Raw genomic sequence first — 144,179 nt, forward strand, 5'->3', positions numbered from 1 at the left:
AAGCTAAAAACTGAACTACAAGTCCTTGAAGGCTAAGCCATGACATCACTCAGATCAGTATTTTCTAACAATAAATATAGCCTAATAAAAATCCCACCCACATTTAACTGTAACATTGCACCCGACATATGTGTGTGCTGGAGCCACTGGGTGCCCTTTAATGGCTGTTTTCAGACTCACTTGATATACTACAATACATTACAAAGAATTCTAGCTGGGACAAAAGGAGTGAAAGTGATTTGCTGACTTTGTGTTGACCGTCCCTGCTGAATAAGGCCAATTAAAGCCTTTGACCTGCACCTCTAGCTTGAACATCCATTAGTAATGCGGAGAATGATAATTTAGGTAACTTTTTTGCAATTTGATTTAACTCACTAACATTCACTACAACACGGAGTTACGTGTATAACCCTGAATGAGTTATTTTTTCATGGAGTAAAAATACAATTTATTTTCTTAAATAGCAACTAGCATTAGAAATCTTTCATACTAATTTATAGAATACTCTGTCCCAAATATTCAAAGTTAAGAGAGCGAGAGAGAGAAAGTTTGAAGTAGCTGTGTTATTCCTGCAATTAATATGCCAAAATGCAGTGATTTTTATTGCCTAGACCTACATATTAAAAGATAATTTTTGAGCTTCATCTCTTCTTCAGGACAGAAGCAAGTGGAATGGAATTCAACATTTGTAACTTAAGACAGTTATATACTGATTTTGAAGGGGGGGAGTCACGTACTGTAAGTAGCAAAAGATGGTCCTGAGAGAGAGCGAGATGTAGTTGGGCAGGTGGTAGTTAGAATAAATTTCTGCTCAGTCTTCCCTTCTGTCTCCCCATGTAGGTGGGTTTGTTGCTGTGGAATTGCACACTCATAAAAACCTTAATAGCAGATTGTCATGAACATTTTTGAAACTCCACTGCTGTTTGAGTTTGACAATGTACAACTCCATGACATTCCTCTCTCCATTTCTAATCTACTTAAAGGCATTTACTAAATGCTGCAAGGTCACTTGTGCCTGACCTCTGGAAAAGCCCTGAAGCACCCACTAATCAACAATAGCTATCTAGGGTGCAGGAAGTAAAGGCTTCTAAAACTATAATGGACTCTCTCTTCAACAAGAGCGATAAACATATTAAACTGTGATATCCATGGATTATTACTTCTCTAGCAGTGATTGAGAATCCTCAGCTCCTCCTGCAGGTATAGTATGACTGGCACTATTTCAGATTCTCAGCCAGCCTGATGATTTTCTGGAAAAGAGATTTTATGCCATTCCATCCTCCTTCTATGGTAAACCCCTATTTTGCACAGGCTGCTTTGGATTGGCTGGGGGCTCTTGAGCAATTTTCTTCCTCTTTTAAAACTACCATTTGCCCATTTCATTTTTACCTTGCTTCTTATACCATTGGTTTGCAATGTATCCTCTTACAATATCTAGCTTTCTTTTAACCCATTATGGTTGCTAATTTCTAATTTTGTTAGTATAATACCCACAACATGTTGCTGTCTAGTTTTGATACTCGCAATGTTTGGCCACGTACACTTGTGGATATTAAATGGAATCTGTCAGGCACTTACCTGACCCTCCCCTCTCCTGCTGCAACCTCCTTACAGAGGTGGGTCCTACATTTCTGTAACACCAAACTTTGTAACCCCAAACTCATTGGTTTGCCCTTTTTCTGGACACTTCCCCAAGCAGAGCAAGCCTCCTCCAGGACACTGAAACTATGGCTTTGTTGCCAGCATGCTGGCGTCTGAATGGAGTGACTTTAGTTGCTGTTGCCTTACTCCCTAGCCAGCACTGGTTAGGAAGTTACCATAGCAGCCACAGTGCATGCGCTCTGGTTGCAATAGGTGCAGAGCAAAAGGGCTGCTTGTGGGAGGTCCCTTCTGCTCTTACTTAAAGGAACACTTCAGGCACCCAGACCACTTCTGCCCATTGGAGTGGTCTGAACCCTGCAGCTGTATATATTGCAGTTTTCATAAACTGCAATAATTACATTTGCAGAGGTTATGATGAACTTAAGTAACCCTTTAAATGAAAGGCTTTAGTGTGAAGTGCTCTTTGGCACTTTATAAACTAAAGGGTTACTCCAATGTGATTTTGTCTTACCTTTTTTTTTTTTTTTTAAGATCAGATAAGGTATGTAGATCTGTGCAAATGCTAGGAGCACAGAACTACTGTATGTTGTATTGGTGTTTATTGGAGTTACTAATAAAGGTTTTGCACTATGTGACCGAGCCGTAGTGGCATTTTCCTTGGGATTGTCAGGGCTTATTCAAGGATTACCTGATTTACCAGACAGATTGTCACCTTGGTAAGCTACAAGGTAAGGGCTTTGAATTTACAAGTAGACTTAGAATGTTGTGATGGTGATATTTCCCAGCAAACACAGAGACTTTGAGAAAGCCTCTGTGGCGAAACGTTAGTGTTTTTAGCTGTATTTTGGTTTTATTAAAGAATCACTATAGGGTCAGGAACACAAACATATATTCCTGACCCTATAGTATTAAAACCACCATCTAGCCCCACTGGGCCCCTCATGCCTCCATAAATATAGCAAAATCTTACTGTATTCAAGCCTGAAGCTGTAGATTTTCATGCCGTTTGCCGCAGAAAAACAAGCTGTCTGCTGATATCATCAGAAGTGGGAGCCTGATTCAATCACAATGCTTCCCCATAGGATTGGCTGAGACTGAAAAGGAGGCAGATCAGGGGCTGAGCCAGAATGATTCAAACACAGCCCTGGCCAATCAGCATCTCCTCATAGAGATTAATTGAATCAATGAATCTCTATGAGGAAAGTTCAGTGTCTGCATGCAGAGGGAGGAGATACTGAATGTTTGGATGCATTTTAGGCAGCCTTGACCCAGGAAGGATCTGACAGCCATCTGAGGAGTGGCCAGTGAAATTATCACTAGGCTGTAATGTAAACACTGCTTTTTCTAAAAAAAAAAGACAGTGTTTACAGCAAAAAGCCTGAAGGTAATGATTCTACTCACCAAAACAATTTCAATAAGCGGTAGTTGTTCTGGTGACTATAGTGTCCCTTTAAGTTGTCTTTAAATAAAACTAGTTTTCACTGAAATTGGACCTTCCTGATTTTACCATTGAAGATTTAACTGGAGGATCCACCCTTTTATTTACTTGGTGGTAAGATACCACCAATGCTATATGGGATTGAGCAAAACCTGACTTGCTCTCCCTATGTGAGTATACCTAATTTTCTTACTTTTTATATATAACAGAGAGCACTATATACGGTTTTATTTCTATACTAGAGAATTTTATGCTGCATTACAAATAAATACACCCACCAAAGCGACCCACTAACGTGGGACACACACCCTTAAAGGACCAGAAGCACCCACATATCCACAGGCGGGGATCATACTGCCCAGGGGTATACATCTAGAGCTAATCATAAGCTCCTGAAAATTGTGAGTGGTTTTCCTTTATTCTTATATTCACCAGTTTAAAGAAAGATTACACTATATTTGATCTCTTGCTCTTTTTATATATACCACGCAACACATATACAGGCCTGTGAGCACCCTGAAGCTGCTGCTTCCCTACACCCCTTTCTAGTATCACCTATTCTACAGCCAGAAAGAAGAGACTCTGGTTTAGGAAGCATTAGCTGCCAATTGTATACAAAACAAATGCCAGAAATACTTCCTATCATCTATATATACATTTTATAGCTTCACTTTGTTTATTGGATTCTTTTTTTTTTTTTTTAAATAACTATACTTGAGTTTAGCTCCAACTAGTTGCCCGACTAACGTGGTGGGGGTGAGGAGGGTAATAAGCTTAATTTATAACAGCTCCAATGTCTACTGAAATATGCAAGTTTTATAAAATTAGGGGGTGGGGGGGAGGTACACTCTCCTCACACATGAAGCACTGCAGCAAGCTAAAGGGGTGTGGAGTGCCTTTAAGTAAACCGAATAAAATCGGAGATTCACTTTAAAAAAAAAAAAAAAACTCCTCTGAGGGATGGAAACTTATAAAAGCAAAAAATACATCTGCATACCTCTACAAACATGAACTATAGATGGTGGATGTAATGCAATCTAAAATCTTGGTATTGTGATGAATATTTAGAATGTGTTTATTGCTGTGCCTGACAGCTTCTGTTATGGCATGGGTACCTCCTGTGTGTGAAGGCGATACAATGAACCCTTTGTGGCTTTCTAAACACGATGTGTGAGTGTCCCTGCCTTCATCATATACACAGCAGTGCAGCCATGTCAGTAATATGAAGGAATGTATCAAGTTATCACTAATCTCCCCCAGTTTACTGTGAGCTGCACTGATAATTGCATAATGTGGCACTATATATCCAGTGTGTATATGGAGGCAGTCTCCAGTCTAGCTATAGGCTCTGTCTATCCAGTGTAACTCAGACTAACAACACGTGGAGTCCATGCTGTCCAGTCAAACATGGCGGCGATGGCAGCACTAATTGCGCACACACATCCCATCCACTTCTCGCTGTACGTCCAGCGATCTCGCGCCACCTGCCGCACAATTTGAACGTCATAGCTAAGAGGAGGAGCTTATCGCGCTAAGCGTAGACACGCCCCCTGTCGGCTTCCGCGAGAACTACAACTCCCGTCCGGCAGTGCGCGCTTCCTGGCGTCATTGCGTAACTAGTTGACGCGCGCAGGCGCAAAGAGAGAGGGACTGGCGGGTAGCGCGAGGAGAGGAGGCCAGAGCCTGCGCGGACAGCTGTACCGGGACTCGCGGGCTATTTACCGCAGACTCACCGCCCCGAGCCGCCATTTCCAGAAGTGACAATCTCACCGGCCGCCGGCAGGACACGGTCCGTGACTGAGTGTGCGGAGACCCGGCCGGGTACCGGACTGTAACACTGCTCCAGGCGGCCTCGGGCCGGGAGTGACCCGAGGAGGAGCCAGGAGGATGTCGGCCACGGGAGGAGGGGCAGGAGGTGGCCGAGGAGCCGGCACGGGGGGCAAGATCCGGAGCCGGAGATACCACCTGAGCGCGGTGCGGGCTCCATACACCAGGAGCCGCCAACAAGGCCAGCAGCAGGTCGGTCATCACACGGCAAGCATGGAGCGGGGCCCGGGGGGCGGGGAGGGACAGCGGGGGCCACTGTGTGTGTGTGTCAGCAGATAGTGAGTGCGCCCCGCCAGGCGCTTCAAACAGTCAGGGATTGGTGAAGGTTTGGGCACATGGTGGTGGTTCACATGTTTCCCATAATGCTCAGCCAGCTTTAGTGTCTGAGTCTTGGGAAACCTGGTCCTTAACATCAGGAGAGCTAACACACACAACATCAGGAGAGCTAACACACACAACATCAGGAGAGCTAACACACACAACATCAGGAGAGCTAACACACACAACATCAGGAGAGCTAACACACACAACATCAGGAGAGCTAACACACACAACATCAGGAGAGCTAACACACACAACATCAGGAGAGCTAACACACACAACATCAGGAGAGCTAACACACACAACATCAGGAGAGCTAACACACACAACATCAGGAGAGCTAACACACACAACATCAGGAGAGCTAACACACACAACATCAGGAGAGCTAACACACACAACATCAGGAGAGCTAACACACACAACATCAGGAGAGCTAACACACACAACATCAGGAGAGCTAACACACACAACATCAGGAGAGCTAACACACACAACATCAGGAGAGCTAACACACACAACATCAGGAGAGCTAACACACACAACATCAGGAGAGCTAACACACACAACATCAGGAGAGCTAACACACACAACATCAGGAGAGCTAACACACACAACATCAGGAGAGCTAACACACACAACATCAGGAGAGCTAACACACACAACATCAGGAGAGCTAACACACACAACATCAGGAGAGCTAACACACACAACATCAGGAGAGCTAACACACACAACATCAGGAGAGCTAACACACACAACATCAGGAGAGCTAACACACACAACCACACACACACACACACACACACATCAGGAGAGCGCACACACACACACACACACACACACACATCAGGAGAGCACACACACACATCAGGAGAGCACACACACACATCAGGAGAGCACACACACACATCAGGAGAGCACACACACACGAGCACACACACATCAGGAGAGCACACACACACGAGCACACACACATCAGGAGAGCACACACACACGAGCACACACACATCAGGAGAGCTCACACACACACACACACATCAGGAGAGCTCACACACACACACACACATCAGGAGAGCTCTCACACACACACACACATCAGGAGAGCTCACACACACAAACAACATCAGGAGAGCTAACACAGCATTACTGCCGGGATTTAAAAGTTTGGTCCTCATGCTTTCCGCTTCACTGCACTCTGCTACTGCCGTGTAGGGGGGTAGTCTTTAGGGTGTGTGTGTATTGCACTCATAGACAATGTTTTAGTTCTGTGTGTAGTGCACCCATAGACCATATTTTAGCAAGGTACGATGCACATTATTTTTAAAATCTAACAAGTGTCACCCAGTCTTTATTTAACTTTCTTACTACAAATTGTGATATGGTCTTTGTAGATTTTATATTTTTTTGCATATGGAATTCTGATTCTTAAATATATTATGTGAATCAAATTATATGTTGCACTGTACTCCCAGATTGTGGGCAACTTCACTGTTCCATGTGCTCTCAGGCATGGGAGCCCAGACATCTACATAACACACAAGAGCATGCAGTAGTTATGGTTCCAAGACTGCTCTTTGGGGAACTATCACTTTTTTCCTTCCCCCATTGTTTCTCAATAAAGATGAGCAATAAAAACAATAGTCAAAATAATCAGTTTTCTTAAATTGATTTTTATTTTTGGTCTATAATCTTTCTATTTGCTAAAATAGTTAAAAATGTGATATAAAGTTAAAAAATTTTTTTTAATCTGCCCAAGTTCCTCCAATTTTGCAGAAATATCAATTTCAGAAAAGACCACTTGATCTTTGGGGGGGGGGGGGGGGGGGTTGTAATGGCAATGGCATACACTTTAATGTTAATGGTGCCAAAAAATCTACAGATGAGAATACCTGATAAATTTGTGACACTTTGATTACATTTCTCCCCATTTTCTTTCTATTCTTCTTGGTATGCTAAGATAGAAGTGTCCATATGCAGGATAAAGAGGTGTGCATTCACAAATGTATTTATTTTTACCACACCTGCCAAATGTATTTGTAAGGGATGAGTAAATAGAACAGGAAAATCCTGGGAAGTGACAGTTCCACATTAAAAGGACACTATAGTCCCCAAAACACTTTTAGGTTAATAAAGCAGTTATGGTGAGAGGGGGGCATTTTTTATTTAAATTTGTTTTTTTTTTAGTGTTAAAGGGACACTATAATCCACAAATCAACTTTTAGCTTTATTAAGCAGTTTTGGTGTATAGATCATATATTGAACTGTAATTACATAAATGAGGCTCTTGCAGACTGTAGCAAACTATTTAAAGGGACACTATAGTCACCAGAACTACAGCTTATTGAATTTGTTCTGGTGAGTAGAATCATTACCTTCAGGCTTTTTGCTGTAAACACTGTCTTTTTCAGAGAAAATGCAGTGTTTACATTACAGCCTAGTGATAACCCCACTGGCCACTCCTTAGATGGCTGTTAGAGATCCTTCCTGGGTCATGGCTGCCTAAAATGCATCCAAACATACAGTATCTCCTCCCTCTGCATGCAGACACTGAACTTTCCTCATAGATTCATTGATTCAATTCATCTCTATGAGGAGATGTGGATTGGCCAGGGCTGTGTTTGAATCATGCTGGCTCTACCCCTGATCTGCCTCCTTGTCAGTCTCAACCAATCCTATGGGGAAGCACTGTGATTGGATCAGGCTACCACTTATGATGTCAGTTTTTCTGAGTCTAACAGCATGCAGAGTTACAACTTCATGCTTGAATACAGTAAGATTTTTACTATATTTATGGAGGCATGAGGAGACCAGGGGGCTAGATGGTGGTTTTAACACTATAGGGTCAGGAATACATGTTTGTTCCTGACCCTATAGTGATCCTTTAACAGAGAAGGAAACATACATTCTAAATTAAACAGAATTTGCAATAAAGGAAGTGTAAACATTAGTGTTTAGGAAGGCTGTGTTATGTGAAGGGAGGTGTGGCCAGTGCTGCATAAACAGTGATTTAACTCCTAAATGACAGAGAACTGAGCAGTGAGACTGCAGGGGCATGATCTGCACAATTGATTTAGCTAAAGCTGTTTTGGTGACCAACTGTCCCTCATGTTTGCTTTCCCTTGCTTTCCCATCATGATTCACATTGCTGGGAGCTTGTGATATAATAACTTTTTCAGCTCTGTGTCAGAATCCATTCATAAGTGTCCCTGAAACAGCCTTCTTGCTTTCAACCTGTGTGGGTTAATTAGAGGTCATCTTTTACTTCACCTGACTTGTAAGGAGGCAAATTCTCTACACCTATTCTGTCTCATTGTGCATTTAATCCGTCTTGCATTAAAGAAACACTATAACGTTCGGTACACAAAAATGTACTCCTACCACTATAGTGTCCCTCTGCATCAGTGTTTTTTTTTTTCTAACTCGTATATTCAGAGAGAATTAACTATTCAATATTAAAAAATTAAAATATGGCCACAATTGAAAGGTTTAGAACACAGTGCATAGCAGTTTGCTGCATATGTGGCTGCACTGTTGCAGAACTGCCTGTTCAAATGCCCATGATGACCTCTGTCCATTGTTGAAAGGCAAAATCTGCCACTATTGTTACCGATATTTCCGATAATGTAAGAGGTGGCGGTGGCCCAGCGCACGCAATCAAAGTCCAAGTCTCTCGATTCAAAGCCCACGGAAACCCTTCACGTGGCAATACCAGGCTCGCAAATCGTGAGACTTGGAGAGAGGAGCTGAAGTAGCATGTGTGCTTTACTTCCTTCTAATGCACATTTCCCTTCAAAACTGTAAATGGACAGAATATTGGTATGTTATTGGCTATCGGCCTGAAAGTTCACAGATTAGTATTGGTCGATCCCTATTTGACGCATCAGAAGAGGTTTGGCAGCACATGGGGGACCTACTCAATAGTAGGCAGGTGATTTTAAAGGATCCCTATAGGGTCAGGAACACAAACATGTATTCCTGAACGTATAGTGTTAAAACCACCATCTAGCCCCTCTAGGCCCCTCATGCCTCCATAAATATAGTAAAAATCTTAATGTATTCAAGCTTGAAGCTGTAACTCTGCATGCTGTTGGGCTCAGAAAAACAAGTGGCGTGCTGACATCAGAAGTGGTAGCCTGATCCAATCACAGTGCTTCCCCATCGGATTGGCTGAGACTGACAAGGATGCAGATCAGGGGCAGAGCCAGCATGATTCAAACACAGCCCTGGCCAATCCGCATCTCCTCATAGAGATGCATTGAATCAATGAATCTCTATGAGGAAAGTTCAGTGTCTGCATGCAGAGGGAGGAGATACTGAATGTTTGGATGCATTTTAGGCAGCCATGTCCCAGGAAGGATCTCTAATAGCCATCTGAGGAGTGGCCAGTGAAGTTATCACTAGGCTGTAATGTAAACACTGCATTTTCTCTGAAAAGACAGTGTTTACAGGAAAAAGCTTGAAGGTAATGATTCTTCTCACCAGAACAAATTCAATAAGCTGTAGTTGTTCTGGTGACTTGGTAAATTAGAATATTGTGAAAAGGTGCAATATTCTAGGCTCACAGTGTTCCACTCTAAGCAGCCAAGTAAGCCATAACACCTGCAAAGGGTTTCTGAGCCTTTAACCCCATAAAACCGGAGGGCGTACTATTACACCCTATTCTAAGCGGCTCTAAACTCCGCAGGGCGTAATAGTACGCCCTCCGTTTTTTTTATATATATATATATATTTACCCGGTCGCCGGCGATCGCGGTTGGGGGGGACTCCCAGGGAGCCCCCCCGCGGCACATTCGACGTCCTGCAGCCCCCCCCCCCCCCACCCGGCCATGTGAGAGTGAGGTCCTTGGGAGGACCTCAAAATCATATGGCCGGGTTAGCTGCCTGTTGCATTGCCAGCAGGGGGACTGCCTGTAATGACAGGTAGTCCCCATGCTGGCTGGAAATAAATAATTAAATAAGTGTAAAAAAAAAATGAGTGTGTATATATATATATATATATATATATATATATATATATATATATATATATATATATATATATAATATTTTTCTTTTATTCAAATTACATGTAGACTGATACTGATTAAATATATATAATTATTGTTATATATATATATATATATATAATTTTCTTTTATTCAAATTACATGTAGACTGATACTGATTAAATATATATAATTATTGTTATATATATATATATATATTATAAAAAATATGTAAATACGTTAAAAAATAAAATTTAAATATATAGATGTGTTATTTCGTTCTAACTGTATTGTGATCTTAATATATATATTTATATCAAAATACACGTAGAACGAAATAATATATATCTATATACATAAATATATATGTATATATCACTATATATACCTATATATAAATACAAATATTGTAAAAAAAAAAACTATATATATATATATATATATTAATGCTACATATACATTTATGTAATATTTTTACATAATTAGGTATCTTAATTAATTACAATTAGCGGGACCTGGTTGACAACCCATGCCGAAAGTATAGGGAATTTAATTTGCTAGCACTATATTTAACCCTATAACTTTCCAAGACACCATACAACCTGTACATGGGGGGTACTGTTTTACTCGGGAGACTTCGCTGAACACAAATATTAGTGTTACAAAACAGTAAAATGTATTAAAACGATGATATCGCCAGTAAAAGTGACGTTTTCTGCATTTTTCATGCACAAACAGCACTTACACGGACGATATTATTGCTGTGATACTTTTTACGGTTTTGAAACACAAATATTTGTGTTCAGCGAAGTCTCCCGATTACAACCGTACCCCTCATGTACAGGTTTTATAGTGTTTTCAAAAGTTACAGCGTCAAATATAAGGCTTGTGTTTAGACAACCCAAGGTATTGCAAATGGGGTATGTCCAGTCTGTTTTAGTAGCCACTTAGTCACAAACACTGGCCAAAATTGGCGGTTTTTGCATTTTTCACACACAAACCAATACTAATGCTAGCTTTGGCCAGTGTTTGTCACCACATGGCTACTAAAAAAGACTGGACATATACCCAATTTGCAATACCTTGGGATGTCTACTATTGCAAATGGTATGCCATTCTGGGTGTAAATTTAATTCCTGGGCTACTATACAGTTTAAAGGCAACGTAACCAATCTGGCGAATCTCAACTTCAAATGTAACGTGCTATATTTGACCCTGTAACTTCCCAAAACACCATAAAACCTGTACATAGGGTGTACTGTTTTACACGTGAGACATCGCTGAATACAAATATGTGTATTTTATTGCAGTAAAAGCAAACAGTATTATGACATTGACAGTTAAAATGTCATGTAGAACTAAAAAAAATAACATTTCTTAATTTCTCCCATTTTTTTCATATTAAATTATGTTTCATAGCTAAATATTTGATATTAAATGAAAGCCCTGTTTCCCCTGAATAAAATGATATATAATAAGGGTGGGTGCATTTAATATGAAAGATGTGAATTACGGTTGGACAGACATATAGCGCAAATGCCAAGTTTTGTTTTGTTCAAAACGTGTACATTTGGCTCAGTCCTTAAGGGGTTAAATGGTCTGTCTGGTTCAGTAGGAATCACTATCATGGGGAAGACTGCTGACCTTACAGTTGTGCAGCAAACCATCATTGACACCCTCCATAAGGAGGGAAAGCCTAAAAAGGTAATTGTGAAGGAAGTTGGATGTTCCCAAAGTGCTGTATCAACGCACATTAATCGAAAGTTGTGTGGAAGAAAAAGGTGCACAAGCAGCAGGGATGACCGCAGCCTAAAGAGGATTGTCCGGAAAAGGCCATTCAAAAGTGTTGGGGACTTTCACAAAGAGTGGACTGAGGCTGTAGTCAGTGCATCAAGAGCCACCACACACAGATGGATCCTGGACATGGGTTTTAGATGTCGTATTCTTCTTGTCATCCGCTCCTGAACAACAAACAACGTCAGAATCGTCTTACCTGGGCTAAAGAAAAGCAGACCTGATCTGTTGCTCAGTGGTCCAAAGTCCTCTTTTCTGATGAGCGCAACTTTTGCATCTCATTTGGAAACCAAGGACCCGGAGTCTGGGGGAAGAATGGAGAGGCACACACTGCAAGATGTTTGAAGTCCAGTGTGAAGTGTCCTCAGTCTGTGTTTATTTGGGGAGCCATGTCATCTGCTGGTGTTGGTCCACTGTGCTTCATTAAGACCAGGGTCAACGCAGTTGACCACTTCCGAATATCTGCAGCGTCCATATACATCTACTGTCGACGCATAAATATAACTTAATGGCTCACGCATATTGGTGTGCGCAGCGTCAGACGTGAGAAAAAAGCAGATGTACAATGAGTGCAGAATGCACCTCAGTATACGAAAAAAAATAAAAAAAAAAAATCTTGGACACATAACGTGAAGTGTGTTTGTACGTTCCAAAAATAAATTAGAATGGAAACACAAGAGAAAACATAGCAAGTCTTGAATGCCTGATAATCTGCAGAACACAACCATAATTATATAAACTGATCGACAATGGATATTTTTAAAACTGTTACATACCTATAGCCACAATATGAACAGACACTTGCCCTGCTACCCCAAATATAAAAAGAAATCAGAAATTGGATAATTTTCCACAATCGCTGATATACTTTGTTTTTCCTCATGTTTGTATTGCAAGAGCACACACCTTGTATGGAAGTCTTATGCATGTTGTGTGCACATGCTAAGCATATATGTCCCCTCATCTTTGTGGCTCAGGAGATCTCTGCATACAGCCTGGTAAACAAAACTGTATGTTGAGTAGTTAAACGCATCCTTTTTTGAGGAGTGGAACTGCAGCTGTTGGATAAACCTATCCTGTAAATGTCTGCTTAACAGGAGTTTGTGGGATAATGAAAACTCTTAACCTTAAAATGGAATCATGACATGTCCCACATGTCATGTGTCCTTAAGGGGTTAAGCGAAGAATGAGACACACTGAATTGGTGAAAAGTTTTCCTAACTACACTTCTTTTGGCTGTCTACCAGTCACTAGAGGCGTTTCCTGGTCGCATGAGGACATCCAGCGTCGGTTAAAACCCAATATGAAAGCATTGATTCAATGGGGTTGTTATAATGCGATCGCAGCGCTTGTCACACTTGCACATTAGGTCTCTGATGTCGGGCGAGGAGAGAAGGCATAGCCTAACATCGGCACTGGATTCAGGTAAGTGGGAAGAGTTTTTATCCCCTTCTGCGCGTATGAGGGGGGCACTATAAACTAGGAACACAATTTTGTAGTTTCTCTTTAATATAAACTCACCAGCATTGCATATCAGGTCGGTCCTCCCCACCTTTCTTGGAGAAATATTGCAGAAGTGTTTTCGGGCACTCGTATTTTCCCCTTTAGACAAATACTAGGGATCATAATATAAACTCATTTGAGCATTACCCTCACCACATCTTGTTGTTTGGGTAACTTTTTCAGTTACTTGTAGGTTTGCCACCCATTGTATAGAGCTGTGGAATATTTTGGTGCAACATAAGCAAGACAAATATACATAACTTCATTGATATGAGTGCACATATTGTAAGTGAAGATTCTAATTAGTCAAGGTATGCTGTCAGTGGCTTGTTATAACTATTCTGAGAATTTGTTTTGCCAATTGCACCTTTTTTTGTGGATTTTGCAGGGCATCATCAGTCGTGTGACTGATACTGTGAAGAGCATTGTCCCTGGATGGCTGCAGAAATATTTCAACAAGGAAACGGCAGAACCAGATGGAGCTAGAGACTCAAGTGAAATTGCTGTGGAACATACTGAAGTTAGAGAAAATGATGAAGAAGCAGACCATCACATATATATTGATGATGACCCTCCACCCATTGATGGCAGAATCACTCCTGATCCAGTCAGGCTGGCGGAAGGTAAGTAAAAAATACTATAGCTGATGCCAATATTTAAAACAATATAATTACTCAATGTTTAGGGGGGATTGCATGTGTACCGTAACAATCTCACTTAAAGGACAACTGTCGCCCAAAATTAAGTTTTGCTCACTGCAGAGCTGTCCATAACTATCGAAACACAAGTGGTGTTGTTTTTCATCCATATATATGTAAAATATTATGAAGAAACACTTAACATACTTATTGTTTTTCTATTTTTCTTCTGCCACGTCGGTCCTCAATTAGTCAGTTTTTCCGTTTTCCATGACCATTCTCTCTGTGATATTTTTTTCCCTTGCACTGAAAACCATACTCTGCTTGAGGAAGAGAATACCATATGATGCAATGCTCATGCATGGGACTTTGTATGGTGGCAGAAAAAATAGATGGACGCTGAAAATATTTTTAGTATTTTTCATACTTCACCTAGTTAGGGAAAGATTTCTAATGTGCTAAACTTCTTTTTTTTGGTGACAGTTGGCCTTTTAATGATGGGAATGTATTTAGAATGGTTCATAGTTGTGTAGACTTGATTTAGTGGTTCCCCAACCCTTGTCTCTGTGCTGTAATACCAGGTATCCTTTTGTTCTCCCATTCGCATCATGACCCACAGCACTGCTTGAAATGAAATGCTGTCCTTTTTTTCAACTCTGTGAGTCACAATACTGCACTAGAGAGCAAGGAATCCCAGAAACGTTCTCTGCTGGAATGGCTCACATACAACCTGCTTTATCACAATCCTTGCAGCCTTTCAATCTTTCCTGACCTGCAGGGAGAGAATTCACGTTAGGTCACATTTCACTTGCCTTGAGCCAGAAATATGTGTTGTCACACTGAGAATTTTATATGCTACTAAACATTGGTATCATAAATGTTACATCACGTATGCCAGCAGCTTCTTATTTAGTCTAATTTTCTTATTCTTAAAGTCCCTGATCACTCCTGTAGGCATCATCTGCTTTCCAAGTCAGTATCTCCTTTCAAACTTTTTTTTGTGGATGACCTGTTTTTTTTTTTTTTTTTTTTTATGAACAGGGCATTAAAGAGCAATTTTATTTTGCATGATGGTGTGTGCTTTTTTAATTATCTCCTAGTGAAAAGACACTTTATAGATTTTCATAACTATATTGTATTCCAGTTTTGTAGCCCACATCTGTGCTTTTCTTGTTCTTTATCAATGGGCAAAGTTAACGCCTCATTAACAAGGTAGTGAATAACATTGATTATATCATTACAATAGCACCTGTTAATGGGTTGGAAATATAAGTCGGCAATAGAAGTCAGTTTTTGAATTTCATGTGTTGGAAGCAAGAAAAATGGGCAAGCAAAAAGATGAGTGATTTTGACAAGGGCCTTATAGTGATGACTGGGTCACAGCATTTCCAAAACAGCAAGTCTTGTTGGGTGTTTCCGGTATGCTGTGGTTATTATCTACCAAAAGTGATGCAAGGAAGGACAACCAGTGAACCGATGTCATTGGTGCACGTGGAGAGCAAAGGCTAGCCTGTCTGGTCTGATGACACAGAAGAGCTACTGTAGCTCAAATTGCTGAAAAATTTAACACTAGCCGTGATAGAAAGGTGTCGGAACACACAGTGAATCTGTGCAGTTTGATGTTTAGCCACAGACCAGCCAGAGAACCCACGAGGACAACTATCCACTGCCAAAAGTGCCTTCATTTGGGATGTGAGTGTCAGAACTGGCCCATGCAGCAATGGAGAAAGATTGCTTAGCCTGATGAATCACGTTTTCTTTTAGATCAGGTGAATGGCCACATGTGCGTTGTTTACCTGGGAAAGAGATGGCAGCACGATGCACTATTGGAAGAAGGCAGGCTGGTAAAGGCAGTGTTATGCTCTGGGCAATGTTCTTCAGGAAAACCTTGGGTCCTGGCATTTGTGTGGATGTTATTTTGACATGTACCACCTTCTTATTGCAGACCATGTAAACCCCTTCATGGCAATGATGTTACCTGAAGGTAATAGCCTCTAATGCAGGATAATGCACCTTGTCACACTGAAAAACATGTTCAGGAATGTTTCGAGGAACATTACAAACGGTTAAGTGTTGCCCTAGCCCCCCCAAATTCTCCAGATCTCCGATTGAGCATGTGTAGTATGTGCTGAAACAAGTCTGATCCATGGATACCCCACCTCATAACTTGCAGGACTTAAAGAAACTGCTGCTAATGTCCTCTTACTCCATAACATTATGAACTGGACATTCAGATAAACGAAGTGACCTACACAATGTTGGAAAGTTTTTTGTTTTGTTTTGTTTTTTATAAATTCTTTATTTTTACTGTGGAATATGACAAGAATTTCAGTAATGGCAAGGTATCAACAGATTTTGAAACTAAACAGATTCTTATATTCCAATGTTACATAGAGAACTACAAACTCAATATATACCCACTAAACAGTCTAAACTCTGTTATAGATATGTTTTGGCACCAACTATTACCCTTACTGCCATGTGGTGGCTATTTCTGTCAAACTCCAAGACCGTCAATCACTCACTCAGTGGCTCCATTTATCCGCATCCTTTTCTGCACGCCCACTGGTGACAACCGTGTCAATTTATTAGATATAGCAGTGTGGTCAGCTGGAGCTCCGCATCTTGCTCTCTGCTCAGCTAACCATGTCCCCTGTATGCAAGTTGTTTTAATGTTACCTTCAATTTTTCCAGTGTCGAGGATCCAACATTATTGCTTACGTCTCACTTCACAGAAGCATGAGCGTGCTTGTGTGTGTGTGTGTGTGTGTGTATTACTTCTGCATTAACATACAAAATTTGGACATAATTCATTGGTTGAACATGTCCTCTTACTCCATAAGATTATGAACTGGACATTCAGCTGCTTTTCATATTTTTGCAAAGTTTTATTCCAGTTCCTTCTGGACTAGATTTCCCTTTGCCCCATTCAGAATAAAAATTATCATAAATTGCTGTTGTCTGTTACATCTGTTCCCCCATTTTGCGATTCAGCCAGTCTCATAGGAAAGCATTCTCAATGCTTTCCTATGGACGCTGGCGTCTTCTCACTGAAAATCACAGTGAAAAGTGCGGAAGCGCCTCTAGCGGCTGTCAATGAGACAGCCACTAGAGGCTGGATTAACCCTAAAGTAAACATAGCCGTTTCTCTGAAACGTCTATGTTTACAGCAAAAAGGGTTAATCCTGGATGGACCTGGCACACAGACCATTTTCATTAAGCTGAAGTGGTCTGGGTGCCTATAGTGGTCCTTTAATCCTTCAATGCAACATTCCAAGGCAAGTAATCTACAGTTTAACGTTCATCTTCACTGTAAACTGCCAAGTCACTGGTTTGCTTATAAGCAGTGGCCAGCAATTACTACTACTACTTATTATTATTATTATTATTATTATTATTATTATTATTATTATTATTATTATTACTCCATCTCAAATACCTAGAATGAATTAAAAAAAAGCCTTCTAGTCTAAAGAATTTAACTTGTATTAGAATATGGATTTCATGTGATTTCTGAATATTACAGTGCTTTGGTTCCAAAAAAACCTACACAAATCCTAGCGAATAGGAACTGAATGAGTTAACATGTAGCAGTCTGCTCAAAGCATTTGTGAACAACTTGTCCAGTAACACCAAGCACACTTGGTTTAAAGTCATTGCACGTGCTCACGGTACTACTTAACATAGAAAATCATTGAAATCCCGGGTGCAGTAGGCATTGCAAATTTACAAAGCTAAACGGTTTGTTCACGCATACTTCCAAATTGTATGAGAGGGCACTGACTGTGTGAAAATTATTCAGTAACTTATTAGTTGCTAGTAAAAAATAGCACAATGTGGTACAGAATGTTTGAAAAACAGCTCTATAGCCTGGCGTGTTCCTTTAACTTGTGATTTGTAAGATATGGTGCTTAAGTCACATTAACATCGTGCCAAGTGTCAATCCTAGACAAGGGACCTATTGTAGATTGGTCTTGAAACTGAATTCCGCGCATAACTGGGAATAACCCTTAGGTAGAATCAAATTAAGGACTGCCCAATGACAGGGGGGAAGGGGGGGAGCTTGTTTCAATTAATAAAAAACAAACTTTATTGAAGGGTTAATCCTTTCAGTAAAGTTTCGATTTTTTTCTTTCTTTTATAACGTTAAAATTTTGTGCAACATCTCAATGCTGCCTTCTGTTGTGTATAAATATTTGAAATGTTCAGTAAGACAATACCTAATGTATTTGTCAACTTGTGAGTTTAAGGTTAACCGAGAGCATATCTTTGCTTGGCAAGCCTGTCTTTAATTTGTGCTTATACATATTGGTGATTAGTGTTGTGGCTAGAGATGTGTCATTTTCCAAACAAAATGGCAAACTCAATTTAGTGTCTCTTACCAATGATCTTCATTGACTTGGTGTACTTCAATGTTATCTGCATATATTGGAGACATACCTGCCTTTTGATAAATGTGAACAGAGCTCTTGCTGCTTCTTTAGTGATGGCCTGCATACTCTGTATTTCTGGATGTCAGAGACTGGAAGTCTTAGATTTAGCCATTCTGGACTATACCTGGATACTTCTCGAATGTTGCGGTTCAAAATAGCCCATTACATTATAGGCCTGACTAGTAGCCTGGGACTTGACATTTTGAACCTTACCTTAAGTCACAAGTAACTTGTTTAGTAGATGTAGCCTGAGTGCATATTTAGCTCTGCCAATGAGAGAGACCAGTGTGAGCTGTGAAGCTGACTCTTATTACTCCTATTTGTTTAGTATTTAAAATATGTGCTAGGGGGAAGGGTACAAATAACAAGAGTTGATAAGTAATTAGATGATGGGCAGAGTGATGTCTGCAGCTCAGCCCACACTGATATCTCATTTACTGGGGTGAGTATGTTCTATAGAATAATCTAAAAAGGAAGTTGTTTTTGTTACCAGTTACATTTTGATAAGGTAAAAAGTATGTTTTAAATAAATCAATACGCTTGGTGATTTTATCCCTAATGTGAATTTTATAGTATGCATTGGCAAAAAAAATACAATAAAAAGGAAGTTGCTTTTTGAAAAGAGGGAATTGGACTAAATGCATGGGTTTATGCTACAGAAAGCTGCAAAACCTGAGATTTGAATGTAAAAAAACATGAATTTAAGGTCACAATCTATCAAATCTACTTAATTATATTTAACAATCCGTGTATGACTGGAGTGTCCTTTTAATTTAATTATGTGTAATCATATACAAATATAGAAAACTTTCAGGTTAGATTTACAAAAAAATCCATTTGCACTTTTTTTCTCAGAACCATCGACTAGTCGATTCTCATTGAGTATGCCTGATGTTCTAACAAGGCCTTCACTCCATCGAGCAAATCTGAACTTCAATGTCCTGGATTCTCCTGCGCTTCACTGCCAGCACTCAACATCTTCTGCATTTCCCATTGGCAGTTCCGGCTATTCACTTATAAAGGAAATCAAAGACTCTACCTCTCAGCACGATGATGATAACATCTCTACAACAAGTGGTTTTTCCTCTCGAGCATCTGACAAGGGTATGATTTGTTCTACTCTTACAGTTTTGGGTGTAGTATTCATTGATTTCTAATTGATTTTGTTTGTGCTATAAAATTTATTCTTCTCTAGATGTAGCTGTGTCAAAAAATGTAAATGCCCCTCCTCTGTGGTCTCCAGAAGCTGATCGCTCAAATCCACTATCTCATAATTCCTCCATGAGTGCAAAAAAACCAACATTCAACCTTTCTGCCTTTGGATCAATGTCACCGGTAAGTGACAAATTAGGTCCATAGGACAGATAATGTGCTGTGTTGCTGAACCCCTTCCCCTAAAGGAAGTAACTATTTGTAAGTTAATTATTTTAGTTTAGTTTTTTATTTGAGTTTTAAGTACTGCAAGGAAACAATTTTCACCTTAAGCTTTGTGTCCAGCCCCTTTAACCTGCGTTTTCCCAATGATCTTATTTTGTATTAATGTAATAAGAAATTATTAAGTATGTTAGAAAGGATCCCTCAAAAAAATTTGCATTATTGGTCAGTTTACATAAACAAAACTGTTTTATTTCTCTGTATATATATTTTCAGTCTCTTGGAAATGCTTCAGTACTAAAATCCAGCCAGCTAGGAGATTCTCCTTTTTACCCAGGAAAAACAACTTATGGAGGAGCAGCTGCCGCAAGGTCCTCAAGAGTCAGAGGGACTCCTTATCAGGTAAGCTTTTACTATGCCTGACATTTGACTGAAACAAATGTTGCTGGTTAGTTTGCACCTTGAATTTTAAATGTTTACACGTGAGCATAGTAAAGTATTCTTATTACTGAAGTTGATTGATGTGAAACTATCTGACTGTTAATTCTGACTGTCCTGCAAAAGGCAAAGCTGGTTGGACAGCCTTGCAAACCTAAAGGAGCACTATAGGGTCAGGAACACAAACATATATTTCGGATCTGGCTTTTGACACCCTAAATACAGTAAAGTCTTACTTGTATTCAAGTCTGCAGCTGCTACCTCTGCCCCTGTTTTGTCTGTGAACTGCCTCTGTCTGCTGACATCATCAGAAGTGGTGGTCTGAGCCAATCACAATGCTTCCCCATAGGATTGGCTCAGACTGTCAAGGAGGCAGAGCCAACACAAGTCAAACACTGCTCTGGCTAATCGGCATCAATGCATCTCTATGAGGAAAGTTCGTATCTGCATGCAGAGGGTGGAGACACTGAATGGCAGTGCTGCACACTAGGCAGGACTGCCCCAAGAAGCAGCTCTAGCAGCCATGTGAGTGGCCAGTGGAGTTATCACTAGGCTGTAATGTAAACACTGCATTTTCTCTGAAAAGACAGTGTTTACTGCAAAAGGCCTGAATGGAATAATTATATTAACCAGAACACATGCAAAAAGCTGTAGTTGTTCCGGTGGCTATAGTGTCCCTTAAGGCTGTTCTAGCACAGTTTGAAAAAGCTAAACCGCCAAAAACAAACATCCTGAACTGCTCTTTAACCCCTTAAGACCGCAGGACGTACTATGCCGTCCTTATTTGGGCGGCTCTAAACGCCGCAGGACGGCATAGTACGTCCTGGGCGGTCTTACCCCCCACGTGGCCGGCGGCACATGGCCCCTGCAGATCGCGGTCGGGGGGCATGCCTGGCCCTCAAGTGCCTGGGGACCGCGGCCTGCAGCTTCCGATCGCAGTGACAGGCTGTCACTGCGATCGGTATTTACCATGTGTCAGCCGATTTTAAAATCGTCTGACACATGGAGCCGCGGCATTTTCAATCTGCAGATCGCGGTCGGGGGACATGCCTGGCCCCCCAGGCAGTCCCCCTGCGGTCAGTGACCGCGATCTGCAGAGTATGATCGCAGGGAGAGGCTGTCTCTTCGATCTGAATGCAGAGACAGCCTCTCCCTGCGATCTGATCGCAGTGACAGCCTGTCACTGCGATCAGAGGTTACTATGTGTCAGCCTATTGGCTGACCCATAGTAACTGCAGGCAGGATCCCCCTGCAGATCACGGTGGGGGGCATGCCTGGCCACCCAGGCACTCCCCCTGTGGCCAATTACCGTGATCTGCAGGAGGTGATCACAGTGACAGCCTGTCACTGTGATCACTGATCCTGTGTGTCAGCCAGTGATGTAAAATCACTGGCTGACACTGTCTCTGCCCCTCTGCTCCCCTCTTAACCCCTTAAAGTTAAAAATAAAATAAATTACAGTTACACATCAAATATACTTAGATCATTTATATATATATATATATATATATATATATATATATATATATATATATATATATATATATATATATATATATATTATATATATGATCTAAGTGTGTGTGTGTGTGTGTATATATATATATATATATATATGTACACACACACACATTTACACATACACTAAGTGTATTTTAATATATATATTTATTAATATCAAAATACACGTAGTAGGATATTGATTAAATATATACATAATTATAATTATATATATATATTTTATAATAAAAAAATATAAATACGTTAAAAAAATAAATTAAAAAATTAAAAAAAATAATTAAAAATATATGTGTAATTTCGTTCTAACTGTATTTTGATATTAATATATATATTGATATCAAAATACACGTAGAACGAAATAATATATATGTATATACCCAAGTATATACGTATACATCACTATATGTATACCTATATATAAATAAAAATAATTGTAAAAAAATTATATACATATATATATCCACACACGTGTGTATATATAATAATTTTACATAATTAGGTATCCTAATTAATTACAATTAGCGGGACCTGCCTGACAACCCAGGCCGAAAGTATAGGGAATTTAATTTGCTAGCACTATATTTAACCCTATAACTTTCCAAGACACTATAAAACCTGTACATGGGGGGGGTACTGTTTTACTCGGGAGACATCGCTGAACACAAATATTTGTGTTTCAAAACCGTAAAATGTATTACAACAATGATATCGTCAGGGAAAGTGAAATTTATTGCATTTTTCGCACACAAACGGCACTTACACTGACGATATTTTTGCTGTAATACTTTTTACTGTTTTGAAACACAAATATTTGTGTTCAGCAAAGTCTCCTGAGTATAACAGTACCCCTCATGTACAGGTTTTAGGGTGTTTTCAAAAGTTAGAGTCAAACATAAGGCTTGCGTTTCAGTTTTTTTCACAATGAAATTCGCCAGATTGGTTACGTTGGCTTTGAGACCGTATAGTAGCCCAGAAATAAGAATTACCTCCATAATGGCATACCATTTGCAAAAGTAGACAACCCAAGGTATTGCAAATGGGGTATGTTCAGTCTTTTTTAGTAGCCACTTAGTCACAAACACTGGCCAAAATTGTCTTTCAAATTATTTTTTTGCATTTTTCACACACAAACAAATATTAACGTTAACTTTGGCTAGTGTTTGTGACCAAGTGGCTACTAAAAAAGACTGGACATACCCCATTTGCAATACTTTGGGTTGTCTACTTTTGCAAATGGTATGCCATCATGGGGGTAATTCTCATTCCTGGGCTACCATACAGTCTCAAAGGCAACGTAACCAAACTGCCAAATTTCAATGTGAAAAAACTGAAAAGTGTAACATGCTTTATTTGACCCTGTAACTTCCCAAAACACCATAAAACCTGTACATGGGGGGTACTATTTTACACGTGAGACATCGCTGAATACAAATGTGTATTTTATTGCAGTAAAAGCAAACAGTATTATGACATTCACAGTTAGAATGTCACATAGAACTAAGAAAATGTAAAACAATCTTATTTTCTCTCATTTTTTTATATTGTATTCATATTAAGTTATGTTCCATACCTAAATATTTGATGTTAAATGAAAGCCCTGTTTCCCCTGAATAAAATGATATATAATAAGTGTGGGTGCATTTAATATGAAAGAGGTGAATTACGGTTGGACAGACATGTAGCGCAAATGCCAGGTTTTGTTTACGTTTTTTTTGGATCACAACTTGTACATTTGGCTGCGGTCTTAAGGGGTTAAGAGTATTTAAAACAGCTGTTCTTTTAATATGTGTACAATTGCATCTGTTCAATGCAGATGGACTTTGTTATACACTTGAGGAATTGCTTTACTGTTCGCACACCAACACTGAACCGAAGTGTTTATTGTGTCTAAAACATCCCATTTTAATGCATTATCTATATAATACTTTTAATGGGTTCCAATTCCTGTTTTATGTCCCTCTGAAACAGTCATTACAATAGTCAGTTTTGACCATATTAATTGAAAGACATTACAAATTAATGTACTTTTTTTTAATTTTTTTTATTTTAAGTAAAACAAAAATAAAAACATGAGACTGAAATAAGACACCAATTAAATATTAATCATTGAAAAAAGAAAAAGAAAAACCCAAACATTTTAGTTCAGTCATTCATAGCTTGGTTACTCTAATAAAGCCCACAGTTGTTCATTTGTTATTCATGGTGTGAAAGTGGTTATGTTGGGTCATGTGGTTTGGCATGAAGAAGCACCTTCTTTGCAACACCTGTTGTCTGCTTGACTAAACTTAATGTTTGTATGCTGTACTGTGCCAGGAGTGCTTTTTATAGACCACAGTAATATTGTGACAGCATAGCATGCCATTGGCTTTACTGTGTACTCTGTTTAAATGGTGTGATTTACTGAATACAAATCTGTAAACACTTTGAGTTCTGTAATGTTGGTGCTAGTTATGCATTGTTTTTATAGTTTCTACCTTGGTAATTTTTATTAAACATTTTGTAACAAATTGTGTTTCTTTTAGGCACCTGTGAGATTGCAAGTTAAAGCAAAGCCAGCAAATAGTGAAACATATGGAGTTACAAGTTATGCTGCTCGGCGTATCTTGCAATCATTGGAGAAGATGTCCAGTCCTTTAGCGGTAACCAATTTATATTTGACTTAAAGCTTACATCTGCATCATACTTTGAAATACATCTGAAAGGCTGTTTATAAAGCAACACTAAGCTGCGTAGACACTTTAAATCACTGCAAACCTTAAGGTGTGTTTTGTATCTTTTACTGCCTCCCTACCAAGAGTGACTTGTAACTGCAGCTATATGTCCGATTCAAGCTCTCTGGTGTCAAAGGAGGAAAGTTTCTTCATTTTTTTTTTGTAAATCTTTATTGGAGTAAAGAGATTAGTATAACATTACCTATGCTGCTACAACAGCAGTACTAGGCTTAGGTTTTACATGAACAAATCAACAGTACATCGGAACATTGAGTTAGCGAACAATAACTGCTACATCTTTACTTTCCATTAGTTTTTTTTTTTTTTGTTTCCTCTCTCTGTTTTTTCTATACACGTAATAAGAGTTTGTGGGTGGTTATATTCACAATGAATTGCATAGTCAGAAGTTTTAGGAGTATGGGTGTGGCACATGGTCAGTAATACATTATAGTTTAACTATACCTGCTAGAGCAATTAAGAATAATTCCATTATTCAAGTGTAGGACATAATACAGAAGGATCCATTTGGTGTCCCATAGTAAATAAGCAGGGTATATCAGATATCCATGACATTTATCCAGCTATTACCCACTAGAGCTGAGCCATTATTTATTTATTATTGCTATTTATAAAGCGCACACAGATTCCGCAGCGCTGTACAATTAGTTGAGAAACGTACAATATACACATACAAATACAAGGGGTAAGAGAGCCCTGCCCGTAAGCTGATATCTAGCCATTGGAGCTCTTTTATAGCAATTGAGTTCTGAGGTTGGTTTTGTCTGAGGACTCGCAGATCTCAGTAAAGCCGCCCTACGGGGGAGCAGTGGTTATCATTACCCCTAGCCTGGCGGTAGAAAGCAGGGGGTATCCCTTCTGTCTAAAGTCAGTAACCAAAATCGGTCGTCCATGGTTGTGTCTGCTTCGGGTGTGTTTCTGTCATGGGGCTGGCAGTGCTCAGGTGTAGTGGTCCGTGGGTTGTGGAAGTGATCAGTCCCATTATGTAGTATAAGCTTGTTGATGTATCGTTCCACTGTATCATAGTCCCCCTAGCCAGAGGTCATGTGCGAGCTAATGAGGTAATATTGCGTGTTAAGTAGGTGATCATCTCCTTCCCATCTACTGCTTAATTGCGTTATGAGTGATATTAAGATCATGGTGGAGAAGGCTTTGTCGTTTTTGCTATGGTGCAGGTAGTACGAGGTTATAAGCTGTACTGCATGTGCTTGGGGTATTAGGGAGAGGGGGGGGTGGTGGGGGGGGGGGGGGGGAGAGGTGTAGGGGAAAGTTTCTTCATTTACCTAACAGCTAGTGCATGCACATTTGTCTCCTCTTATGGAGCAATCCTGATGACTTTGGCCATCTCAGCGCACAGCCTGGTTTACAAAACAAGTGGTGTATAAATGGATAGTAGTCATGTTAGTCATCCCATGATAAAAAGTTTAACTTGAAAGTACAGATGAGAAAGGTTTGTTATGCAATTTAAGTGGTTGTGTAAAGTGCTTTATAAGACCATGCATGTTTGCATGTATTAACACCTACACTGCTTAAAAAAATGTAACTCCAAGTCAATTACACTTCTGTGAAATCAAACTGTCCACTTAGGAAGCAACACTGAGTGACAATCAATTTCACATGCTGTTGTGCAAATGGGATAGACAACAGGTGAAAATTATAGGCAATTGGCAAGACACCCCCAATAAAGGAGCGGTTCTGCAGGTGGTGACCACAGACCACTTCTCAGTTCCTATGCTTCCTGGCTGATGTTTTGGTCACTTTTGAATGCTGGCGGTGCTTTCACTCTAGTAATAGCATGAGAGAGTCTACAACCCACACAAGTGGCTCTGGTAGTGCAGCTCATCCAGGATGGCACATCAGTGCGAGCTGTGGCAAGAAGGTTTGCTGTGTGTCAGCGTAGTGTCCAGAGCATGGAGGCGCTACCAGGAGACAGGCCAGTACATCAGGAGACGTGGGGGAGGCCGTAGGAGGGCAACAACCCAGCAGCAGGACCGCTACCTCCGCCTTTGTGCAATGAGGAACAGGAGGAGCACAGCCCTCCATGTGCTCGCCAGAGGTAGCCTGTCTGCCATTAGGTACCGAGAAGAGATCCTCAGACCCCTTGTGAGACCATATGCTGGTACGGTTGGTCCTGGGTTCTTCCTAATGCAAGACAATACTAGACCTCATGTGGCTGGAGTGTGTCAGCAGTTCCCGCAAGACGGAGGCATTGATGCTATGGACTGGCCCGCCCGTTCCCCAGACCTGAATCCAATTGAGCTCATCTGGGACATCATGTCTCGCTCCATCCACCGTCGTCACGTTGCACCACAGACTGTCCAGGTCTGGGAGGAGATCCATCAGGAGACCATCCGCCACCTCATCAGGAGCATGCACAGGCGTTGTAGGGAGGTCATACAGGCACGTGGAGGCCACACATACTACTGAGCCTCATTTTGACTTGTTTTAAGGACATTACAGCAAAGTTGGATCTGCCTGTAGTGTGTTTTTCCAATTTAATTTTGAGTGTGACTCCAAATCCACACCTCCATGGGTTGAAAAATGTGATTTCCATTTTTTAATTTTTGTGTGATTTTATTGTCAGCACATTCAACTATGTAAATAACAAAGTATTTCAGAAGAATATTTAATTCATTCAGATCTAGGATGTTATTTTTGTGTTCCCTTTATTGTATTGAGCAGTATTTTTCCCAAAATACATAGCTACTATCAAGTTTATAAATGGTGTTTTTCATATGAATCCCACAGCTAAATGTTGGGATTCATATTGGCCCAGTCCATCTTATTTATTGGTACTTAAAACTGGAGATATGCTTTGCGTCCTTTGACTAGTATTGCACATTAAAACAGAGTGTGAAAGGCTTGTGTTGAAGGCAGCTAGTCTAGATGTTGAAAATCATTAGTGCTAATTTATCTTCCCTCTCTATTACAGGATGCCAAAAAAATCCCATCCATCTCCTCTTCATATCTGGTGAGTAAGCTTCTCATATTTGTGTGTGCGCGCATATGATTGTTCATTTCATGTTTTCTGGTTGCCCTGTTGTATATTCAAATACATTGCTTCACAACTAGAAAACTCCCTTGTTTCCACTCCCTCCCCTCGTCTGAGGATGCACATGCACTTTGAGCCGGCAAAATGGTTCAACCACAGACTTTCTCTATGGGAAGCTTGTGAGTGGACCTCATTCAGCCTCTGTAGTGCTAGAGGGGGTGCTGAATTTCAGTTCCAGGAGAACAGCACTGGATTCCAGGTGGGAAAACACATTTGCAAGTTAAAGGGCAAACGGTGAAGGGGGACCATTCTCCATTGTGCCCAACAGGGCATTCTACACAGTAACTATCCCCACCACCACCCTCCCCTACAACAGGGTTAGAGTAAACCTCTAAACACCTGGTGATATCTACTTTAGGTAGCTATATATTTTAGTGTTGCAATTTAATTTTCTGTGATGCTATTAAACTTAGAATTCAAACATTCCAAATCTAAAATCACTCCACATTACAACACAAACGTGTTCCTGACCCTATTGTCTTAAAACCACAATTTAGGCGGCTTCTCTCTCTACCCCCCTCCCCCCCTCCCCCGTTACATTATTTTCAGCGACGCGTGGGTCTGCCTACACTGATCCACCTCCTTGGTGACATCAGAATGTAAGATTTTTAGCCAATCCAATGCTTTCCCATCATTGGATTGACTGAAATCGGCAAGAAGGTGGGATGGGGCAGGGCCAATCAGCACTCCCTCAGATGCATTGAATCAATGTATCTCTATAAGGAATATTTTGCGTCTCAGGCGCTGAGCGGCAGTGCCGCATGCCCCAGGAAGCACCTCCAATGGCCATCTGAGGAGTGGCCACTGGAGGTGTCCCTAGGGGGTAATGTAAACACTACCTTTTCTCCGAAATAGCACAGTGTGCATGAAAATGCCTGCAGGGAATAATTACTCACCAGAACTACATTAAGCTGTAGTTGTTCTGGCGACTATAGTGTCCCTTTAAAATTTAATTTTTCTCTTTGTGACCAGTGTCTACCACATATAAACTGAAGTCTTAGACATATAATGTAAATCAGGACAAATACATTTGAATTTATTTTGAAATACTTTGATGCGTTTATTATATGCACCTTGTTGGCAAAACTGTGGGGAAACATATAACGATTTATATATGTATATGTGACATCTAATTGAAGCCCTTTTGTTCCTTAAAATATATATATATATATATATATATATATATATATCTCTATCTCCAAAACTGCTTGTGTCCTTTAAGAACAGACCAGTGCAATTGAAGCTGTCTGTAACCGGATTAATTTCTTTAAATCTTTCATTTTCATATTACAGGCAGACAAAAGTTTCCAGGATGATATAGGAAGTTCTTCTAAAAGGAAAAAGGTAACCATATATAGGTTAAGAATGGTTAATACTTTCAAAGATCCATAATACCTATAAAAAACATTTTAGCATGTTTCTTATTTGAACAAGTTAAATTATTTGTGAATATTCATAATAGTTATTTTTTGGCAGTCACATGTTTTTCTGTTTTGTTTTTAAAAGGACACAATTTTAGCTTAAAGAATACGCTAAGTACAAAAACAACTTTAGCTTAAAGCAATTTTGGTGTATATGTAATGCTCTGGTAGTCTCACTGCTCAATTCTATACCATTTAGGAGTTAAATCACTTTTATTATGTAGTCTTTGCCACACGTCCACAGCTGTGACTTGTACTCACAATATGAATTACATTTTTGATTTTCAATCGGCTCTTACAGCACATTGTGTTTAATTTAAAGGTGCTTATCTTTTGCTGTGTTGATTGAGCTTAACAGATTACCTACAGGCTGTAGCAGATGAGACTTTACAAATGAAACAGATTTTGTAATAATGGAAGTGGGGTGCGCTGTGTAACTCACATGCAGGGAGTTGTACTTAGGGCTGCCTTTAGATCCTAAATTGCAGAGATTTGAGCAGTGAGACTGCAGGGGCATGAGCTATGTCAAAAACCCTTAATTATAAGTAGTGATGTCCCAAACTGTTCGCCGAACTGTCCGCCGGCGAACATATGCGATTTCCGGTCCGCCCCCTATTCGTCATCATTGAGTAAACTTTGACCCGGAACCTCAGTCAGCAGACACATTCTGGGAGGGAGGGTCTGCTGCTGATTGGCTGGAATGTGTCTGCTGACTGTGAGGTTCCGGGCCAAAGTTTACTCAATGATGACGAATAGGGGGCGGACCGGAAATCGCATATGTTCGCCCAACGCGAACACGCTATTGTTCGCCGGGGAACGGTTCGGGACATCACTAATTATAAGGACACTCTAAACACCAAAATAACTTAAACTTCATAAATTAGTTTTTATGTATTGATCCCTTCTCTGCAGTGTCACTGCCCAATACTCTGCCATTTAGGAGTTTATTACTGTTTATGCAGCCCTAGTCACACCTTCCCTGGCTGTGACTCTCAAAGCCAACATGAATTGTAATCACACACAGAAGGCTTGAACTTGAGCAAGCAATTAACAGAGCAGGAAATAAGAACTTGAATGAGACACAATGTTCAGTAAGAGAGTTAAAGGGGCACTCCGACCACCGATATTACTTTAATGTATTTGATTGGTGTTGGCCTCATTAATATGCTGTATTTTTGTTGCATGCTTAATTTTTCATAGTTTTTGCATAAAGTAAATGTTTTGCAGAATACTGCACCATAAGTCTGCCTCTTTAGCCACCCCCCCCCCCTTACTTCTGAAAAAAAACTTCCCATCAAAGCGGTGCACACAGCTCAACCACTGACAGTACTAAATGATTTTAACAACAAAACAACCTGCATTTGGTGAGGGCACCCATGTAGATATTGTAAGGATATAGCTACCGGTTTGCAGTTTCTGTCTTCATCCAGATTGTGAATTAAAAGCTGCTCACTCAGTGTTTTTAGGGATGAGACACTATGTATTTATTTGTTATTAGGATGTCTATCTATGTTTAGCTAAGGTGACAGGATTATGGTGCAGATATCTGCATAACATATAATATATATAATTTTATCTTGTACAAAAAATATAAAGATTTAAACATGCAAAATAAGATGACATATTAGTGAGGGGAAAAAAATGCATCAAATACATTGACGTTTTATTGCTGCCCAGAGTGTACCTTTAACTCCCAAATGACTGATAACAGATCAATAAGACTACAGGGGCATGATCTATACACCACAACCAATTGAAAGTTATTTTGGTACTCAGTGTATCTTTAGTGACAAACAGATTTTTTTTTCTTGTGTTTAGGCATCTTCATATTATATATTTTTGCTGCTTTTGACCTTTTTGGCCACAGTTTCATATCTTTAATGCCCTTACAGTACTTATGGGTTTAGGACTAATTTATCCAATGACCCAGGTAGTTGGGTGACTATCTCAAAACATCAGTCAGTAGTCATTACATAAGTAATACACACATAATCCTCTCCAACTTTATCCTCTTATTTGCCAGTGTTGTTTGCAAGTAAATCCTGTAAGTGGTTTTTAGTCACGCAATCCTCTCCAGGTTATTTATTTTCCCCCCCCCCCCCTTAGTATTTGTGCCAAAACGTTTCTGCAAAACGCCTTAATTATACTCCTCACAGTGCAATACGGTCAATTGCCTGTGATATTCTTTTCTAGCCAGCTTGTACCCACTAGCATGCTGTGTAGTAGCTCGCTATGTATATTTTAGTGGAACTGGACCAGGGCCATATATGGTGCTATTGGGTTTGTGCATTACCAAAGTCAGTCAGGGGCTCCCTATTCCTGGGCGTCCCAGACCCATCGGTGATGTGTGTGTTTGTGTATAGCTAATAAGCGGTAGTGTGGTGTAGAACTAAAACAATAATATTCAAACTTTAAAGCTTATGCAGCACAGAGCCGTGAGTTCTGGAAGTCCCTCATTTGGATTAGTGTCATCCATTATAGTCAGGTGGCAAGCAGGTTGCTGGCTTGGGTCTGTCGGGCAGTCGTCACATCCCCTATGCCCAGTGCAGAGAGGAATGCATGTCCCTGTAGTGTGTTTGTGCATGGTGCCATTGTCAGAGACATGGAGGGATCTTGGTGTTCTCCACCTGTAGGTCACTCCTACGGTGCGTAGTCAGGTGGTGAGTGAGTAGAGGGATTTCCTCCATTTCAGTTGCTTTGCATAAGTCCTGATAAAAAGACTGTTAGGAGTCCTCAAATGTCAGTGGGGTTTTGCTCCTTACCGCTGCCATGATGTGCCCTTTGTCTAGGGATAGTGAGCAGAAGAATATTACGTCCCCGGGCACTGTGGAAGTAGTTTTGGTCGGAATGCGGTATAGCCCAGCTATGTTGATTTTTCTTGCGGTTGAAGGTGGCAGTATTGTGAACAGCAGTCTCCTCACATAGTGTGGCAATTCCTCCCCAGGCACCATAGAGGGTATGCCCCTTATCTTTGTATGGTTGCGATGGTACCGGTCGTCTTGTGCCAATAATTAATTTGCGGTTCCGGACGGAGGCTTCTGGGATCTGAGCCCCATGGAAGGAGTAGTGAGCCCTGTGTGAGGTGGCCACAGTTCTGCCGTTTCCCCGTCAAGGTCCCTGCTCAGGAGATACTATAGGTTGGGGTATGCCGGCATGAAATAGGCCCCATGCCTGCGTTTCAGCTTTGGTTGCTTTGCAGAGTATAAGAAGGGCATCGGTTGGTGCGGCAAGATGTCCTTTGTCTGTATCTGCTGTGTGCAGGGTTGGATGGTGCCGAGATATAGTGTGGATTGTGTTTTAGGTTGTTGGAGCCGTCAGAAATGGCGTCTGGCAACACCACATGAAACTTAGCCCCACTGACACCTGCTGGCGATCCTGTGGTGAAAAAGGAACCTACATACATATATGGATATATATATATATATATATATGGAACCTACATACATACATATATGGTGGAAATGCCCCACAGTCAGCCTTTTCTGGAAGGGAGTGGTAGAACTAGGTACTGTAACAAAGGTTCTTTTACAATCTGATGCCTGTAATATTGCATTGTACGCTATAAATAAGTTACTTCTATGTACCTTCCAACCTCACTGTATCCTATCATTGAATACTGTCATCACAAAATAAAGAATTAAAAAAAAGAATGAAATGGCGTCTGGTCCAGTTTAGTGCCTGGCTCCACCCTCCACTTCGGCTACTTTTCGATCTTTAGTAACAGTGTAAGGATTTTCCTCCAATTTTTCCCGTTTTTGTGTTAGTGGTTGCTTTACATCCTCCTATGGCATTGACTTTCATATGTTTCATATTTTGTGAGGTTTTCTATGAAGCAATGCAGTTTTGCAGTTTCAATATCAACACTTGTTGAAGGAGGTGTAGATAGTGCTGCTTGACACTTGCATTTTCAAATTCCTCACAGCTGTCACTGCTTTTAAAAGGGTTCATTGTGTATTTGTTTGGCCTTGCTGGTTTTTTTTTTCTTTTAAAAAGAAACAGTCATCAGTGTTAGCCCTATCTATATCAATTTTAGTCTCATGCTGATCTCGTTATTTGATTTTATTTAGATGCACTGATGCTACTTTCCCCATTTGAGAATTTGTTTTTCTTACTTAAAGGGACACTATAGTCACTAGAACAGCTTATTGAATTTGTTCTGGTGAGTAGAATCATTACCTTCAGGCTTTTTGCTGTAAACACTGTCTTTTTCAGAGAAAATGCAGTGTTTACATTACAGCCTAGTGATAACTTCACTGGCCACTCCTCAGATGGCTTAAAATGCATCCAAACATTCAGTATCTCCTCCCTCTGCATGCAGACACTGAACTTTCCTCATAGAGATTTATTGATTTAATTCATCTCTATGAGGAGATGCTGATTGGCCAGGGCTGTGTTTGAATTGTGCCTCCTTGTCAGTCTCCGCCAATCCTAAGGGGAAGCATTGTGATTGGATCAGGCTACCACTTCTGATGATATCAGCAGCCAGCTTGTTTTTCTGAGGCAAACCGCATGCAGATCTACAGCTTCAGGCTTGAATACAGTAAGATATTGCTATATTTATGGAGGCATGAGAGGTCCAGGGTGGCTAGATGGTGTTTTTTTCACACTATAGGGTCAGGAATACATGTTTGTGTTCCTGACCCTATAGTGATCCTTTAAACAGCAGCGTGTGCATATATATGACAAATGTGCCTTTCCCAAAAATAATTACAATACTGTCAGCCTAGCAGGCCTGCAATAAGGTTTTAATGGATTGATCAGAGACTTTCATTTTAGACGGAAGTGCACATTTGAAATATAGATATGTTACTTGCATTTATAAAGCACTAAAATATTTCACAGTGCTGTACAATTGGGTAAAGACAGTAACATATAAACAGACAATACAAAACAGACCTGTGAGCGGAGATCTAGCCCCTGAAGATATTTTATACAGAGTACTTTGCTAGGTAGCCAGTGAACTTATAATCTAAAGGGTAAAATGGGGACATGAGACAAGAGGTAGCAGAGGGAATCTGGAGGGGATAGCACAGAGAAGTAATAGTATAGCAGTAACATGAAGGAATGAGGAGGTGATTGGCTATGGTGCCAAACAGCTGGAAGAGCATGCTATATAGTTGGAAGCAACCAGGGTGCAAGGGTGGAGATGTGCTAGTAGAAATAAAGTGGGGTTGTTTAGTGGAATTGGGCCTAGAGAATAGTTATTTGAAAAAATTGCAGCTGAGAAGGACAAACAGTGTTTGGAGGTGTAGAGCAAACACCTAATTTGGCTTGCAAATATTTCCATCAGCCAAAATAGTAATAACTGCAAGTATAAAATATTAGAGTAGTAAACTATGGGTAAAAATGTTAGTATTCTTATAGTAAATTAATAATATAGTAACAAAGGTGAAATAAATCCAATTGTATATCTCCCAAATTTCTGTCCGTAAGTTCTGAATAGAAATGAAGTGGCTTTGATTTAGTTGGTTTGCGGAATTGGTCATTAAAGTTGCAATGAGGTGTAGAAACGAAGTGGGTTTGTTAGTTAGTGTGTGCAGATATATAGATTATATTAGTGAATATAAACACACTCTTGTATTCTTACCAACTCTAAATGACATTTTACTTTCTTTAATTTTAAGGTTGAGTCAACATATCCCCCTGTTCGTGCTCTTATGACACCAAAATCCATAGTGATCTCTCCAAACGTATCTTCATACATCAAGCCTTCACTGGCTCCATCTGGTTTGGTAAAAAGCAAACACAGAATGCAAAGTGACCAGCAGAAGGTGAGTATTTTACGGTTACTGTAACTTGCATTTAATGTAGATTTTTCATCTGCAAAATGTTCAAATGGCAACATGTACATGAACTATGGTTTACGTAAATGAAAAATTAATATGGTCACCAATGGTGTAAGTTTAAATGCCTCATGAACGCATTATGTAGTCAAGTAAAAACTACATTATATGGACAAAAGTATTGGGACACTGGACCATACATCAAATGGAAATTTTGACATTGCATTTCAGATACATAGAAATAAATATGCAGTTTGGTCCCCTGTTTACAGCTATAACAGCTTTCACTCCTCTGGGAAGGCTTTGCACAGTATTTTGGAGTGTTTCTGTGGGAAATGTTGCCTATTCATCCAGTAAGAGCATTTGTGAGGTCAGGCATTGATGTTGGACAAGAAGGCCGCCTGGCTCACAGTCTGTTCCTTTTCATGCCAACGGTGTTCAATGGGGTTGAGGTTAAGTTCCAACCATGTCTTTGTGGACCCTGGTTTTTGCAGTGGGGCTCAGTCAAGCTGGAATAGTAAAGGGACTTCCCCCAAACTGTTCCCACAAGTTGGATGCAAAGCATTGTCCAAAATGTCTTGTGATGCTGAAGCATTAAGTTTTCCCTTCACTGTAAGTAAGGGGTGTGGCAGAGTTTTGGTGACTGTGCTTGATGTGAGCTCCTGCCGCACAGTTGTGCTAATATTAATGCCAGTGGAAGTTTGAAACTCTTTAGCTTTGGAATCAGCAGAGCGATGTTGAATTTTACCCACGATTCACCTCATCACTCAAGCCCCCCACTTTTTGGCTGAGTTGCTGCTGTTCCTAAACCTTTCCACTTTCCGGTAATACAACTTACAGTGGAATATCTAGCAGGAATGAAATTTCACAAACTGACTTATTGCAAATGTGGCATTCTATCACAGTACCACGATAGAATTCACTGAGCTCTTGAACGACCCATTTTTTTCACTAATGTTTGTAAATGCAGACTGCATGGCTAGGTGCTTGATTATATACACCTGTGGCAATGGGTCTGATTGAAACAACTGAATTCAACAATTCACCCTTTAAGACTGGAGGGCGTACAATTACGCCCTATTTTAAGCGGCTCTAAACGCCGCCATGCGTAATTGTACGCCCTCCGGTCTTTTCTTACTTACCCTGTCACCGGCGATCGCGCTTGGGGGGACTCCCAGGGAGCCCCCCGCGGCACATCCGTCCTCTTCTGTGACCAAATGGCTACTGAAAAAGACTGGACATACCCCATTTGCAATACCTTGGGTTGTCTACTATTGCAAATGGTATGCCATTATGGGTGTAAATTTATTTCCTGGGCTACTATACAGTCTCAAAGGCAACGTAACCAATCTGGCAAATTTCAATTTCAAATGTAACAGGCTATATTTGACCCTGTAACTTCCCAAAAAACCTGTACATAGGGGGTACTGTTTTACACGTGAGACATCGCTGAATACAAATGTGTATTTTATTGCAGTAAAAGCAAACAGTATTATGACATTGACAGTTAAAATGTCATGTAGAACTAAAAAAATAAAAAAAAATCTTATTTTCTCCCTTTTTTTCATATTAAATTATGTTTCATAGCTAAATATTTGATATTAAATGAAAGCCCTGTTTCCCCTGAATAAAATGATATATAATATGGGGGGGTGCATTTAATATGAAAGAGGTGAATTACGGTTGGACAGACATATAGCGCAAATGCCAGGTTTTGTTTACGTTTTGTTCTGTTCACAACGTGTACATTTGGCTCAGTCCTTAAGGGGTTAAGAGGTGTGTCCCAAAACGTTTGTCCATATAGTGTATGTAGTAGGCAGTTCTATGGAATTCCAAATTATGGTGCAGGTGCAAATTTGTGATTTCTGTGGGGAAAGCAAGTCTTATGGCTTGACTGGTGTGCAGATTTTTGTTTAACATGATTTTAAATATATATCTATCTCAAACAAAGATCCCTCAGTACTCTGCAATATATTTACTTAGTTTATTTAGACATCAAAGTAAAAAGGCACATTTTTAACTCTGTGCCCTTACACTTTGCTGAATAAGCCTCCTAAATATAATTCTAAGTGCTAGGGATGCTTAAGCAATACGTAGGCCACATTCCTAATACATTTTAATTACTGCTTTGATTTTCATCTTGGTTAAAGGATTAGTACAGGGTAGTTTCACTGCTTAGTTTATGATATACGTTTATAGTAGTAAGCTGTGGTTCTTCTATTGTATGGTCTACTGAAACCATGCTCACATGTGATGGAACAAATGCATATATGCTGCAACCCCTTGTTGTGCTGACAAGCTTTTTTTACTATTCTTTTTCTTTTCTTTTTTTAAAATTCTTTAAGTTCATGTAGTTATAGTGACCATACTGTTAGTACAGTCTTATAGCCATTGAACATTCGAAGCTATGCGTAAGATCACCTTCTATTGTGTAGGTGTTTCAATGATTAAACAGCATTCAATAATATAGTGCAGTGACATTGATATTTATGGTCACAGAAATGTCTTGTCTATTTTGTACTACAATGAACTTTAATTTTATATATCTATTGGTAGTAAGGTATATAGAGATTAAAAAAAAAAATCAAGAAATGTTTGAGGAAGGGGTAATACTTTTGAAGAGGTTGCCCCTTGCCTGCTGGGGCAGGGAGGCGCATCCATCGCACTCCCTTAGTCAGTTATTGTTCCGTTTAGTCTTCCCATGGTTGCCAGACCTTTTGTAAAAGTGGAAGAAGTGTTCCGTACTTGGGTCGTCATCTTATCCATATAAGTTTCGTTAATTTTGGAGAAGACATTTGTGATAATTGGACTGATGGTAAAGGTGGAGTATTTTACTATTCTTATCTGATCAATTGCTACTCAACCGAATTGGCCTGTTGCTGCAGTTTCCCACCAAGCACACAGAATATCAATGCGGCAAGCAAGTTAGTTTGAGCAGCAGTTGGCCAGATAAGAGAAGAATCTGACCCGCAAACCATTAGGTTTCGTTAAATGTAATAAACTTTTTGATGAGACTTATATATTTGACTACTTTACACTTGATGAGTATTTAATGTGTCCTTTGTGTTTTTATTACAGGAATCAAAAGGAACTCGTATGTTGCATGCTCCAACAGCACCACAAACTGAGAGGTCTGTCATGAACTCTAATTTTTATATTCTAGCATATAGCGCTAAAAATATAAAATGTCCTTTGTTTCAGTACAGCTCTACAAATCTTGTAATATAGCCATAATCTTTTCTAAGACCCCTGAGTGTAATTCTACCTTTCTATATTGGTGGTCTGGCATTTCAAGATACTGGAGTCCTGCTAAAATCCATTCATTTCAGTTTATTGTAGCCCCTGTTCAATGTTCCAATCTTAGCTCTGTATTTTTTAAATGATGTATATATGAATGTTTGTATGTGGGTGTAAAGTTTTGAAAGCAAGAAAAAATATTCTTTACTGCCATTTTACTTGGCAAAAAATATGGGAAGCATTGTTGTGCTAGTAATATTTGTAATATCCTAAAGTAATTGGGAAAATATATAATTTTTTTATGTATTTTAGTCAAATAATGCCAGTGTAAAAGGGCATTTTAGGACACCCTAATACAATTTTGACAAACCGTTCATTGCAATTGCATTCAGTCATGTTCTAGGATGTTGCGGTAAGTACGGGCCTTGTGCCTAGTCCCTTAGCGTGTAAATGGACACTTCAGACCTCTAAAGCACTTCAGCTTCGAGAAGTGCTATGTGTGAAGAATGTTTTCCTTCTTCATTTTATAGAAAGTGCAGATTTCCATAGAAATGCTCCTGAGCTTTTAATTAGACTACTGGTTCTGTTGCTTCCTTGTTGTGTAGCTCATTGAATAGAGACTCAAGGCAGAGAATTGCCCAGAGCACATGCTTTGAAAAGTCTTCCCATTGGGCAGCATTAAAAAATCTGTGATTGGACACCCACAGAAAGATTGGGAAAGAAGGGGGGCAGGTCTTGCAAGTCTTCAGGCAAGAGAGCGGCAGTTTTTGCAAGCTGTTTTTATATACCGTATATACTCGAGTATAAGCCGAGGCCCCTAATTTTACCCCAAAAAACTGGGAAAACTTATTGACTCGAGTATAAGACTAGGGTGGGAAATGCAGCAGCTACTCGTAAATTTCTAAATAAAATTAGATCCTAAAAAAATTATATTAATTGAATATTTACAGTGTGTGTAATGAGTGCAGCGTGTGTGTTGCAGAGCCTTGGTGGGGGGTGGGCAATTTTATTATTATTTTTTTTAATTATTTTAATTTTTTATATATTATTTCTTATTATTTTGAATTTAATTATTATTATTTTATTATTATTATTATTATATATTTTTTTCGTTCCCCCTCCCTGCTTGATATATGGCAGGGAGGGGGGCTCTCCTTCCCTGGTGGTCCAGTGGCATTGGCAGTTCAGTGGGGGGGGAGAGGGGAGCTGTCAGAGCTGTAACTTACCTCTCTCCTCCTCCGCGCCGTCCGGTCAGCTCTTCTGTCAGCTCCCACTGTAAGTCTCGCGAGAGCCACGGCTCTCGCGAGATTTACACTGGGAGCTGACCGAGGTGCTGAACGGACGGCGCGGAGGAGGAGGGAGCTGACAGGAGCTGCAGGAGAGGTAAGTTACAGCCCCCACAGCCCCGTCTGTATTATGGCAATGCAAATTGCCATAATACAGACTATTGACTCGCGTATAAGCCGAGTTGGGGTTTTTCAGCACAAAAAATGTGCTGAAAAACTCTGCTTATACTCGAGTATATATGGTGTGTATATATATATATATATATCCCAATAATGCATGCATATTTTCATTGGCAGTATATCTACTAAGCTGATTTGTTTATTTTTCCATTTCTTTGACACACTGCTTTCAAAGATTTAACTCTCAATGATGTACTAAGAAAGAGCAACATTTCATTCTCAGTCTTGCCTGCCTCACAACCAGTAGAAAAAATGCAAGTTGGAAGTTTCCATATGTGTATCAAGAGGCAGTTTCCCCCTTTTTAATGCCAGTTCATATACACTAGCAGAGATGGGGTTTGTCCCATGTCAGCTTTGGGTGAATTGTTGTTCTTTTCATCATTCACTTTTGATTTAGTCTACAGCAGGGATATCCACTCTTATTGCTTGAAAAGTCTTAGTGCTATCAAACTGCAGTCTCCAAGGGCTGCACTGTATAACCTCTCCAAACTAGCAATTTCCTAGTCTCTAGGAATATATTTACTAAAAGAGTATGGCACTGTATGTGTTTTCCATTACTAGGGTTGCTTTTGCTTTCTAATAAATTGTCGCTGTTGCTTTACTTACTGTTTTTTTGTTTTTTTTCCCCAACAGCTTTTCTTACCCCAAGTCCAGCACTCCTGCATCTAATGGCTTATCATCCAGGGGAGCTGGAGGTAAAATGATGAGAGAGAGAAACTCTCATTACACAATAAAGCCAGCAGAAGAGGTAAGTAATTTGTTTTGCTTTGTTCATGTTGCAAAATAGGTGGCAGACTCATTTAATTCATTAAATACAGGAGATTATAGATCTTTTAGAATAAAATCTAGCTCATTGCATGTTTTCAGGTGTTTAAAATGACAGAATGCCAGAAACTAACATGGAAACCAATGTACAGTTTATTTGCTTAAAAGTAAACTATAGTGCTAGAAAAATAGTTTTCATTACTTACCTGATTCCAGCACCGATGTCCCTCGACACTCAGGCTCCACTCCTCCTCCTCCTCCGCAAGCCAGCAGGTGCACATTTGCAGTAAATGTCGTGCTCACATTAGGACTTCTTCTATAGGAAAGCATTGTATAATGGTTTCCTACATGGTTTTGGGTGATGCTGGGTGTCCTCATGCAGAGCACCAAAAGCTACCTAACCACCCAGAAGTCCGTCTAGTGGCTGTTTGGTAGGTTATTATTGCAGTTTATTAAAAACAGTGGTTTGGGTGCCTATACTGTCCCTTTTAAAATAATTTTACTTTGGTGCTGGTTAACATTGTTACATATAGTTACATAGCTGATAAGAGACTTGTGTCCATTAAGTTCAGCCTTCCTCACATTTGTTTTCTGCTGTTGATCCAAAAGAAGGCAAAAAACCCAGTTTGAAGCACTTCCAATTTTGCAACAAGCTAGGAAAAAAATTCCTTCTTGACCCCAGAATGGCAGTCAGATTTATCCTCGGATCAAGCAGTTATTACCCTAGATTGAAAGATTATATCCTTGAATATTCTGTTTTTGCAAGTATGCATCTAGTAGCTGTTTGAATTACTTGGCATGTAAGACAATTGGAATTGATAATCAAAAGTTTGTGTAGTAATCTTGAACTCAAATGCTGTTGTATAACGTGTTCTGACATACTGATTGTGAGCTATATGTAATCTGTTTAGTAAAGAGGTTTTTACATTGCCAATATCCAATGCTAGGCAACATTGTTCTTGTGTATCCACAAACTACAATTTATTTATTTTAGTTGTCAGAGGCACCTGTTTTACCTGAAGTACCATTGCCATTAAGCACGGCATCACTACCCAGCTTTAACTTCTCAACTGCATCCACTGCTACGTCCCCGTTAACAGCTCCTAAACCTACAGATAGCAAGACTGCTTCGTGGCAGGTATGTTGGGATTCTTTAACAACTAAACATATCTGATTGATTGATTGTGACAGTTTACCGTGTGTACTTCTTTTACAAATTTAAGATTCTCCAGCCTTTAGTCCAATACTGACTGAAACTTGCCTTATTTATAAAATTCACATATATTTGCTTAATTTGTCTTAAAAAGAGATTTTTATATTGCATGACATGTCAGATCTAGGGCTTCTGAAGTGAGTGTTATTGGCTAATGTCTATTTTACATTTTCCCTTGGTTGTATGGGTATTTTTATTGTTTTGTTTTTTCCACTCCTTCTGTAGCTGCTCCATTTAAAATAACCATGCATATTAATCAAAGATAACCACACCCTTTCTATTATGCATGGGAGCTCTGTAAGCTTTGTCCATAGGATCCAGGTCTGAACATAATCTTTCTTGTCCTGCATGATTTAGAAAGATTGGAATCTGAGGCAATGGCTCTACAGTTTGGAATCATGCTAAATTTGATGACTAGTATTGTCAGACTAGACAAATGTTTCTACAATATTTAGTATGATTTCTTGCTGCTCTCTATTAACTAAAGTTCTGGGAAATATAGTTGCAATTTCAGCACCATATGATTTTATATCTGTATTCTCACAAAAATGACAGGAATTCTTATCTACGGTTTAATTTCAGCAAATGACCAATTTGACCAACAACCCTCTGTTCACATTTTCATCCCCAATTGTGAAATCAACTGAATCCAATGCACAATCTCCTGGGTCATCTGTAAGTATTTATTAACTCCTCATTACAACTTTTTGAGTGCTGTCACAATAACTTTTAGTTACCAGTATTTGTTTTTAAGATTGCCTTATTTAGTGCTGTAACTTTTTAAATGGTTATTGGCACCTGCTCTCTAACCTGTTTATGCATAAATGTGTTGATTATAAATTGGAATTCCCCTTTTAATTGATTAAGCTTGGCTTTTAAATGTCCCAGTGGATTTTGTTATCTCCATTGAATTCTTTTTTTTTTTTTTTTTTTTTTTTTTTTTTTATAAGAAGGTTTTAATTTAGTGTAACTCTAATTACTCAATTTGCCTTGCATATATATTTCTTAATTTTAGTATTGCATAAACTGCCTATCTTAAGTGTGTTCCAATGTGTTTCTTCATAGGTTGGTTTCACGTTTAGTGTTCCAGCTGTGAAATCTACTCCACCTACCACTGCAGATAAGATGATTACTACAAGTAGCCCTGGTAAGAACCAGTGTTTTCTTATGTGCCCCACTATAAGAGATTTGGCATGATGCTTTGTGAAATGTGCTAGTGAAACAGCCTCACCCATTTTTAAACTCTGTAGATCAAGGTTCAACAATCGCCCAGTTGTGTTCATTTTATTGGGCAAGGACTGTTTTTGTTAAAAGAATGCTTAAACCTTTAACATTTGTATTGTATCTTTACCCCTTTACATACTATATCCCCAACATAAGAAAAGAATGTTTACATACATTTTGTTTCTTTCTCGCAGTTGCTCAACTCCAACGGTCTCCCATCCTCTCACCAAAAATGGTGCACGTGAAGAAATCACCCAGAGTATAATGCTTCTCATAGGGAAGCATTAGTCTGTTTTCCTTTTGAAAGCTCTCGCTTCAGAAACCTTAAGTTACTTGTTAAAGGAACACTATAGTCACCTAAATTACTTTAGCTAAATAAAGCAGTTTTAGTGTATAGATCATTCCCCTGCAATTGCACTGCTCAATTCACTGTCATTTAGGAGTTAAATCACTTTGTTTCTGTTTATGCAGCCCTAGCCACACCTCCCCTGGCTATGATTTACAGAGCCTGCATGGAAAAAACTGGTTTCACTTTCAAACAGATGTAATTTACCTTAAATAATTGTATCTCAATCTCTAAATTGAACTTTAATCACATACAGGAGGCTCTTGCAGGGTCTAGCAAGTTATTAACATAGCAGGGGATAAGAAAATCTGAATTAAACAGAACTTGCAATAAAGAAAGCCTAAATAGGGCTCTCTTTACAGGAAGTGTTTATGGAAGGCTGTGCAAGTCGCATGCAGGGAGGTGTGACTAGGGTTCATAAACAAAGGGATCTAACTCCTAAATGGCAGAGGATTGAGCAGTGAGGCTGCAGGGGCATGTTCTATACAACAAAACGGCTTCATTAAGCTAAAGTTGTTCAGGTGACTATAGTGTCCCTTTAAGTTGTTCGTTCAAGCGGAATAATTCCGAAAGCTTTCCTTGCAGTCGCCTTGATGGTTGGGGAGCGTCCCTAAATAAGTTCATAAAGTTGCAAATGTCTCTTCAAATTGATCATTTTATGAATTTAGACAAGGAGGACTTCCTATTCATGTCGCTAGCAATATAAAGATTTATTTATTTTCTGCTAAACTAAGAACTACATTGTATAGTGTTTTGATTATAATGTTAAAGTAATGCTATTTAATATTCATTGTTCATTTAATTTTGCTTCCTAATCATACATTTGTCTGCATTGAAAGCCATCTACTATTTTGGGAAATATCCTGCTATGACTTTGCCAAAAGCATGGCTTTAAATGCTCATTTTATCCCTTTTCGATTGAAAATACATGATGATGGTATATCTAACTTCTCTTATAACAGTAGGTAATTGTTGCACAATTTATATAAAATGTATGGATTTTAATTTTATTTATTTTTCCATTTTTATAAGCCAAGTCATTGATGAATAACATAAGTGCAAAGAAGAAAGAGGAAGAACATGGGGGATTTTGTAAACCTGCAAAAACTTTAAAGGAAGGAAGCGTGCTAGATATTTTGAAGAGTCCAGGTATGTGAACTTAATTTTTTTTTTTTTTAAACAAATTAAAAACATCTGTACCGATTTTAAATAATCTCAGTGATTTTGTAAATTATTTATTTTTTCTTTTGGGTCTGTGTGCGTTTTGTACAAGTAAGAAAATCTAATGTTTCCTAGTTTTTGTTTTTTTAATCCCTTGATGTTGTAATTTCTAAAGAGGACATGTTACAGTAATGATATATCACTTTCTGGATTAAGATTGTAACCAAAATAACACTATTACAATAATTGTGTATTGGTCTCTCTCTAAATCTCAATATAATACCAAAGGTTTAGATTTCTAAAAACAAAAAAACAACTTCACAACCCCCGCTCCACCCCCCCAATGGCACAAGCAAGGATGACACTAAAAAGTACTATAGTGCTAAGATAATAACTTTGTGTTTCTTTAGCACTATAGTTTCCTTTAAGCACCAGCTTAATTTGGTTCTTCTGGGCCAGGGAATTTGCCAATGCAGGCAGAGTAGTGTAAACATTGCACATTCAGAGGAGAGGCAGTGTTTACATTGCAGCCTAACATCACTACTAGTGACTGATACTTGGACAGCCACTAGAGGGACTTCGTACATGTGGTCCTTCAAGGATCGCAATCCGTACATATCTGTGAACAGATGCTGATTAGTGCAGCATGACAATTGCTGTGCATGTGCACAAGCCCCCAAATGCTACCACATGAGGAAGCATTGGATTGGCTAACAGCATCCGTAGTGACAATCTTGGTCCGCAAATGAGCGGCTGCAGTTTCCTTGCTATGCAGACTTGATTTCGAGGTCTCCACTCTCTCGCTGCTTCTAACCTTGGACCCTCAGTAATTACATCAGTAGAATGCGTACTGTGTTGGAAATTCAATGTTACAGTTATCAATTTGTTGCTCACACTATTTTAACCCAGCTGACAGGAGTGCATAGACCAATTCTAAACTACATCAGCAGTGACAAACCCATTCTGATAATTTTATGAACCTTACTATCATGTCATATTTGACCTTAAACATAAATCATAATGGCTTTGTACATTATAATAGTTTATCTATTTAGGAGTATATGTTATGCTACACATTCTAATACAATATTTTTTTTTCCACTTTCCCCATAGGCTTTTCCTCTAGCACATCTGCCCAGACTTCATCAATCTCTCTTGGAAAAAGCACATCACCTCTCACTCAACCTGCAAGCAAAGTGACACTTGGAGAAGGCAATAAACAAGCATTTGGACTTTGGCAGTGCAGTTCATGCTTCCATGAGAACAGAGCAAGTGACAACAAATGTGTTGCCTGCTCTGCTGCCAAGGATCAGTCTGTAGGACTCCCAAAACAACCAGCTTCTTCAGAATCAAGCCGCAATCAAAAAAACAGTGCTACTTTACCAGTCTTTCAGGGTTTTGGAGACAAGTTTAAAGTGGCAGCAGGGACATGGGATTGTGATACCTGTTTAGTACAGAACAAGCCTGATGTTACAAAATGTGTAGCATGTGACACCCCAAAGCCAGGGACTGGAGTTAAAGCTGCCCTGCTTTTACCTCCTGTGACTACGGAAAAATCAACTACTTCTCAATTTGGCCTTGGACAAGCTTCTACAGGCTTCCAGTTTGATGACAAATTCAAAAAACCCGTAGGACTGTGGGAATGTACAGTGTGCTGTGTGCAAAATAAAGCAGAGGATGTGAAATGTATAGCTTGTACATCAGATAAACCAGGTAAGTCTTCTCAGATTAATTCTTTATAATAGTTTTAAACACCTTGAAAAAATTAAAGGGCTACTCTGAACACCAAAAAAAATGGTTTATTGAAGCTGTTTGTGTTTGGTTTTGCAGACTTAGCCATACCTTATCTGGCTGTGACAAGTTGTTTAATTTTCAATCACATGCCGGCACAGTTTGTTCACTTTAGAAGTTTGTATCTCCTGCTCTGTTAATTGAACTTTAATCACATACAGAGGAGGCTCTAGCAGGCAAATCGTGCAGGAGATAATCAATGCGAAGTTAAACACGTGGTGTAATAAAGGAAGTTTTAAAATTAGTTCTCTTTATAGGAAATCTGTAGGGAGACTCGGTGATTTAACTCCTAAATGCAGTTGGACATCAGGGGCATGATCTCTACACAAAACCACTCCATTAAGCTAAAGTTGTTTTGGTGCTTATGGTGTCCCTTAAGCTGGGTTTTTGCATTGAGATCCCTTGTGCCCATCATTAATCAGATTATTTTATTTTTTTTTTAAAGCAAACCTTTCTGGGACAGTTGTGTGGTGTTTGGTTTTTGTTTATGAAAAGAAATTTAAAAAAAAAAAAAACATTTCCAGTTGAGGAGCTCCTTCAGGGAAGCAGATTCATTTTGTAAAGGCCAGTGTTTTTTAAACACAAAATGTAATCCCAGTTAGACTTTTCTAGTAACCAGTGTGCTTGCACATAATCCAAAAGCTAAATGTTCGCAAATATTCAGTAGATCTTAACTTAAACAATTGTGGATCTTCATTTTCACTCTTGTGAATTTTCACCAGGTTTACTCCTCATTTTAAATGTATGGAATACCTGGATAGGTTTTGTTGTATAGCTACAAATGCAAGGTTGCCAAATATGACCATTTTGTTCTTTGTTTGCAAAAAAATCTAATTTTTAGAAAATGTCTAATCAACCTTTTATATTAAAGGGACACTATAGTCACCTGAACAACTTTAGCTTAATGAAGCAGTTTTGGTGTATAGAACATGCCCCTGCAGCCTCACTGCTCAATCCTCTGCCATTTAGGAGTTAAATCCCCTTGTTTATGAACCCTAGTCACACCTCCCTGCATGTGACTTGCACAGCCTTCCATAAACACTTCCTGTAAAGAGAGCCCTATTTAGGCTTTCTTTATTGCAAGTTCTGTTTAATTAAGATTCTCTTATCCCCTGCTATGTTAATAGCTTGCTAGACCCTGCAAGAGCCTCCTGTATGTGATTAAAGTTCAATTTAGAGATCGAGATACAATTATTTAAGGTAAATTACATCTGTTTGAATGTGAAACCAGTTTTTTCCATGCAGGCTCTGTAAATCATAGCCAGGGGAGGTGTGGCTAGGGCTGCATAAACAGAAACAAAGTGATTTAACTCCTAAATGACAGTGAATTGAACAGTGAAATTGCAGGGGAATGATCTATACACTAAAACTGCTTTATTTAACTAAAGTAATTTAGGTGACTATAGTGTTCCTTTAAATGACTACCAATGGACGAATACAATTTTATATTGCATTTTTATGGTCAACATTGTTTAGAAAACATTTTGTATAGGCAGTTCTTAGACTGCTGGGGCAGCACAGATGTGTCCTTGGGACATTTTGCCTCATTTGGCTTCCAAAGTCGATTTTAGTTTTGAGGCTTTTCCTCCCTTCCGGTAAAAACTACTCTGCTGGGCTCTGTGTTCCACCAGTGTTTGAATAGTGCTGTTTCTGAGTAGCAGCTGGGGTAATTGGCAATTATATGTAGGAGAGCCGCAAAGACTGTGTTGCATTCCTCCGAAATCTCACAGTGCATGTCCACAAAAGATTTCTGTAATTTTACAAAAATCTTACATTTGGAACGCAATTTACATACTTCTCAGATTTCCTAGCACTGGGAGCAAGTCAGCAGACTACAAGGAGCCACACTTTAAGACTTAAGTAAGATAAAAATGATATTTCTTAGTTTCACCTCTAATTGGACTTGTACGGTGCTTAAGTTTGACTTTACTTGATTTCTTCTAGTTCAGTGATGGCTAACCGTGACACCATAAATTGTTTCTGGACTACATTTCCCATGATGCTCAGCTAGCTTCTAGTCTATCATGGGAAATGTAGTCCAGAAACAATTTATGGTGTCAATGTTGGCTATCACTGTTCTAGTTGTCTAATCCAGTGGAATTGCCAAAAAAAACTCTAAAGTGGCTTTCAAAATTAAGTATTTGTCCTGAGCTTCATGTAATACTTTTTTATAACTTAAAAAAAAAATGTACTGCAGCATGTTTTAAAATAATCTTTGAGATGCACAATAGGAAAAATACGATGAAAGCGTACATTCTCTTTAATATTCAACAAATGTTTGCGGCAGAACAGAATGGTTACTTTTGATACATTTCCTTTCTCTGGCTTAGATTCATCAAGGAAGTGGTCTTAAAGTGGGTCTGTCACCTCAAGCTTACCTTTCTCCTATTGTGTTCTTTCACTTCCTTTATTAGAATCTGTTCTTTTCTTAATTTCTGGTCTATTTTTCTTTAAAACATCAGACAAATTAGGGACCACTTTGTCTTATGTAATTTTCCTACGTTTGACAATTTTGTCAAGATTGCCAAATGTAGGAAAAATACATAAGCCAAAGTAGTACCTTATTTGTCTTTTTTTTTTTTTTATTCTTTATTTTTGGAGTGCAGGTGGTTACAAAATATAAACTTGCGTTCCTCAATATGGGAACATAGATATGTTAAACAGTGGCCTTGAGAAAACATGCACATTTTTAGGGGTAAAGTTACTTAGGTAGATATGTCTATGCAATAACAATCAGATTAAGAGTAGATTTATCTGCAGCTTCCTGACTACTTTGGTACTTAAGACTATACATATAAGAGAAAACAATAGTAGGCATATGGATAGTTAGGGCAAGATAGATCATGTTGGTACTAAGATTTGTATCACGTTACAAGAAACATCTTAGAGGAGTGCCAGGGAACACATTTAGGCTGAGCCATAGAAAAATTATAAGGCAAAATCATCTGTGCTAAGCTGACTAATAGTGAGTAGGTCGGCATAATTAGGGCAGTTAATGTAGCGATCACTAGAGTCACTTAACCCACGCCAGCTGCTGGTATATGGTTGTCTCCCCTTGTGTCGTTGTGTAGGCCTGCCCGCCCACCACAGTGAGGGTTGATCTCTCGGTGTGTGGATGAGATCCTTGGGTAGTCCGTTGGGGGCTGCTGGATACTCCGATTTGTGAGGCGTAGGGTGGCCTCCGCGGTCCATCTGTATAGGTTACGGGAGGGCCCACTTTTAGAACACCTTTGCTTAACGGTGGCTGCCGTTCTCTTAGGCCGCTGGCCTCTTGGTCGTCCCGTTTGTCGGGCTCTTGACCCTGACGGGTGGCGCCGTGCGGTGGGCAGTAGTGGACTGGGTATTACTTTCAAGCTGTCTCTTTTATGCTTGGGTTTCTGTGGGTTGGGGCCTAGTCGCCTGCTCCGAGGCCCATCAGCCTCGTGGTGCTAGCCACCAGGGGGTAGGTTCTGCTGCTTGGTAGTCGCTTTCTGCTTCCCCTGTGTCCACGTCCCCCTACCCCACAGTCGTTGCCAAAAGGCTCCGAAGAGTTCATCCAGCCGCTTTTCATAATTGTCCAGTAGGTTGTATGTCGGTATGGCAGCCGCCATCTTAGCTCTGGCTGTGTAGCAGTGTGGTGAGACAGGATCAGGTAAGTTCCCTGGTTCCTCTTGTCGTCTCGTGGTCGAGTCTGTAGGCATAACGATTGTGCCGGGATATCCTTCACCGGCAAGGGGGGGAAACGGGGTTCTCAGCGCTTTCCGCTGGGCTGCTCGCAGGGAGGTCGGCCGCCTCTCCCACGCTTGCATCCGCAGGTAGGCCTCCACGGTTTGTCAGCTTCAGCGTTTCTCACCGAGCCCGGCTGGTCGCCCAAATCAAATGTGTTGCAGGGTAACGCCGATTATCTGGTGCATCCAATTATTATTTTCCTTGCGTTTTAGTAGTGTTATGTAGCTTTTTTTGTAGGTTTCTTCTCGGAGCTCTGGTGTAGTGCGACCAGCTTGCTCGACGGCCAGGCCCCGCCCCCCTTGTCCGATGTTTTTAAAGAGAAAAAGATCGGAAAATGAGAACCAATTCTAAAAGAGGAAGAGAAGAGGGAACAATAGGAGAAAGGCAAGTTTGAGATGCCATTATAACTGTGGGGGAGCAGGGCAGATCTGGTAGTTCCAAAAGGTATAAAGCCTTTTCCTTACATCCAAAGTTAATCCAGCTAAATTAGAGTGTGGATGGATCCTGAAAAATGTGCAAACATTAGGTTTCAAGCTTAAGATTGGTACCAGGTGCTCATGGTTTGTGTGGCAGTGGCTTAACTATCTAAAGAAGAGAAAAAATTAACCAATTCCTATAAGCAATTCAGTAGGGTTAAAGGAACTAACACAATATTTCCCTTCAGTTAGTCATGTCCTCAATTGCTGGAGCCTCGGTCTGGCTGCTTTTCTTGGCACATTTATGGAAAGTGGCTAATTTTCTCAGAACTGGACAGTTGGCTTAAAGCTTTGTGTGGCTCCCTATAAAGGTGGCCCTGAAGCTTGCATCCGGAAATATTGGGGTTTCTGCAGTGGGCTGCAGAGCCATTTGGCTTTATTCTAGGGCAAAAAACATAGCTTCCGTCCAAAAATCCATTTGTGACCAATGTTTTGAGATGGAATTACTGTTTGGCAGCCTCACTGAATGAATTGATCAAACAAATGGCTGATGGAAAGGAGAATTTACCTCAGAGCAAGATGATGTCTGGATTGACCCGTTCTTCAAGCGCAAACCTTGTAAACAGGACTACTTTCCTGGAAGCTCTAGAGCAGTGATGGCGAACCTATGGCACGCGTTCCACAAGTGGCATGCCGAGCCCTCTGTGGGCACGCGGCCTTATGTCGCCGGGTGAGGGGGGTTGCTGGTGCCTGTCGGGAGGACCTGTAGGCAGGGGGAGGAATCTGGGAAGCGGCTCTCCTGTCCTCCCGCGAGCAGGGTGTGTAGCACCACGGCAACACTCCACACAGAATTGCGCGGGAGGACAGGAGAGCTGCAGAGGCACATACCACCAGGGCTGGCTGTCCCCCCCCCCCCCCCCCTCCTTTACCAAAGATAAGAGGGGAGGGAGGGGGATAAATACTTTATGCATCTTTACCAACCCCCCCGACGCAAACTCAGCAGCACCCCCACACACGCACACAGCACCCCTTCCCCCCGCCCCCACACACGCACACAGCGCGCCCTCCGCACCCATGCGCGCGCACACATACACTGCACCCCTTAATGCAGTGTGTGTGTGTGTGTGTTCTATGTATGTACTGCATTTGTTGGAGATACTACTAAATATAATCTTAATTTTATCTATTTATATCATTATTTAAAATTTGTATCATTGAACTCTGCTGTGTTCGGAAAACTGTACGAGTTGTTTTTTCTAAACTTAAACCTCACTATTAAGGTTTAATTGCCATGTTGGCACTTTGAGGGGAAAAAAGTTGTCATTTATTGCGGTTAGGGCACTCTGGCTCAAAAAAGTTCGCTATCACTGCTTTAGAGCTTCCTATTTTTTTTTACCAATTTTTGATGTCTTATCAAAATCATGAAAACCTTTATTTTCAACCTTCTAACAACCAACAAAAGGTGATTGTCAGTTTACTAGTCCTTCCATGACAGCACTAATCCTATGCCAGCTTAGAAACCAGGTGTCTGTACATGAGCAAGCTGTTCACTGCATACATACCTAATTTAAATCTGTTTTTCCATAGGAACATCTGCAAATAAGAAATCTCCCGTGACAGAGGCACCCAAGTTAGGATTGTTGGATCAGTTTAAGAAGCCTTCAGGAAGCTGGGATTGTGACGTGTGTTTAGTGCAAAACAAGGGTGAAGCTACCAAATGTGTAGCGTGTGAGAGTGCCAAACCAGGCAGCAAATCAGAACTAAAAGGTGGGCACTAACTTGTCTCTTTATGGGGGCAAAAACTACACTAGCTCTGGAAATAAACATTGCTTAAAGCACCTACATTGTTCATTTTCAGTTTTTTTTTGTATGCGAGTTATATCGGCTTTCTCCCAGGAATGACAATGGTGGGGAAACAAAATGTCTGTTTGGGTTTGTACGAAGAGGAAAGCTTGCTGGGGGGACAAAACTATCTTGGTATGCTCTTTCAGGTATCCCATTGTGAAATATTTCACCAATATATTATGGAAATCCATACCTCACATACTGTTATTAGATGCATACATCTAATGTTCGTTACTGGTAAAGTACCATCTAATATGATCTTTACGTTAGAAAATCTAACAGATTATGTAAAACTCCATTTCCTCCCTAGTTGTTAAGTGTAAAAAGACACATAGAGCCTAAACATTCTAGTAGGCAACTACTAGAGGATGTGATGGGCTTTCTTTTTAACTGTCCACTGGTGGAGACTGGCAGAGATCATCCTCTACATCACTTGTTAGTCACTAACCTTCAACTCTCTAAAATTACTAATTACTCCCTGTGTCCCTTTATCATTTAGTGGTTTTTCTTTCTCCAATCTTAATAATGTCTTTGTACTTAAGTGTTGGCGAACAAGCTTTCCCATGTATTACTTTTCCCACCTTAACTTGCAGTTAAGTAGTTTATCCTACTGATCACCTAAATGCAAAATGAGGACCATTAACTTGTAACAGCTACCTTTTATGAATGTGTTTGAGAGATGAACTCACTCACTAGTCTTTGTTCCTTGAAGTACTGTACGATATGTACTGCTGGAGAGTCCGTAGTAGGCCCTGTTCATTTCAAGGTGAAGAAAGCAACTTCTCACCAAACACAGCTGGGATTGCTGCCTCGCTGGCAGAAGGGAAGTCTTAAGGGTCTTGAGCTGCATACTAAATTCAGGTTTTACAGATTATCTGGTTTGTTTTTTCTTTGCAACACATACAGTATATCCTCTGCACACTAGGTCATTATAAGCAGTGAGGGTGCATTCTACTTTTTACAAGTTCAATAGAGACCTGACTGTTCTAATGAACGTATCTTGCAGAGTATTTTTTAATACAGTGTAAGAATGGGTCACGGTAGTTTTTAAAATATAAGAATGTTGCCAGCCAAATGCCATGTACAGAATGTTTGTCCCTGTCAATCTATGTTCTCGCACTTCAGGTTCTAGTTGGTTATGCCCCACTCCACCATAATTATTGATTTTTAAAATGGTATTAACTTTGGAAGTCTGTACTGTCTCATCTTTGTTTTTCCCTTTTTTGCTCCAAAAATAGTTCATGTCATTACTAAACTAGGAGACGACAAATGTAACACAACTCCCATACACTCTTGCTGTGCTCCTAAAATTAATAAGCTAGAACAGTGCTTTTGAAAGTTAGAAAATCAGATTAGCTACGTCACACCTGGATTTGTTAGAACTACAGAAGCTCTAAAGCCTGTTGATTTGTAGAAAATGTAAGAGTTGTGGCTGTGGTTCCAGGTGTTTTGTGTTTGTGCTTTTTAGTAATTTTTTTTGTTTTCTGATGGTTTTGTTAGGTTTTGCATCTCCATCCATTTCCTCTGGGTCGCCCGCTCCATCCTTTAAGTTTGGATTACAGTCTTCAAGCAATACAGACGTTACCCCTAGCACAAATGCTCCTTCTGTTGGATTTTCTTTCCCAAAAGTTACCGGGGACTTTAAATTTGGTATAGCATCCTCTGCTGCTACGGCAGCTGATGAAAAGAAAGATACTGGCTTTTCATTTGGAAGCACCATTGCCACAAGTAATCCAGTATCAGGATTTCAGTTTGGTACTAGTATTCCTGCCTCCACTGACAAGGAAGGCATAAATAAGTCCGTGACAAGTGGCTTCTCTTTTGGAACCACATCCAGTATTGCTGCTTCATCTACTGCTACAGAGAGTTCAGTGAGTTCTGGCATACAAAGCCAGCTTACAAAAGACAAGTCCTGTTTGCCACTCACTTTTGGAACAAAAGAATCTGACAATAAAAAAAATGAAACACCTGCTGTAAGCTTTTCTTTTGGCAAAGTAGAACAAAATAAGGAAGCATCGTCTTCTTTTGTTTTTGGAAGAAAAGATGAAAAGCCAGACTCTACTACAACAGGACAGTCACTGCTTTTTGGCAAGAAAAGTGAGGGGGATGAACCAAATCAGTTTGCGTTTGGAAAATCAGAGCAAACCAAAGACAATAATCCAACACCACCCACATTTGCATTTGGTGTGTCTAAGCCTGTAGAGGTAGAGAAGAATGAGGCTGATAAGACTGCAAAACCACTCTTTCCCTTTGGCTCTCAACCCGGCACCACAACAGGTAAGTGTTGACATAAAGTAGTAATCCTTTGCCTCCTGAAGAGACTATTTCTATTAAATTTTTTGGGAAATTAGTTAAAATATTGTTTAGTAAAAATGAATCAAGCCTCTTAAGAACAGTTTAACTTCTTACCTGGGGTTCACCAGGCACTTCTCCCAGCCTCAATGCCAACTAGAAGTTCTCTGCTTGAGCCAAGCGTAGTGGCTGTCAGCCAATGAGCTGGCCGTGCACTTTGAGGTTTGGCTCAGGTGAGCACTTAAACTCCTAGGTAGTTGCAACTCTCCTTGTAGCTGAGAGGAAGCCAGGAGCGACACCTGGTGGACCCCAGGTTAGAAGTCAAACTGTCCTACGATGCACTGTAGTGGTTATGGTGCTTGGTTTGTTCCTTTTTAAATGCAATGAATTTCAATTCAAAGTTAACTCCCAATTACTTGGAAAGAGAAGCAAGTTAAAGGGACATGCATCACTTTATAATTAAAAAATAAAAGAAAAATTATAGATATATACATTTTATTATATTATTTTTAAACAAATTTAAAAGCAAATTAAAACAAGAAACTTTGTAATGTTTATAAATGTCAGATTTAATTTTACTGCAAGATGAAGAAATCTTCCAACTGTACATGTGGAAATTTGTCAGGCAGGCCCAGGGCACCTTTGCATTCCAAGCGATGGGATATTGATCTGTGATCCCCATGGAGTGGGTGTGGCGAACATAAGAAAGAAGCAAATAAAAATGGAAAAAATAAAATCATTTTCCTGCAGAGTAAGGCAACAATCTTTTAAATGAGACATTTGTCTCAAAATGATGCATGTCCCTTTGATTACTATTTATTTTCTTCTCCATGTTTCCTAGGCTGACTTCTTTTTTTTTTTTTTTTTTTTTTTTTTTTATCTTCCCTCCTTATTTTCCTCATTTTGTATCAAAACCATGACCAAGAGGTCAGTAGCATAATAGCTGCTAATATAACATGCATAGATGCTGTGAGCCAGTTGCATGCATGTGGTAATCAAAGTTTGTTGGCAAACCATGTCAGCCAATAAATCTCTCGAGGGATCAAAACCACTAAATCTTAAAGGGACACTATAGTCACCAGAAGGGGGGCTTAAATGCGTGGGGGGGGGCAAGCCACCTAAATTTGGGGGTTTTCACTATAGGGTCAGGAATACATGTTTGTGTTTCTGACCCTATAGTGATCCTTTAATTTTGGTGCATAGAGGCTGTCACTACGGTCTGACAAATGTAAGCATTGTTGTTTGTGAGAAATTAAGTTTTAAATTTGTTTGCCAGTATACCTCTAGTGGCTTTTCCTAGTGCAGACTTTCCATTGTGAAGTATTCTGTTTTGGCATAATCACACCTTGCAGGGCCAGATTTCCCATTAGGCAGAGTAGGTGCCTGTTTTCAGCACTTATGATGTGCATTTTTTTTTAACTTAAATAGGCTGGTGGGGATATAGAAATATTTGGAGCCTCCTTAGTCCAGTCAGCCTTAATAACAGAGCTGCAGGTACAGTTTGACATTGTGTAAAACTCAGTGCTGTTCCAGCGTCTCCAGTTTGTGTGTGTGCAAGGCTGGACAGGAAGATTTAAGGGATCACTTCCAATCTGCCCACTAGTAACTGCTAGTGATGCACCCAAATGAAAATTCTGGTCCGAAACCAAAAATTCAGGATGCCCTTGACTGGAAACCGAAAATGACTTTTTTGTTTTTTGTTTTTTTTGTTCCCCCAAATCATTTTTAAAGTTTTTTTTTTTCCTATAGTTTTATTATTAGACTTTTAAAGAATTTTATCTAATATGGAAAAACTTCCTTTCTCTCTCTTTTAGTGGTCCCCCGCTTAATGTTCCTCTCTCCCCTCCCTCTTTTAGTGTTCTTTCTCCCCCCTACTTCCGAGTCCCATAGTGTTCTTTTCCCCATCCCCTGTCCCATAGTGTTCCCTACCACCCCTGTCCCATAGTGTTCCCTACCACCCCTGTCCCATAGTGTTCCCTACCACCCCCGTCCCATAGTGTTCCCTACCACCCCTGTCCCATAGTGTTCCCTACCACCCCCGTCCCATAGTGTTCCCTACCACCCCCGTCCCATAGTGTTCCCTACCACCCCCGTCCCATAGTGTTCCCTACCACCCCCGTCCCATAGTGTTCCCTACCACCCCCGGTCCCATAGTGTTCCCTACCACCCCCGGTCCCATAGTGTTCCCTACCACCCCCGGTCCCATAGTGTTCCCTACCACCCCCGGTCCCATAGTGTTCCCTACCACCCCCGGTCCCATAGTGTTCCCTACCACCCCCGGTCCCATAGTGTTCCCTACCACCCCCGGTCCCATAGTGTTCCCTACCACCCCCGGTCCCATAGTGTTCCCTACCACCCCCGGTCCCATAGTGTTCCCTACCACCCCCGAACCCATAGTGTTCCCTACCACCCCCGAACCCATAGTGTTCCCTACCACCCCCGAACCCATAGTGTTCCCTACCACCCCCGAACCCATAGTGTTCCCTACCACCCCCGAACCCATAGTGTTCCCTACCACCCCCGAACCCATAGTGTTCCCTACCACCCCCGAACCCATAGTGTTCCCTACCACCCCCGAACCCATAGTGTTCCCTACCACCCCCGAACCCATAGTGTTCCCTACCACCCCCGAACCCATAGTGTTCCCTACCACCCCCGAACCCATAGTGTTCCCTACCACCCCCGAACCCATAGTGTTCCCTACCACCCCCGAACCCATAGTGTTCCCTACCACCCCCGAACCCATAGTGTTCCCTACCACCCCCGAACCCATAGTGTTCCCTACCACCCCCGAACCCATAGTGTTCCCTACCACCCCCGAACCCATAGTGTTCCCTACCACCCCCGAACCCATAGTGTTCCCTACCACCCCCGAACCCATAGTGTTCCCTACCACCCCCGAACCCATAGTGTTCCCTACCACCCCCGAACCCATAGTGTTCCCTACCACCCCCGAACCCATAGTGTTCCCTACCACCCCCGAACCCATAGTGTTCCCTACCACCCCCGAACCCATAGTGCCCCTCTCACCTCCTAGGTCCCCGCTCCACGGCTTGTCTCCTGGTAGCGTGGCCGAGCAGAGCCGTGCGCACCGCGGTACACAAACTTATTTTTCCTGCACACGGACGGACTGACAGGAAGTGCTCTCTGTGAGCACCTACTTTCAGTCCAGCCGGGTACAGGAAAAATAAGTTCCTTTACTGCTGTGCGCCCTCCCCCCGGGCCAGTACACTTTAAGGCGGCTGCTTGTGCCGCCTTATGGACGAGCCGGCCCACTCATTCATTATCGGTATTGCTGGTGAATATTGTCTGATACCGATACTTACAAAAAATCTGAATATTGGCCGATATCATCAAAGCCGATAATCTGTCAATCCCTACTGGGGTCACCTTAGAATTTTGTGCCTGTAGGCACCTAACTTGTAAATCCTGCATTGACACCAAGCATGACTTTAAAAGCTTGGTGATGCTTATCTATGAGAAGTACCGGATTGCTGAAACATGGCAGTTGCTGTAAATGTGCTGCTGGTCCTCGGTATTTCACTGTGAATCTAATAATTAGAACAGGGGTCCTCAAACTACGGTCCGGAACCCAGCCCAAGCACTCGTCGCCACCCGATGGGCCCTATATTTTCAGGGGCCCAGTCAGCGCAGCCGCAAAGTAGTGCTGGGAGGAAGTGACGGCCGGTCGTTTCCTCCCAGCTCACTCTGTGCGGGAAGGAAGAGAGCCAGGCTGCGGAAGCTACGCCGACTCCGATCAGCCACAGCCACCCTCCTGCAAAATTAGCTGTGTCTGTCTGTGTCTGTCTCTGTCTGTCTCTGTCTGTCTCTGTCTGTCTCTGTCTGTCTCTGTCTGTCTCTGTCTCTCTGTCTGTCTCTGTCTGTCTGTCTCTGTCTGTCTGTCTCTGTCTGTCTGTCTCTGTCTGTCTGTCTCTGTCTGTCTGTCTGTCTCTGTCTGTCTGTCTGTCTCTGTCTGTCTGTCTCTGTCTGTCTGTCTCTGTCTGTCTGTCTCTGTCTGTCTGTCTCTCTGTCTGTCTCTCTGTCTGTCTCTCTGTCTGTCTCTCTGTCTGTCTCTCTGTCTGTCTCTCTGTCTGTCTCTCTGTCTGTCTCTCTGTCTGTCTCTCTGTCTGTCTCTCTGTCTGTCTCTCTGTCTGTCTCTCTGTCTGTCTCTCTGTCTGTCTCTCTGTCTGTCTCTCTGTCTGTGTCTGTCTGTGTCTGTCTGTCTGTCTGTGTCTCTGTCTGTCTCTGTCTGTCTCTGTCTGTCTCTGTCTGTCTCTGTCTGTCTCTGTCTGTCTCTGTCTGTCTCTGTCTGTCTCTGTCTGTCTCTGTCTGTCTCTGTCTCTGTCTGTCTGTCTGTCTCTGTCTCTGTCTGTCTGTCTGTCTCTGTCTGTCTCTGTCTGTGTGTCTGTCTCTGTCTGTGTCTCTGTCTGTGTCTCTGTCTGTCTGTCTCTGTCTGTGTCTCTGTCTGTGTCTCTGTCTGTGTCTCTGTCTGTGTCTCTGTCTGTGTCTCTGTCTGTGTCTCTGTCTGTGTCTCTGTCTGTGTCTCTGTCTGTGTCTCTGTCTGTGTCTCTGTCTGTGTCTCTGTCTGTGTCTGTCTCTGTCTGTCTCTGTCTGTCTCTGTCTGTCTCTGTCTGTCTCTGTCTGTCTCTGTCTGTCTCTGTCTGTCTCTGTCTGTCTCTGTCTGTCTCTGTCTGTCTCTGTCTGTCTCTGTCTGTGTCTCTGTCTGTGTCTCTGTCTGTGTCTCTGTCTGTCTCTGTCTGTCTCTGTCTGTGTCTCTGTCTGTCTCTGTCTGTGTCTCTGTCTGTGTCTCTGTCTGTGTCTCTGTCTGTGTCTCTGTCTGTGTCTCTGTCTGTGTCTCTGTCTGTGTCTGTCTGTCTGTGTCTCTGTCTGTGTCTCTGTCTGTGTCTCTGTCTGTGTCTCTGTCTGTGTCTCTGTCTGTGTCTCTGTCTGTGTCTCTGTCTGTGTCTGTCTGTCTGTCTCTGTCTTTGTCTGTCTGTCTGTCTCTGTCTTTGTCTGTGTCTGTCGCATAGGAATTCGTTAATATTTTTTATAGTCTGGTCCCCAACAGTGTCTGAGGGACCGTGAACTGGCCCCCTGTTTTAAAAAGTTTGAGGACCCCTGAATTAGATGGTACTCGAATATTATGAATGCGTTTTAATTTGAGTAAATTCATCTTATGTTTGACCTTTATATTCTCTCATATAGAATATGCTGTTGGTACAATTGATTTGAATTAAATAGACAATATAGGCACCAGAACATCTACTGCTTAATGTTGTGGTTCTGGGGCAAATACCATGCGTATCAAACAGTGTAAACACTGCCTTTTCTGAGAAAGCAGTGTTACTGCTGCCTAATGCCACCTCTAGTGGTTGTCACTCCGACTTTTTGGTTGAGGTCTTGCAAAGATTGCAGGACCGATCTTTGGTATCTCAATTGGTACGCATTGTGTAGAGATGCTCAATGCTCCCCATAGATTCATTGAGTCAATGCATCTCTATGAGGAGATTCTGATTTGTGCTCACTAGCCTATGGTGAAGCATTGGGTTGGCTGAGGTCATCCGTACTGATGTCTCAGCCAGCGTGGAGTGGCGGCTACAGCAAGACCAGAGCGCTAAGGGAAGTAAAAAGCTTTATTGAATTTAAGTTTAGTCCGGATATCTAAACAGTTAGTATAGAATCACTATAGGGTCAGGAACACAAACATGTATTCCTGACCCTATAAGGTTAAAACCACCATCTAGCCCCCCTGGCTCCATAAATATAGCAATATCTTACTGTATTCAAGCCAGAAGCTGTAGATCTGCATGCTGTTTGCCTAAAAAAAAAAAAGCAGTCTGCTGACATCATCAGAAGTGGTAGCCTGATCCAATCACAGTGCTTCTCTATAGGATTGGCTGAGACTGACAAGGAGGCAGATCAGGGACAGAGCCAGCATGATTCAAACACAGCCCTGGACAATCAGCATCTCCTCATTGAGAGAAATTGAATCAATGAATCTCTATGAGGAAAGTTCAGTGTCTGTATGCAGAGGGAGGAGATACTGAATGTTTGGATGCATTTTAGGCAGCCATGACCCAGGAAGGATCTCTAACAGCTATCTGAGGAGTGGCCAGTGAAGTTATGCATTTTCTCTGAAAAGACAGTGTTTACAGCAAAAAGCCTGAAGGTAATGATTCTACTCACCAGAACAAATTCAATAAGCTGTAGTTGTTCTAGTGACTATAGTGTCCCTTTAAAAAAATAAAGTGCACCCACATTATACAATACATAGGTTTATGTCTCAGAACTTCAATTGCCCTAATTAATTTCAAATATATCTGAGCTTGGGCGTATCTCAAGTGTGAATAGTACAATTCACACTATCGGGGTTTATTCACTAAAGTGGGAATTGCAAATGTTAAGGCAAAATAGCCAAACTTGCTTTTGCTATTTTTTTTTCCACTTTGAAATCTTGCTTCAGTGAATAACCCTGTATGTGCAATACAGTAAATAAAATCTGTAATCTAACCAAAGGATGTATTCGTATTCCGATTTTAAAATGTGTAAAAATTAAAAAAAAAAAATTAATCTAAAGCTTTTATTAGAAATGGCCCATATGGTATTGCTGTATTTCTTGTACACTTTATATATAAATTGTTTTACCCATATTTTTGTATATCTACATTTGTTATATTAAGAATTTGTCCTAGCTTTGACTTTTTTTATATTTTTTTTTATTTAATATTTCTAGATGCTGGAGCATCAAAGCAAACATTCAGTTTTATGAGCAGTGGTTCCACCAGTGGTGTTCAGCAGAGTTCAGCAATCTCTAGCAGTTTATATGGTATTACTGCTCCATCTAGTACGCCCGTGAATCCCAGTGGTGTGTTTGGCAGTGCTGCTCAGACAAGCGCCCCTGCAGGTTCTGGCAGTGTGTTTGGAAGTGCAGCTCCATCAGGTGCCTCCACGAACTCAGGCAGTGTATTTGGAAGCTCTGTAGCACCTGGTGCTTCTTCCAGCTCTGGTAATGTATTTGGCAGCGTTGTCCCAACTACAACTGCTGCAAGCTCTACCAGTGTGTTTGGCAGTGCAGCTACTTTGAATGCCTCTGCAAGTTCAGTCATGTTCAGTGGTGCCGCCCCTGCTAGCACTACCAGTTCTAGTAGTGTGTTTGGTAATACAGCACCTACAAGCACTTTGGCAAACTCAAACAGCATGTTTGGAAACTCTGGAGCAGTCAACAATCCCACAGGATCATTTGTCTTTGGCCAGCCCACCAGCACTGCGGGTGGTTCTGTTTTTGGCAACACAGCTGAATCAAAGCCAGCCTTTGTGTTTGCTGGTTCGGAAAGTAAGCCATCGACAGCCACCAGCACAGCTGCTTCTGCCACTCCATTTGTCTTTGGAGCAGGTACCACCAGCACAGTGTCTGCAACACCAGGCTTCAACTTTGGTTCAACAAACACATCAAATGCTCTAGGTATGAAAGACACTTGATCACCAAATAATGACCTGTGCATTAGTCGTTGATGCAAGTAGTGTATTCCACTAGAATGTTGTTTTTTCTTTGTTTTGTAAGATCGAAAGCTTAATTACCACCAATCTTCACCTCTGTTATTCTGAATGTAAAAATGTAATTGATTGCTCTGGGTTATTTACCTTTGTTAAATGTAATGTATATATGTATTATTTCTGACAAATAGCAAGGTTTCCAAACCATTTACTTATTGGTCTGCATGCTAAATTGTCATGGCTAGTCACGTTTTACTTTCACTTGTATTTATACTGTACTACTCTTCACGTGTGATTTTTATTAAAATCGTCTTCAACCAAACTAGAGAAATGTTGAATAATTAGACATATTCCACAATGTGGGTGCTAATTCTTGTTTTCCATTTCTTTCCAGGCACAAGCTCCTCTCCGTTTATATTTGGTGGTCCAACTCCTCCTGCTCCCAGTGGACTGCCAGCCTCCAACCCTGTGCCAGCATTTGGGGCCAACCAGTCTGCTACTCCAGCTTTTGGCACTTCATCAACAACGTCCTTGTTTCCAGCTAGTTCTCAATCTGTGCCAGGCTTTGGCTCCCTAACTAGCTCTGCCCAGCCTCCTATGTTTGGCCAGCAAGCGACCCAACCTGCTTTTGGATCTAGTACAGCTCCTGCTGCTGGTAAGTGAGATTGTTTGGCCTAGTCTGTTGTCAAATTGTATCTATCCTATGCATATCCCTGCTGTTATATATGTTAAACTAATGGCATTTTAGTTGGGTAAAAAGCGCCTTGACACACACATTCTGTGTAATAGAGGGAAAGCCTGTGTGTACTGTGCATTTACATAAAGTATACTGTATACAAAATGTTTACAGTAGATGTAACCAGTGTACACACCACTCTGACAGTAAAATTGGACAGCTTAGTACAGTACTAATTATTTTTTTATATTTAACTATGTAGATCACAATACGTTGTCACAGGCCACACTACCAAGCATACCCATGACTGTGTTCTATGGGTTAAAAAGTTATTTGTCTGCATTACAATAATGGTAACGCCGCCAAAGCTTAACTGTTTTAAAAGCTGCCTCTACCAAGGTTGCATCAATCTTGACGATCTCAACCAATCCAATGCTTTCCTATAGGAAAACATTGTGAGACTATTGCGCATGCACAGAAAAAAATTTCTTCATAGATGCATTGTATCAATCCCTCTCTATGGGGAACATTCAGCACCTCCAGGCACAACATGGAGACGATGAGCGTAAATGCTGCACACTGTGCAACGTTGATCCAGGAAGCACCACTAGTGACTGTCACTAGAGTTATTACTAGGCAGCAATGTAAACACTGCCATTTCTCTGACTTCAGTATTTACATTGAAAAGTGTGCAGGGACTGGCTGTAGACTTAACTACATTAAGCTGCAGTGGTTCTGGTGACAATGGTGTTCCTTTAAGAATTTTTTTTTTTTTTTTTTTTTTTTTAAACGTTGGAAAAACCTGGCTCCTAGATTCCAAGCAAATTTGTCAAGTTCTGTTATAAAGGGAGGTTTACTATGAACAAAAATAATCACAGTGCATACATAAAAAAAATGATTTACACCAACAAACCATTATAAAAACAAGATAATAACAGAAAATCCTTATTACTGGCATTGCTAGTACAGTAATTGCTCTGTACCTGGTGAGTACCAGTAGGGAAATTGGCAACTCACAAACTAGATTTGACTATCAGGCAATCACGTGGCTCCTTTTCATGTCATAGTTTTTATATCCTTGGTGTCAATCTCAGTCTCCAAACTGGCCCTGAAGAAAAGGTACAGGCCAGAGGGTATGCATAACTCGAGGAATTCCAGGTGGATTACACCTCCCCTCTCGCATATGGGCCAATTTAAACCCTAAATTCTCTATAAATAGCTTATTAAAAAAAAAAAAAAAAAAAAATCACATACTCTGTGCCTAACACAGAAGTTATTTTTATGTGACCTAATGACTTACTAAAGCAGTCTACCGCAGCTCCCCTATATGTTCTATGGTACACTAGTCTTGCTTGGACCTCATTTTTAGGACAAACTTTCACCATTCTGAAATTTATAATGTAGAATTGGTGGACAGCACACAGATCTACAGCGTGTGAAGGAGATCTCCCTATCATGTTGTGATCACACATTATAGAGCACTTAGAGTGCTCTATAGTGTGTAGGGGAAATCCTTCTGATGTCAGAAGGGTCATAAACTGTATTGGCATAGGCTTGTGTTAGAGTTAGGTTAGAGGGTTAGATTTAGAATTAATGCCCAAAGTTGTCACTGTTTAGTATATCAACATCACTGATAGTGTCACTTCACCAAATGTATCGATGTATTTTTCCTGTCCTATGGTGGCAGTACCATATAGTATTGTCATCTATAGGACAAGTAGCCAGAATCCTGTTATGAAGAAAATACATTCCCCTCCCACCATTCCCTTATTTGGCGATACTCACGCGTCCCCTTCGGTTTATGCCTGTCCCGCGAATGGGACACACAGTACTGAGGAACTCTGGGACAGCAGAGAACACCAGTGCAATTGATGTGCAGATACAGGATGTTGTCGAACAATGCAGAGCATATTAACACCCAGGTGGTTGTATGATTGTACACTTGGTCCTGACTTTAACATTGTATGTCTGCTAAGGCAGACATTACCTGGCAATCCAGCAGGGAATGTTGGTGGGTGGTGTTTTCATTAGTTATGCTGGTAAGGGCAGACATTACAGGTTCCTCAAGCACCTTTTAAGGGTGCTTACTGCAGTTGTACTCGATGATTGCATCAGAATGCAAATATGACTACCTTACTGTAGTTTGATACAGTTTTTAAAACTCCCTATGAAAACTAAATGTATTTTGGAAAACAAAACTAAAGATAGCCAGGTTTGTGATAAAATGGTTAAATCGATTGTCTAATGCTTACATAAGTATCCTACGGAGTCTACTTTCCACAAATCTTTACTTTTGTGTAGTGGTTTTGGATTCTGTGACAACTATAGTATTCTCAGAATACCACATTTTATGAAGGTTTAGCTATACAACAGTAATTCACTCCTTTATAGTGACACATAGAGCATATCGGCTCGCTGAAGTGCTTCTTGACTCTGTCAAACAGTTTATAGAAGTACAGCTTTCAATCGAAAAAAATCATTTTTATAACTGGGCGCCAAAACTCCTCTATGGCTGTCACTTGCAGCCAGATATTTTCTTCCTCTACCGTTCCCTCCTCAAATATAGCAGTAGTTGCAGCTTATTGAAAACCACCAGGACGCTGCTGACCAAAAATTATTTTCTTCAATAAATGGCTGTTTTTATTGCGTTTCATATACTTGTAGGGAATCATAAGAAAAGCCCTATTTCTTTACGAAATACACACATGCATGCACTTGAGCAGAAAGTCTTAAATTATGGTTCATTAAACGCACACAAAGTGCCAAATTTGCCTGTGTGCGCGTGCGTGCGCATGTGTATTTTAGAATGTAAATTTTTTTGTATTGTCTGCTTATTTTTTTAAAATTCTACTGGTATAGTATCTTACAGTTAAATCACTTAAGCTTCTTCAAACATTAACCATATTTCATACTGTCTTTTAGCCGCCCCTAGTTTCCAGTTTGGAGGCAATACAAACTTCAACTTCGCTAGCGGAAGTTCCCCTGGTGGGGTGTTCACATTTGGCTCCAGTTCAACAGGATCATCCTCACAGCCTTCATCATCATCATCTGGCTTTGCCTTTAACCAGGCACAAACTTTTAACCAGGCCCCAGCCTTCAACATGGGGTAAGTGCTGGAAAATACTGTCAATGTCTATCAGACTGCTTTATTGACTGTAAACTGTGAATCCCCCAGAACTAAAAATACAAAATGACGATGGAAAAAATATATATTTTTAGAGAACGTTGGCCATCTAGTGGCAAATGTTAGGGAATTCAGTCCACAGCTAAAATAGCAACAGTACTTCTTATCTTTCCATAATATCTCTATTAAATGGATATATAGAAACATCTTAACATGTAGATACAAATATCACATTCTTTATTTATTTTTTTATTTTAAAAACTACCTCTTTAACACCATGATGTTGACCGTACACAACTTACAATTTCGTGACAAGGAATTGTGATTTTGCACTTGTTTATGGTGGAGCAGGTCTGTCCACTTTTGGTAGAAGTAAACTAAATAGATGTACATCCTTTAACTTTTGTGCTTTCCTGGAGGAGAACTTGTTCATGTATATGAATTGTTTGCATTAATTCAGTAACTAATCCGTACAATGGGAATGGTGTAAACACTGTACACACAGTTCACCTTTCTCATGCTTTTAATGATGTTTTAATACAGAAATTCCCAATGCAACAGATGCTAAAAGATATTAAGCAGGCTAAATATTCAGCCACCATAAAAATAAATAAAATGCATATCCAAATATTAATTTGGAAAATTGAGTTCCTTTTTTAATTGCTTGAACATCTAAGTAAGGTTATACAGGATTAACATTGCATAGACTAAAGTAAATTGTCACTTTTTTTTTTCACCGAGCTGTCAGCATTTTGCAGTGTTATATGCTATACTGTGTGTTTTTAAGAATGCACTTTAATTGATTTGTGAACTCCGTGGTGCCCTGACGTATTTCTAGCAAATATTATCGATCCTACCAGCAGCATTAACACATACATTATCATCTCCCTTTCAGAGCCAATGGAAGAAGTACTCCTGCATCTACAATATCCACTCGAAAGATAAAAACTGCCCGGAGAAGGAAATAAGTCAAAATTTCATACAAAGACTTGCAGTTATTACAACAAATGGTTTCCTGCATTGTGCATATGCTGAAGTGTACCTCATGCTGTGTTTAGTGGAAGTCAGATCTGCCCAAGGACATATATTGCTGAAACATTTACCTTTTTTTATTTTTTTTATTTTTTTTCTTCTATTACTAAACCTTGGTGATGGGAAGTTTCTTAAGCGAAATATCAGCTTACTGCAACCCCATCACAACTTGGCATGATCTGGCTATACAAGTGAATATAGCCTGCACAGTGAATGGCTTTTGTATAATACCTCTTTCATCTGCACCACTATTTTATCAGCGCTTTGAAGTTTTAATTACCAGTGAGGGGATCTGTATAGCGTAGAGAATGATGACTGATTTCTATGCTGCGTTTGTGCTGGTGTATGTGTGAAATTGATTGTATTGTGCTCCAAACCTTTTCTGATAGATGATGATTGATTACAGGATGGTCCCTGAACAGGATTTGTTAGATATGTAGTACTACGGTCAATAAATAAATGCGCTTTTTTTTTTTTTTGGCCTACCCTCTTTCTAGTTTCCTGTCACCCTTTTTCTTTTTTGTTTTATGATCTACGTGTAAATATAATTTGTTTTTTGCTGCATACTTTTCTGCATAACCTGAATCTGTGAACTTGAATTTTAATTTTTTTTGTTACAGCAAATCTTTTTGTTTAGAATTGTCTAAAAATTTTATTGTGTAAATCTCATTATTCAAAGTTGCCTAATTCCATAATAAAAATTTAGTCTTTAAAGATAATTGGGAATTCTTTAAAGCATTAGTTTATTGGCTTTTCTGATCCATTTTTGTTTGGACCAAAAACCAGTATTGTACAAAGTATTAAGTATATATTTTTATATTTACACAAATGGACTGTGGTGACTTTGGATAATAAGTAAGTTTAATATTAAAGCCATGTTTATTACAGTATAATTAACATGTTAAACCACGGGATAAATGCCATCAATAAAATTATGAAATACATTTTGTTTTAACTCTACCAATATGGATTTCAAGCTCGTTCTGTTCAATTGAGCTATTATATCGTTTTTACAATGCAAAACCTTTGATGGTAGTTTTTTCTAATAATTTCTTAATAGGGCATATTAAAAGGCTTAATTTATTCAAAGTATTTGCATTATCACAACATTTTAGTACCATGTTATATTTGTACTTACTGGAAGCTAATCCAGTTTTCCCACGGCTATGTGTCTGTTTCCAACTGTAATTTCTTGCATTATAAAGTACATCCAGAAAACAAATATACCTTTTGAAGTTTAAACCATTTTATTAAGTGTTTGAGGTCAAAGACACTGTCAATAACAGTACAGCTATTTATCTTTGGTATGTTATTAGTTCAGTCAGCAAATTCTTAATCCATAAAGCAACAGAAGAGAAGCCACCGTCTCAAATTGCAATCAAACGGTTATCCGCTAAGGAGATCCAATACTGGACTTCTCTCAGCCAGTGAGTATGGCCTTGCTTGGCTCACTGAAGTAGACTGAACCCAGAGGCAATCTACAAGGTTGTGGACATCTGGCATGACTCGAGTCTTAAAACAGTTTGACAATTACTCTGGGAGGGTGCCAGTGCACTCCTAGCATCATAATTACAGTGAGTGTAAGTTTGTGCTCGAGGGAATTGATAAACTACTGCCAAATTTTGAATGTTTAAGCTTGTCTGTGTGGTTGCAAACTTCCAATCAATGTAAAAAGCTTGATAAAGTTTGTATTTAGATTTGGAGATTCAGCCTGGATCCAGCCGAGGACATAAATGGAGATGCAGATCTGCCATCTCCAAGTGGCATTTTAGTCAACTGGATGAGTCCTTCATTTTTAGATTTTAATTTTTTTGTCTGAGACAATGAAGATCTTTAGGTACATTTCCTGATTTGAAGGTGATGGCATTAATTATAAGGTTTGAAATGGAAGTTAAAGTACCACTCTTGAGACTTGGAAATATTCTAACCATGTTGCAGGATCTGAGGGGCCAAGACATGTAGGTAAGTTGAGGCCTAATTCAAGAGTATATTCACTGAATACTTTATTTGGGAAATTATCGTGCCTGCATCTAAGGGGCAGGCAAAGTTGACATTAAAGGGACACTAGTCTCCAGAGCAACTACAAGTTGATGTAGTTGTTTTGCTGAGGGTAGCCTGTCTCTGCAGGGAAAAGGAAGTGTTTACATTACTGCCTAGTAACCACTCTTGTGGCATTCTCTGCATCGAGGCGCTGAACAGTTCCTCGTAGGGATGCATTGATTCAGTTGCATCTCTGAGAAGATGGTGATTGGTGCAGTGCTTAGTTTTGGTGCCCATACGTGTTGGCTTCCTAATTCTTTCCTATGGGGAAAGCATTGGATTGGCCAAGATAGTTTGTTGAGCTCGGCTAAGGAGGCTGGGTGGGGCCAGCTGCGAGGAGACCCATGTGACGCTGGAATAAAGAGAATTAAAATCACCTATTACTTTGCTAACATGAGGGTCAGGTACCAAAATTATGTTTTCACAGCTATGGTGACAGGAATACATGTATTTTTTTTCTTCAATTCTTTGTTTTATTGACATGATAGCATTATACAGTCATAGAATAAATTGTTACCAAGTTATATTAGCATGTTAAGCACGAGTAATGCACAGTGCAAGGCTTGGGGGATAGGTAAATCTCATTCTAAAATATTAAAAGTAGTTGCTAAATAGACATCAAAGCTAGCATTGGCATGGGTGTATTTAGAAAAGACTAGTACTAGCATAGGTAGATATAAACACATGTCACATACATTAGTAACAGGTGAGAACTATACCCTCTAAAAGGAGGCCCACTATGCCAATAGTGAAGAGCTAAAGAGCAACCAAGTGAGTCGTATCAATACAAGCAGAGTCATGCGTAAAAGCGGGAAACTTAAAACCTAGGGAAGTAAGCCTTAGTTTGTGATGAATTTGCCTGCCAAATGGTGGCTGAGTAACTATATCTGATGAAGAGCTCTCATTAAGTCTGTCCAGTTGCCATAAAGTTCAGGCCTCGCCCAACATGTTAGTATTTGTCACTAGAGTATTCCTTTAATGAATTGCAGGAGGACTGCATGAAAAAGATACTTTAAACTTGTAGGCAAAAATAATTGAACTATAGCTCTCCATATACAATTTTATGGAAAAGGTAGAATATGCTTAGGTGTTGATTCAGTTCCCAGTACAGCTTACATTACCACCCCATAGGTCTTGTGGTACCCAAATGTACTTTCTTAAATACAATGGGGTTAACTAGAAGACCGCCTGATCATCTTCCAGACTTTAATTGTAGAACAAACCTGCGGCCCTGCAATGGATGTTGCCCTGGGGTCACATTGTGTTGTGGCTGCAAAGATATTTCCTGTCTGATTATGGTCTTCCCTCCCATGAATGATTGAATGCTCGCAGGCCAGCCACTCCACCTTTCCTCCTGCTCGCAGTGCCAGATGAGCATCTGGCCTGCCTGAGCAGAGAAGAGCAGGGCTGGAACTGGAGGACGGGCGGTTCATCTTAAGTTAGGGGAAGAGGGGCTTGGGGGACCTTTCTGTGTAGTGGGGGGGAGAGAGGGGGGGTCAGTGTTTGAAATTAGAGTGCTGGGAGGAGGGGCAGTGTATTAAAAGTTGAGGGAGGGGTTGCAGTATATTGGATTTGTAGGCAGTGTGTTTGAGTCTTCATGGAGGCGCTGAACGCTCCCCATGGAGATGCTAATTGGTCGCGCAGGTTTTTTCCACACATACACAAGAGCCTCCCAATGCTTTCCTATGATGATCTCCGCAAAAATGAAGAACACACTCATAGGACTTGAAAACCAACAAGATACCGTCATTTGTTACATTCACTATTTCAGTCTCATTGCCAAACGTTTCCTAATTTGTCACGGTAGTTAGACTGAAATATTGGTTATATGCAAATACATATCTTCTTAAAATCGCTCTTTTGTTTAGTTTAAAGCCATATGAGCGTGGTGACATCCAGTGTCATGCAACTTTTTTTTTATATACTGTACTTTTCAAAATAAACATAAGTTTCTATAACTGAAGATTTATTTTTTTTGCGGCCCATATAAACTTTAAAAACTTATTTATTTGGCCTGTGTTACCCTTTGAGTTTGACATGCTTGTTGTAGTATATAATGGATTCATCTTGATTTCTGGGGTAGGTTGGTGTAGGGGTTGGTTAACTACTGGTTTAGGTTCAGTGTTGGGAATAATTGCTGATTTAGAGATGTGACCATATAATAGACCTCCAAGGTAAGCCAATTTAACCCCTTAAGACCGGAGGGTGTACTGTTACGCCCTATTTTAAGCGGCTCTAAACGCCGCCGGGCGTAATAGTACACCCTCCGTTTTTTTCTTACTTACCCGGTCGCCGGCGATCGCAATTGGGGGGACTCCCAGGGAGTCCCCCGCGGCACGTCTGTCATCCTGGAGCCCCCCCCCCCGGCCATGTGAGAGTGAGGTCCTTGCGAGGACCTCACAATCGCATGGCTGGGTTAGCTGGCTCAGGCATTGCCAGCAGTGGGACTAATTGTAATGACAGTCCCCCTGCTGGCTGGAAATAAATTAAAATTAAATTAATCAGTGTAAAAAAATAATAATATATATGATCTAAGTATATATATATATATATATATATATATATACACACATATATATATACACACACATATATATATATATATATATATATATATATATATATATATATATATATACACACACACACATACACTGTCTAGGTGTATTTTACTATTAATATATATATAGAATTATATATATTATCAAATTACACGTAGACTGATACTTATTAAATATATATAATTATTGTTATATATATTTATAGATAATATAAAATATGTAAATACGTAAAAAAATATATAGATGTTATTTCGTTCTAACTGTATTGTGATATTAATACATATATATTTATATCAAAATACACGTATAATGAAATAATATATATCTATATACCTATATACATAAATATATATCTATATATATACCTATAAATAAATAAAAATATTTTGAAAAAAATATATATATTTATTCTACATATATATTTATGTAATATTTTTACATAATTAGGTATCTTAATTAATTACAATTAGCGGGACCTGCCTGACAACCCATGCCGAAAGTATAGGGAATTTAATTTGCTAGCACTATATTTAACCCTATAACTTTCCAAGACACCATAAAACCTGTACATGGGGGGTACTGTTTTACTTGGGAGACTTTGCTGAACACAAATATTAGTGTTTTACAACAATGATATCGCCAGTAAAAGTGAAGTTTTTTGCATTTTTCACGCACAAACCGCATTTACACGGACGATATTATTGCTGTGATACTTTTTACTGTTTTGAAACACAAATATTTGTGTTCAGCGAAGTCTCCCGAGTACAACAGTACCCCTCATGTACAGGTTTTATGGTGTTTTCAAAAGTTACAGCATCAAATATAAGGCTTGTGTTTCATTTTTTTCACATTAAAATTCGCCAGATTGGTTACGTTACCTTTGAGACCCTATGGTAGCCCAAGAATGAAAATTACCCCTATGATGGCATACCATTTGCAATAGTAGACAACCCAAGGTATTGCAAATGGGGTATGTCCAGTCTTTTTTAGTAGCCACTTAGCCACAAACACTGGCCAAAATTGGCGTTTTTTGCTTTTTTCACACAAACAAATACTAACGCTAACTTTGGCCAGTGTTTGTGACCAAATGGCTACTAAAAAAGGCTGGACATACCCCATTTGCAATACCTTGGGTTGTCTTCTATTGCAAATGGTATGCCATTATGGGTGTAAATTTATTTCCTGGGCTACTATACAGTCTCAAAGGCAACGTAACCAATCTGGCGAATTTCAATTTCAAATGTAACGTGCTATATTTGACCCTGTAACTTCCCAAAACTCCATAAAACCTGTACATAGGGGGTACTGTTTTACACGTGAGACTTTGCTGAATACAAATGTGTGTATTTTATTGCAGTAAAAGCAAACAGTATTATGACATTGACAGTTAAAATGTCATGTAGAACTAAAAAAAAATATTTCTTATTTTCTCCCATTTTTTTTTTCATATTAAATTGTTTCATAGCTAAATATTTGATATTAAATGAAAGCCCTGTTTCCCCTGAATAAAATGATATATAATAAGGGGGTGCATTTAATATAAAAGAGGTGAATTATGGTTGGACAGACATAAAAATGCCAGGTTTTGTTTACATTTTGTTTTGTTCACAACGTGTACATTTGGCTCAGTCCTTAAGGGGTTAAAGCATGTATTGGTCCATTAAACTATAGTCTGTAACTCCGGATACACAAGTTTCCATATTAATTTCTGGTTGCTGGCCATCAAGTTATTCATATTCGTTTGAAGATTGGTTCATAGTGTTGAAAGATATGTAATATGGCCAACATGGGAATAAACAAAAGTACATAATCTGCAAGTCATTGTCTTTGTTGTGCAAAAAGATGCCCGAGAAGTTAAGATTTGTGTAGCAATGTAATAGAATCTAAAGCCAAATTAAAGAGCAGCAGCAAGAGGGGCAGCCTCGTTTTACAGTTAAATCATAGTCCAAACCATTAGTTATAATGTGGGTAGATGGAATGTCACATAGTGCCTTGATTAAACAGGAAAACAAAAAACTTTCAATATTCAGAAAAGACATGATCGTTTTGAAAGCGGTGTGCCCATCTAGACTCAACCATGAAACAGCAATAGCACTTGGTTACTTAATGTGACGTATGTCTGGTTTTGTAGGCGATTGGCCAATCTTACAGAGATATTTTGATTTCCACCTGAATTATTAAAGATGTAAGAATTCCGATCAGGATTTCATTTGACACAAATTTAGTTTAATCAAGTAGTTTTGGTGTATAGATCATGCCCCTGCAGTCTCACTGCTCAAATCTCTGCCATTTAGGAGTTAAATCATTTAAAAAAAAAAAAATGTATACAGCCTTAATCACACTTCCCTATGTATGTATGTATGTATGTATGTATGTATGTATGTATGTATGTGATTTGCACAACGAAAATGTTGGAAACGGATTTGTCAAAACAGGGGAAGAAACAATGACAGAGAAGGGGATAACCCTAGTGTTAGAAATGCAAAAATGAGTGAAAACACACTGAAAAGATGATCATAAAACATAACTTTTAATAATAATAAATAAAAAACTAAACTATATAAACCTCAATATGTGAACAAAAATAAGCGAAGGAATGTGATTAACCCCTTAAGGACACATGACGTGTGACGTAGTGATGTCCCGAACAGTTTGCCGGCGAACATAGCGTGTTTGCGGTCGCGAACACGCGCGATGTTCGGTCCGCCCCCTATTCGTCATGGAGGTGGGAGGGTCTGCTGCTTATTGGCTGGAATGTGTCTGCTGACTGTGAGGTACAGGGTCAAAGTTTACTCAATGATGACGAATAGGGGGCGGACCGAACATCGCGCGTGTACGCGACCGCAAACATGCTATGTTTGCCGGCGAACTGTTTGGGACATCACTAGTGACATGTCATGATTCCCTTTTATTCCAAAAGTTTGGTCCTTAAGGGGTTAAAATATATTCGATAAGTAAATGCAAGAAAAACTGCATATCTAAATAGGGTGCATAGGCAAGTAACTGTTTGTTAACTGGTTCTAGTACAGACCTATAGTGATTCTGTTGCTAATATACTACTGCAACATTGTATCAAAACAATTACCCTCAACAGAGGGAAAAGGTATAGGGACTGTATCAAAAACAGAATTTTTTTTTTTAGCAGTAGTTACCATATTCAAGGTAGCAAATCTATTTAGGAATGTTGCCTAAACAGTTGCCTATAGGAGATTTAAAGGTCAGTCTAATGTTGTGTACTCAAATTGTCAACTATAATAATATCCTAGGACCTATATTTTACAACGTCTTCGCTGTACAACCTTAGTAAAAAGAGAAGAATTACTGAGCTAAAGAGTTGATATAAACCAATATAGCAGAAATAAGATCGTATTGATAGTATAAAAGCGCTAAAACAAATATATAATATAAGTGCAGGGTGGGAGAGACAAAAATGTGTGTAAACTCCCTCACCACCCAGATATAAAACAATCTTTAGTATTTTGATAATTGTTAGCTGCTACACACCTGTGTGAACCCAAACCACACACAAATAAAATGAACAATATAGTTATGCAGGTGGAGCGCAAAATCAAATCCAAATTCCCAGGAGGATCTTGGGATTATTTCAACTCAGACATATATATGGGAATAAAAACATATAATAGTGAAGCACAGTAACACTTTAAAACATTTATTGTACACACTAGACACAAAACACTCCTATCCACATACAAGGGTTGGAGTCCTAAAATGAAACAACAGTAGTAAAAATAGCCTCTTACAAGGTTAAAGAAAGTGAGCATATGCAGACCCAGCTGCTACTCACAAACGCTTTTGTGGTGCCCCTGCTCGGGCTTGGTTGGTATATCAGCTTGCTTCCACACACCCTCCACGGATAGGTACTTTCGCTGTGTTATTTTCTTCCCGAGCGTCGGCTGGTGATTTCCGGATGCCCGAATAGCTCCGCCCACTTTGCGTCACTCCGTAACTCACGTGATTACGTCACTGCGTCACGTGGTTACGTCACTGCGTCACGTGGTTACGTCACTGCGTTTCACTGTAAAGCTTCCTCAGGACGTCAATCAGTGATGGTCTAATCCCTTGTTCGTCTGCCTAATAAAGCAATCCTCTTGCACTCTATTGGATGAGTGCCAATGACTTAATTAACAACATTATCACTCCACACATGAGTCCACTGAGTGATTATTAACCCAATGTTCAGTCTGCATTTGACCCTAAAGGATGTCTTTAGCTAAGATCCTGTTGCAGTCATAGTAAAACATACATAATATTAAAGGTATATACCTAAAACCTCACATAATATTAAAAGTATAAACTAAATTTACAGAATATATATATCCACACATAAATATATCCTCTTAATACAACCTATTAATGTAGAGGAAAAAGAGAAGAGAAAAACATATTGTTAATATTTCATTTACATAAATAAATTCTTAATGCTCTCATTTAGATAGCACCTTCATCATATCCCAGTGCATTCCCCCTACAGTATATATTAAAATAAATATTAAAATAAGGGTGCTCCAATTTAAAGTGCCACAGAACCACATCTACTATAAAGTGCATAATGTTACCAAAATAAAATGCATAGTATTGTCTGAATACCTATGTATTTTTAAGGGTATATCTTTAGCTCCACTATTCATAGTGTACCTTTAGTAAGCTCTTCTATTCTAGCAGAATTTACTAAAAACCTAATTAAAAGGGAAGTGGTTCTTAAAATTTAAGATTTTTATAAAAAAAGTTAAAAGAGAGTAATTTACAGAAAGTGACATAGTTCAAAATCGTTATTAAGGCCAAATGGAACGAGGGTATTAAGTTCATAGATCCATTTCATTTCCATTTGGCCTAGTTTCCTTACACGATCTTCACCTCTCCAATTATAACATGCTTTTTGGATACCCAGAAATGTTAAACTCGAGGGATCACTATTATGATGTTCTTTATAGTGTAGGGAAACCTGATGATTAATGAAGCCTCTACGGATATTGTATAGGTGTTCCCCTATCCTGGTATGTAACTTACGAGTAGTGCGTCCTATATATCTCAATCCACAAGGGCATAAGAGCATATAGATCACACTACTCGTGTGGCATGTAATGCACTCCTTTATCTTATACGATTTAGTGGGTATAGTGAAGTGATCGTTAAAAGACTTCTGGAACCCCGTGGTTCTGCACGCATTGCACATCCCGCAGTTATAAAAAACATTTTTTACCCCCATAAAACTATTCATGGAACCTAATTCTTTACTATCTTTTTTACTTGATTGAAACGCTAAAATACTTCTTATATTCGGAACCCCCCTGTGTATAATTTTGGGTTGGGTGGGCAAAATCCCATGTAGTACAGGATCTTTCAACAGAAGGTGCCAATTTCTATTTATAATATCTCTTATTTTCCCGTTATGGCAGCCCGCATATTGAAATATAAACGGGACATCTTCTTGTTTCTCCTGATCATTTCAATAGAGACCTCCTATCCAACTGTTGTACTTCTTCCATTGCCCTATTCAGCATTCTTTCTTCATACCCCCTAGTTTTAAAATCTTCCAAAATCTTTTGTCCCTGGTCTAAAAATGAATCCTCATCTGTGCAATTCCTACGGATGCGGATCAGTTGACTCTTCGGTACATTTCTCAACCACGGACTATAGTGGCAACTGGACATCTCTATGTAACTATTAATCAACAGTTTTAAAAAATGTTTTCGTTTTAATAGTTTCCTCTTCTATAAAAATAGAGAGATCAAGAAAGTCTACCTGAGAATTACTATAATTAAAAACAAGGGATACTCCCCAATCATTGGAGTTCACCTCATCCATAAAAACTTTTAAAAGATCCTCACTCCCTTTCCATATAAAAAACAGATCATCTATGTACCGCCTGTACAGCACCAGGTTTGTCCCCCAGCCGCCTCCCATGTCAATAAAGTTCTGTTCCCATAATGCCATAAATAAGTTGGCATAGCTGGGGGCAAACCTGGTGCCCATAGCAGTCCCACAGAGCTGTAAATAAAAATTATCAAGGTACCAAAAGTAGTTATTGTGCAAAATCAATCTGATGGCCTCTAATACAAAGTTAATTTGTTCCTCAGGATATTTAGAATTTTGTCTCGTAAAAAATTCAACTGCCCTTACACCTAAATCATGGTTTATAATGGTGTATAGGGAAGAAACATCAGCCATCACCAGCATATAGTTTCTATCCCATTTTACCCCCTCTAGAATTTTCAATAAACTTGTAGTATCTTTGAGATATGACGGGCGTTCCTGTACTATTGGCTGTAGTATTCTATCCACATATTGGGATACCCTGCTTGAAATGGAATCAGTGCCCGATATGATGGGCCTGCCTGGGGGTTTATCCAGATTTTTGTGTACTTTTGGTAAAAAGTAGAAGATTGGTGTTTTAGGGTTTAAAATTTCTAGATATTTCCTCTCATTTTTATTTAGGACTCCTGTAAGTACACCATTGTCTATTAGTTTGCTAAACTTTGCCCTTATCTCCTTTATGGGATTGGTCAGCAAAATGTGGTATGTTTTTTTATCACCCAACAATCTTTGAGCTTCTTCTTTGTAGTATAAGCTGCTCATAATAACAATCCCCCCCCCCCCTTATCTGCCGGCTTCACCACAATGTCGGAATCCTCCCTTAAATCCCTTAGTGCTTTTATTTCTAGTTTAGTCAGGTTTCGTTCAAATTTTTTTAACCCCTTAAGGACCAAACTTCTGGAATAAAAGAGAATCATGACATGTCACACATGTCATGTGTCCTTAAGGGGTTAAAGGTTTAATCTTTTTTGTCTCATACTGTACCATTTGTTCAAAAGCTTTCATTTCCCCCGACATATGCCATTTCGGAAAAAAGTTAGACTTATCTTTAAGTTCTGTGTGAATAATTTGGTCATTAGTACTTATTACTGCATCATTCGGTTCCTGTATGGTGCCCATTTGTAAATCAATAAAAAATTTGAAACTACCGTATATACTCGAGTATAAGCCGAGTTTTTCAGCCCATTTTTTGGGCTGAAAAACCCCAACTCGGCTTATACTCGAGTAAGAGTCTGTATTATGGCAATTTACATTGCCATAATACAGACTGGGGGGAGAGGGGGGCTGGCAGAGCTGTACTTACCTCTCCTGCAGCTCCTGTCAGCTCTCTCCTCCTCTGCGTGTCCGGTCAGCACCTCGGTCAGCTCCCAGTGTAAGTCTCGCGAGAGCCGCGGCTCTCGCGAGACTTACAGTGTGAGCTGATAGAAGGAGCTGCACGGACGGCGCGGAGGAGGAGAGAGCTGACAGGAGCTGCAGAACAGGTAAGTTACAGCTCTGCCAGCCCCCCTCTCCCCCCCACTGAACTGCCACTGGACCACCAGGGAAGGAGAGCCCCCCTCCCTGCCATGTATCAAGCAGGGAGGGGGGACTAAAAATATAAATAAAATAAGAAATAATAATCAAAAAAGAATAATAATAAAATAAAAATTAATAACAAAAAAAAAAAGGGGTATAAGGACCACTATGGCGGGGGGGGGTGGGTTAAGGACCACTATGGGAGGGAGGGGGGTATAAGAACCACTATGGGAGGGGGGGGGGTGGGTTAAGGACCACTATGGGAGGGAGGGGGGTATAAGGACCACTATGGGAGGGGGGGGGGTATAAGGACCACTATGGGAGGGAGGTGGGTATAAGGACCGCTATGGGAGGGAGGGGGGGGGTATAAGGACCACTATGGGAGGGGGGGGGGGTATAAGGACCACTATGGGAGGGAGGGGGGTATAAGGACCACTATGGGAGGGAGGGGGGTATAAGGACCACTATGGGAGGGGGGGGTGGGTTAAGGACCACTATGGGAGGGAGGTGGGTATAAGGACCGCTATGGGAGGGAGGGGGGGGTATAAGGACCGCTATGGGAGGGAGGGGGGGGTATAAGGACCACTATGGGAGGGGGGGGGTATAAGGACCACTATGGGAGGGAGGGGGGGGGATAAGGACCACTATGGGAGGGAGGGGGGGTATAAGGACCACTATGGGAGGGAGGGGGTGGGATAAGGACCACTATGGGAGGGAGGGGGTGGGATAAGGGCCACTATGGGAGGGAGGTGGGTATAAGGACCACTATGGGAGGGGGTGGTATAAGGACCACTATGGGAGGGAGGGGGGGTATAAGGACCACTATGGGAGGGGGGGGTATAAGGACCACTATGGGAGGGAGGGGGGTATAAGGACCACTATGGGAGGGGGGGGATAAGGACCACTATGGGAGGGGGTGGGATAAGGACCACTATGGGAGGGAGGGGGGTATAAGGACCACTATGGGAGGGAGGGGGGGGTATATGGACCACTATGGGAGGGATGGGGGGGGATAAGGAACACTATGGGAGGGAGAAGGGGGATAAGGACCACTATAAGAGGGAGGGGGTGGGATAAGGACCACTAGGGGAGGGGAGGGTAAGGACCACTAGGGGAGTGGTGAGTCAGGACCACTGGGGGGGGGGGTGAAGGAACACGGGGGTGGGGAGGTAAGGACCACTGAGGGAGGAGGAGGGGAAGTCAGGACATATGGGGGGGGGAGGGGGCGGCAAAATGTTTTTTGCCTACGGCGGCAAATATCCTTGCACCGGCCCTGCACACACTGCATTCACACACTGCATACACACACACACTGCATTCATGCACACACACACTGCATTCATGCACACACACACTGCACTCATACACACACTGCACTCATACACACACGCTGCACTCATACACACACACATACGCACACACTGCATTCATTATACACACACTGTAAATAAATATTCAATTAATATATTTTTTTAGGATCTAATTTTATTTAGAAATTTACCAGTAGCTGCTGCATTTCCCACCCTAGTCTTATACTCGAGTCAATAAGTTTTCCCAGTTTTTTGGGATAAAATTAGGGGCCTCGGCTTATATTCGGGTCGGCTTATACTCGAGTATATACGGTATTAAAATCTTTAGTGGGTGCATATTTAAGACCTTTATTCAATAAGGTAATATGATCATTTGTCAGCACCTTATTGGATAAATTAAAAATCCCTATGGGTTCAATATTCTCGTGCGTTTTTCTCTTTCTCTGTACTCTCCACCCTCCCCTATTCCCTCTATTGGTCTCCTTCTTTTAGCAGAAATAGACTAGTCTGAGGTACAAAAGGTTCATCTGTGCCTTCAAGGACACCTATCAATTGCAAAGATAAGACTAAACTAACTGCCTATCTAATCTAAATGACTCCTGCTCTGTGAGAAATATAGTAGACATGAACGGACAGTGGATCATCTGTTTTGACAGTCTGCAGGAGTCAGAAACACCGATCACCCCAGCACTCCGATTACACAAAATGTGAAAATCTTGGTAAATATTCAAACAGGTAATTGAAGATCGTGTGTAAATGCTGGGTGCCAGGGATATTTCGGAATGAACCCCAATGCGCGTTTCGACAGTAGGCACGATAAGGCAGAGGCTTGTACCTTAGGTATTAAGGCTAAATCCTTTGTCTAATCCTTCCTGCAGGAAGCTCAGTAACTCTGCTGCAGAGAGTTACCAAGGAGACACTTTCTGGCTTCCCAGCTACTGAATACATACCAGGTCCGGTAATAGGTGGTCAAGCTGTTCCTTCTCCTGGCCTGTAACAGGGTAGAAATGACTGCATCAGGGAAACCTCTCTTAGTTGTCTCCTCTCAGTCTCCAGGCCTTCAACTGGAGTGTCCCATGTGATAGATGCAACAGGACCCCTTAAAACAGAAGGTCCGGCTTGGCTGGGAGTTCATTAAATCATGTATTGAGAGGCTACACAGAAGATGGAACCAGGGCCTCGTCAGTCAAAATGCAATCACTGCTATAGTTTCCATGTGCTCCCTCTTTATCCTATTGAGAAGCCTGAAGATTAGGGGAATAGGAGGAAAGACATATCCCCTCCTGAAGTTCTAAGCACAGGTAAGAGCATCCCATAGCCCTGCAAAAGGATGAGGATTTGTGGAAAGGAACCTTCTGACCTGCTAGTTGCTTAAGGACGCCACAATATCTATCTCCAGAACATCCCATTTCTCTGGAATCCTTTTGAAAAGCCCATCTGGCCAAGCACCATTTCCCTGGCTGTATTTGGTGCCTGCATAGGAAATCCGCTTGATATTGGAGGAACATGGAACAGCCACTAGATGAGGAGTTAACCCTGCAAGGTAATTATAGCAGTTTATAAAAAAAACGCAAATAATTACAGTTGCAGGGTAAAGAGTAGTGGGAGTTGGCACCCAGACCACTCCAATGGGCAGAAGTGGTCTGGGTGCCTGGAGTGTCCCTTTAACCTTCCTCAGAATAATTTAAAGTCATGTTTGATGCTGAATCTAGATTGTTTGGAACCTTGGGTAGCTTCTTCGGCTTTGTCTGCCACAGCCTGTCTGATATAGGCAATAACATGCATAGGGTTAGACCCAGAGGGATTGCTCATAGGGGTATCTGCTGTCAAACACAGCTCTTTCCCTTCAACTACAACAAAGGTAAAGGGAAAAAACACAATCACTGCCTTTTCCCTTCAACTACCAAGTTGTTGCAAGCATCACAACGGACAGATCTGGAGAGAACTTGGGATCTCTTTAGAGACCAGAGGGAACTGAAAGATACAGTATAGATTTCAATTTAAGGGTTACTGAATCCAGTAGAATCACCCCCCAAAGTTCTCTTTTGCTTAAAGGATAAAATTGAACATGGGTTACCTTGATTCTCTAGAGTGTGACCTATTACACTTGTGTGCTGGAGAAGCCATTATAGCAAATCTCAAAGCAGCTATTTAAAAAGGGATCAATTACCACTTAGTTCGTGCTAGGGAATATGCACAGAAAGCAGAACAAAGTTACATTTTGACTGAATTTAGTAAAACTGAGACCGAATGTCGGACAAATTCATTTACTGGACAGCAGGCTACAAAGAAAAACACTAGCAGCCCAAATAGTCACGCTTCCCAGCACTCATTATTATAAGAGCGGTTCCCCCAAGGCCACCAGATACTTTAGAAGGATATGCAGTGGGCCTTAAGCTCCGAGCTGCTACCCAAGGGTTACAGCAGCATTCACACCCAGTCACTTAAATGGGGTTCTGCAGGAGGTGACCCTTGGTGAAGCGCCATATACAGAAGCTGTTGGAGGAAGAGAGGCCAAAGGTAAAAAAAATGCTGGTAAGCAATAAAGAAACAATTATGCAGGGAAAAACCTGGCTTAATGAGTGGGGGCAGGAAACAACGAACTGGGGTCTTAGGCCTAAAGTATTTGTAGAAATGTTCTTCCTTTCCAATGTGAGTGGTTGGCAGAGAGCTAACACAGGAGTAGTGCTGCTATAGCCATGCAATATATACTGCTATAGCAATTTGCCTTACTCTCTGTAATGGTAGGTGTCTGAGAAATGCATTAATTCCTCTACCCTCTCTGACTGTCAGAGTTGTATAATCTTTGAAGCTTCCTTTGCTGCATGGAAGTGGTGGAGCGGTCATTTAGATTTTATTAAAGACACAGAGGCTCCTTTTATGCTTTCTTTTTTCTTTAATTTCCAGCAAAGAGAGATGTATACAAAAGAGAAAACGAATAAACATAACACTGCATAGTAACTGTGCAACCAGCATCCAGCCTGTGGGATATCAGGGGTTGCACTCCTCAACTCTTCGTCTTTCTTCGCTGCTCCCTCCGACCAGCTAAATACATTTCTGTTCTACTCTGCATTGCTGTACTTTAGAGCTAAGAACCACTTTACTTTGTTACTACTATTATGATACTGTAATTCTTATCTGAGTGCCCTAATAAAATTAAAATATAACCTTTAATAGTGTAGTTAAAATTGATCAGTAGGGGGGGCGGAGCCAACGCTTGAGCTGAGCAGTCGCAACTCCCGAACGCTCCTCGTTTACCGTGTAAATTACACCCGAAAACTGCAAGAAAAACCCGTTAAAGGCCAAAATAAATCGCGGCACTGCAAGCTGGGCGACGAGCTGCATCCACTGATGCCTTTCACGTTCACCCCGAGGCAAACAAAGTCCAAACGTAAAGCTGGGGCCTACCACGCTTCACAAGCTCGAGGCCTAGAAAAGTTCCTCGACAGCTTTCTGGAGGCACAAGACGCAGGAGACCCAGAGTCTCAACTGTCAAACCCACAACCACAAAACCTCCACATGGGACGCAGATCACAAAAACCCGACAGGGACATCGGGGCCATGCTCCAACGGCCGGTGGCGCCTAAAACTCCGCAAGCGGAGAACCCACAGCCCGAACTACCACAGAGTGCTCCAAGGGAAACGCCACCTCCACACCAACCGGCAAGCCTTCACATCGCCGATAGCTCAGCCCCGACGACCAAAGGGGATCTTAAACTACTCTTGGCTGATCTGCATCAAATGATGGCGGCGGACCGAGCACTCCTACAGACGGAAATACGGGCCAACACAGACCGCATTAAGGCCGCTGAGGATGATATCCAGGACACTCAAATTGCAGTGTCCGACTTCAATGGTTCAATACAGCAGCTACACACCCAGCAGGGCAACCTCTTACAGCGGGTGGCTAACCTGGAACACCAACAACGCCGCAATAATGTCAAGATTAGGGGCATCCCAGCCGAAATAACAGCGGCGGAACTACCGCATTACACCCGGAGGCTGTTAGCCACTATCATGCCACCCGCAGCGTCCAAAAGACTCACTTTAGAAGGGATATTCCGCATCCCAGGCGCGGGAACTGCCACCACAGCGCGGGACGTCATAGTCCGCTGCTTATCTGCCACCGACAAGGCCCACATCATGGCTGCCGTCCGCGGAAAGACGCCCCTACAGTTTGAGGACTCTCAGCTAACCTTTTTTCAAGACCTCTCTAAGGCAACACTTCAGTGGCGCAGATCGCTGGGAACAGTCACTACTCACCTGCGGTCCTCAGGGGTACAGTATCGCTGGGGCCCGGCGGGCTCCCTCATGGCGAAACACAACGGAGCTACACACACGCTCCGCACACCGGATGACACGACCACATTTCCGGAAGCGCTCGGACTGCCACTACCTACCACACGGGCACCCACCGATGCCCCTGACAAACCTGACGGACCCTGGGACATGGACAACATAGAGCCCTTCGTCCCCAGAAGCTCTGCACCGCATGGGACTTGACTGATCAGAGCCCAAACAGGACTTACGTTACCAAGACGGTCCAAAGAGTATAGCTATGTGCAGCAGTTGAAATTGAAATTGTTATGCCTTAATCTCATGTTTTAATTTGTTACGCCTTCATATTGGATTACCTTACTGTCACCTTTAATAACCCTCAACTATACACAATTCCGACGACTCTGTTTAGTCTGTTTAGGCCTTACACATATCGGCCTCACATACTGTAGTATTGTACAGTTGTGAAGCCGACGGTCTCCACCGATACCATGTTAATTCATGACTAGAATTCACCTGTCTCTAACGTTCCAAAGCTCAGAGTTAGACATCTATGCAATCTCATGCTTCTTTTTACACATACGCTTAGTAACTAGGCAATGTATAAATGTATAGTGACATCTGGCAAATAACGCACCCAAGCTGCTAATATACCGGTCATTATCCGGTAAAGATTTTCTCCTGCATCATACCACACTGGCAAGATTAACGCTACAGTGAACCCCAGGTGTTACTCTAAGTTGAAGCACTGACCGTAGGCTTATCTCCCAAACCCTAACAACATTAACTACCCGGATGCCAATGCAGAAGGCGCCAACTGTTAATTTACTCTAAAATCAAGCACTGTTAATTTAATAGCATTTTCTATAATATGTTAGAGTGTTGTTAGCATACCCTATTAGGCACTGAGCTATTACTAAATTAGCACTGTTAAGCGACGACGAGCTTAATAATACTCGATCGACCTAAATATATAGTCAAGCTTGATAAAATCATATAATAACACCATGCTCTGAACGTAACTACCACGAAGCTTGTTGTATCTCTGTTGACCAAATGTTTTTAACCTGTTTCCAAAAAAAAAAAAAAAAAAATGTGCAACATACCTCTTTTATGTCACTATAAGCTATGAATCGCCTGAGCTGTTATTGTGACACCACAGGCTTGTCTGTTAACTCTATTGCACGACAAATAAAGAATTAAAAAAATAAAAATAAAAAAAATAAAAAAAAATTGATCAGTAGGTACCCACAAATGAGTTAATACTCAGTAAGTGATATACAAGGCTGAAAAATAATAATTTTCCTAATAGGCAAGAGAACAGTGTGGTGAACTAATACCTATGAAAATGACACAAAGTATATAAATTCTTGTTACAAATGTCAATATAGAAAAAGTATCAATTAATTTTCTCCTTTTCCTTTTACTACTTCTGTAGTTTCTCATGGGTTAACCCCTATACGAGTGTATCCCCTAAACTTCCATCCTACTGCTTTTGTTCTTCTAATCCTTACAGGGTTTCAATACCCACCTCCTTAAGGAAGCATCACTATTCAGTTATTTTACTGATTAAAATGACTTCATACTTAACTAACGTCATCAACCCTGATCTAAGTACAACCGACATTAACAATGTCTTTTCCCTTGAACCCCTAATTAAACAGAATCCAAATGACATCAATGAAAGTTTCTTTGACATACAAAATATGTACAAACAACAAATTAAGGAACATTGGGAAATTAATAGTCAATGTAAATATGTAGAAAAAAAATTAGTCACTAGAGGACTTAGGTCTGATATTCCCAGACCAGAAAAAGTAAAAACCGATATTCAAATCAAGGAATGAAACAACATCCTTATAGACAGTTCGATTAAACTTATGGAATTCCTAATTAAATTAGAGGAATCACACTTAGAAATGGTTAATCAGAACCTTCAAACTGAGATTAATAATATCAAAGCCTTTTAAACACTCTGAATTTAAACTAATGGAAGCCAAACTTAACAATAATTTGGAAAGTTTTAAAAAACACATCAGGGAAAAAAAACATCTGAAGTTCCAACGAGATCATAGGGACTTTAAGGAAAGAACCATCTTTAGACAGAGAAATAAAAATAGGAAAAAGATTTAGTAGCAGACACAATTCCACATCAGGTGACACCGATTGGTCCGACTCTGACTCTAGTCCCCGAAGGAGAGGTATGAACACCAAAAGAACTATGAACCTTACCCAACAGGGAAGAAAAGGTATATTAAAACGTGTCCTTTCCAGACACAGTTTGTAAACCCTTCCACTACCACTACTAATTCGTCAATCCCATCTACATCCTCCCAATCAGGACCATCTTTTTAGCCCCAGAGAGGCAAACTTAGGGACAGAAAAAGATGGGGTTACAAAATAAACAAGGAAGGATACAAGCAGTGGCGTACACAAGATCCATGGGGCCCCGGTGCGAAAATTGATCCATGGTCCCCCTCCCCCTCCCCGCGTACTTACTCTGCGTGGGCCGGTGCCGCTACACATGCGACCGCGGTGTGCTGCCAGTGCATGCAGATACACTTAAAGGACCACTATAGGCACTCCGATCACTTCAGCTCAATGAAGTGGTCTGAGTGCCAGGTCCCTCTAGTTTTAACCCTACAGCTGAAAACATAGCAGTTTCAGATAAACTATGTTTCACTGAGGGTTAATCCAGCCTCTAGTAGCCGTCTCACTGACAGCCGCTAGAGGCGCTTCCGCGATTCCGCTGGACGACCATAGGAAAGCATTGAGTAATGCTTTCCTATGGGCGGTTTGAATGCGCGCATGCACATTCGGAGCTGAGAGGCGGATCAGGAGAGATCCCCAGTGCCAAGGGAGCCCAGCGCTGGAAAAAGGTAAGTGCTGAAGGGGTTTTAACTACACACACACACTCTCACGAACAGACGCATACACACTAGCTAACAGACACACACATTTACTGACAGACACACACACTTACAAAACATACACTTTCACTGACAAACACACACACACAATAACACACACACACTCACTGACACACACACACACTGACACTAGCAGACACACTCAATAACAGACACACAGTAACACTCACTAACACACTTACTGACGCTCACTAGTAGACACACACAAAAACTAACACAGTAACACACTCACTGACACACACAAACTAACACACTCATTAACACACACACAGTACTCACACACTCACATATTTTTATTTTATTTAATCCCCCAGCCTCCCTACCTTTGGGAGTGCTGTGGGGATTCCTGCTGTCCCTGGGGTCCTGCTGTCCCTGGGATCCAGTGGGGTCTTGCTGTCCCTGAGGTCCAGTGGGGTCTTGCTGTCCCTGAGGTCCAGTGGGGTCCTGCTGTCCCTGGGGTCCTGGGGTCCAGCTGGGTTGCCAGCAGGGCTGCTGGGCGCGCGAGGGAGCACTCTCCCCTGAGTACTCTCTGTCCAGCTCTTTCGCGCTGCTTACTGATGCCGGAGCCGGAAGATGACGTCATATTCCGGTTCCGGCATCAGTAAGCAGCGCGAGGGAGCTGGGCAGAGAGCACTCAGGGGAGAGTGCTCCATCGCGCACGGGCCCAGCAGCCCGCCGGCAAAGTGAAGCCACTGCCAGCCTCGGGGGGCCCTGAGGTGGTCAGCTCCTGGGCACCCCCAGGAGAAGAGGCTGGCAAAATGTGGCCACACATACCGGGTCTCAGGGCGGCCGGGCCCCCTGGTGGGCCAGGCCCGGTCGCAGCCGCGACCCCTGTGACCCCGGTATGTACGCCACTGGATACAAGAACAAATGAATCACAATAATACTGAAGATAACCTCATCATAAATCTCTCTACTTTTAACCTTGAAAATAAGCACAAATCCTTGCTCAGCAAAGGTTTGTCCTTCATTCCCTCTCCCATTACAAATAAATTTGACTGGGTGAAACACAAATCTTTTTGGGCGTAAACGTGCCCTAAGTGTCACCCATAAAAGAAAAGACAACAAGCTAGCCAAAGAACTGGGTTTAATATACGAGGACTATCAACACTTTCAAACCATGGTGTCTCTCCTCGATGAACAAGATGACAAACAACCTCTTACCAGTGGACTTATTTGTACAATTGACGACCAAATCTTTAGAATCACTTCCTCCTGACAAATGCATGGACAAGCTAACAAAAGCTGAATGTGAAGCACTTAGGGACCTTAACAACAATAAAGATCTATTTAGCAAACCTTCGGACAAAGGGGGAAACATAGTGTTAATGGATCAAGAAAGATATATTAAGATGTGCATGGAACATTTGGAAGATACCACTCAATATCGAGCACTCCCTCAGGATCCCACTATGTTATTCCTCACCGAACTCAGAACTTAATTAACTCAGGCACTAGAAAAGGATATAATTAAAAAGGAAGAATATCAGTTTATGATTCCCAACAACAGTCCGACCATCTCAACTTTCTACTGCCTTCCAAAAGTCCACAAGTGCCTTACCAATCCACCAAGAAGACCAATTATTTCTGGCAACAACTCCCTGACTGAAAAAGCCAGCAAATTTCTAAATAAATTACTCCATCCATTTGTCACCAATTTAGACTCGTATGTACAGGACACCAAACAAACTCTCCTGACATTGGAAAATATGGTGGTCCCCCGTACACACTTCTTGCAAGCTTGGACGTTGTGTCCTTGTACAATAACATCCCCCATGATAAAGGTCTGTGCGCTACATCCTACTTTCTACATAAGTCTACCAAATACAATTCTGAACAAATTGAGTTAATCTTTCGCAGGTAAATCTGTGGGTAAATCTGTGGGATAATTCGCAGGTAAATCTGTGTTACATAGCAAATTCATCTTTACCACAGGTGTTCCCCAAGTACAGGAGTAGATTGTAAAATTAAAAGTAACTGGGATTATAGCCCTTTTCTATGGAATGACAGTTAAATGATACAATGGAATGCCCATAGAGTATAATGGGAAGCAATATGTGACTTGGAATCTGGACCGTGAAACATATCAAGTAAATCTTTTGCAGGCGGGTGGGGGCCCTAAAGTAAAATAAGGGGGGGAACGAATACACAGTCTAGTAAAGAGACATACTGCCGACCTGACCTGATAAGCTGCTTGCCAAAGCAAAAATACCTTCATGTGAGGGACATTGAAACTAGAGACTTTGACAGGTATCTCTGCACCCGAAAAGGGATTCAACCCATGCACCAAACCTCCACTCACTCAGTATATATATTTCAGCCGCCATACACACCTAGCCATGGCCTCCATCCCTCCCAGCACAGGGACACACGATCCCACACACACAACACACCAAGCTATATATTCACTCTCTTTTACCCAGAGAAGAATACATAACACTTACGGCACAGATCAGACCAACCATATTAAACACATAACACGGTGCAATCAGATGTGAAAATGGGAGTGAATAAACCAGATGTGCCATGCAATGCCTTAACCTGACTGTTAACCTTAGGATGGCTACTGGGTAAAGCCTAAGTCCCCGGCAGCTTCCAGTTGTTTCTGCAAATGTGTGATGTAACCCTGCTCACTTATCTATTTATTTGTATTTATTTTTAAGAATGCGAAAGTAGCCACTGTAGTCCTGAAATACCGAGATGTCATGGTCATACAGAGTAGTGCTTGCGTACATATTTGCAGCCTCTTGTTTTACCCCTTCCTATCAAATTCGTGATCATGATTATAAGCAGGTTCCTTTTCCCTACCCAAAAATGCAGCATTCTCCAGACAGGAGCCGTTACTCTAAAAAAAAAAAAACACACCTTACTTTCCCACCTTACTCACCAAAGACACACAACACCGCTTTCGCCACAACAAAGTTACCCACTTCACCTACATTACACGTTACCCAACCATAGTAGTTTGAATAACTCTTGTCTCCTATACAATATGATTGCTAACCTTATAATTAACTATTACTGTGCTTAATTATTCTAGCATGTTACACTTTCTAAGCAAAGTTTTATTAGCCTGATATTTTCATGTTCGAAAAAAAAAAAAGTGCAATTGTGTAATGTCACGACCATATCTGCATGAACCTGCCTGTGCCTGCCATTGTGGCTCCACAGGCCCGCCTGTAAATCTTTTGCACCGAAAAATAAAGAATTTTAAAAAATAATAAAATCATGACTTCATGTCATGTTAATACTAAAATCTGAGAATCCCATTTCGCGTGATGGAATGGGTACCTGGCAAAGACATTTGCTCCTCTACAGGCTGTTAACTATGCATGGAATATTAGTGAAGTGTTGCTTTATGAACTGAATTTGTTTTGCAAATCACATGGAAGAAAATCCCCCCAAAAAACATATACATCGTTTGGTAGTGAAAGTATTGGGAGCATTTTGCTTCACTGATACTGGAATGCCTATGAAGAGTAGATCATTCCTAGAGCTCATGTTCTCCAGGTCGTGGTGAGGCATTCTGTTGCTGTTGTGTCACCATACATTGCTATAATAGATAAAAATAATCATCCTGGCCAAAAAAAAAGCCTTTGTTCAAGCAAGTTTAGGTGTGTGGAGTGTGCAGTGATGTGAGACCTGACTTTGTCAATGAATGTTTATATCATCAACTTAGGTGTTTGTTCAACATTTGCAATAAATCTGCCAACATTTTTTAGGGAAAATGGAGGAGGTAAACTTAGATTTTCGGTTGGTATGCTGCATCTGCTCCCAGTGGTTCTTCCAACAAAGGCCTTTATACATTTTATACACTTTTTCGAAATGATACTAAACGAACATGGTTTTTAATTGTGTCCATTAAAAATCTATACACAACTAGTTCAGGTAAATGAAAACATAACAAAATTATGTCTTCTGCTTCCCCAAGATTAACTTGTAAATGCAATCAACATTGCAAAGGGAGCCATATGTCATAAAAATACCCAAAGGCCAATTTATTGTGGTAATAATGAGATTAATCCAACATTAAGATTATTTCAGGTATTTGACAGGTTGGTGACTCTATACCCTAGTATGTGGCAGTGAGAAATTCTGGGCACAGATATAGTACTTAAAAAGGTATTGTGAGCTTTTTGCCAACCCAGAAAGTTATACATTACACCCAGTAAGCCATAGAATCTTGAGGAAATTTATAGGAAAACACAAAAAGATCTAATTTTACTAGAGAATATTCTGGATTCGTGGCACCTGTAGATAGTTTAGCAAAAACAATTATTTTTTTCAAAAACACTTTAAACAAGTAAATAAAATAAGTTTGCAGCACAAGAAGGCAAAACCAATGAATAAGTTAGTTTATTATCCAAACTGAAAAAAATGAATGCAAGTCAGTGGTGAAAATATAAATAGCTGGGTGTTCCATACAGTTCTTATATACACATTGTATTCTCAAGGCCTAATACAAAACACACGGCTTATCAACAACACTGCAGGGCTTAAATCATTGGAGATGTATAAAAGATTCAACCTTTGGATATAAAACCACAAAAAGATTACATGTCAAATCAATAGATAACAAACATAAAAGATTTTGTTAAAATACTGACAGATCGGGGTTTGTGAAAAGAGGTGCGTTTTACTACAAAACTACAGAGAAAGACAGCTAAGGGTTTATTTAACAGGGGATTGTAGTTAATCGAAAACACAGTTTACATTTTAGGTTTAAATAGCCAAGCTGCGATTATAGCAGTGTTGAATTTTTCAAACCAGCTATTTTTGCAGTTTAGTTTTAAATTTACGACAATTCGCGGTTTAGTGAATTGACCATAAAATCCGCTATTAAGGTTTCCTTTAATCTTAATTTGAGATAAATGGTAATTATTATAAATGTACTTATACTCCATAATTATGAATGGACACAACTAAATAATAGCTATTAGAAAAAAAGCCATTATATTCCACAGTGCTGTGCAATGGGCAAACCAAATGTAGGGATATATTTTTAGAGGTTTAAACATATCAAAAGAAAGGGAACTTGGGCCTCGATTAAAATTGCTTAAAATGCGATTCATGTGTAATAACATCCCTTAAGCCCTTCAATAGCAGAATTGAGTATAAACAATTTTATTTTTATGTATTTTTCAATATAAAATCTAGTCCATAAAGCCTCACTCACACTCTTTTATACGCTAGTTATAATTATCACCCTGTAGAGAAACAAATTTCTCTGCCAGAAATCACTAATATAATGAATGTAAGTTAATGAAAATGTCCGCTCACTCCCTGCATTCAAATGGTACAGGAACTTTCTCTGGGTGATACCATTCTTACAGCCAGGAAGGAGGTGTGAATAGATTCTACCATTTCACGGTCAGCATTACATTAGCATTCCAGAGAATGACAAATATTGATATAGAATTTTTAAATACCTTTATTTCACTAATACATAATTTAATGGTCTGTGAGCGTTAAGTTCAATGGCAGGCATTCTTTTTACATTATGTTGCAATTTCTAGAAAACTGGACTACTGGTTCCGCTTTTAGAGTCCTTGCAAATACCTAAAAGCAAGGTCTTTGACCATTTTAATGTGTATATTTTTGTTACACCTACTGTAAACTAATTGCAGTTTTGCTTTTGTACTAACATTTCAGACTCTCTGAGAAATATTGCAAGATAAACGACATAGTACCATTTGTAAAGCTTTACATTTCCCAAATATTTTTATAAAGTTTGAACGAATAAGTGAAATACATAAATCGTGTAAATGCACAGATTTTTCAATTTTGAAACATTTGTCTGTAAAACAATCTATGCACCAAATTGCTGTGTTGTGTAATGATACGTTTATAGGCTAGCTATGAATACATTGCTTCAAATAAATTGTATGCTATTTTTTCAATCAAAAAGTGCTCGGTAGTAAAGGGGCTAAAAAGACATTGTGGGCACTCCTGAGTATTCATCTTGAAACAAAGATTTGATCGTGCTGCTAAATAGCAGCATATATTAGCCAACCTATAAGATGGTTTGGTTTTCTTAAAGGATCACTATAGGGTCAGGAACACAAACATGTATTCCTTACCCTACAGTGTTAAAACCACCATCTAGCCCCCCTGTGCCCCTCATGCCTCCATAAATATAGTACAAATCTTACTGTACTCAAGCCTGAAGCTGTAGATCTGCATGCTGTTAGACTAAAATAAACAGCAGTCTGCTGACATCATCAGAAGTGGTAGCCTGATCCAGTCACAATGCTTCCCCATAGGATTGGCTGAGACTGACAAGGAGGCAGATCAGGGGCAGAGACAGCATGATTCAAGCACAGCCCTGGCCAATCAGCATCTCCTCATAGAGATGAATTGAATCAATGAATCTCTATGAGGAAAGTTCAGAGACTGCATGCAGAGGGAGGAGATACTGAATGTTTGGATGCATTTTAGCTCTGGATGCATGATCTCTAACAGCTGAGGAGTGGCCAGTGAAGTTATCACTAGGCTGAAAAGACAGTGTTTACAGCAAAAAGCCTGAAGGTAATGATTCTACTCACCAGAACAAATTCAATAAGCTGTAGTTGTTCTGGTGACTATAGTGTCCCTTTAAATAACTATTCTTTGCAAAAAGAAAAAGAAAAAGGTCTTCATTTTTTTAAAATAAAAATTGTTATGTGTCTTATAACATCGTGCCATTCAATTTAATGCCATGACTTTGTTTTATACTATTTGTCTTTCAAATGCATGACGATACTGGGGTTGCATCGCAAGCTCGTTATTTTAGCCTAAATCTCTATGTATCCAAATAAAAAAGTGCTTTTATTTTAATGCCACGCTGTTGATTTGCTCTGTTGATCTTATGGGGCTTGTGATATGTCAAAGAATCTACAGCGTTATTGCAAGTCTTTGTTTGAACCGCAAGGCATTGCGTTACATTTTGTAAAATAGTATTGTTGTAAAGGAACATGCACATGTATGTACAGCTTGACACTCAGCCTTTATGTTTTCCTGTTTTATTTTAATATGGCAAATCAACCACAAAAATTTTAATATCTGTATAATAGTTGGTTTGTCCCAAAAAGTTAGTGTGATAACCTCTACGTTTGTGTAAACAAAACATATGGCATGAGATGCACTTATAGGTACTTTATCGAATAACCAATATAGATTATATTTATAATTTTTATTTTATCTCCATTAAAATAACACAGTTTATTATTAGGAACTGTTAAAAAAATCTACCAGGAAACAATTTAGTCCACTTCTTGAATTCAGTAGTTTAAGGGGACAGTTTAGGTATCATAAGGGACCATAACAACTCCACCTAAATGAAGTTGTTTTGGTGCCAGGAGCCCCCGGGCCCATTCTTACCTCCAGAGCTAATCTCAGCTCTACCCTGGTGGCATCTGGCTTCGGATTTAAGATTCAGGAATCGTTGAATGGTGCCGGGCAAGGGCGTATTTTTTCAAGCCAGTTTTGTGACTGGGGAGTCACTGATTGGCTGAGAGCGTCAGCTGACAGCCAATCGGAGACTGGCACTGGAGGCAACATTGGGATAAACCATTTAAAAACGGTTTAATCCCTATAGGTAAGAAGATGCCCAGCTTTTTCCTGACAGCATAACAACTTAATATGAAGTTGTTTTGGTGCCCGAAGTGTTCCAGCAGTAATCTACCAAAATCATGTAAACATAGGCAGCAGGTGTATGCATCCAGTCCATTTTGGAACAAAACAATAAAACAAAACTTGGCTTTTTTTTTTTTTTTTTCCTGTGAAGGAAGTTTAATACATCTTTGATTAATTTTGGTACCAAATATGCACAAAATTGTCTGCCCATTAAAGGATGACTACACAGATAAACAGAACACATGAAATATAGGGATTTATTCACTAAATATTGATCTGTGCAATTTATTTATTCATTAAATACCTATATAAAATACCAATTTTAAATCCTACAACAAATTATTTTAACTATTTATATAATAACATTTAATTTGCTTGGGTAAAAGCTGTTTTTTTCTCGTGTCGGGAAGAAAAGTTTTACATACACAGGGTTATTTACTAATGTGAGAATTCACAGTGGATTCAAAATTTATAGGGGCACTATAGCCACCAAAACAACTACAGCTTAATGTAGTTGTTCTGGTGAGTAGAGTCAGTCCCTATAGGCTTTTTGCAGTAAACACTGTCTTTTCAGAGAAAAGGCAGAGCTTACATTACATCCTAGGTATGCCTACACTGGCATCTCCTCAGACGGCCACTAGAGGTGATTCCTGGCAGTACTGCACAGTGTGCAGCACTGACCTTCAGTGTCTGCATGGAGACACTGAACTTTCCTCATAGAGATGCATTAACTAAATGCATCACTGTGAGGAAATGTTGATTGGCCAGTGCGATGTTTGGCTCCGCGCTGTCCCACCTCCTCCTGAATTCTCACTTTAGTGAATAACTTTGATGGTGAAGAGTACAACACTGGAGTTTAGGGAGGATTTTGCAAGACCCTCTATAGACCAACTTTTGTGACCTGCCAGAGTATGTACTATTCCCAAAGCCATTGCTAGCAATGGCCGAGAAGTGACAAAACCTCAAAGCAGAAACTCTCCATTTTGTCATGTCAATGATCCATTTTGCACCATTTCCAAGCAACAAAGTATTTGAGAACACCACTCTTCTGCTTATTGTAGCCAATGCAGTTAGGATGACTACAAAGATATGCTATTGACTCTTTCAGGAGTACACCAAATAGCCCAGACGACAATGTTATTCACATACATCTATTAGTATTGCTTTCCAAACAAACTGAGAACAAGGATTGATTGATGGATGAACAATGCAGTAGAGACACAACATCATCACAGTTGGTAAAATTATCTGAAAATATTACACTGATTTATTAATGCATTCCAAATATCACATTAAACACTATATATTGCAGCAGTCATTACTCTTTTACAAATTTCAACGTACCCTGCTTTGGACAGCATGTCGACAATGATTAAAGGGATTGCTAGAAAAATAAAACTTCAGTCCCACGCATTTTAGCATTTCTTACGTTCCACGTTTATAAAAATTTGTTAATAAAGGGATTCACAACATGAACCCCTGGAAGCAATGCAGCTTCATTTTTTTCTGGTTGCTTAAATTTTTGTAGAATTCTGGATTTCTTTATTCTCTGGCTGTTGTAAACATGAAATTAGGTTGGCCAATGAACAGGGTCTGGATTCTAAAATCAATTGTATCAATCCATGGTTTTATGTCTTTCACGCATTACTTTTTTTATAACAATAATAATACAAAAGAACATGGAAGTGCTGTTAAAATATACAACTTTAAACATCTCCTCTCAAAGTGGCAAAACTATTCAGAAATCAACGCCACTGAATAATTATACACAAAGTGCTCCTCAATTAAATTTTATTGTTACGAATGCAAAGCTGTGCATTTTATAAATATGTGATTCAGCTAGACCTGATGTGTGTGTGTGTGCTTCTAAGCATTCTTTATTGTACAATCATTAGACGTTTGTCTCAATATACAAGTCTCACAGTTATTAATATGAATATCAGCTTATTAATATTGAATAAAATTCTCTTTACATAATAGACATTTAGACAGAAGCACTAGGTGCTGAAAAGATATATATATATATATATATATATATACACATATATATATTTTCTTTTGCAAAATTTTGTATCTACAGAACTATAACTTACACAATTCACAAATGTTTCATAAAATACTGAATCTGAAATGATCATAGAAAAAAAGTACCCATGCACTTCGAAATTATTCAATTGTTACAGTATCTCCATGTAATGTAGAGTACTGTGTTTAAACTTGATCGATAACACTCTTGCTTGTTAGCACTGATAAAGATAAGCCCTTGAGAAAGATATTTTGCTATGAAGAATGCACCCCAAAATGTTCCGATAGTCAGTAAATTGATTGGATCATCTCATATTCCGTCTTACAACTATTGTGCCTGCAACAATGTCATAAGCCGTTCGGTTATGTTGGAAGAACAATAACGTGATAAAAGCAGGGAAGAAGAAAGCTATGGAGAAGTTCTTGATCACAGCCCGTATCGTTGATCTGGACAAAGAAGATTACATTTTAACAGAGTTAACATATTTATGAAGTCAAATTCATCATAATCATCATTAATTTTACTTCAAATATATTCTGCAGAGTTTCTGATCTAAACTAAAACCTAATTAACAGTGAATCACATCCTTGTTGGTCTATTAAACATTTTCCAAAAGGGGGAAAAATAAGAATGGCTATATGCTCTAGGTTAGAATCAAGGGAAGGATAATAGTTTGTCATTTCTTCAGGATCCTGTAAGCAAGGCACAAATTCAGACCAACAAATACACAAGCGCTACTGAATTAGCAATTGAACTAGTTTATTAAAACAGAGAGACTGCATCTCTAGCTCAATAGCACCAACACAATAAACTATAATAATTATGATGCTTAGAGCATTCATTTAAAGGACCACTTCAAGCACCATAACTACTACAGCCTGATATGGCGTTATGGTGCCAAGGGTACCTTGTGTCATCCACAGTAACATGTCAAACCATTTTATGATAGTTAGACAACTTATCTGATCACGTTGGGACACTGTGCCGCTCAGCTGCAAAGCCTTCTCCAGCAGGAGATTCCAGATATCACTGCTTAGAGCAAAGCAGAAGTGCAGTCATTGACCGACATTGACAGCTGAGCACTCTCAGACAATGAGCATGCTCCTGAATTGAATGCTTTTCTTAATCCATAGAGCCATCCAGCTTCTCTTGCTGGACAAGACCAAATGCAGCAGAGCACTCCACTGGCAGTACCCAGTTAAATTGTCAAACAGTGCAAAAACAGTTTGAGGTCCCATCTGGAGATGGCATCAAAGTACTCCTGGCATGATACTTGGAGTGTTCATTTAAATACAGAACAAAATACACCAAATCCAATGCCACGGGACTTTTCATTAACGGCAATGTAATTAATATTTTGATGATAATCTCAAATTTTAGACCAACATAGACAAATCGATAAATAACATTTCTCCAACACAACTATATTATCAGTTTAGCTATTTTGGTCTAAAAGTTGCATTCATTTTGAATTCCTTACACTTTACAATTTAATGAATAACCCTGACAGATACCATTGGTTAAATCTCTGAAACACTTTATGAGTAGTGTAAGAAGTTTAATAACATGATAAAAAAAATAATAATACAGATGCATCTTTCCCATTCTGTTAAGCATGCATTAGGTACTAGAAGGCATTCACCTTACATCTCCAGCAAGCGTCACAGTAGGTGGGAGAGATTTTTGCAAGTCTCGTCAGCACCATGTACCACCGGTACACAATTTTTCTTAATATTTCATTATGGGCTGCGTTCAATGTATTACCTTTATGGGCTAGGAACGCCCTGAGCCACTGGGCATCTGTTATTTCGTGAACCATCTCTTCCTCCCATGCTTTGAGGTAGGGGAGTCCAGACAGAGAAATTGGTGTGTGTAAGAGTTTGTATGTGCCACAGCAGAGTTGTTTAAATCGTGAGAGTGTTTGCGGGCCCAAAGTCGAAATTAAAGTCAGGGATAAAACACAGCCAAGGATATCGGTGAGGAAAGGCACACCTCTATTAGGGTGGTTGTGGAAGGTAGGCTATGTAACAGATGGTCGGGATGTTTTTGGAAGCCAGAACATCTCGGCTGCATTAAGTGCAGCCCAATGCAGTTCTGGGCCCGCTAAGGCTGTGGCGACATTGCTTAGGATTGCTGCCAGGTAATAACGCTTAATATTCGGTAGTCCCATGCCACCTTCATTAAGGGGTGCTTGTAACAATGGTGCTTTTACCCTAGGCTGCCTTCCACTCCAGATAAACCTGTTAATTGCTTTTTGTGCTGTGGTGAAGAAAGATCCGGGGATCTTTAGGGGTAGGGTTCTAAAGATGTATTGCAGTTTAGGAGGATAGACATCTTTATGGTGGCCATTCTTTTTTTCAATTTATGTTTTTATTGGTGTTTTATGTATGACATCGATAAACATATTATATAGTGTGAATATAGTAGTATAAAATGAAAATGCAACAATATATATATAAAATGCAGTAGTACAGTCGACAACATTTGAACAAGCATTGAATAAAATGACTAAGATGACTAAGATGCGACCTGCATTAATGTGCCTAATGCCAATACCCACTGGCACCTTGCTCTTTGCTCTGCAGTTTAGTCTCGTATGTCTCTAAACGGTTTGTCTATCTGCAGCGTTTTATTTGTAGAGTTCCGTACGCTGTTCCTGGGTATTGGGGTCAGTCTCTTAATAACGGCGCCTTGTGGCCTGTCTGGTTTGCGGTTGGGTCGCGTGGAGTTCTCCGTCTCTGCTGTTGGTTCTGTGGGTAGTGGGGTACCTGGATGTTGCGGTTTCCCCACATCAATGAGCTTCAAAAAGCCGTCTGGGTCTCCCTTTGAAGTAAGTGTGTTGCTTTCTCCGTTAATATCTGTGATTAGGGATCCGTCCAAACCCCAGCGGTACTTGATAGCGGCTTCTCTCAGTTTTCGGGCTATGGGTGCCAACTTTCTTTTTTCCGTTAAAGCCGAGAATGGTGTATCTGGGAATATCGCCACTCTGTGTCCTGCATGTTGCACCGTTCCCAGCTCCCTGGATCGGGTCAGTATGGCGGCTTTTGCGGAGATGTCACGTGTGACTATTATGATGTCTCTGGGTGCCTCTTTGGGTGCCGCCGCTGATTTGCGCACCCTAAATATTGCGGTGATCAGAGTGCCTGTCGGAGCAGGGTTAATGCCCATGGTTGCTATGAGGTCTTGGGTGTAGGTCAGGAGCTGCGCATCATTTACTGTCTCAGGTACACCTCTAAGGCGCAGGTTTTTTATCCTGTGCCTTGCCTCCAAGGTGGTCACTGTGCGTTTTAGGTCTTGTACCTGGGTTGTAAGATCCTTTTAAGCCTGTTCCATAGCGCAGATTTTGTTGTTACTGGATGCCTCTCTGTGTTCCAGGCCTTGGACCGCACGGCACACATCTACCACTTCCGTTTGGACCCTTTGGAGGTCCTCTCTCCATATTTGATGCATTTCTACCAGCAGCCTCCTGATATCCCCCTTTGTGGCTGGGGTCCCGTCGTCCCCGGAGCCTGCGTCGTGGATCGCCCTTCCGATCGGGGTGAGGGGATTTCCTCCTCCTCAGCTGAGGATTCTGAGGTACAGCAGGCCGCAGGCGCCATCTTGGTTCTCTGGGGGGGAGTAAATGCTTGCCGTATATCAGGTTGTCTTGGTGTAGGCATGCCCTGAGACTTCTTGTGCTTCTTCCCCATATTCTCTCTGTGGGGGGGATATCTTTTCCAGCTGGATTTGTATTTAATTTCTCTCGTTTTTTGCCGTTTTGTCTATATTCCGAGCGGAGCCCTGCATGAAGACGTCCGCTCGGTTTAGTCGCTGGATACACCCCCTATGGCGGCCATTCTGCCTGTCCAGGATATGAATTTGCCTTGCCACGACATCATATGGTCTGAGATCGATTTTAGAGTGGATAAGTAGTTTGAATGGTATAAGCGGGTCAGATCTTTTGGAAAAACTATACCTAAATAGGTAAGTGAGTTATGCCTCCAGTCATATGGGTAGTTAGCCTTAAGGAGTGTCTCCTGTTGGTGCAGCAGGTGCATTTTCATGGCCTAGGTCTTAGAAACATTTAGCTTGTAGTAGGAGCATTTGCTATAAGCAGTCAGGAGGTTGTGGAATAGCGGCAATGAAGTGTTGGTTTGTGTGACGGTGACTAGGACATCGTCCGCAAACATGTTAAGTTTAAACTGCTTCGCTACTTGTATTCCCTTGATATCTGGGTTGCTCTTAATTAGTTCTGCCAGGGGCTCTAAGGCCAGATGTAGAGCAGGGGGAACAAGGGGCAGCCTTTTCTGGTACTGTTTGTTATAGGGAAAGGGTCAGATAGGAATCCACGATCAAAGACTCTGCCTCTGGGGGTACTGTACAGGGCCTGGGATGCTACTAAAAACTTGGGGGGAGAGGGGGGTTAGTGCTTTATGTGTTCCACCTTGATGGACGCTGACGAAGCCGCCCTGGTCGGAGTGGATTACGTGGAGGAGAATAGCTTGAAGCCTGTTCGCGAACAGCTTGGCAGAGATTTTGGCATCCACATTGAGCAGGGATATGGGATGGAAATTGGGGCATTTAGTTGGAGGTTTACCAGGCTTAGGGAGGGTTGTAATATTGGCTGCCAGGAGTTCTCCTGGTAGGCTTTCTGAGTTTAAGGCTGATTGGAAGAAGGCAGTCATGTGTGGGGTCAGAATGCGGGAGAAGCGTTTGTAATAAAGTTTGTATAGCCGTCTGGTCCAGGGGATGTGTGTTGGGGGAGATGTTTGATGATGTGTTCGATTTTATCCTGCCTGACAGGGGCATTGAGAAAGTCAAATTGTGTTTGGGACAGTGAGGGTAAAGACACTATCTAGAAAGTGAGGCCGGTACGTGATGGTTAAGGTATGGAAGTGTCCGATTTAAGGTTGTATAGTCTGACGTAAAATTCCACAAACTTGTTACAGATGTCTTGGGGCGGGAGTATTTTCTGACCTGAATCGGTTAGAATGTAGGGGATCTTGGTAGAGGATTGCCTGTCTTTAAGAGTGTGGAAAAAGCTCTGCCTGCTTTATTATTTAGTTAATTTAGTTAAAGGAACACTATAGTCACCTAAATTACTTTAGCTAAATAAAGCAGTTTTAGTGTATAGATCATTCCCCTGCAATTTCACTGCTCAATTCACTGTCATTTAGGAGTTAAATCACTTTGTTTCTGTTTATGCAGCCCTATCCACACCTCCCCTGGCTATGATTGACAGAGCCTGCATGAAAAAAAAACTGGTTTCACTTTCAAACAGATGTAATTTACCTTAAATAATTGTATCTCAATCTCTAAATTGAACTTTAATCACATACAGGAGGCTCTTACAGGGTCTAGCAAGCTATTAACATAGCAGGTGATAAGAAAATCTTAATTAAACAGAACTTGCAATAACGAAAGCCTAAATAGGGCTCTCTTTACAGGAAGTGTTTATGGAAGGCTGTGCAAGTCACATGCAGGGAGGTGTGACTACGGTTCATAAACAAAGGGATTTAACTCCTAAATGGCAGAGGATTGAGCAGTGAGGCTGCAGGGGCATGTTCTATACACCAAAACTGCTTCATTAAGCTAAAGTTGTTCAGGTGATTATAGTGTCCCTTTAATTGTTTGTAGAGCAGGGGGAACGAGGGGCAGCATTTACTGTCTCTAAATTGGAAGTAATGGGAGTATTGTCTATCTGAGGGGTGGTAGGTCCTCCACCCGTCTTAGAGGTTGTGGCTACACAATAGTTTTGTAAGAGCTTGACAGGCCACCTTCACTCTCCTGGGTGCCCTAATTGAGCACTGAGGTGTCAAGAGATGGGTCTAGTTTGTGGTTGAAGTCACCACAGGGCAGCAGGGTCCCTTTTTTTATAGGAGCGGTCTTGTTGAGGACGTGCTGTATAAAACTGGGTTGTCCTGAGTTGGGGACATAGATATTGACTAGCGTATATAGTCTATCATTAAGTAGACAGACCAGTATGAGGTACCTACCTTGCGGGTCGGTAAACTTAAGAAGCAGTTCAAAAGCCACCGATTTATGGATGAATATCGATACTTCCCTCGCTTTAGAGAGGTAAGCAGCATGGTGTTGGGCCGGGTATTAGGCCATGCGAAATGAGGGTAGTTTCGCTTTGACAAAGTGAGTTTCCTGAAAAAACACTTTCTGCCTGTGCTTGTTTTGCTTCCTTAAGGAACATGCGCCGCTTGTGAGGTGTATTGAGACCTCGGACGTTATGTGAGTATATTCTCATAAAGTAGGAGGCAGGTGAGTGCTGATTTTCTAGTGGATGTGTCTATATAGGAGGAACCAGATCTATGTGGGACAAGAATTCTTTGGGGTTTTGGGTTGGGTCGATGAGGGATACCCGTGTCGACCGCCCTGGCTTGCAACAGGGCACTCCGCAGAGGCACAGAGTTATACAGAAAATGAGCTGTAAAGGGCCTCAGGAGTCTAAGCGGGGTTGATACCTTTCTCCACAGGGTGGAGGGACAGTGAACTGTGAGGTCTCTCAGCTGTAGTAGGGATGGGAAAAGCCGCTTGGGACATTGGTACAGTGGTGCAGTCGGGTAGGCGGCACAGCGGGGAACCTGGTTAGTGCATCTGAATTGGGCAGGTACGGGTACCATATGTAAGGTAGTCGGGGGGTATAACTAACAAAAAGAAAGTATATACAGCAATACCCATGTCAGTGGGTATAATGCGGAAATGGATTCCATGGGGGGCATGGTGGATCCAAGGGTAGATAGGGTAGGCCGGAACAATGTGTCAAATAACATGAACATTACATCTACGGCTTAACTGTACAATAAAAACACAGCCTGTCGACCACATTTAAAGCTGTTAATGGTAACAGTAGTATGATGCCAATAACGTGTATACACACCATATGAATTTCCTAGGCTTAGAACAGTATGCTTATGATCTTGTGTGTGGTGTGGTTGTCCCCTAGCTGTATTTATTTATTTTTGTGAGCTTTTTTTGTGCGTTGCAGGGGCTACAGTAGGGCAGGTGAACAGGGCCTATCTTTGTGGACATAGGCCACATAGGTCACGTGTGCTCGTTGGGCTGCAGAGGGTTGGCAGTGTGTGCTAGGAAAGGCATTCATATACATAAAGGCATAGATATAGGCTAACTATGTTTACGAAATATAACGCAAGTCTCTGGTACTGCTCACAGTTAAGCTTGAGTTTTGCGTTTCTCCGGTGCCTTCTGCCAGTCCGGTCTCAGCTTTCCAGGGTGGAACATTGTCGATCAATAGGCTACATCGAAACAGAGTCGATCGATAGGCTCCATTGTTGGAGGATCCGGAGGCCATCCGCAGGGAACTTTGCGGTGGTGTAAGTCCCATTCCTGTTGATCAGGAGCTTCGTAGGGAAGCCCCAGCGGTACATGATGTTGTTCTCATGGAGGACCTCTGTCACTGGCTGGTAGGTCTTCCTGGCCTGGCAGCAGACAGATGCGAGAAGATCTTGAAGGAGGAATATTCCACTGGCAGATCTTATTTGGTGCGGCTGGTTTTTAAGATGAGCTCTTTTGCGTGGAAGTAGTGAGCTATTAGGATGACATCTCTCGGCACTGTGTCAGGCAAATGATGCGGGCGAGGGAGCCTGTGTATCTATCCAGTAGTAGTAGGTCTTTCGGCAAATCTGGAACTAGGTTGTGGAACAGGCCCACAGAATATTCATGCAGATCTTGTGGTTTAATGGCTTCTGTAACGCAGCGTAAGTTAAGGTTGTTCCAGCAGGATCTATCTTCCCTGGCTGCGAGTCGTGCATCATATGCCTCCATCTTTGTTTCCATTTGTTGCATGGAGTCTGCCATTGAGTTATGGGCTTCTGCGTATTCGCAAATTTTTCCCTCTATATGTCAGGTTTTAGTGCCCAAGTCCTGAATATCTCTATGCAGGGTGTCCATGCCTGTTTGCCAAGTGGTGATGAGTTTGGCAGATAGGACATCTAGGGAGGATTGAAACATGCCGCATGCCAGGGGGTCCATTTCTGTGGCGGGTTCAGGATCCTGTGTTGGGCTCGCGGCCAAAGGCCCGTCTGCGTCATCATGAATTTCCAACAGAGTGGCGTTTTTTGCCGCTTTTTGGCTGAAGAAATTTGTTTTGTCTGCTCGGTCTTGCTGGCGTTTGGACTTGCTCTGAGACATCATGAAGCAGTGAGTCTTGCAATCAGGTTTAGCCGTCGGAAAGCTAATTTTCCAGGTGCCGTGTTGCAGAGCTCTCACAGATGCATCCGATCAGCATGGCTTCCGGTCATGCCCCCCACAGAGTATGATTTTAAAAGTTAGAAGTGTATTTATTGGGGGGCGGAGCTTGACCATCAACCTGAAAGGACGCCATTCCTGTATGCTCCTCTACGAACACAAACAAATCAGAGAAATATCACACTGCCACAAGCCCATCCACCCTCAAAAAGTGGACAGCAAGATCCCTTAACCCACCCCGAGGAGATTGATGCCATTCTTTGCGGCTTCCCACCAGCCCAAGCGGAGGCAAAAACACAGGGCCTACCCCACGCTGACATACACGGGCCTGGAGGCAATCCTGAGCAACACCGCGGCAAGAAAAGCGTGGGGCAGTGCTTCCCCAACGGCAACAGACCAGCCTGACTGTATGCCGGCCATGGGACGCCGCTCGCAACGACCGCAACACCCGGTAGACAACCGGGACATTGGGGCCATGCTTCAACGGCCCACGCAGGCCAAATCCGGCCCTGCGGAATCCCAGCGACCCGCAACCCAAACTCACCACCAGCAACAATCGGAGCCAGAAACCTCCACGGACACCCAACCAGAGTGCCTAACGAGGCTGGACCACCTGGCCGACATGACCCCAACTACCAGGCATGATTTAAAAATATTGCTGACAGACTTCCACAAAATCTTAGCGGCAGAACTCGCCCCCATCAAGAAAGACGTCAAAGCAATCACGGAAAAAGTGCAGGTGTCTGAAAAAAATATTATGAGCCTGCAGGAACACCAGTCGGAGCTTCAAGAATCATTACAGCAAATATGGGCACAACAAAGAGCCATGACTGCAATTGACAGCTTTGGAGGAACGGCAAAGGCGCACCAACATAAAAATACAGGGTATCCCGGCAGCCATCTCACCAGAGGAAATACCACACTACTCCAGACGCCTGCTGGCCACAATTCTCTCTCCAGCCACAGCAAAGAAATTAGCCACAGCAAAGAAATTAGCCACAGCAGAAATATACCATCTACCCACATCAGCAAGGGCACCACCAAACACGGCTCGAGACGTTATACTCAAATGCCCAACACTTCAGGATAAAATCCAATTCATGTCGGCCCTTAAAGGTAAAACACCGCTGGTGTTCGAGGGTGCTACCCTGAACTTCTACCAAGACTTCACAAAAGCCACGCTCACCTGGCGTAAAACTTTCCATCCGCTCACCATCGACCTGAGATCAGCGGGCATTGCTTATAGGTGGGGGACTAACGGCTCCCTGGTTGTTCACCGGAACGGAACCCAGCATACAATCTCCTCAATGGAGGACGCAACCATGCTACTGGAGGCCCTGGGAATAACGACTCTGGCACCAGCAAATTCACCCCAGAGACCAATCGTGGACAATTTGGAACCAGAACGCGTTGCCCCTTTTGTCCCAAGGGCCAAGAGTTCCCACAACCAGGCCGCGGACCGAGGGCAGCCTCTGGGGACCAGCCCGACGCAAGGCACTTGACCCCGCCGGCGGACACGAACCCTGAACACAGGCACAGTCTCAGCAAGACTCGGGACTACTAAAATGTTCTTGCTCACAAAGTTTATTGTTTTGGCTTACATGTTACCTCTCTCTTAAACCTATTCTTCCCTCCCGTTTGAACGGATAAATGTTTCATACCACATGTCACTACATGTATAGCAGAGCCCACCTCGAACAGTCGGGGCACGACACAAATCACACACATACGGCACAGACAGTCCACTTAAAAATACGCATGGCAACGGACACACTCTCTTACCTCCCCCCCCCCCCCCCCCGCTACTCCCATGGTCAGGAGTAAACACACTTAAGGGAAAGGGTACATTCATCACCACCACACTCCTCAACATAAGGCAGCCGGGCACTCTACGACTAATAACTCTCTCACCGCATCCTCAACACCCTTGCTCCTTAGGATACACCTTTAATGGAGCACAGTATACGCAACCCGGGCAGAAATGCCCGACACGCTAGAAATCCTACTGAAAGCCTCCACTGACCCTTACATACATAATAATCAAGAAGTCTTCTACACCAAGCCTGATACACCCACCACGAACCACCACGACAGACATACATTCAGCCTGTCTACAGCCAGATTTAAAACTAGCAAAAATAGTGCTTTCTTACGAATGCCTAGCTACTGTATAATTATGCATGTATTTCAGCTTACCAGTGACTAATAGCATTGCAGATGATTTCTTGTTACATTGTGCACATAAAAATAAAGAATAAAAAAAAAAAAAGAAATGTATTTATTTCTTACTTTGGAGTGTTTCTTTAAAGGGACACTCCATTGCAAAAAATTTTTTTTTTTTACTGTTTAGCAGATATACTCCAAATGAAAACAAGCATTCATTTAACAATGCATTTTTCCTTGTGCTATATCTAAAGACAGCTTGCAAAATCTGCAGATATCTAGTCTGTAGCCTTTGCCCGCATCCCCCTTCTTCCCTAGCCCAAACTCTCTGTGGCTGTCCAATCAATGCAGAAGTAAATTATGATATCACAAAGTTTAAGGTGAAGAAAAATAATGATAAAAAGTAAGAACTTTGTTCATTCTGCAACAGTCTATAAGCTCTTACTTTCAAGTCTTTTGCACACACTACAACCTGGAATCCCTGGTTCTACTATGGATCTGCATTTTAATGAGATGTGTACTTACGAAGTCATATTAACATTTGTGGATGGAATAACTAAGACTCTGTTTGGAGCAATCAACACAGAACTGTCACACGTGACCACTCGGAGACCAAGAAGGAACTTTCCTGGGGTTGCTCCACCAGCACCCCAAATGCAAATAATCTTAAAAAAAAGAAAAGAAAAAGTAAATGACACAGCACTATTTACACTAAGCACACACAGAAGGTTATACATTAACATGACCTAACAAGATAAACTGAACGCTCTTTAACTTTATTGGTGTCTTGTGTAACAGTCTTATTTAACCCCTTAAGGACACATGACATGTGTGACATGTCATGATTCCCTTTTATTACAAAAGTTTGGTCCATAAGGGGTAAAGGAGAAATTGTCACTTCTCTGGAAGTAGCAGTTCTTTATTTTCTCACCTCTACAAAAGCTACTGAATTGTTTACTGGGACGAATAAGCAGCAGACGAATAAGCAGCAGACTCCACAGCATTTACATGGTTCAGTTGGATACAGCCACATTATGATGCTCTGAGCACAGTTTAGCATTATTTATCATCTACCCAGAAATGCCACTCAGTCTTTTTATAGTGTCACACTCCAGTATAAACCTGTAAGAATGGTACTGTGGGGGTTTATTCAAATATGCATAGTATGCCCTGATTGTGCCCAGACATCCAGGTATACAATCTAAATTAAAAAAAAACAAAAAAAAAAAACATTACATAGGTAATATTTAGACAGCTATAGGGTTGTGCAAAACTGACCGTTATCACAGTTCCTCTTTCCTTTTTCCTTACATTGTCTTTCCAAACTGCCCCAAGTACCAGTCCTTTATAAAACCCACAATGACAATGTAGATAAAACCCTAGCAATTTCCTCATCCTATAGCAGTCTACTACCGTACAACCTTTCACACCATCTAATCTAATTACTCTAACCCTATGTCACTATTTCCTGGGAAAGAACCAAAGCAAATATTGTTTAAACTGGATATGCAAACCTGACATTCTGTCTTCCACTCTGGATTAATCTGCTTGTCTAGCTTCAAGGGCAGTTATGCACCACTTGCTAAGTACTGAAGACACACTCGTTTGAAGGGAAACTATAGTGCTCTTATGCACCACATAAACTGTATTGTTTGTTACCCATTGTACGATATTTAAATTATGTTTGAAACTTATAAACCAGTAGTAATGGTTAAAAGCTGCCTAGCTGTAGTGAGTGGAAATACAAGTAGACAGGATAACGATTTTTTTTTTTTTAGTAAGCAAGCTTGTTCTTTGGAGTTTGCTAGGCCATTTTACTCCAACCCATGTATGAGTTGAGAGATCAAGGATTGGCTGGGAACACCACCAGATTCAGCCAAGCATTAGAGAAACACTATAGGGTCAGGGACAGAAACATGTATTCCTGACCCTTTAGTGTTAAAAACACCAGCTAGCCCCCTATATATAGTAAACTCTTACTTTTATTCCAGTCTGCTGCTCCCGCCTCTGCCCCTGATCTGCCTGCTTTGTAAACATCATTAGAAGTGTTGAGCAAAGCCAATCACAATGTTTTCCTATTGGATTGGCTAAACTTGTCAAGGAGGCAGATCAGGGGCAGAGCCAGCACAAGTCAAACACAGGCCTGGCCAATCGGCATCTCCTCATCTCTATGAGGAAAATTCAGTGTCTCCATGAGACAATGTTAACTGCAAAAAGCCTGAAAGGAATGATTATACTCACCAGAATACAACAAGCTATAGTTGTTCTGGTAACTACAGTGTCCCTTTAAAGGAAATATTTCAGCAAGGTACATTTGCAATGCAAGATGTAAAATCCACCCTGGCCTGTTCTTTTCCAAATTTTCCTGCTCGGTCAATTGGTGCCCAAAAGAATTACTATAACTCATTCACAATTATAAAGGTATTTTCCAAAGAAGGAAAAACAATGGACTTTCCTTTTAGTGTCATGTATATATGGAAGGATACAGAAATATATGACCTTTGTAAATGTAAGTAAGAGTATACTGAATGATAAGGATAACATATGTGTCAATTGCAAAAACAAACAAGATATAAGTACACTTTAGTGTTCAATGCAGGGCATTTACTATCATTAAGGTTTGCACAAGATGGAAGGGGGGGGGAGTGGGAGTCTGCTGCAACACAGAGAAAAACTACTATGGATGTAAAACTTCTGGAGAACTATAAGGTACAGGTGTGAGCCGCATATCAAATATTTATGCATTAAACGCAATTGCATGGTTCCCCTTTTAAATATCTTTACACTGTTTCTTGAGAGTAGAAGACGAGAGGGTAGAGCAAATGAGCCTAAAACTGTGAATACCATGAAAGAAAAAACAACAACAAAAACACATACAAACAGCACAGAGGCACTAGAACTAGGAGGGGGTGGGGGAAGTAGTATTTGCATAATGCTCTACTTATTTTTGCTACTGGCTGAAAATGGCACAATCCAATCCTCCAAAATATGGAGGTTGTATTTGATAGAAACGATATTGCATTGCAGCTCTTTGGTCCATGGCTTGACAGCAGAATATTAAAACCACAGACCATTTGAAATGGCTAGGGGACAACAGGAGTATGGCGGTGATGTCCTGTCTTTATTAAAGGACCACTATAGGCACCCAGACCACTTCAGCTTAATGAAGTGGTCTGGGTGCCAGGTCCACCTAGGATTAACCCTTTCTGCTGTAAACTTAGCAGTTTCAGAGAAACCGAGGGAGCCCGGCGCTGGAGATACCACTTCCTCTCCATCCAGCCCGGCGGGAGTGGACCCTGAGGGTGTGGGCCCCCTCAGGACACTATAGTGCTTTTACAAATGGAGTATGGCAAGGCTGGACATAAGTTGGTACAGAAGATTAGACACACACGAGTCAGGGCAGTGTGTGTGAGTGTTCAAAAGGTATACTGTAAATAATATAAGGAACATGGGACATTTGCTTTATATTTTAATACTTTTTACATACTGCACAACTGAAGTCCTGAGAACCCTTGGACTTCATATAAAGGTTCCCTTTCTCTACTGTTTAAAAGTGATATCTAAAATTGGAGAATAAACTGGATTACGTGTTTTTCCATTAGTCTTGAGGAACACTATGATCATTTCATCACATTGAAGGGATTATGGTGATTCACTTCAGTACTATCTCTGTTTATTGTTTAACCACTTCATAGTTTAATGCTGAATAAGAGAGTCACCAGTCACCTGCATCCCGGCCCCCCTATGCTGTTTGGCTCAGCCCAAGCAGTGATAGGGCCAATGTCAACTGAATGTCCTGAGCCGTGGATGCCGTTTTCTGATATGAATTAGTATGGCTAATGTGGTAGGTAATTTCTGTCTCAGTCATATTTCTAGTGGGAGCTTGGCTGATGGTGGCTATGGTTTAACATTTAATGGAGGGATGGCACTAGGGGAGTCTAAGAAAAATAACCACTTTAATGAGATAAAGTCATTAGAGTGCCTACATTGCCTTATTAACAACTAGAAGCACTGAAAGTACATAACTTGGGGTCATTGTACAGTAAACCATAACTGCAGCAAATTACAAAGATTAATGTAGCTATAAGGTCACTGTTCATTACAATATGTCACAGGGGCAGCTGTGCTTTTCCTTAAAGTGGCACGGTCATGGTGTATCGTTTTGTATGTTTTTTTTTTGTTTTTTTTTTTAATTCTTTATTTTTATTGTGCATAGGGTAACAAAGGGCTTGTTCGGCCACAATAGCATTTACAAGCTTTATAGTAACAGGTATAGTAAACTTAACGTGGCGTAAGAGTGGTCAGCACATTTTTAGATTTAGAGTAAAGACAGTGGGTATACATAACGTTTGAACTTGTCAGCATATCTTCTGTCTGTGGCGTGCGTAACATTTTTAACATGTTTAAACAAAACGATAGGCAGTTAGGAAGTGTTTGGTCCTGTCTTAGGTAAGCAGATCTAGCGGCGTTGTAATAGTGTCATGCATATCTTTTAAAGCAATGAGAGCTAGCAGGCCAGTCCCTACTTAATCTAGTGAGTCTATGCATATGCCATAATGTGCCATCATTAGCTAACCAACTGTGGTGAGAGAACATATACATTGCTGCCACAATGACGAGGCACTGAAGGGGTTATGTAGGGATGGAGGCTATTGCTCGCTATATTAAAAGGCAAGGAGGTGGGTAGTTTTACAGGAAAGTCACATCTTGGGTCATTACTATAACCTCGGTGGTTGGAGGTTTCAGTCTCTGGGTCCCCAAATCAGGGGGTGAGTTCATCCGATTCCGGCTTTCGGCTGGTACCTTGAACGTTCTGGAGGTGCATCAGTGGTTCCCTGCGCCATCTTGTGATTTTGCTGCAGGTGCTGGGTCACTTGTGTTGTGTCACTCTTTGTGCAGAGTTGGTCCCCGTGTCGTTGGGTGCCGAGACGCTGGTCAGGTGAGATGCTTGGCTGTATCCTGTGCTTTGCTGTCCCGGGGATTTTAGCTTGTGAGTGGGAGGGTGCACCCGATATGCCTGCTGCCATTTTCCCGCTCTAGGCCCACTGGTGTCTGTATTGCCGGACCGCCATTTTTGATGCCTGTGGTGTCTGTCTATAGTAGCTGCGTCTTGCAGTCGGCCGGATCCAAGCGGTTACCATTGCCTCCGCCTGGCGGTATGTCGCTCCTCTGTTCCGCAGGATGTCCCTGAAGCTTGTGCACAGGTAGTCAAAAGTCTCCAGAGGGGACCCGGGTAGCTGGGTGCAAGTGTTCCAGTCTGTGTGCTTGTGCTGTGTGGCCATCTTGGTACCACCATGTGGGCCATTTGCCCCAGTGTTGTTTTTGGCTGGATCGCTCATTTTCCTTCCTGGCCGTTGTGACCAGTGGGGACTGGGATATCCCCCGCCGGTCCAAAGGGGGGGTAATTTGCAGAGCTGTCGCTTGAAGGCTCTCTCACCGAGGTGGGCAGCTGCCTCGCCTTGGTTTCGGCCTCTGTAGGCCACTTTTGTGTCTCCGTTGTTCCGGCTTCGACAGGCCCTGGGGTGGTATCGTTGGGTTCGTGGGGGCACCCCCGATGTGGGTGGCGCACCCCTGAGTAGTTTTGGGCTAAGTAGCCGCTGCTTTTGCCCCAGATTGTGCCCGCTTGGCAGGAGCTCTTGTCAGACACGTCTGCACGGCTCGGTGGTTAAGCTCCGCCCCCCGTTCGTATGTTTTTTAACACCCCCTCCCGGCTCCACTACATTTGATTGTCCCCCTAGTCACCCCAATTGCCCCAGGTCCCCAATTTCATCTCTCTACTGGTTTAATTTTTGCCTCAGTCTAGGTCCTAGATGCCACCATGTTTGTGTGGGCAGATGAAGGCCCTGCGGAACACATTGATATCTAGCCCATACATGATAGCGCTGTGAAATTCCTGCCAGGTTTAATTCGGACAGGAATTCATTAATTCATTCATTAATTCGTTCCTCAGAAAGATGAATGAAAGAGTAGGAATACCTCTAATGGCTATTTCTCAGAGGGTCACTAGACATGCTTCGCTCAGCATGGAGACGCTAAACTTTCACCATAGATATGCACTGATTCAATGCATCACTATGAGGAGATGCTGATTGGCCAGGGTGGTGTTTTTGCTCTACCTCATACATTTTGATGATCTCAGCCAAGGAGGTGGATTGGGGGCAGGGCCAGCGCAGGTAGACCCTTATAGCGCTGCAAAGAAGGTAAGATTTTACTATATTTATGGGGATAAGGGTGGGCAGATAGCAATTTTAACACTGTAGGGTTAGGAATACACATTTGTTACTGCATGCTACTCCATTTGAAAGATGTACAGCTCTCTCTTCAAGTGCCTGATGTAACCCTGTTTGTCAGCTTTGGGGTCACACGGTAATAAACCATTTAACTATATTTAAAAAGCAACTTCTTGTTGTCTACATAACACGGATATAGAGATTTAACCCTTACATAAAGGCACTTGGAAAACCCTTGTTTTTTTAAATAACATCCCAACATCGACAATATCATTTAAAGTGCAGTCAGAGACTATACTGAAAACATAAAATAACTATATATTCCCAACCATTATCATAAAAATGGTAAGAGCACATATTTACCTCCTTTGGAATTTACAGAAAACATTTAAAAAAAAAAACAAAAAAAACTAATGAGTGTTTTAGGGAACATTAAAAAAAACAGCGAGCAGCCAGTAGCCAGTACATGGTTATCAAGACATACACAAATCAGCCTAGGGAACCTTAAGTTTATTTAATTCACCAAAATCCTTAGAGGTGAATAAAAATTTAATTAATTTCTTCCCTTTCCCCAAAGGTGCACTGCTGCTAAATGTGGACTAGCATGTCTGCTTGTGACAACCTTTGAAACACTGTTTACGCCACATGGAGTCATTTCATTAAAAGTGATTTCCCTCTAGGATGGATTCAGTGGTATATTGTTTGAAGGTTGCTGTAAATTCTAAAAAGATTGGCTTTGGGAAGCTTGTGTAGATTTCACATTAAGTACTGTATGTTTGCATTACAGCAGTGGCTGTGATACAAATGTAATATTAGTGTTTACATGTCAAACTGATTTAAACCAGAGATGATGAGTATTAGAGCTACCAACCGATTTTGGTAATCAATAGCAATTTTAAACTGTTCACTAAAGAGACTAAGAAACAATTCTGGTTCACACTAAGTGGTGTTTATCCATTTGAGGGTCCAATAACATCAGACAAGCATTATCTACGCAGCTAGGGGTTCTCTTATGGCTATGGTTCTTATGTTACTTTCCCTGGACATGGAGAAAACCTTTTGATGATACGGACTTAACCCAGTAAGCATATGTTTTCTCTGACCTCTTTCTAAATACCATAAAAGCACTCTATAAACAGACCTGTCTGCCAAAGTTGAGATGGCAATGGCAAAATCTAGACCATTTACTATTTTACAGGGCAGCTGCTAAGGTTGTTTTTTCTTCTCTCCTGTTTGCACTTTCTTACCAAACCCTTGGATGTGCAATCGGAGCCACTCCCCAACATCACCAGCTCATCAATAAAAGATATCCTGTAGATCCTAGCACCCTCCTGATCTCATTATCAAATCTGCAATGTCTCATTCACCATTTTAAGAATGTTTTTGGTTTACATTTAAATCCAGTAAAAAAAATAAATAAATTCTCACAATACTTTATAAAATCAGACCTAGACAGACTTGTTACTAGCAACTAACCAAAATGTGGTTTTTGGACAAAATATGCAAACCCATACCCATACAACTCATATCCTGCAGGACTTACCAGCAGATGATACTGCATGACAAGTGTAGCAATATGTAACATCGTATTTCCACCCATCTGTCATCTGTAACTGATGCAGCACAGAGTGCACAATGTATATACACAAAGAAAACAAGTCTATACAGCAGGAACACTGTTTAGATGAGATATGTATTGCGGCGGAACAACCGCTTGTTTGGGTGCTTTATACTTATACTGTGTGTTTTTCCCTTCTTCTATTGTACCCACTCCTCGTTCGGAGAGCGCTCCTACGAAAGAAACCCAAACGGAGACCACCACGATATCCCATTTAGAACGATAGGCACTGGCAACATAAGTGTGAAACCGCAAGGGAATTAATGAGTTCCGCACCCCTAGGTGGCTGCCATTTCGTATAGACAAACGCCAACCAGGGGGAGCATTTGTACCCCGAAATGAGACGCTTCCCTTGCAGGTTTCAGCACAGGAATCTCATTAACGGAGATTGCCCAGAGAATGTGCTAGCGTGAGGTCTCCTGGGGTTGGTGGGGACACTTTTGGGGCGTCAGCTAGTTTGGCGGGCTTTCCTGGGCCTGGGAGACATAGGGACTGTCTCTTTTCCCACACTTTGGCTCCCAGGCACAGAGGCTCATGGGATGAAGACCTCCCTTATCGTCCTGGGTGTGAAGTCCCTCGCCCGAGTGGCAGGCTTTCCATATCTGGGAGACAAAGGGACAGTGGCACAACCCCAAAATTTTAAGCACCTCCTCCAAATTACCTTTGGCACTATAAAGTGCCTCTTAACTCTAGGTACCCCAGACAATACAAAAGCCGGATAACTGCAAAATTCAAATTTGAGAAGGTGTAGCTGAAGCCCTCAGGGCCCAAGATGTGGACATGGCTCTGGTAGAATAAGCTTTAATGGAGATAGATGTAGGAACATTAGATGAGTGTGAAGAAATAGCATGCCATTCGGGACTTTTAATGTTTTATTGGTTCGGTAGCTGTAGCTACCAAACACTGACCACCCCCCTGGCTCATTATCTTTAAAGGAAACCATCAATAAGTGCTCCCCCTGTGTGGCCGCCGTTCATATAGCCGAACACCACGTGCAAGAGAAAACAGCGGCCATCTTGTTCGCACGAAAGGAGGCAGGGGGACTTGGTCATCGAGTGTCTGGAACTAAAATCGGACACTCGACTTCCCGAACACCGGTCAAAGTATACGAACGCCTGCTTCCTTTTCCTGAACAGCCAGGAGAGCGCTGTTCAGTAGTTTGATTCCCATGAACCAGGGGAACAATCGCTACTATGAGCCAGGGGGTTCTATTTGTGCATTATTTCATTTTTGTGTCTTTTTGAAATAGACTGACCGCACAGCCTAAACTCATGGAACTATTGCTGGGCAGGAGCCCCGTGTGCGGTCGGTCCAAATGGGACTTCCATAAAATTCCAAAACCCCTGAACTGATCTGGGTGATTTTTGGATATGTTGGTCACCCAGATCAGGGCATATAACATTCATGGGAAGTTTATGTGTTTTGGGGTACTTTTCAAGTTTTATGAAAAATTTGTTTTTTTCTGCCTGGACATAATTGAGTTATTATCTGACCCAATTATCTCACAGAGAGAGGAGGGAATTATCTGTTTGTATTGGGAGTGTCACACTTTGTCACAGTGTTATCATTGGTTGTAAACTTTGTGTCCCTGTCCCCCACAAGGTCCATGTGGGAGTGCCCCTTGCATGGGGACTTGCATAAAAGCCAGTGTGGCACCAATTAAAAGCATTCCTGTTGTACCCTTCATGAAGTCTAGGCTCATGTTTGAGTAATTGTCTACTTGCTGGGAGAAACTACTTGGATGCTGCATTCGTCTGGACCCGTTCTAATCTACACCCGAATAGGATAACAGGGTATTTTCTATACCATTGTTCAGAACAATGAGGAATATGCCAAACGAATGGAGTCCTTTAACCACCTTTAGATGCCATAAAACCTTTTCTAGGACTATGAATCAAAAAAAAAAAAAGTATGTTTGTTTTCCTAAAGGACCTTGTACTTTCTAAGTACTGGAGTAACGCTCTCTTAACATTCAAGCAGTGGAATTTTACTTTTAAGGTATTAGAAGGCTGTTGGCAAAAAGTTCTTCGATGTAGAACTAACCTTGGGAAAAAAGAAGGATCCAGCTTTAAAATCACTTTGTCCTGATGGAAAACGAAAAAAGGAAAAACTGAATTAAGGGCTTGAAGCTCTCCAAATCTTTTTGCCGAGGTAATTGCCACGAAAAATAAAGTCTTGAACGATAAAACCTTGAGAGAAGACTTTTATATTGGTTCAAAGGGAGGTTCGCAAAGCGCTGAGAAAACCAAATTAAGATCCTATGGTGGAAAGGTTTCCCTGATGGTAGTAACCAAACGAGACAAAGCTTTGAAAAACCTGGTGATTAGAATATTTGAAGCCAAACATCTGAATGTATAAAACTAGCCACAAGGAAGAAGAAACAGAAGGCACAGAGATTGGCTCAACTGCTCGCCTTGTTGAGAAAACAAGAACAGCTCCAACCCAGCACATACTAGACCAACTAGGAGGAACCAGACAATCCATCACAGAACTGCTTCTGGACGACACCGCCAAAGCCATCACTTGGTCAAGAAGGATGTTCTATGAGAAATCAAACAAGATGGACACACTGCTAGCCAGGACCCTACACCCGCGACAAGATAGGACACATATTACCACAATCAAACACAGGGATGGAACCATCAAAAACACCCCGACAGAAGTAGCACAAGTCTTCACAGACTACTACAACAAGCTCTACAATCATACTCCAAGAGATCCCACCGCACAGGCGGCAGCAAGTAAGAACATGCACACGTTTTTAAGCAATTTAGACCTTCCTAAACTTCCGACGGCGGCAGCAACGCTCATGAACGAAGCCATCACCGGAGACGAAATAAACAGGGCAATAGCACAACTTAAGGGCAATAAAGCTCCAGGTCCGGACGGATTTGACGGGGCCTATTATAAAACATATAGAGAAGAGCTTACACCCCGCTTAGAACGACTTTTCAATGATTTTATGGAAGGCGGCAGCCCAGAGAGTGGAATGTCCCTGGCTAACATAATCCTTCTTCAGAAACCGGGTAGAGACCCCCTACTTCCAGATAACTATAGACCCATCTCATTGATCAATCATGACATAAAGATTTTAGCGAAGGTCCTGGCAGATCGCCTCAACCCTCACTTGAAAACGCTGATACACCCAGACCAGGTGGGCTTTATACCAGATCGACAACTGTTTGAAAATACCAGAAAGAACATAGACCTCATATGGCGTCAGCAAACCACAGACACACCTACAGCAATAATAGCAATAGACGCTGAAAAGGCCTTCGACAGGGTCGAATGGCCCTATCTGTTTCGTCTCCTAGAATTCCCAGAAAAATACGTGGCCATGATTAAAGCTATGTACAACCAAGTATATGCGCAAGTCAAAATCACTGGAGCGAGGTCCACACCCTTAAACCTGGGCAATGGGACCCGACAGGGATGCCCCCTTTCCCCGCTATTGTTTGTGCTGACCCTGGAACCGCTCTTACAAGCTCTACGCAAACACCAACGTATACACGGCATAACAGTGGGAGGACAGGAGTTTCTAGTTTCTGCCTATGCAGACGACGTCCTACTGACGATTACAGAACCAAAAGATGCAAGAAGTCCTGGCACGATTCAGAGAATTCTCAGGCTATAGGGCTAATCTAGAAAAATCAAGTGCCCTAATCTTGGGCCTGTCCGCGGCGGAGCTGGGGGCAACGTATAATATTCCCATAGCTAAAGACCACATAAAATCTGATCTAGCCCCATTGCAAAAGGCTGTCGGGGACTTGATTTGGCAAAATAGACGGCACAGAATTTCCCGAAACATATTATATAGACACAAACAGAGAGGGGGGTTAGGGCTCCCACACTTTTATTTCTATTATTTAGCTGCACAACTAGCGCAGGTGGCCATGTGGCACGCACCATTGGAGGTGAGGAGATGGGTGGACTTGGAGTCCCTCCTCAGCGGCCCAGACTAACCGCAATATCATATGTAGGTGCCCAGAGAAGACAGGCCAATACTGAGAACCACCTGTCCAGCGGTACTAAACTCCCCGAGATTATGGGCCGCGTCAGCGTCCAAATACAAACTAGCGACCTCCCCATCCCCACTTACCCCGCTATTGAGAAACAGGGCCTTCCCCCCGGGAATGGCGGCTAGGGAATTCGCGAACCTGGAAAAAGCAGGTTTACAGAGAATTTGCCATCTGTTTGAGAGCAATGGCATAGTTACATTCGAACAACTAAAACAGGTGACCCATCTCACCCATAGGGATTTTTTTAGGTACCTACAAATCAAAGATTATGTACGTAGCCCTCACATACAAAGAGCAGGGAAAGCCCCGTTGACGTTCTATGAGAAAATGTGCCTAAACGAAACCGCGCCATCTGGACTCATTACTACATCACTGTACACACACATTTGCGCAGAAACCGAAGAATGGGGTACATTAACATATACAGAAACATGGGAAAGGGAACTAGGTGAGGTCCTGGAGGGAGTGGAGTGGAGAGAAATATGGGAAGCGAATACTGCAGTGTCCATATTTGTATCCCTCCAGGAGCAATCCTATAAAACTATGTTTCGGTGGTACGCCACCCCGGTCAAACTATTCCACATGCACCAAACACCGTCCGACGACTGCTTGAGGGGATGTGGCCAAAGGGGCACATATCTCCACATGTGGTGGGAATGTCCACGGGTACAAAACTGGTCGAAAATCTTCGACTTACTTAAAAAGATCTTCCACAGGGCACCCGAGCTTAACCCTTGGACATACTTATTGAATAGAGCTTTAGACGACTGGACTAACAGGGAACAAAAATTAATACACAAAGTAACATTGGCAGCACGAAGAACCCTCACACAGTCGTGGCTAAAGGTGGACTTACCTCCCATACGGAAGGTGATCTCCAACCTGAAAGAAGTATACTTAATGGATAATTTGACGGCCAGGATGAGAGGCTCTATGTCTAGATTTGAAAAAATATGGGAACCATGGACAAGTAGCAAACTCTTCCAGGACATAAATTAGTCGGGAATGGAACGTGAGACATCGGACACCCCCACGCTACACGGGAATGACGCACTCCCTCCCCCCCCCTCTTTTTCCATATCTCTATTCCTCTTCTTTATATACTTTCAGACTATACCTCTTCTCTTTTCTTCTTCATCTATTTTCTAATATCGGAATGGGAGAAAGGCCCCTAATCCATGCGCACCACCGACCTAACTCCTGGCCGGACCAGGACCGCAACAGTAGGGATTGGTGACACAACCCCCAACCGAATTTTGACATTAATTACGCAACAACAGCCTCATCGGCGTAGATAGTTTGTCGATTGATAAATTCTGCTGGTTCGATATTCAAGTTATGTGAAAAATACAAAAAGTGAAATGTCTCTGTTATAGGATAGGCATGATAAAGTTGGTGCCTATTGAGTAAACAATAGTGGTTGCAGGACTCTGTGGAAATAGTATTAGTATCAATAGCTGCAATGTGAATTCACAAAAGTAGCAATATTAAGTAAACAAATGTATCAGCTACTTGTATCTTTTCTTCCCATATAAAGGCAAGAAAAATAAAAAATAGCTGAGTAGAAATGATCTAGTAAAGGTTCTGTCATATACATAAACCAATACACTGGGGAATAAGTAGAATAAATGGGAGAAATATATTGTCCCACTGTAGTAGAAACTTTTAAATGCTATGTCATTTATATTGTGCAGCCGACAGATTGCTGAAAATATAAAAGATTTTATTAGCAACAATACACTGTCTATAACTTACACATTTAATATAAAAGACAATAAAAGTTCCCAAGTATGAAGAGCAGTTGCTGCCAAGTCTAAAGTCTGAGGGTCCAAAAGATGTAAAAAACTCTTCTCACTGGCCGGATGAAATCGAGTGTGAACCTCCTCGTGCTGTAAACAGACTTGCTGCCAGCCGCGTGCGTTCCACTGTGGCTCTGGTTGCGTTCCAGCCTGCTCTCCTGGGAATCGATGTAGAATGCCGCCTTACGCGTTTCGTGATCATAGGATCACTTCATCAGAGGATGGCATTCTCGGTTCTCCCTTCTATTAAGTACTCTCTGGTCTAATTGCTCAGTTCAAATGTTAACCCCTTATCTACTGGAGCATAATTGACCAAAAACGGATTTCTACTACATAAATCACTTTACATTTTCAGTAAAATACATACAGATAAAGCCATAGCATAATTATTATTAATAATGAAAAACTAAATACTGACATTTCATTTGGACACATTATATTGTAAACAAAATCATATTGCAATGGTGTGGAACTACACTAGATAATGATTAAAAAGTCATACACTGGAAAATTTCTATATCAATATAACGTCTGTAAAAATAATGAATATAAAAATAAGTAAAAATAAAAAAAGTAAAAATAAAAATAAATCGTTACACCTAAAAATATAATAGATAATCTTTGATAATATAATAGACTTGATTATGAAATATATCGTTCTTCTTGAGTGACTTTCTGAAAAACATAAAATTTCTCATTACTATTCCATTTAGTCATAGAAAAATTACGATGGTATAAAACTAAAGATAATGGTTAAAAGAGTCATACACTAGAAAATTCATATAAAATCTATAAAAAATAAAAAATCATAGTGAAAATAAAAATAAATATAAATAATTCCACCTAAAAAGATATTGTATAGTAATTGGCATTATAATGGACTTAATCAACCCAAAAATATCCCGTTCTTCTTAGGTGACTCCCTAAAAAATAAAAATCTCATTACTGTTCCATCAAGTGAGAAAATCATCACCATAATATCGTCATAAAATCAGTTATAAAAATAAATTATTTTTAGTTTACGCTTAACATTAAATTCCTTATCGGTCATCATATTCTTCTTAGTATTATATTCCTTATCAATCTTTGTGTTCTTCTTAGTTTAATTTAAAATTACCAGTGTATTCAATTTATCGAATTATAATCTGGACAATTATGAAATGGCCGTACTAAAGAGGGGCCTTAAATTTGCTCCCAATGCAAAGAACTCACAGTTCAACACCTTCATTGATCTCCATAAATTCATTAGGAAACTTACAGTGAAGAAATTCTTTCTGGAGAATAAATATACTAAGAAAAATGAACAGGAAGTTTATACCCATACAGATCTTCACCCACAATCAATATTTTATCCACAACAAGTAAAGAGTGACAATATTAAGGTATTTGAAAGACTGGTCGAAAAAGACTTGAGGAATCTAAATAAGGGCAAAGATAATCTGACTCGTAAGGAAAGACAAGTGTTGAAATCATTAATGGAAAATCCTGAAATAATTATAAGATCTGCAGATAAGGGAGGGGGAGTGTTAATTATGAATATTACAGATTATGAGGAGGAAACCACAAGACTATTAAGCGACCAGAACACATATTTACCTCTGACAGAGAATCCCCAGAAACAATTTATGGCAGAATTCCTTGAGTTAATAGATGAAGGAAGAGAGAGGATTTTTTAATAAAAGAGAATATGACTTTATATGTTGCAAACATCCAAGAACGGCGTTTTTTTACCATTTGCCAAAAATCCACAAGAGTCTTGTTAATCCCCCTGGGAGACCCATTATCTCAGGAATCAATTCACTTGCGTCAAATCTGTCTCAATATGTGGAACAGTTTCTACAACCCATAGTGACCACATTACAATCGTATCTGAGAGACACAACACAAGTAATTAATGTCTTATCAACCATCAAATGGAAAAAGGAATATTTCTTGGTCACTGCAGATGTGACGTCTTTATACACAGTGATTGAACATCTTCAAGGATGCAAAGCCATACAACACTCTTTTGCTAAGTATTCAGAATTGAAAAATGACCAGATCAGCTTCCTTGTCCAGTCTATCGCTTTTATTTTAAGTCACAATGCATTCTGGGCACAGCAGAAGTTCTACCTACAGATAGAGGGCACAGCAATGGGAACTAGGTTTGCGCCGAGTTATGCTAATCTTTTTATGGTAAAATGGGAAGAAGAATTTATCTGGAATAATTCCCCATTCGGCGCAAACCTGGTCCTGTGGCGACGCTGTATAGATGATTGTATTTTTATTTGGGGAGGAAGTTTATCCTCACTGGAAGATTTTAAAGAATATTCAAATTTTAATCCATACAATTTAAAATTCACTTTTACTCATTCTAAAACTTCAGTTGAATTCCTGGACTTGGAGATATATATTAAAGAAGAGATGCTTTTTACCAAAACTTTTAATAAACCCGTCAATTGTAACAGTTTTATCCCTTCAGACAGCCATCACAAAAGGACGTGGCTTGACAACATCCCCTATTGGCAATTTAGACGTATTAGGCGAAATTGTACCGAATTGGATGTTTGCAAGGAACAAATGGAGAAGATGAAGACACAATTCCGGAAGAAAGGATATGATGAGGAGAAACTGACTAGTGCTATGGAGAAGGCTCTTAACCTGCCAAGACAAGAAACCTTAGAGAACAGAAAAGAACCACGTAAATTGGATATTGAAACTCCAGCTTTTATAACTCAATTCAGCAACCAAGCAGGAAAAGTTAAAAACATTCTGAATAAACATTGGAAGGTTTTGAAGGGAGATAATGTATTAGGCACCATTTTGGATGAGAAACCCAGAGTCATGTATTCACATGCACCAAATCTTAAAACTATGTTGGCTCCAACATTAAAAGAAGTAAGACAAAAAAGTGACAACTTTGAAAATGTGGGTTTCCACAAATGTGGTAAATGTTTGGGTTGTAGAAACAACCCAACTCAAGTATCAATAATTAAACAATTTCAGAATATGAAAGAGGATGAGGATTTCAAAGTCAGAAGCTGTAACTCTAGTGGTGTTATTTACCTTCTGATATGTCCCTGTGGAAGACACTATGTAGGACGGACCAAGAGAAAGTTTAAAATAAAGTTAGGGGAACATATCCGAAATATTAGGAAGGGATTAAGCACTCACAACCTTTCAAGGCATTTCTCCACCCATCATTCAAATGATCCAACAGGTCTCAAATTTCTAGCAATTGAAAAAGTGAGGAGGAGATCCAGAGAAAGCCCTGGATATAACTGAGGCCAAATGGATTTTCAAACTCAATAGTCTTGAACCACTAGGCTTGAATATTGACTTTGAGTTGAATGCATTTCTTTAGCATATCCCTTTTTTTTTTCTTCTAATAAGACCAATTTTAAGTTAAACTAAGAAGAACATAGTGATTGATAAGGAATATAATACTAAGAAGAATATGATGACCGATAAGGAATTTAATGTTAAGCGTGAACTAAAAATAATTTATTTTTATTTTTATTACTTTTTATAACTGATTTTATGACGATATTACGGTGATGATTTTCTCACTTGATGGAACAGTAATGAGATATTTATGTTTTTAAGGGAGTCACCTAAGAACGGGATACTTTTGGGATGATTAAGTCCATTATAATGCTAATTACTATCTAATATTTTTAGGTGGAATTATTTATATTTATTTTCACTATTATTTTTTTTTATAGATTTTATATGAATTTTCTAGTGTATGACTCTTTTAACCATTATCTTTAGTTTTATACCATTGTAATTTTTCTATGACTAAATGGAATAGTAATGAGAAATGTTATGTTTTTCAGAAAGTCACTCAAGAAGAACGATATATTTCATAATCAAGTCTATTATATTATCAATGATTATATATTATATTTTTAGGTGTAACGATTTATTTTTATTTTTACTTTTTTTTTTATTTGTACTTATTTTTATATTCATTATTTTTATAGACGTTATATTGATATAGAAATTTTCCAGTGTATGACTTTTTAATCATTATCTAGTGTAGTTCCACACCATTGCAATATGATTTTGTTTACAATATAACGTGTCCAAATGAAATGTCAGTTTTTAGTTTTTCATTGTTAATAATAATTATGCTATGGCTTTATCTGTATGTATTTTACTGAAAATGTAAAGTGATTTATGTAGTAGAAATCTGTTTTTGGTCAATTATGCTCCAGTAGATAAGGGGTTAACATTTGAACTGAGCAATTAGACCAGAGAGTACTTAATAGAAGGGAGAACCGAGAATGCCATCCTATGATCACGAAACGTGTAAGGCGGCATTCTACATCGATTCCCAGGAGAGCAGGCTGGAACGCAACCAGAGCCGCAGTGGAACGCACGCGGCTGGCAGCAAGTCTGTTTACAGCATGAGGAGGTTCACACTCGATTTCATCCGGCCGGTGAGAAGAGTTTTTTACATCTTTTGGACCCTCAAACTGCTCTTCATACTTGGGAACTTTTATTGTCTTTTATATTAAATGTGTAAGTTATAGACAGTGTATTGTTGCTAATAAAATCTTTTATATTTTCAGCAATCTGTCGGCTGCACAATATAAATGACATAGCATTTAAAAATTTCTACTACAGTGGGACAATATTTTTCTCCCATTTATTCTACTTATTCCCCAGTGTATTGGTTTATGTATATGACAGAATCTTTACTAGATCATTTCTACTCAGCTATTTTTTATTTTTCTTGCCTTTATATGGGAAGAAAAGATACAAGTAGCGGATACATTTGTTTACTTAACCCCTTAAGGACGGAGGACGGTTCAGGACCGTCATCGGCATTTTTGCCTTGCCGACCGGTGACGGTCCTGAACCATCCTAACCGTCCAATGTACTTACCCGATCGCCGTCGTTCCCCCGGCGGCGATCGGCGGTGCTCCCGGTGTGGGGAGACTGCCTGCAGCCCAGACAGTCTCCCCATGGCGGTTTAGGACCCCTGTGGCCATGTGATCGCCCAACAGGGTGACCACATGGTCACAATAGGTGTCCTAGTCTCTGCCTGCAGGGGGACTGTCTGTGCTGACAGGCAGTCTCCCTGCAACTGTAAAATCAGTGTAAAATAAAAAAAAAATTTAAGTTATAGTTAATAAAAAAAAATTATTATTATATATGTGTATATATATATATAATATATAGACATATATTATACCTATATAATATATGTCTATATATCATATATATATATAATGTCATGCTAAGTGTATTTTTATATTAATATGTACATATATTAATATAAAAATACACTTATAATTAATTTACACACGTATATATAATATATATAATAACTACCGTATATACTCGAGTATAAGCCGAGTTTTTCAGCACATTTTTTGTGCTGAAAAACCCCAACTCGGCTTATACTCGAGTCATAGTCTGTATTATGGCAATTTGCATTGCCATAATACAGGCCGGGGGAGAGGGGGGCTGGCAGAGCTGTAACTTACCTGTCCTGCAGCTCCTGTCAGCTCTCTCCTCCTCCGCGGCGGTCCGTTCAGCACCTCGGTCAGCTCCCAGTGTAAGTCTCGCGAACTTACACTGTGAGCTGACAGAGGGAGCTGCACAGACCGCGCGGAGGAGGAGAGAGCTGACAGGAGCTGCAGGAAAGGTAAGTACAGCTCTGCCAGCACCCCTCTCCCCCCCCCACTGAACTACCAATGACACTGGACCACCAGGGAAGGAGCCCCCCTCCCTGCTATGTATCAAGCAGGGAGGGGGGACGAAAAAAAAATAATAAAAAAATAATAATAATTAAATAATAATAATAATAAAAAATAATAATATAAAAAAATAATAATATTTAATAATATATTAAATGCCCACCCCCACCAACACATACACAAACACACACTGCATCACACACACTCGCACTGCACACACACTCACACACACTCACACTGCACTCACACACACTCACACTTCATTCATATACACACACTGCACTCACACACACTGCACTCACACACACTGCACTCACACACACTGCACTCACACACACTGCACTCACACACACTGCACTCACACACACTGCACTCACACACACTGCACTCACACACACTGCACTCACACACACTGCACTCACACACACTGCATTCATACACACACTGCATTCACACACACTGCATTCACACACACTGCACTCACACACACTGCACTCACACACACTGCACTCACAGACACTGCACTCACAGACACTGCACTCAGACACTGCACTCAGACACTGCACTCAGACACTGCACTCAGACACTGCACTCAGACACTGCACTCAGACACTGCACTCATACACACACACACACTGCATTCATTATATACACACACTGGAAATAAATATTCAATTAATATATACGCACACACACTGCACTCATACACATACGCACGCACTGCACTCATACGCACGCACTGCACTCATACGCACGCACTGCACTCGCACTGCACGCACTGCACTCGCACGCACTGCACTCATACGCACGCACTGCACTCATACGCACGCACTGCACTCATACGCACGCACTGCACTCATACGCACGCACTGCACTCATACGCACGCACTGCACTCATACGCACGCACTGCACTCATACGCACGCACTGCACTCATTATATACACACACTGTAAATAAATATTCAATTAATATAATTTTTTTAGGATCGAATTTTATTTAGAAATTTACCAGTAGCTGCTGCATTTCCCACCCTAGTCTTATACTCGAGTCAATAAGTTTTCCCAGTTTTTTGGGGTAAAATTAGGGGCCTCGGCTTATATTCGGGTCGGCTTATACTCGAGTATATACGGTATATATATTGTGTATATATATATATATATATATATATATATATATATATATATATATATTATAAAATACGAATAATAAATAATTTAAATTAAATTAAAAAAATTAAAAATAATAATAAAATTTTTTAAAAAATTATATATCTATACGAAATTTTATTCTAACTGTATTTTGATATTAATATATATATATATATATATATATATATTTATATCAAAATACACTTAGAATGAAATTGTATATATATTTATGTATATATAAATAAATAAAAAGAATGCGAACTATTCATATGTCCATATACAAAATTACATAAATAATTATATAAATATACACGTAGACTTCAAATATATAACTATGCATATATATTTAAATTCTACGTGCGTATTTATGTAATATTTTTACATAATTAAGTTATTTTATTGATTGCAATTTAAGGGACCTGCCTGCCAACCCAGGCCGAAAGTACAGAGAATATAATTTGCCATCACTGTATTTTACCCTGTAACGTTCTACGACACCCTAAAACCTGTACATGGGGGGTACGGTTTTACTCGGGAGACTTCGCTGAACATAAATATTAGTGATTCAAAACAGTAAAACATATCACAGCGATGATATTGTAAGTGAAAGTGACTTTTTTGCATTTTTCACACACAAACAGCACTTTTACTGATGATATAATTGTTGTGATACATTTTCCAGTTTTTAATCACTAATATTTGTGTTCAGCAAAGTCTCCTGAGTAGAACAGGACCCCCCCCCCCATGTACAGGTTTTATAGCGTTTTTGAAAGTTACAGGGTCAAATATATGGGTCAAATATTTTTACATTGAAAATGGCCAGGTTGGTTACGTTGCCTTTGAGAGCGTATGGTAGCCCAGGAATGAGAATTACCCCCATGATGGCATACCATTTGCAAAAGAAGACAACCCAAGGTATTGCAAATGGGGTATGTCCAGTCTTTTTTAGTAACCACTTAGTCACAAACACTGGCCAAAATTAGCGTTCAATTTAGTTTTTTACTTTTTTCACACACAAACAAATATGAACGCTAACTTTGGCCAGTGTTTGCGACTAAGTGGCTACTAAAAAAGTCTGGACATACCCCATATTGAATACCCTGGGTTGTCTACTTTTAAAAAAATATGTACATGTGGGGTGTTATTTAGCAATTTATGACAGATAATAGTGTTACAATGTCACTATTGATACATTTTAAAAATGTATGTTTTGAAACCGCAATATCCTACTTGTACTTATAGCCCTATAACATGCAAAAAAATTGCAAAAAGCATGTAAACACTGGGTATTTTTGAACTCAGGACAACATTTTGAATCTATTTAGCAGTTTTTTTCCATTCGCTTTTGTAGATGAGTAAAAGATTTTTCACATAAAATTCAAAAAACGTGTATTTTTTTCAATTTTTCATTTTTTTTAAATTAAATTACATGAGATTATATAAATAATGGTATGTAAAGAAAGCCCCTTTTGTCCTGAAAAAAATAATATATAATTTGTATGGGAACAGTAAATGAGAGAGCGGAAAATTACAGCTAAACACAAACACCACAAAAGTGTCAAAAAGATGCCTGGTCGCAAATGTACAACATCGCAAAAAAAGTCCGGTCCTTAAGGGGTTAATATTGCTACTTTGATACAAGTAGCTGATACATTTGTTTACTTAATATTGCTACTTTTGTGAATTCACATTGCAGCTAATGATACTAATACTATTTCCACAGAGTCCTGCAACCACTATTGTTTACTCAATAGGCACCAAATCTTTACATTTCTAACCGCAGGTGGCGGCTACCTCTGCAGTGACATAGTGGTTATAGTATCCATATCGGGTCTCACTGTTTTAACTTTAGTAGCTACTCATCAGTGTGTGCTAGTGCTTATCTATCAAGTTACCTTTGAAATCTACGATAAAGTTGGTAGACAAAGGCATACCTGTAATAAACCAGGAATACTGTTAATACTCATGTCATATATTCAATGTACAACGAATAATGTAATCTACTGATGTAACAAGACTTTCACACAAAAATAAAGTATTGAAAAAAAACACATTTCATTACAAATTACTAATAAAAATATGAAATAAATAATGCACAATTAATAATTTATTACTTTTTAATTAAAAATGGAATTAGATAAAATAGTGTTCTACACTATTTTAAAAAAATGGCAAATTACAAAATCGTTATTAAGATCATATGGAATCAGTGTTTAAAGTGAAAATCCATTCCATTTCTGTTTTCGCTATAATCTTGTAAAAATCTCCTCATCTACAATCTTTCTGTAACTTTTTTATTCTCATGAACTTCATGTTTCTGAGGTTATTTCCATGGTGAGTTTTGAAATGGTGTGATATGCTATGATTATTGTATCCTTTTTGAATGTTTCTTATATGTTCTTGTCATCCCGCCTACATATTTTAATCCACATGGACATATTAATAAATACATTCTTTGAATAACAAGTAATGAACTCTTTAATTTTAAAATTCTGGGTTTCTGATTTAAAAAAATTTTATTAGGGGGGCGGAGCCTGACTGTGGAGCTGATCAGACGTGTGTAACACGAGCTCTAGCCTGAAATCCCTGTTTAAGCAAAATAAACGTGGTTCTCATGCTACAATCGCACCACCCTGGTAGGGGATGCAGGCTGGATCGTACAGAGACTACTCCCGTAACGCTGAGCCACCGAGAACGCCGGCTGCATCACTGGGGCCTACAACAACCCCGACTAGAGGCCCAAGTGGAGGTAAGGTCGCGGGTGAGGCGGCCGATCACCCAGCCCGGGACTCCCCAAAAGCCAATATTAACACTGCGTAGGACCACCCAGAAGCCTTTCTCCCCGCCGGTGGGGGACATCCCGGCAACAGCAGCACACCCTCTACTGACTCAAACATCCCAGGGACTACAAGCTCCTAGAGTCACCGACCCCAAAATGGCAGATGCAACGAGCAAGTAGGCAAACAGGGGTGACTGCGAGGAGCAGCTGAATAACACACTGATCAAGCTGAACTCTATCCTTGCTGCCTTCTGGGCCGGGATCATGGAGAGGGCGCTGACCACAGCTAACGTCAAGCGGTCTAATCCTGCGCCACTACCCCCGGCACCCACAGGCCCAAGGGGCGGACACAGACCAACAGTCACTAGAAGTCCCCACAAAAGGCGCCGAAGAAGGGATCGGAGACACAAACGGACACGCAGAGCCTGCCTCAAGACAAGCACCAGCCCTATACAACTAAGCATTCTGCTAGCATTTCCAGCTGCTCTATTACATTGTCTTCCTACCTTTAAGTCATCTGCAAAAATTACTCCTAAATCCCTTTCCTCAGATGTTGAGGTTAGTAGGGTAATAAATATCCTATACTCTGCCCTTGGGTTTTTACGTCCAAGGTACATTATCTTGCACTTATCCACATTAAATGTCAGTTGCCACAGCTCTGACCATTTAATTTAGTTTACATAAATTATTTGCCATTTGGCTTATCCCTCTTGGAACATCAACCCTGTTACATATCTTAGAATCATCAGCAAAAAGACATACCTTACCATCAAGACCTTCTGCAATACCACTAATAAAAATATTAAAGAGAATGGGTCCAAGTACAGATCCCTGAGGTACCCCACTGGTAACTAGACCTTGCTTCGAATATACTTAGTTGACAACAACCCTCTGTTGCCTGTCATTTAGCCACTGCCTAACCCATTCAACAATATTGGAATCCAAACGTAAAGATTGCAGTTTATTGATGAACCTTCTATGTGGAACAGTTTCAAAAGCCTTACTGAAATCTAGGTAAGCAATGTCTACTGCACCCATATCTATTATTTTAGTTACCCAAACAAAAAATTCAATACGATTAGTTTGGCATGATCTCCCTGAAGTAAACCCATATTGTCTCTGATCTTGAAATCCATATGATTTTAGATGTTCAACAATCGTATCCTTTAACATGGTTTCCATCACTTTCCCCTCTACTGAAGTGAGGCTTACTGGCCTATAGTTGCACGACTCCTCCCTACTACCTTTCTTGTGAATGGGTACAACATTTGCTAATTTCCTATCTTCTGGGACTACTCCTGTTAATAATGATTGGTTAAATAAATGCATTAATGGTTTTGCTAGTACACCACTAACTTCTTTTAATAACTTTGGGTGTATTGCATCAGGCCCCATCAAAATTATTTGTCTTTACTTTTGACAGTTGAAATAGAACCTCTTCCTCTGTAAACTCACAGGACATTACGCATTTGTCCTTTTTCCTAATTGAGGCCCCATTCCTTCATTTTCATCTGTAACAAAGTAATTTTCATACTGAACAAAAATATTTATTGAGGCAATCAGCTAGACCTTTATCCTCTTCTACATACCTTCCTTCTGTTTTTAATCTAACTAATCCTTGTTTTACTTTCCTTTTCTAATTTATGTATCTAAAAAAATGTATTTTTTTCCCTGACTGGGCTATTTTCTCTTCTGTGTGTGATTTGGAAGCTCTTATACCTTGCTTAGCCTCTTTCTGCCTAATCTTATAGATCATTCTGTCTTCCTCACTCTGGATTTTTTTATAATTACTAAATGCTAACTTTTTGTTTTTTTACTGTTTTGGCCACATTAGCGGAGTACCACAGTGGTTTCTAAAATGTTTTGATTTTACTGACCAGCATAATGCAATTTTCTGTTGCCTTCAGCAGTGCAACTTTTAAATAATCCAATTTCTCCTGGACTCCATTTAAACTGCTCCAGTCTGACAAGGACTCCTTTACGCATATTCTAATTTTAGAAAAGTCTGTTTTTCTAAAGCCCAAAACTTTTTTGTTTTTTGTGTGGTGTGACTCAGTCACTGTTCTTATATTAAACCACACTGACTGATGATCACTTGATCCTAAACTTTCACCTACAGTAATATCTGATGTAAAATCTCCATTTGTTAACACTATCAACTTATCAAGAAAGGTTTGTCTATTGAACATCACCATGATTTTTAATGCAGAAAGAATTAGGAATGACATGAAATAAACTCCCCTGCAATAATATAAATTATAAATTGATTATTATTTCTTGGTGGAGGGATTTATTTGTACATACATATTTTGAAAGTAATATTTATTTTTATCCTTTGTTTACACGTTGTATGGGGTTGGGTCTTATTTTGGTGTTTTTAACCCCTTAACGCCGTTACGGCATTCTATGCCGTCCCGGCTCTAAAGGGCTTTAAAGCCGTTGCGGCGGCATAGAACGCCGTAACGGCTTAAGCCCCCAGGAGGTGATATGTACTCACCTCCGCCGCAATCCTCTTCTGGAGGGCTGCCTGACAGCCCAGGCAGCCCTCCCCGGCAAATGAGGCCCCCGTGGCCATGTGATTGCTCTCAAATAGCGATCACATGGCCCCCTATAGCTGGCTGTGGATCTGCCAGCAGGGGGACTGTCTAAAATATCAGACAGTCCCCCTGCTGGTAGGTAGTGTAAAAAAAAAAAATTAGACATGTGTAAAATTAAATTAAAAGTATTTTTATATATATAATATATGTATATATATATATTATATATAATATATATATATATATATGTAACGTCATACAAAGTGCATTTTAATATAAATATTAGTATATATATTAATATTAAAATACACTTAGAATGTCGTTACATATATATAATATGTATATATATTATATTTGTGTTCGGGGTCATTTCAGTATAGTATGAAATAGCTACTAAGTATACTTATTACCCTAATGAAAAAGTCGGTAGAGGTGTGCCGAAACCGACGTGTGTGGTAGGCCTGTAAATAAGTGGGCAAAAAGGAATACCCATATAGTGTAATCAAAGATGTTTATGACGAAAACACAAGACATGGAGTTAGCGTATTACGATGACATTTCACAAATGCATTCCTTAATTTCTGTGTCAGCTGAAGTATGCGTTGTTGGTGGGGTAATACTGAATAAGTACCTTGTGACCCTCTGACTGGTCTTAGTTGATGGTAAGTTAATATGTAGTGATCCTGTATTTGTACCAGTTAGAGTACCGTAGGCAAAGCTTGGAATCGTGTTGCCCTATGATGGTAAATTCTCTGGTCGTGGGAAACCATAAAAAGCCAAGTATATGAAATGTTTATGCATGTTGCCTACCTGTCTAGAATGTATACAAACCAAGTCGAGCATGTTCATCACTAACAATGATAATAATCTACTGTAACCTACAGCATAAGACCACACTACAACTACGTCAGCATAACTAGTACAACCAATCTAGCACTGTTAAGCGTTGAATGTATCACTTTGATCCTACTACATCACTGCATAGCCAAGCTTGTGTGCGTTATAATCATACATTGAGATCTCACGCAAGTCTGACCACTCTCTCTACTACTACACTAAACTCACTAGAACCACTCTTCTTAACATAAAATGAGGCTACCAGCTACTCAGAGATGATAAAAATTGCATTGTATTATACCCGTTATGTATGAAACTCTATCGTCTCCTTTCTTTCATTCTGTATCCCATATAATTTTATGCCTCAATAAAAAAAGAGATTGACAAAAAAAAAAAAGCCAAGTATATGGCGGTTTTGAGAATGGTGTGTGTAACTGAGAACATGTGGTGTGGAATGTCCGGGAGATATAACTTAATAGTGTTGTGTGATATTTATTTGATGTGGCAAAAAAATGGCAAAAGCCCCCAAAGTTGTATACTTGAACCAGTTTGTAAGGTGGTGATCTGACATGAACTTCGATATATGCAGTAAGCTCTGTCATAGCAGTGTGCGTATTCTTTGAGGGCCAACTGTCTGAATTCTTGCTGTGGCTATGCAACTCGGGACTGGAGTTATACGTGCCGAGAAAGGCCGTATAGGGAGGATTTGAGTGGTCTACTGTGACCATGGTCGTATGTACCTGCCCAACTGTAGGTTGAAATTGAGTCGTAGGTGATTGCTCGCAGAAGATCGTATGTAACGTGAGAGTGATGGCCTAGTGAGGGCCACGTGTAGAGACTTGCTGTAGTAGGTTGAGACCAAATTGCAAACTTACCGGTATGTCAAAATTGTATTTCCTATGCCGTATGTAATAGCCCAAATGAGGGGCTGCCATTATGCAATAGTGGATAGCCCTTTGGTAGGTTGTCTGTAACATATAAAAGGTGGTTGTGAATAAATTGGCCATGGTATTATAAGGTCATGGTTGCCCATGTGAGCTGGAATTATTTGACAGCCTAGATCATGGATAGGCAACCTTCGGCACTCCAGATGTTGTGGACTACATCCCCCATAATGCTCTTACACCCATAATGCTGGCAAAGCATCATGGAAGGTGTAGTCCAAAACATCTGAGTGCCGAAGGTTGCCTATGCCTGGCCTAGATGCTGGGTAAGGCCGTATTATAGATATTGCCCTTGCATGGCTAATGTGGTAACTTGCATCATGGTTGCCTGAGCAGTCAAATAGCCAGGAAAGTGGCAATGACCGTATAATATGATGTATATGATTGACTATGTAAGCCCAATGGCGGCTGGCTAGTAAGGTCAACCCCGGGAAACTTAAATGACCCACATGATAACTTCGGTATGTATCTTAATGTATGTGGCATGTTGCGCGTGTCGTAAATATGCTTAGACTGAAGTAGTAAAACGAGAGGTAAGGAGAACGTCTGTTGTGAGGGAATTATTACCTTCTGTGCGTTTGGCCAGGAGTAGGCCGTGTAGGTAGGGTCATGAGGAGAGCTTACTGTGTGGCCATATGTGGACAGTGCCAGATACAGCAGAATTCTAATATTATAAGACGTGTTGATTTACAGGTAGAAGGCTGTGAGCTGCATATTTACGCATACATTCCTATCCAGCTGATATGTGAACTTGGTGCCCAAATGAGAGGTTGCAAATAAGATGTATGTCCACTAAGGTTACCTGAATTATGTGCAAAGGCCCATAGATGGCTTTGTGTGAGGACTATGCAGAAGAGGTTGAGCACGGCCCAATGTAGTTCCTAAGGAACTGGGAGGTAGTTCCTGTGGAACTGGGAGGCAACGTAATTCTGAGGGGAATTTAATGGGTGGGTTGGTGTTTATTTTAAGTTGTAGATCAGTTGAAAGTTACTGGTTATGACAGCGTAGCCATAATTGAATTATGTTCATACTGATATCGTACAGCAACTTTCAGCGTAACCTATGATCATTGTAGGGTCTATACGGGGAACATGGCAGAGGTGCTGACATGCCATGACTAATTACTATATACCTACTGAGTCCGATGACCTGAGGGTAGACGTACCGGACACAATTGCCAGGATATAGGCTGAGACATGTGGAATGCAGTAGTGTCTGTACTGACACAAGACCAGGACAGTTATAACTATACTGATGACTAATTTCCAGACTTGTGTCTCTGGCCTTAAGGACCACTGAGATATTGCCCTCGGTGTATGAGCGGTACTCTGTGACATCCTGGGAGGCAATGAGAAACGTGACGAGATTAACGTCCTTGCCCTCCTGGATGTCCTGTTTTTCCAGTACCATAAGGTTGGGGTAATGACTTGAGGCCCTAAAATGATGAGCGTGTTAGAATAACCGGGTTGGGAATGGGGAGGGCCCGGAATATCAGTAGCGAGTGGTTTCTGGTTTCAAGACTGGACAGCTACAGGCTACCCGTCCCTCTAGTCTATTGTTCATCTGCCTCATGGATATTACTATAAAGGCGATCCTGGTATGCAGATTGGCATTGCTCATGCCCCTTGTGCTTTCCCCAGTGTCTGATTTGTCCGTATTGCCTTGCATTAGCCTGAATAGTTCTGCTTTGCAGGCAGTAGCTGTAAAGAGTATGTTGCCCTGCGTAATTTGGCCGTGATTTGTGGGATGGTCCACGATCTAATAGAAGATGGACTGCCAGAGTCTCCTTTTTTGGCAGGGGCAGCAGTCCTAGTTGGGTTACTTGGAATAGACAGGTCATCTCCTTCTTTTGGAACTTGGGACGTATTGAAATATATATGTAGGAATCATGAGTTCCTCTTGAGGGTGTATACAGATATTTTAACTAGTGCCGAAGTGGCGAACAATTCGTTCGTCTGGTGACTGGTGAGTCCCTACTGGTTGCCAAGCGGCTGGGTCAGCTCTACCTATGGTTGGCGCGAGGGGTTGAACTGCTGGATGTGGGCTTACAAGGGATGAGACTTTGATCTGGGGAGGGGGTGTGACGAGTGATTCCCTTGCTATGCAACATGCGAGGCGTCTAGCTATGAATTTGGCACGTGGGGCTTTGTTACCTCTTTCGTGGAGGGTGGGTGTTGGCCTCGCAGGACCTCTATCTCTAAGGCATGAGGTGCCTGGAGAAATACCTAGGTGGCCATACCAAGTCGCCTCTATAGAATGAAATCTTATATTACGTAAATCTTTATTTTATTAAGGCAAATATGAGGATACAGAAGAAAGAGGGGAAAATGCATGGGTAGTCCAGCATGGGGTAATACAGCAATAATATTGTTAAGTACATTTCCAGATTATCGGTGCCTCATTTTTATGTTATTGTCAGTCGCTTAAAGGAGACCTGTTTTAAACCAAGTCATAACAAAATATTTTAAGTTATGTCACTATGTCTGGTTAGCTCGGTATGTTTGTTTGTGGTAAAGCCGCAGTAATGTGAGCCCACTCGGAAGCATTGTCTGTCTAGGTGAGTTGAGATAAAAATAGTGCAAGGCTATAGACAGTTTCCAACCCGCGTCAGGATAGCAATTTATAGGTCGTCGCGTCGGTATCAGTAGATAGCTTAAACTATGGTATGGCTGAGCTCGATGTTCCGCATAATGTCACTGCTGTGTGTCAGCCATTGCTATGAGCTAGTTGTGGCTCGTTTTGTTGGATTACTAGGAGCGCTAGTGACCATGAGAGCTGTTAGGCTGATCAGTGTGAGCCGTGCTGATGTGGTATGTCACGTCATGTGCAAGCTAAATTCGGTGACTGATGTGCTAAGCACATGTATGATCTGACCCCCCTGTTATTTACTTCACATTATTAGCTAGAGACCCAACAGAGTGTACCTCCTTTATGCTAGCACTAACGATGTCCGCTTGACGGTTCAAGTGTTAAATTAACTATTAAACTATAGATTGTAAACAAACACTTCATTCTACAGCTATGCAGGCTAGGTTCCGTGTCAGGCATAGTGTGCACATCAATAAAGGTAGCACGGGATCAGGTTCCATCAGTTCAGTACAGAGGCTGTGTAAATCAGCAGCCTGCCTCAGTGTAGTAATGCACAGGCAGGTGTCGTTTAGCCTTACAGTCCAGCTTGTGAGCATGCAGCACCAGTCCATTTTTGCGGGTCGGTCTCTGCTCTCTCCCCGCCGACCAGGTTCAGATGGTTCCTCTGGTGGGCTGTCGTGGCATCTCTGCGTCCGGGGGTCGCTTGTCTTCGGCCCAAGCCCTTAGTAGGCGCTTGCACTTGTCCGCCATTGATCCCATCACCAGGATCGTGGGCCCAGGGTTCCGCCGGATCCTAAGCTTCTCCCTGGGGGCATGGCAGGCTGTGGAGGGGTTCCTCCTGGTGAGCGCCCAGCTCAGATGAAGAGTGAGCGGACTTCTCGGCCGCAGGTTCCACGTGAGTGGCAAGTGCCATGTGTCCAGTGAGTCTCTGGGCTTGGGGGACCGTTGTCTGGTAATGGTCATTCACTACTTGGTGCTCTGTGCGCTGGGCCAAGTGATAGCTGCAGTCCGACTCAAGCTTTGTGTTCTGGTTCCTGTGCACGTCGCCGCCGCCATCTTAAGCGCAGGTCTCAGGTTAGCATGATGTTGTGATTGTACCTCCGAGATTGGCCCCACGGCTTGGACTGGGATCACCCCCCCGGTCCGGGGAGGGGGGGGGATCAGGACCGGGTCCGCCGCTGATGCTTATACGCTGGGCTCTGTCGGGCAGGATAGTGGCGCGGCGGCCGTCCGCTGGACTCATCACCAGACGAGGTCCCGTCTGATGCAGCGGGCCCTCTCCCCTGAGGGACTAAAACTCTGGGAGCCAGCCTCTCCCCAGCTCGGGCAGCCCGGTTACTTCATGGTCTGCAGGTATTGGCGGGTTATTGCCATCATATTTCACAAATTGTCAGCTTTATGTGCCTGTTTGTGCAGGAGCCGAGCTGTCCTGCGACCGCTCAGCTCGGCGTCCTGCCCCCCCCCCCTGAAATCTTATATTAAATCAGTGTTTAAGAAACTGGGAGCAACGTACCTGTATGAACAATGTATGCTTGGTGTTCTGCAGTAGTCTGAGATTCTGCTAAGTGGGAGGCCTAAACCAGATTATGGTTTAATGGAAGGCATTGGGTACATACGAGTTCGTAGTAACCTGCCGCTGCTGAAAATCCTCCCGATCGTATTGTTAGCGTACACTCGGGTCACCTACCAATGCCTTTGTATGACGAAAGAATTGTTCTGGTATGTCACATATACTGTAGGATCTGATGAGCAAAGTCTGTCTAGGGTAGTGGATGCATGGAATAGCCTTTTCGCTGAAGTGGTAGATGTTAACACAGTAAAGTAATTTAAGCCTGCGTGGGATAGGCATAAGGCTATCCATATAAATAAGATAAGTCCAGGACCAATGAAAGCATTTAGAAAATTGGGCAGACCAGATGGGCCGAATGGCTCCGCTCTGCCGTCACACTTTGTTTCTATGTTTCTATGTCCATGCTTGGCATGTTGAGTCTGTAACCCATCGGAATAAGTTGTGGTAGTATAGTGAATGTCTGCTCGGCACCGTTGTACATATTATGTGCTTGTGCCCTGAGTGCCGTATTAAGTCTGAGTAACGAAACATATGATTGAACGTATCGTGCATGTACAAATGGAAGGATATGACTTGAGAACTTGCCCCTGATACAACATGCCTGTACCAGTCTACACGCAAAAAACACTTCTTGTGTTGTAACTTAGTCTATAACCACGAAAGTATACCTGTATGACAAATTGAAAAATATATTGGCATAAGTAGCGACACCACCTAGCGCAGAGGAACAACTCTCAATTATCAAAAGTATTGTGTAGCTTACTTGAATCTGAATTTCACCAATAATTAATGCACTACATAATATAATTAACCATCTCTAACATAACTGTATATCCCTGTGTTGGACCGTTTTGCCTCTGCAAAGGTAATTGTGCGTTATTGTAAAGTGGCCTCGTGGTGGCTCGGAGTGCTGAGTGTGGCACCGTGCTTGTCTATGACCTTCTGTATGCCTGATTGATGAGGCAGGTAGTGTGGGATGCTATGGTAATGAGTGGCCGCCGGCCAGAAACCAACCCCTTGTCGTTGTCTAAGTCTTGGAAAACAAAACCTTGAAATGAGAATCATTTATAAGGCGACAAACTACTTTGAGATTGTTTTTGAATCATGTACGCAGATCTGCAGATTTAATGCAACACCCTTGCATAAGTATACAACAGATATTTCCACAACTTCCCATTTAAAGCCTGTGATTGATTGTACTGTCCCTAGAGGTTACAGCCTGCTTTGCCATTGTAGTGCTGAAAAGTGGACGTGCTTTATGGCAGGAGCAGACTTGAGCCTGTAGAGGGAGTTCCGGCCGGGAGAGTGATTCCTCTTCTGACGGGTAAGTAAGACCCTTCGTGTAGGGGGGAGGAGAAGAATGTGTTAAGTGATTTGGCGGGGTATGACCGGAGTGTGCGTTAGTGACAGAATTGGGGGCCCCAACGCTGGGGGTGATGAGAGTTGTGATCCGGCGTAATGGTGCCGGTGATTAATAAGAGCTTTCGTTCATGTAATTGTATACCAGAGATGTTGATTCTATGATAAGGGAATTAATTGCGAATTGATGCCTAACAGCAAGTTAGCTGTATATCAGCTGGGGGAACTCCAGAATTTGATTATAATGTATACTGTTTGATTAACACTTTCAGTGCCGATAAATTTGATTAATTTAAAAATACTAGTCGAGTGCATTGATTTGGTGCTTGGTGGAACTCCGCCGTGCCCCTGTGGTTTGTTGGGGGGGGGGGGGGGGGTGACAAAGGGGGAGAGGGGAGTAGGGATCCAATGTAGGGATTAGTAGGGATTCACAACAAGCGCGCAGAAGCACGACAGCTTCTGCACGCATTTTCATAACATTTTGCAGTTTAGACAGCACATTTTTTTTATATCTAACATGAGGAATACAGGCAGTTAAAAATAAAGGTAGTATTGTGTAGCATGCTAGACTGAACGTGCATTTAACATGGCTAGTAGCGCTGGGGTTTGTAAGTCTAAGGCATTGCATTATTAAGAACGACAGCTGTTGTGGTTAGGGTGTGATTTGCACGTTATCAACTGTTAGGACATGTCAGCAGCCTTACCGCTAGTGTTAATTCAAACTGAAGGTGTCCCATGAGACAAGACTAGTCAATAACAAGATACATAAGCAGGTATAGTAAATATAGTAGATATATGTATGAGGGACCATGGTAATAGACTCTTCGGGAGGTGAAATAACAGAATTTTTAAACCAATTGTTACTTTATGAATTGCCTGTGGAGAGCAGTTCATATGAGTAACGGCATAATGTGGAAGTCTATTGTGATAATTGTGATAAAATTCCAATTAACTAATTAGGTATGATTGATTGATCACTAATGAGCAAATTAATCTATTATAGATAGTTAAGATGGCACTTGTCTGTAACTGTGTCGCACTAAGAAATTCAACTAAGCTGACATTGCATAAAATACTGAAACTGTGTTGCGCTGACATTGCATAGAATATTCCATAGCGTGTCTGGCCAATATCCAAAAAGGCCCTTGTGTGTAAGAGAGGGACTTGGTGCTAGAAAGATAAAGAGTAGGGACATAGATAGATAAGATGCCGCATGTGTCTGGCATGGGCCTTGGGGGTCATGACCGGCCTGATCAACCGTACTGACTACCTAACGTGCGTGACAAGATACATGCTGGGCTGCACTGATAAGAAATACAAACTTGGTAAAAAGTATAAAAGACGGGGAAACTTGGCACTCACTTGGAGAACTACCCACCTGTAATGCGGACGCGTGTTGCTGGTCTCTGCTGTTCCCAGAGAGGGTCCCTCCAAGCCCGACTGTCTGAGTTCCCCCGGTCGTGCAGCGAGGACGTAACCAAGCCCCCTCTAAATGGTGATGTATACTTAAGTTGATATATCTAGATACTAAGCTGTTTTGATGTGAATGCATGCAACTACTTAATGAGAATTAAGCTTACTTTGTTTTGGGTCCCTTTGTGGACAATAAAGTGTGATGTGAATTATTATCTGCAACGTGGTCTCTGTGTGATTTCTGTTTCCTATAGCTCAATATACTCATTCCGAAGTGGGTTGTGTGCCCGCCAGTATCGTTATAAACCTTATTAGGTGATTGATTATTACTTTTTGGATATTGGTGCTTCATGAATTTAATGATTAGGCACAACATCTATTTATAGCAAGACGTGCCTGGCAGACTCCGCACACCTGCTTGTGCATATCCGATCCCTTCTGGGCGCCTGGTACATACCCTGGGGGCCTCCATCACACAGAACATCAGAGGCAAGTGTCCGGCGAAGCACCAGGTTACCGGATTATGGTGGGGTAAGTTTGTTCCATCGGGTGGTCGGCACCGTCCCGGTGGGCTGGGCGCCATATATCCGGTGCGGTTTTGACGCGGCTTGAGGTATTAGCAGTAGAAAGAGAGAAGTGCTCATGTCATTGTACAGAACACTGGTGAGACCTCACTTGGGAGTATTGTACGCAGTACTGGAGACCGTATCTCCAGAAGGATATTGATACTCTAGAAAGAGTTCAGAGAAGGGCTACTAAACTGGTTCATGGATTGCAGGATACTTACAAGATTAAAGGATCTTAACATGTATAGCTTGGAGGAAAGACGAGACAGGGGTATGATAGAAACATTTAAATACATAAAGGGAATCAACACAATAAAGGAGGAGACTTTTTAAAGAAGAAAAACTACCACAGCAATTAGAGGGCAAAGGTTTAAAAAGAATTTCAGGAATATTACTTTACAGAAAGGGGAAATGGATACATGGAATAGCCTTCCAGCTGAAGTAGTAGAGGTTAACACAGTGATGGAGTTTAATCATGCATAGGATAAGCATAAGGCTATCCTAGACTTAAGATAAGGCCAGAGACTAATTAAAAGTAATTCAAAATATTGGGCAGACTCGATGGGCCGAATGGTTCTTATCTGCCGTCACATTCTATGTTTCTATGTTTTCTTTCATGACATAATAATAATAATAATAAAGTATTAACCAGGAAAGGTATATTCAGATTACTCTGGTTTTCAAGTACGTTCTGGACATGTTATCGTAGCCCAACATCCAGGGGTTGTTACTATTACCCAATTTAACTTATTCCTAAGGAAATCTTAATATTTGTTTGATTGAGATGTACTGAAGTTATGAAGCAGTACTGATTTTAGTTTATGTGGTTTCTTAAAAGGGTTCCCCATACTTGTCCAGTTTCTGCAGTCTGCTTGTTTTTATTTTTCAAGCTTCAGTTACATTAAAGCGACACTGTCACCGCCCACTGAAAAATGAATATTTTATAAAAACAGAATCTTTAGGAAATACTCATTTTGACATTGTGCAAAAATGTCTCCCTCGCCTGAATTTCTTCGACTCAGGGCAAAGTCTAAGTGTCAATCCTGGCAGCAGTCATCAGTGACGGCTAAAGGAATTGGCTATGTCTATAGAAGGATCCTCTATAGACCTCAATGCTGTACAGCAGGGACATTGGCTCTGAAGAGGACCCGCCAGATCAAAACTGCCATGCCCGCGAGGGACAGGTTCAGGTAAGTAATCTCACCTTTACCTACCCCCCTGGCTACCGGATTCCCAGTGGTGATGTCAGCTTTGGGGGTCTTTGCGAATTTGACAAAGTCCCCAGATGGTGATAGTGCAGCTATAAGATTGTTTAAGGCAAGCGCAGAGCAACACCAGAACACAAATGTAATTTCAGGCGCTGCTGCACAATGCACTTGTATGCACGATGAAGGATCAAGGTGGAATGCAGGGCTTCCTGGTTTGAAACAGACCTTTGATCAGTTATCTGATGCTGGACGTCCTCATGCTCTGCATGAGGACCCCCAGCGTCAGATGTTTCCCCATAGGAAAGCATTGACTAATGCTTTCCTATGGGGAAATCCTAATGCGAGCGTGGCCATTGCCACACATGCGCATTAGGTCTCCCCTGTCGGCGGATGACGGCAAGGGAGGAGCGTTGGCGGATCCTGACCCAGGGGCACTGTAGATGTGTTCAGGTAAGTGACTGAAGGGGCAGCGCCAGCTTTGTTTTCCTGGTACTATAGAATCCGTTTAAATAGGCAATGCACTGCCTCAATGCTGCTCTCATAAAGGAGGTTACCAAAGTCCAGTGGACCCCCATGTAAGTTGTTAAACTGTTAGCAAACTTATTGATTGTTTACTTGGGGTAGACATCAGTACACTCCTGGCACCATAACCACTACAGTGCGCTTTAATGGTTAAGGTGCTTGGAGTGTTGCTTTAAAGCCATTGTGAAAGAACATTTATACACACAGAGATAACTTATTTAGTTACATAG

At 40.9% G+C, this 144,179-nt stretch overlaps 2 protein-coding genes across 4 annotated transcripts in view; one reads left to right on the plus strand and one right to left on the minus strand.

Annotated features, from left to right (window-relative positions):
• Window positions 1-4,690: 4,690 nt before the first annotated feature.
• NUP153 (nucleoporin 153) lies at window positions 4,691-67,612 on the plus strand. 3 transcript variants are annotated; one of them, XM_063451684.1, is made up of 22 exons: window positions 4,691-5,059; window positions 13,862-14,096; window positions 19,400-19,648; window positions 19,740-19,879; window positions 20,195-20,320; window positions 24,400-24,516; window positions 27,539-27,577; window positions 28,952-29,002; window positions 34,704-34,850; window positions 37,941-37,993; window positions 40,199-40,313; window positions 41,325-41,468; window positions 42,126-42,218; window positions 42,609-42,690; window positions 44,146-44,262; window positions 45,388-45,987; window positions 51,777-51,956; window positions 53,535-54,311; window positions 61,060-61,788; window positions 62,215-62,475; window positions 65,419-65,602; window positions 66,516-67,612. In XM_063451684.1, the coding sequence occupies exons 1-22, from the start codon at window positions 4,928-4,930 to the stop codon at window positions 66,586-66,588; spliced, it is 4,644 nt and encodes a 1,547-aa protein (XP_063307754.1). In that variant the 5' UTR covers window positions 4,691-4,927; the 3' UTR covers window positions 66,589-67,612. The 3 variants fall into 3 exon arrangements, with proteins under 3 accessions (XP_063307754.1, XP_063307756.1, XP_063307757.1); XM_063451686.1 differs by having other exon boundaries at window positions 19,788-19,879; XM_063451687.1 differs by lacking the exon at window positions 61,060-61,788.
• A 29,184-nt stretch (window positions 67,613-96,796) lies between these two features.
• FAM8A1 (family with sequence similarity 8 member A1) overlaps window positions 96,797-144,179 on the minus strand; it is a 55,446-nt gene continuing 8,063 nt past the window's right edge. The window contains exons 4-5 of the mRNA XM_063451690.1: window positions 107,646-107,785; window positions 96,797-97,207 (exon numbers count right to left, since the gene is read on the minus strand). Of these exons, the coding sequence (XP_063307760.1) occupies window positions 97,066-97,207; window positions 107,646-107,785 (282 nt within the window). The 3' untranslated portion in view covers window positions 96,797-97,065. The remainder of the gene's footprint in view (window positions 97,208-107,645; window positions 107,786-144,179) is intronic.

Source organism: Pelobates fuscus, chromosome 4 (assembly GCF_036172605.1).
Source record: "Pelobates fuscus isolate aPelFus1 chromosome 4, aPelFus1.pri, whole genome shotgun sequence".
In the NCBI taxonomy this organism is placed as follows: domain Eukaryota; kingdom Metazoa; phylum Chordata; class Amphibia; order Anura; family Pelobatidae; genus Pelobates; species Pelobates fuscus.

Coding starts and splice junctions, on each gene's coding strand:
- NUP153 (XM_063451684.1), top strand. CDS start 4,928: ATGTCGGCCACGGGAGGAGGGGCAGGAGGTGGCCGAGGAGCCGGCACG. Junction 29,003..34,703: donor GTTCTTCTAAAAGGAAAAAG/GTAACCATATAT, acceptor TTTAATTTTAAG/GTTGAGTCAACATATCCCCC. Junction 42,219..42,608: donor CACAATCTCCTGGGTCATCT/GTAAGTATTTAT, acceptor GTTTCTTCATAG/GTTGGTTTCACGTTTAGTGT.